Source organism: Malus sylvestris, chromosome 11 (genome assembly GCF_916048215.2).
Source record: "Malus sylvestris chromosome 11, drMalSylv7.2, whole genome shotgun sequence".
NCBI classification, from domain to species: domain Eukaryota; kingdom Viridiplantae; phylum Streptophyta; class Magnoliopsida; order Rosales; family Rosaceae; genus Malus; species Malus sylvestris.
Window position 1 is genome coordinate 24,999,563 of NC_062270.1, and position 115,721 is coordinate 25,115,283.

Here is a 115,721-nt window from a genome sequence, read left to right on the forward strand (position 1 = left end):
TGTGAAAGCCTTTGGCAACAAGCCAGGCCTTATATCGATCAATAGATCCATTAGGTTTTCGTTTGATCCGAAAAACCCATTTGCAGCCTACAATATTTTGAGAGGAATGTGGAGGAACAAAAGACCATGTGCCAGTGTTTAGGAGAGCATTAAATTCCTCATGCATTGCATGGCGCCAATGTTGATGTTTAGAGGCATGGAGATAGGTTGTGGGAACATAGCCTGGTGAAAGATGAGATGGGAGAGGATGTTTGGTTGCAGTGAGAGCTTTAAGCTTGTATATACCAGACTTAGATCGGGTTTGCATAGGATGAAGGTTAAATGGTGGTGGGGAAAGATTTTGGGTTGATGAATCTAATGAAGGTGTAGAAATATGTGGAGAAACATGTTGATGTGGAGGAGAGGATTTTGCAGATATTGTAAATGGTGGTGATGTTGGAGTAATTGAGGTAAAGGTTAAGGAGGATGGAATGGCAGAAAATGGAGTGGTAGATTGAGGTTTGGAATGAGTGGAGGAATGATGAAGTTCATGGAATGGAAAGATGCTTTCATCAAATAGCATGTGCCGAGAGATGTAAAGTCTCCCTGTAACTGGATTAAGGCATTTGTACCCCATCTGGCTGAGACTATAGCCCAAGAAAACATAAGGTTTGCTCTTAGCATCCAACTTAGATGAGGTAGCTTCAACCATGGGAAGCATAGGCAGCCAAAGACTTTCAGTGTGTTATAACGAGGCACCTTCTTAAAAAGAGACTCCCAAGGTGAAGGTCGAGATAAAGTATGCAACCTATTAATGAGATAGATTGCAGTTGCAAAGACATCGACCTAATATAAGTGAGGAACTTTAGATGCTGCAAAAAGAGTCTGTGCAGTTTCCACAAGATGCATGTGTTTACGTTCTACACATCCATTTTGTTCTGGGGTGTGTGGATAGGACAACTGATGTTGGATGCCATGTTTTTCCAAGAAATTGGAGAACATAGTGCTCATGAATTCACCACCAGAATCAGATCTCGAAGTAATAATTTTTTTACACATAACATTTTCAACCAAGGATTTATATTGCATGAAGACGGATATTACATCAGATTTGTATCTCAGAGGGTAAAGCCAACAGTATCGAGTAAAATCATCCACAAATATGACATAATACCTGAAACCATCCTGAAAAGCTATAGGGGAGGGTCCCCAAACATCTGTATGAATGAGTTTTAATGGTTTCTTTGTGGTACAAATGGTGGATACCAATGGCAGCCTAGAACACTTTCCTAATGCACAAGCTAAGCAAAGGATGTAGTCTTATTCTGTAACATAGAGATACAAGATTGAGAAGCTAGCTTATTTAGAATCTTAACTGAAGGATGGCCTAACCGTCCATGCCACAGAGTCCTGGAAGCTTTTGTAGTAGCAGTGAGTGTTATATGCTTGTCATCAGTGTGAGAAGGTTGATAAAATGGATAGAAACCATGCTTGACATGACCTTTAAAATGCATCATCCCCGAAGAAAGATCCTTCACAGTGAAGTGAGAGGGATAAAAATGCATGGAACATTGATTATCAATTAGAAATTGATTTGCATAGAGGAGATTATGTTTAGATCAAGCACATATAACACATTTTTTAGTGCAAAATTACTATGTGAAGTAGTAATAGAATAAAAGCCAGAGTGAGTGATAGGCAAACCTTTGCCATCACCAATGTACACTTGTTCAAGGCTTGTGTATGCTTCAGGATTCTGGAGAGTGACATAGTTGTTGGTTATATGAGAGGTGGCACCAGAGTAAACAATCCATGGAAAAGAAGGATTGGAGGTGTTGGCAACCAAGGCAGTTTGGGATTACTTGCCATTATAGTGAGGATCCATACGATGAGGACAGTTGCAAGCTTCATGGTCAAATTGATGACATATCTGACAAGAAAGTTTCATGTTTGATGAAATTTTTTTTCGAGCTCCACAATTTGAACGTTGATTGTTGCCTCAATTGAAATTTGTGAACCTCTGATTGTTAGTTTGCCTGAAATTGCCACGATTATTATGGTTGCTCCGAGTAAAGTTGCAATCCAGGACACGATTTTGATTGTTGAAAGAGGACGAATGCTGGGCAACATAGCCTTGAGAGATAGAAGTAACAGGCACAGGTAGAAGACCAGTGAAGGTGTTGTAGGCCTAAAAAGAAGACATCGGTGCACTTTGCTTGTGATTGTTCAGTTGGATCTCTTTGCTAAGGAGCAAACCATGTAACTCATCAATAGTAGTTGAACCAAGACGAAGCTGAATGGAATCCATAAAGGAGTCAAATTCGGGAGGTAAGCCATGAAGAATCACAAAGATTAATTCAGAATCTTCAACTGGAACACTAACACTGGCAAGAGCATCAGCGATCTCCTCAGTGCGTTGAAGATATTGAGCAACTGTGAGATATCCTTTGGTGAGACTACGAAGTCGAGATCTGAGTTCATGGATGTGAAAGTGTGAGGCAGCTACAAGACGTGACTCCAATTTGGCCCATAGTTCTCGAGCAGAGGAAACTCCAACAATATAAGGAATTAGAGATTCCGAGAGAGTTGAATTGATCCAGATGAGAATGTTTTGATCATTTTCAAACCAAGCAACATACATTGGATTAAGACTGCGATTTCCTGAGGAATCAGTGAGAAATTGAGGTGGCATCGGCGAAGAGCCATTAATCAGACCTGTGAAATTGTATCGACGAAAAATCGAAGCGAAAAAAGCACTCCATGTCAGGTAATTGGTAATGGTGAGTTTAATCGGAACCATAGATCCGATGTTCTGAATTGTAATTGAGGCGGAGTTTGAAGAATTAGGGTTTAAAGATTCAGTCGGTGGAAGAATGTGAGAATCCGATGCCGAGAAGGGAAAGGCGACAGTCGACATGGCCAAAGATACAAAGAAGAGAAGAACACAGACAGAAAATCAAGATCGAAGATACACAAGATCAAAGACGATCAAGATCGGAGATGATCAATCTGCAAGAAGGCGCAAAGAGAAGAACATAGAGAGAAGCAGAGAAGTGGGAAGATTTTGGGATCGAATAGAGAGGTCGTCAGACTAGGGCAAGTGATACCATATTAAGAAAATGTATTTTCATTTCACAAATGAATAAGGTTACAATCTAAGTATATATACAAGTTGTGAGACTAACACAATCATAACAACTTTCTAATCAAGGGAAAACTAATAATAACAAACTAACAGATTATCCCTAGAAGATGAATTTACAATATTGCCCTTAATAATGGAAACAGATTATGTAGAAAGATAAGAGAGCAACACGCACCTGTTTATCACACTCACATCGGCTGTCTCCTCTCGTCTCCAGTTTCAATTCAATGGCTTTCTCAGTAACATCTTCACCATGTACATCTCTCCCACACCTCCAATCTTCTTCCGCACTTGTTCCCGTTTTCAGATTACAGCACCCTCTTCTCCTCTCGCCTTCCTTTTCTTCTTCTCCGTCTTCTTCTTTCAGTGCAAAACGTTTAGAGAGCCGTCCCACTCGCATTCGCATTACTGCTTCTGCGGCTGCTGCCACTATTGAGTCTGGAAACGGCGCCTTACTCTCTCCAGAAAAGAGCTTCGACTCCATTTCCTATGGAAGACACTTCCTTTAAGTGTTAAGTGTTAATATTATGATGTTGGAATGGTTTTTTCATAAATGTGGTGTTTTGTGGATTGGACGCTATACGCTTGGTATACATTTCGTCAGGAATAATCTTGTAGCTGAATTTTCTATAAATGGGGGTATTTTTGGTTAAACTGTTGCATATGTGGATTAGCCAGTTGCCACGGCATTGTGCCCGCCCCCTTGCACCCAAGTTCCACCCCTACATTATTTCAGTATTTTAAAATACCGTCTTGTCTTAAAATAGGGGTGCGGGTGGGTTTAAAATGTTGACAAGTGATGGACAGTGTTCTTGTCATCCAACAATGAATTGTTCCGGAGACTCTACGATCAGTGTCCTATCAACCTTTTAAGCTTATAGAACGATAACTTCTTCAGTATGAGGGTTCAAAAGGATTGCTAAAATGTTTAACGAAAGTGATGCAAACAGAGTGATGCTTCCATAGCTTTAGTGCGTTGACCAAAATATAGACGGAATTGCGCACTCATGTCCACTGAAACTCTTTACATCTTTTGGACTGGTAATTGTTAATTATTTTCAATATATATTTTTCTTCCATTACTATGCATTTATAAACATTCGTTTTTAATTGCATTTATAATGAGTTTAAAGCAACTCCACCCATGGAGCCCTCCCCCCTGGCAATCCACTATTTAATCCACCATATTGAACAGTAACTGCCTTAAATGAATAGTAACTACCATTAATGAACAGTAATTGCCATTTACATCTCCACCCTTGGAACCCTCCCCCTGGCAATAAGCAATTAAAATAATAGTTTTTTTTGTTTGTTTAAATAATAAAAAATTACAAAAGCTCTCTCTCTCTCTCTCTCTCTCTCTCTCTCTCTCTCTCTCTCTCTCTCTCTCTCTCTCTCTCTGACACAAAAAAAAATAAAAAATTGCAAAGCCCTCGGGCCACAGGCCCGTCGACTCCCCACCCCACCTTCGCTCGGGCTCCCACCATCGCTCGGCCTCCACACGGCTGGACCTCTCTCCACCGGCCCTCGGGCCCTTTGTCCTCGCCTGTCGCCCGAGCAACCAGCCTCCGCTGGAGTTGCTCTTAATTAGTTGCGTGTCCATATTTTCAGGATAAGACGGTAGGGGTGGATTGAGAGATATTGTACAGATTTTGAGTGTGTGTCAATTGAATTCTGTTTTATTTTATTTTTTCCTATTCCAAATCAGCTGGCTGAATAAAAATTTTGCAGGGTTTAGTATATAGTAAATCCTTGGATAACTATCAACTTCTACTATTGGCTAATTACTGCATCTATGCACATTTTTTGTGAATACTTTTTTTTTGTTTTTTTTGGTAGGATGCTATCAAAACTGCTTTGTTGCTTGGGGCTATAGACTGTGAAATTGGAGGTATTGCTATCTCTGGAAGGTAAGGAACAGCGAAGACAGTAATGGCACGTGGGTTGCATGCTATTTTACCACCCATTGAAGTAGTCATTGGTTCAATGGCAAATGCTGATCCCGCCTGTCCTGAAGAGTAAGGATACTGAAAGCTTACAGGTTATTTTGTGATTAACATAGATAGAGGGGGGTAACTCCCTGTTGATGGCATGATTCCCTTGGTTTTCTTGACTAAAGCAAAATGAATTTTTGCTAATGCAGTTTGCAAACTTTTTGGTACATGACAAGTTATGGAACTTTTTTTTGGAATGTTTGATACAATTGATATGATTTGAGCCAGAAACACATCAATGGAACACATTTACAACTTGCAATTTTTTTTTCTTTCATGATGCTTAGATCCGTTTAGTCCATTTCTTGTCACAATGTCTTTACGATGACCCATACCCTTCTTTCCTGTAACCATCCTCTTCCAGTCAGTACCATGCGCAGTTTTGACGGAAATAGTGGGTAGTGGCTGTTGATTTGAAGCTTAAATATTTACTTCTCTTTTAATGCCCTAGAAATTCCAATGCAAGTACTTTTGATCAGATGTTCTATTTTCACTATCCAGTTGATTTTGTGCAAGTCTCTTTCAATGATAAGGGTTTGGTTGTAATTCTTAAGGGTGGGAAAGTACTTTACCTGACTGCATTGAGTTTGATTCTGCTGGTTACAAGACTCAGATTGTCCGGTCTCCTTTTGTTCAGGTACTTTTCATGGAAAGATCTTTTCATATTCATATGATTTTCGTTTATGTAGATACCCTACTTTCACATTGTAGATTCCACTTGGAGTCACAGAGGACAGACTTATTGGTTCTGTTGATGTTGAAGAGTCTGAAGACAGGAATCACTGTTTTCCAGCCAGGCCTTCTCGCTGAAGCTCATTGAGGTGTATTATACGTTGATGAAATTAATCTTTTGGATGAGGGTATAAGTAATTTGCTTCTTAACGTACTAACTGAAGGAGTTAATATCGTGGAAAGAGAGGGAATCAGCTTTAGACACCCATGCAAGACTCTCTTGATTGCTACTTATAACCCAGAAGAGGGAGCTGTTCGTGAACACTTACTAGATCGCATTGCAATTAATTTGAGGTACAGATTTTGTATTTACCTAGTGAAACAAGTTCCCTCTTTTTATAAGCTTCTCATTCTACTAATGATGCACACTTCTTTTGCAGTGCAGATTTTGAAATGGGTTTCGATGATCGTGTTGCAGCTGTGGCAATTGCAACACAATTTCAGGAGCACAGTTCTGAAGTCTTTAAAATGGTTGAAGAAGAAACAGAATATGTGAAAACTCAGGTACAAAGGCAGGAAAAAGTTAGTGGTTTCTTTTGCATGCTAGATTGTTATTCTCATGAGATAGAGAGACATTGGGTGTATTGACATTACTATCATATACTCATAGTATAGAAGAATGTCACTGAGATTTAAACATCATTTATTTGCACCCTACATGATTGATAAGTTTTATTTATTTGAGAAATGAAAAGGATGTTGTAAAAAGGAGGCAAGAAACTATGTTGATGAAACTGGATTACCAACTTTACTCTTTAGATATGTTCAAGGACATTTGGTATAGTTACATAGAAGCATGTGCACCCATAACTTGTGGGCAATAGATTTTTTTCATTGAATATATCATGATATATGTGATAGTTGTTCTTGCGGAACTTTGTGATGTTGGGAGATGAAATTTAATTGATTTTTTACATTTTATTTACATGTTGCAGATCATTTTAGCAAGAGAGTATCTAAAGGATGTCACTATAAGCAGAGAACTAGTAAAGTACCTGGTTTTGGAAGCTCTTCGAGGTGGTTGCCAGGTATTTTCTGTGGAACTCCTCATTAAGATCGGAAAGATTTTGCCTGAGTTTTTCTCTCCTCTCAGGTTAACCAATATCAGGTGAAACCATGGATTATGCTTCCATTGCATTGACACTTGAGCTTCCAACTGAATTGAAGATTTATAGTGTACTAAGGCGCTCCCTGCCCCTCATTGCAGCCCTGAACCTAAACTACCTGGGACTAGATTAACATTTAGCATTGGCTATGCAGTAGTGAATTGTGAACTATGATCGTTAGCTTTTTAGAAGATAGAGTTTCCATATGAATTTCTTTACCTATTTTTGCATAATCTCCCAACTTTACTTTTACTTTTGCATGCACTCTGTTGGATGAATGCAGCCAAAAACTAGAAGAAAACAGTAGGTTTTTTTATTTTTTATTTTTTTTAATTTTTAAAATTTAAAATTTAAAATTTATTATTATTATTATTATTTTTATGCGTAATGCATGGGGGTATGCCATAGACATTAAGGATGCGTTTGTTGTACCGGACTGTCTCGGACTGGACTAGCTTCAAGGACTAAGCTGGACTGTCTTAGACTAGACTAAACTGGACTAGCTTAGTGAAGCGTTTGGTGCAGTGTCGGACTAAGAAGCTGGACTAACAATAAATTATTATTATTATTATTACTATATTTTAATTTATTTTCTATTAAAAATATCAAAATGAATATATGGAAAAATAAAATGGCATAGCCCTCTTCTTCTTCATGAATTGCAGGTGCTTTGCAACTTGGAGAATTATCAAACTTTCAACGACTCAAATTGATAGGCAAATAGAACCAATTTTGCAGTTTAGAAGATGAACGAGCCTTGTATAAGATTTCTTGAACATTGGTTTCACCCTCACCAAACCACATGGTGAGCAGTTTAGGGCCTTTGACACTGATGAACTAAGCTTGACGTTCATTTGCAATTGCCTTGGCCAAAAGAGTTTCCCAGCATCATGCAGCCGTAGAAAAGGACTTCTCTTGAATGGTCTTTTAAGAAAACAAAGCAGAAATTAGAAAGAGTTAGAAGCTTGTTGAATTAGGAAGCCCAGTACAATGTAAAAAAGGTTATCTGGGTTATGGATCAGAAAAGGGTGTTTTCTGTATGCTCAAAAGCTTCTTGATGATAGGATCACAAATATGAGGACCCTATTCAACTTGCAAGCAGCAATAGAAATGACAAATGGAGAAGATGAAGTAGAAGGGAGCAGAGCTCCAATATATTTTTGTGTTTGTAAATTCTGATCTGATTACAATAGTGAGAGCTAGTGCTCTTATTCAAGTCACAACTCATCATGCCAGCTGGCTAATTATAACAAACTTCACTAAAACATGAATAAGCCTAATAATCCCAAGATTAAAACCCTTAATAATGATTAAGCTAATCACTAATCACTAATTACAGATCATATCATTACTCCCCCTTAAAGAACAACCTTGTCCTCAAGGTTAAAAAAAAGAACTTGCTTTCTTTCTGCAATGATCCATTGGGGTAGTGACTGTTCTGCACTTTGAATTTGACAAAATTGTGAGCATCTAACTCCATCAGCTGTAATTCAGTTTGTGTGTCGGTTATGGACTCCAAATCCTCATTAGCTGTATACACTACCGCCCATATAAGCAGTTGATACCGATTGCACACAGAATTCAGAGATCCTTGAACAAAGACAGGTGTAGACATAGCAGTTTCCAATGCAGCAGTCTGGGTGGTATAGGTCTCTTCTGCAATCTGATACATAGTGGCAGCCTTTCCCAGCTTATATGTTACACAATGCTTAGTGTCCAATCTCTCCATTACAGGCATTACAGGATCTACATGCATATATGAGTAGTCTGAATAAACAATGATTTCATAGAACTGAGCAAGTTGTTCCAAAAAGGCATAAACTTCAGCTTTTTTGATAGTCTGCCAGCCCTTTTCTCGCATCCTAAAAGAGTGCAGTAATATCTCCTGGAAATCTAGTACAGGGGAAAAAAACATGTTTCTTCATGGGATGCAAATCTGGAAGAAGCTTCTCTGCGTATGGTTCAGTATACCTCGAATTTGTTCTGCAATCGTTCTCTCAGTCTCCATGCCGAGGGGCCTAGCACACATTTTCCCACAAATTTGTATAACTTCGAGCTTAAAAGTAGTAGCATAAACACGACGCAGAGCTTAAAAGTAGTAACATAAGGATGATGCAGGCAATGAAATATTGAAGAAATCGGTAAAACCAAGACCTCACGACAAGAATTTCAGGCAGAATGGAGCTCGAAGTTATACTATCAAAAATAGAAAATTGGAATCAACAGAAAACAGAACAAGGTTACTATGTTACCTAGACCTAGTACATTGGTGAACATGCCAACTAGGAGGAAAATCATGCCTCCAATCCATTTTCCACACATCATTTGTACCAACCACACTTCAACCTCCAATGCCCTGCAATTAGCTTGTAACTCCTAAACTGAAAGAAATGAATCGCATACAAAATGTGATGAGATTGTGATGAACAAAAACCAAAGTTCAGCTATAGCTTTGAGTATTATCAATGGCATTCATAATATAATGTGCACTGCCAAATAATATACAACATGAAAAGGGGATGAAAAAGTGAATAACAAAAAGAGCACGAGAGATCGCATACGTAAACACAACTCGCAACAACACAGGCTCATCGCAAGTGAATCTAATTATCAAGAACAAAAATGTTTGATGCTAAATCGCAGTCCTAAAACAAACTCTGCAAACCAAAACCAAACATTCCAATTTAGACATGATATACTCTTATTCTCAACAACTGACAGACAATAGGGAACAAAAGCAACAATTCTTCGTTTCCTCCAACAATTTCTTTACTTACCCCACTTAGCATTTTTGAAACGAAATCTGAACGAAACCTTATGATCTCAAGCTCCCAGCTTGAGCAAACAAAGTTCTACATAAAATTGCTCAAGCTTCGATTTTTCGCACAAACCAGACATAAGAAAATTCCTAGCCAGAGAACCCAGATGCAGAAAACCAGAAAAAAAAATCCAGTGCAGAAGCAAATCTACCACAAACAACACAACCAAGAACAACCCAAAAGCTGAAAATTAGAGAAAAATTACCAGAAAAGCAGTACTCGACAAACAACACAACCAAGAACAACCCAAAAGCTGAAATTTAGAGAAAAATTACCATAAAAACAGTACTCGATTCAACTTCCCCAACTGAAAACAGACATAAACTTTCAGCTGAAAACAGTTCTAATGCATCCCACAAGATACCAATTAACCCATCCATTAATTTTAGTCAATAAAACATCATAAATGACCACAATAACACCAAGATAATACGCCAGAATAAACTGCAAAAGCCAATGCCATTTGGCCTTCCCAATTGACAAATTGAAAATCAGGGATTCCAATACCTCATGGCGACTTTTTGTGGTCCTCATATTTGTTTCCTTGTCTGCCAGTTGAGAGAGAGCTGCAGATTTAGTGGCTTTTGCAGTTCTGAGATGAACACCCAGACCCTGCACACTTGCTGCAATGGGCATGGCTTTCTCAAGATCTCGTAGTGGAACTGTAAGAAAATCGGGGCGTTTTGGATAAAGATTAAACCAAAATATGATAACATCAAATTTCTAGCAAAACGAAAACAGGGAATGAGGAAAAAAATCACTTCAACTTTCAAAAACTTATCAATCAATTCATAAAAGGAAAAATAGCAGATAAATTGAAAACAAATGGGTAGCAATCAAAACCCAGAAACCAATCAAATCTGAGAAATCAATCAAACCCACAAATCGATCAAAAACAAAAATATATCAAAACCCAATAATAATTTCACGAATCTTCAAAACAAAACTAAAGAAAACTAAGAAGAGAAAGTGGCAGAGGAAGCCGTGATTTACGAAGACGCGGCGGTGGTCCTGAGATGGTCCGGCAAGGTTGTCAAGCAGGATAAGGAGTCGAGCAGAGCGAGGAATCGAGTGGAACAACGCGAGAGAAAAGAATGGTCTTAGCAATCCGGTGGTATTTGGGGGGTTTCGCTAAGACTATCTAGCGAGCCCCGTAGTCGAGGCGAGTGAGGTTTAATCCCACTAAAGCTAGTCCCTTCCTCTAACAAACATGGGATTACACTAACACCTAATCCAGTCTGGTCCAGTCCCACTTAGTGAGGGCAAACAAATGCCCCCTAAATGCCAGTTTGAAGGACTATTGCGGGAAGCTTTTTCGTTATGCCTTTGTGGATTTTTCTGGTTCGCATGTTCTTAGCTTGAGTTCAGTTTTGTTAACTTGGATCCCCACATTAATGTGCTTCTTTCACTCAAATGCTTTTTGGAGTCTGGGATCAATTATTATGTCCTTGTTGATGTCCTATTAGTGCCCATATTTGGCAATGGCATTTAAGAAACCTGTTAGGCTCAGGATTTTTAGGGCGCAAACTTGAAACTTGTCTGAATAGTTGCAGTGATAAATTGTATCGCCGAAGACATAATGCATTTATGTGAGATCTGTAACAATCGAGAGTAAAACTAAAAACCAATGTTGATTCTTACAACTTGGGAAACATAATGGCAACAGAATTTGGTTTCCATGATATTTATTGCCCTAGGCCACCATGGATCATATAAAGTCAGATAAAAGACCTCTTTGAAAACCGGGGTAGGGCTGCATCCGTTTTGTCATCACCAGAACTAGTATTTTCAAGAGCCTAGGGGACCATCCTATTTGTTTTATCTGTTCTATTTCATCTCTTCATTTTATTGATGTGGACTTAAGGAGTAAAGAAATTTTTTATTCCTAAATCTTAACTTGACCAACTCTTAATATTTGTTTCTTTTCTTATGCTTCTGATTTTAACATGTTATCTTTTTTGCCATAACTGGGCCAGAAATTAACCTTCAAATTTCCTTGTGAAATTTCAGGGGCATAGAGCTGAGTTATATGCTGCTCGTGTTGCAAAAAGCTTAGCTGCGCTAGATGGACGAGAAAAAGTTAATGTTGATGACCTCAAAAAAGCTGTTAAGTATATTTCTCTCTTATAAAAACAGGAACATAAAGTTGTTATCTTCTGAAAGGCTATGCAAATCTTTGCCTGCATACACGCATGCACTAGTATTTTTGCATGTTGCAAAATATTGTTATTCAAAACAAATCTTTGTTTGCATAAGCACAGGCACTAGTAATCTTAAATAATTTTTGTTTCATGACCATGCTAACCCTATGTACTACTGCTTATTATGTTATGAGTAGAGATGCATATAACTGTGATAAAAAGGAGCAAATCATCCACAATTCTCTTTGAACCATATGATTTTCCCATAAAAACAGCAGGAGTTGAAGTTGCTATGATTTTGTGGAGAACAGTAAGGTTTGGTATTGCTGTGCTTTGAAAAAAAACTGCTTCAGCTGTGCTGTGAGAATAAGCTAATTTTTGCTGCTTCACGTTTTCAGCTTTTTTTCACCCAAAACTGTGAAAATAAGCTGTTTTTAAGTCTTTGCCAAACACCTTTTTGAGCTCAGCTTTTTTTATACCCACTTTTTATAAAAGCACCTCAGTACCAAACCAATACTAAGAATGGTGAAGAAAAGTAGCAATTGTTCATTGTAACTTGATTTGTTCATTATTTTTCGTGAATTAGCAGCCAACTTAAATAATGAAAGGACTTTTGCACTTTGCATTGTAATAGTTTTATCATTCATCAGTACTTACATCATGATATTTTTCAATTTGCCGGAATATACCCTGAATTTTAGTTCTGAGGTGGTACCTACTTCAGGTAGAACTGGTCATTCTTCCTTGTTCAATCATCAATGAGAACCCACCAGAACAGAAAAATCAGCAGCCTCCACCTCCACCACCTCCTCCACAAAATGAACAATCTGGGGAGGAGCAAAATGCAGAGGAAGAAAAAGAGGTTTGTTAACATTGATTAAAATTTAATCTTCACATAGAAATCAGTGCAGAGGGATTTCTTTGTTTACAGAGGGAAAAACATCACATGTTTAACTATTCTGCGAACTTCCCGATGTAACCAGGATGAAAATGATGAAGAAAATGACGAAGAAAATGATGAAGAGAATGAACAATAGCAGGGCCAAATACCTGAAGAGTTTATCTTTGATGCAGAAGGGGGTTTGGTGGATGAGAAGCTTCTCTTTTTTGCACAACAGGCACAGAAACGCAAAGGGAAGGCTGGGAGAGCAAAGAATGTGATATTTTCAGAAGATAGAGGTCGATATATTAAGCCAATGCTACCAAAGGTTTAATCACCCCATCTTGTAGACTTTCAGAAGTTTTAAAAAATTATATTTGCTTTTTAAAAATGGGTGGTTGACTTTTCTGAACAAGCTTTGTTTTTAACAGGGCCCGATAAGGAGATTAGCTGTTGATGCAACTCTTAGAGCTGCTGCACCATATCAAAAGTTGCGTAGGGAAAAGAACACTCAAAGCAGTAGGAAAGTTTTTGTTGAAAGATCTGATATGAGGGCGAAGAGAATGGCACGAAAAGCAGGTACACTGGTATTAACACCCTAGTTTAATTACATGCATTCATTCTCGCCGTCATGGGTGGCTGATGATGCAAAAGTGCTCTCACTAGTTTTCATATAAGAATTTTTTAGCCCCAGTTGTGACATAGGTTGCCATACTCATAGTCCATATAATTTGATAATCAGCTTTCCTTAGAATCCGTGAAACTTTGACGACCCTTTTCTATTGACATCTTAAATTATTCATGTGCTCATGCAAATACTTAAAGTAGTTGAACGGTTTTCAATTTGCTTCATGGCAGGTTATATTTGTTGTTGATGCAAGTGGAAGCATGGCCTTGAATAGAATGCAGAATGCAAAAGGTGAAGCACTCAAGTTACTAGCAGAAAGTTATACAAGCAGGGATCAGGTGACAAAAAATTTCATACTAGATTTAAAGGATGTGACTACCACTAGTTTAGTCTCAAGAAGATTTCTTCTGTCATTTTCTTGGCAAGAAAATGAGAAAAAACAAAGTAGAAGAGAAGCAGTATGCACCAAGTAAATGGTGAAACGTAATTGTGTTGAATTAAATGTTTTATTCAACTTAATAGGTGTGAATGCCATGCTCCAGAAAATGATGATATGATTTGAAGGACATCAGTAATCAAATAACGGCAAGTTCGAAGTCATTCTTTGAACAAATTCTTACTTCTGAAATTTTGAAGAAGCTTTCCTTATTTTAAGTGTCAAAGGAGAGTGTTTTTTCAGTATGAAATCATCAGATCCAAAGTGCAGAACGTTCATAGGGCTGGTTATCAACTAGGTATATATTTGATTGGCTTGCATTATGGAAGAGCTTAACAATGGTGGTAAAGAAACATAACTCAACAGGAAAGTAGAATTGAGAAGGGAAAAGTTATGATTGTTAAAAGAGTTGTTCGTATAAGAGCTTGTATTTATTTAGCATGGCATATGCACGTCATGGAAAGTGATACATTGAACAGTTATTTTTCACATGAAACTGAGCTGTTCCCTTCGCCTGCATGAACATATTCATCAAAATAAATGATACACATGATACTCCGTATGATATAGTGCACAACTGTATTCTGGGGATTGCACTTCAGAAAGGACATACTGATTTCCATTTTTACTTTAGACATGTCATGAATCCTTCCCCAAATTTCTATAAGAATTTAATTAAGGGGATTAATGTGTGCTTCTGATCAGCAAACCATGGAAGAAGATTCTGGTGATTATTCTTGTAACAGTTTGACTAGTAATGCCGTTTAGGTTTCTATCATTCCTTTCCAGGGAGATTCAGCAGAAGTTCTTCTGCCTCCTTCTAGATCAATTTCAATGGCACGAAACCGTCTTGAGAGACTTCCATGCAGCGGAGGTTCTCCCCTTGCTCATGGTCTGACCAGGGTATGTTAGCTTCCCTCTTGAGTACTGGCATCTCCACCCCCACGTAACTGACTGTATTCTGAAATTTATACTGCTTAGGTTGTTAGGGTTGGAATAAATGCAGAGATGAGTGGTGATGTTGGACGTATAATGATTGTTGCAATAACGGATGGTAGAGCCAATATCTCTCTAAAGAGATCCACTGACCCTGAAGCTGCTGCTGCTACTGACGTTCCAAAACCTTCGTCACAGGAGTTGAAGGTAAATCTTGAGTGCTGTTGTTGGCATATTAGTTGTAGCCTGGACCTCACAGCACATGGCATTATAATGGGCACCTGATCTGAGATTGCATAAGACTTGGTTCCGAAAAATACGTTAGTATCTAAAGTTTTTATACAAGACCCACATATTTTTCAGACACTCAAGAAATAAGGAGTTTATGTAGTTGCACATGTTACCCCTCAGCTTTTTTCTTTTGCATTAACTTGTGGTATTTCTTACTGGTGCTTCTCAATGAAGGACGAGATTCTCGAGGTTGCTGGTAAAATCTACAAAGCAGGGATGTGTCTCCTCGTCATTGACACCGAAAATAAGTTTGTTTCAACTGGTTTTGCTAAGGAGACTGCCAGAGTTGGTCAAGGTTTGTTGTCCAACTTGTATCATATATCGCCTATTCTTCTTCATCTGTGAAGACTATCATAATCTCATTGTAACATTTGCCCTGCAGGAAAATATTACTACTTGCCGGATTCCTCAGATGCTGTAATCTCAGCTGCAACGAAGGACGCTTTATCGGCACTGAAAAGCACATGAAGCATTAGAAATTGTTGTTTATATTGTTCTATTCGGCTAATTTGACTGAGAACAGCTTAGTTTCCTGTAAAAGTAAATTTCTTGAGTATGGTGTCATTCGTTCTTTGATATGCAGCAAAGGATGAAAAAGTCACTAGAAAAACGAATTAAATTCACTTCAATTAGAGCAACTTTTATAGCATGTACCTGCTGTCAATGTAGCATCCCATGCCAACCGTACAAAGAATGCAGAGAAAAACTTACACGTGTCGTATGATTGGCAGGGAATGCCACAATGGCGGTGTACTCATGTCATGAAAGTCTTACATCAGACACAGTAAAATCTCTATATAGTCACAATCAAGTTTATTATTCTAAGGTGGTTATTACCTAAAGAGTATTATTTTTTACTTTGTTATGCTTAATGAAAGTTATACGGATACAAAGAACTACATCAGCAGTGGATCATGTCAATTTTCAAGATATAACATTGGAAAAAGAGAGACAACTAATCTCTAAACAAACCAAAAGTTTCATGTCAAGAAGTTGAAAACATGCATAAGAAGCTTGAAACAATTTGGCTTTAACATGAAGGTGCCCATGTTGACGAGGTATGACGTACCTGCAAGCTCAAATACATGGCATCAACTTTAAAAAAATAAAGTATTGTCCCAAACAACTCTAGAGAAATCTTCTTAACCTCCAACACAGTACACAACACTTTATCCCTGTAAGTTGTAAATACGAATGCTGATTGGGCGGGATATCAAGTTGATCGCAAATCACCATTGGAGATTGTGTGTTTGGTTGAAACTTAGTGACCTAAAAAGGAAAAAACAAAATTTTGTGGCAATCAAGATGCTATGTACGTTGCAGCTAATTCAATATTTCACGAGAGAATAAAGCACATTGAAGTGGATTGTCATTTTGTTAAAGCAAAAAAATATATTCCAATATCATTAGAATGTAATCCGTTTGAAGAAGTACGTAGTTGACGAGCATATTAATCAAAGGCATCTCTTTCAAATTTATGTCCAAACTTGACTAGCACAACATCTTTGCTTTAGCTTGAGGGGGAATGTCGTAATTGTAAGATCCCACATCGTCCAGGGGTGAGGATCCTGTAAGCCTTATATGTATATTCTCATCTCTACCTAGCACGAAGCCTTTTGGGAGCTCACTGTCTTCAGGTTCCATCGGAACTCCAAAGTTAAGCAAGTTCGCGAGAGAGCAATCCCATGATAAGTGACCCACTGGGAAGTTATCGTCTGAGTTCCCAGAAACAAAACCGTGAGGGCGTGGTCAGGGCCCAAAGCGGACAATATCGTGTTACGACGAAGTCTAGCCCGGGATGTGGTGGGGGCCCGGGTTAGGATGTGACAATTTGGTATCAAAGTCAATCCTTGGCTGGAAGTGTGCCGAAGAGGACGTCGGGCCCCTAAGGGGGTGGATTGTAAGATCCCACATCGCCCAGGGGTGAGGATCCTGTAAGCCTTATATGTATATTCCCATCTCTACCTAGCACGAGGCATTTTGGGAACTCACTGGCTTAGGGTTCCATCGGGAACTTCGAAGTTAAGCGAGTTCGTGCGAGAGCAATCTCATGATGGGTGACCCATTGGGAGTTCTCGTCTGAGTTCCCAGAAACAAAATCGTGAGGGTGTGGTTGGGGCCCAAAGCAAACAATATCATGCTACGGCGGAGTCGAGCCCAGGATGTGGTGAGAGCTCGGGTCGGGATGTGACAGTAATAGCAATTTAAATTTGTGTAATGCTAGAGAGACCAAATTTTAACTAAATTTTGTAAACCAATTGATGTAGTTGTTAGTGATTGATTTATTACTCAAGTGTTAATTAATGTGCTTATTTCTTATTGATGACGCATCATTTAGTTTGCAAATTTGATTAACGTACTTATTTATTTCCACGAAGAGAAAGTGAGCATTTTTTCTCACCGCCATAAGCTATGGTGTATACTTATCATACACTTAATCATTTGCTACGTGTCCTTTCACTTAACCTTAGTTAGTTTTGTTCAAAATTCAAAATGTAACATTTAATGTGAAAGTTAACTAGAGTTAGGTGAAATGATATGTGGCAGATGATTAGACGTATGGTGAGTATGTACCATAGTTATGGTGTTGAGCAAAACTGCTCCCAATCTAAAGAGACTCTTTCAAAAATGAGACTCTTCATGCACTCTTCGCCACCTTATGTTTTTGGAATGATGTTTTATAATATTGACACGAAAAATATACTAAAACATGAGGTGACAGAGTCTATGAAGAGTCACACTTTCGAGTCTCCTTAGCATTTCACTTCTATAAATTAATATGCAAACGTGGGATGTTGTATATATGTCGCTAGCCGAGTAGCTGGCGTTCATCGACTTGCGAGACAATTTTAAAAAGGAAATTTTAGTTGGACCCATATAACTTCTTTTTACACTCAACTTACTTTCTACACCCATATTACTTTTAACTAATCTATTAATATCTTTTTAAACCCAAATTTACGATCTAAACAACCCTCATAAACCCAATTCAATATGTAAATTTATCTTTAGACCCATTTAGAAAATACAAATCCAAAATCAAGAAGTGTAGAATACTTGAAATGAAGCATTAAGAAATGTACCAAAGCATGTTGCAAAGAAGGTCGATACCAAAGCAGCAAGGTACAGCAAAGAGGTGAACAATTGTAGGCCTTGATTGTTAAATCATAGAATGATGCCAAGGAAATTAAAATTTCATAGCATAGTCTCCATTTCCATGTTCTTTATTTCTTTTTATGTTTTAAAATACAAAAAAAATTATTGTAGTCATGATCATATTCTGATGAGAAAAATAGAGTATTGACTTAATAATTTAATTCAATTGGAGTTTTGGTTTTTAATTTAAAAATTGGTGAGTCATGGTTTCGAACTTGTTATATTGTAGATTAATGATATTTTTGGATAATTCAGTTAAAATTTTTGTCGCTTATTTTTTTTTTCTCTTGTAACTCTTTATTTTAGTCAGAATGAACATAAGATAAAGATTGCGTGGTGGTAGGATTTGATTATTAGGTGTGGGTTTATTGATAAATTGTGGTTTCATTATTAATTTCATCTTGTACTTGATGGTAATTATGTAATATGATAAAAATGAATATTCACATTTAAAATTTAAATTAGATATAAATTAATGTTTAAAATTTAAATTAGATGTAGATTGATGTTTATATGGGTTCAAATAACATTTCTAAAAAACACAAACAATGTTATATAAGTTTCTCATTCGATTCTCGCTAAAGCAACCCCAGAAAAGCCAATCCCCGCGTACGACGTCGCATTACTTGTGGAGCTGAGCTATCCCGTTTGTTCTTTCTCCCGCTCCTCTCCTCGTGTCTCGATCGGAGACGGAGACTGACAAAACCTCTTCCCCTCCCTCTCCTTTTTGAATCTCCAATTTTCCCGCCTTGTCTCCCCTCAGTCTCCGACTCTCACAGAGTCGTCGTCCTCCTCAGTTTACAAGTAGCCCTCCTCAGTTTACAAGTAGCAGGGCGATTAGGGTTAGGGTTGGGGTTTTCGCCTGGGGGAGGCCTCAGGGCTCAGCAATCGTACTCGTCATCGAAGGGAAGATTTGGTCAGGGCTTCTGACAAATGTCGACCGTAGGATTTCCCCTCCGTTTTATATTTCCAAATTACAGATTACTGTTTCTTCCGTATTTTCATTTTTCTGAAGTTTTGTTCGTTCACAGACAGAAGCGCTCTACTCCAAACTCTACGATAAGTACTCGAAAATCAAGGTGTTCTTTGCTCTTTCCCATTTCTTTTATATTTTATTTGTGCATTGATTGTTGCTTAACCAGTTAATTGTGTGTTACTGGCGTTATAGGATTCATACAGCAGATCTCACTTAGTGGGATACGGCTTTGTTGTTGTTATAGTTAATTGTATGTTAAATTTGTCGAGAACAAATTGAAGGTTAGGGAAATAGAAAGTAATTGTCTTTTTGTATTTCTGAATTTTGGGTGTATTGTAAACGTATTCGTAGGGACCTACGTGCCGCCAATACTCTGAATTAGATATTTCTATATAATCTAAACCTGTTGTGTTGGCCATTTTTCCTAATCGGCGGTGGTTGTTATGCCAGACAAAGAAATGGTCGGAGTTGGAAGATATTGGTAAAGATCAAGAAGGAAAGTTCAAGCATTATGTATCTGGTATTTATTTCTCCGTCAGGATTTGTTTGAATATTGTATTTGAGCTCATTTCTCGCATTTTTTAGTAAAACATGATTTTTGTGGTAACCGTGACTGAGGCTCAGACTTGACTGCTTCTCTCTGACCCAACTTTGTTGTTTATTTTCTATTTTGCAGTTGCGGAGGAGTATATTCAACATTTGCGAAACGAAAATGAGAGGTTGTGCTCGGAAGTTGGTGATCTGAGAAGTGAAGTTGCTTCTATTAGGCATGAAATTCTAAGTTCAGTCAGATCCATTGGAATTCCGGTTAGTCAATTTTTACTATAACCTATGTAACGGGCTCTTGAAACATATATCAAATTGAATGCAGGTCCACCAAAGCTGAACAATGTACCGAGTACCAGAATCGTTTGTTGGAAGAGAACAGGAAAAGTAAGACAACACTGTTCTGTTTAGTTATGGTGCTTTTAACGACTATCCATGTGGAAGTATCTGGATCCTGAGTTTCTTTCTTAATTCTAAATGAGATTTATAGGAATTTTCTGTTCACGTACACTATGGATTGTGATCTCGGTGAATCCCATATTTATTTTCTGATAGGAACTAAAATGTCACTTAATTTATACATCTTTGGGAATTTAATGACTGATTTTGCATATGTTGTTACAAAAAGTTATATATAAAGATTTTTGTTATTTTTATCATTAAACATGTGGAAATATTGTTCTGAAATTCTTGTTGTGGTTGCAACTTATGAATTAGTTCAGGTACGCTGCCATCACCTGGATGGATTTAAAGATCCCTTGTGACATCGTGAGAGTTCTCCTGTCCCTTTTTTAGTTGGGAACTTTAACGAAAAACATCCGGTACTGTTCACTTTAACGAAAAACCACATTTTTACACTAAAAAGTCAATCCTGGTACTATTCACTTTACCCTTTATTTTGTCCTTATCATTAAAACTCAAAGTTTTCAAGCCCTTTTCATTAGTTTTCCTTTTTTAGTTTCATGGATTTTAAGTCATTGCATGTTTCAATAGGAATGAATATAATCACGATGGTCTTTATAAATCCCATAAAAATGAAGAGGATGTTAGATGGACATCAAATGTGGAGGAAAGGCAAATCACCTAAAAGAGAAACAAAATGGAAATTCTTTTTCGCTCATGTCTAGGAGATCTTAAATTTGGAAGACCTTGGTTAATATGATAATGCGGATTCTGTGAAACATTCAGATTGACTGAGACAATTGTTTGAATATGTGTATATATATTTTCCATTGTTCCATGTGGGATAAGTGTAACCTACACATTTTATTGTTCCTTGTTCTTTTTAGAGTATTTTATGAACATGCAAGCTAGTAGGGGACTGGTTTCTGTATATTTCTGACACACGCACACGTAAAAAAACATCTCATTTTTATCTTCATTCCCCCCCCCCCCCAAAAAAAAAAATCTTAGAGTTTTTTATGAACATGCAAACTAGTAGGGGACTGGTTTCTGTATATTTCTGACACGCACACGGAAAAAACATCTCATTTTTATCTTCATTCCCCCCCCCCCTCCCCCAAAACAATCTTAACTAGCATTATTAAAAGAAATTCCTATGGCCACCTGCAGTTCAAGTTTTAGCTAGGAACTATTCGTGCTAAAAGTATTCGAGTGCGATTAGCATGTGCTACCACTGGGGAACATTTATGAACTTCTTTAGTTTTCTTTGCTCAATCTGTGATGGTAATCTAATACCTCTTTCTGTTTGTTGATGACTCAAATTTTTGACAGATGAAAAACTTTCTGAAGAAGTAGAGAGGCTCCGAAAGCTGCAACAGGAGGGAAATTTTAGCAGATCGAAAGGTAGCAACACAGACAATGGACTTTGTACACCTGCTAGTGGTCAAGTATCAGGAGCAGCAGGAAATCTCTCAAAGAGAAGAAGGACAAGTAAGCGTAGGAAGAATTCCCAGTCTGAGGTGGAGGATTTAGTTATGCCTTCTAGTGTGGCTCTTGTAACTGTTCAAGAGGTATTTCTGATAATCCTATTAAGAAATATGTTTGAGCAGAAACTTATTGGCTCCTCCTTCTCTGACTAATGTCATCTTTCAGCCACAATGGTGTAGAACTATTGAAAGACCAGGTATGCATCTCCATCTCTGAAACTGAGGTTTCTGCTATATTACTTGTTCACATGGTATTGGGTTATTTTATGTGTTGTATGTTGTTTCCAGGTTGTGCAAAACCAATTCGCCAAGTTAACTGCGTGTTTCAAGTGCTTGTTGAGTATATGGTGGATTTAAAGTTCTCGACTGTTAGTCAAGCTGAAGAAATATGCATCTCAGCTGTGCATCAATCAAGTGGTAATTCTTAGAATTTGAGCGGATTCTAACCTAATAACTTATGAACATCAATGTGTCACATTGTAGGTTTAATTTCTCAATTAAGTGGAAATTTTTGTCATTTGACACGATTACAGTTGAGTATCAGATGCAGGCTTGTAGATAAGGTCCATGTGTATGCTCCAAATTTTTGCATAGCCTCCTAAGCTCATATGAAATTATGCAAAATATATCGGAAAAATTTGAAACGTCAGACATTCAAGGCAAGCACTAAAATTGCAATCCATTTCTGACATGCTGAGCTAGCTAATACATTTGCCCAAATTACTGAATTGAACAACAGGTCAATGCTAGGCTGGAGTCGGACCTACACTATCAAAATTACAGCCCTGTGGTGTTTGCATCCATTAATTCAGTTTTGCAGGAGTTTGTTTAAATTTTGAATACTTCTGTTTACATTTCTGTTTGTGAGCTTGAAACTCTAGGGTTTGACAACTTAATTCACTGAATGTGGCTTTGGTCTCTATATGTCAATGCTCGGCTCGAGACATGATTACAAGGAAATTACTAAAACTTATTCAATTGTTATGACTTTCAGAACAGAATCCCATTTTTTGCTAATATCTGTATCAACTAATATGGATTTCATGCGTCTTATGAATTAGTAGGTGGTATCAAAATTTGATAATTATCTGTGGTTGTAACAGGTTACGCCTTCAATCTTACATGGATGAACAGAGCTGCTGGTAGCGAAGTAGAACTTCTGTATCGCACCGCATCCTTGGGGACGCTTGAGAGGGAAGCACCAGAATGGATGAAGGATGACATAGTTTTAAGCACAAACATGTGCCCTATCTTCTTTGAAAGGTTATCTCGTGTTGTCAAGCTGCACTCCTAGTACCCCCCGCCCCTCATATTCATCTTTTTAAGGATCATTGTAGGTTATGTATACTGAAAATGCTCCCCCAGTTTTTTTTTTTTTTTCCGAGTGAACGGTTGAAATTTAAGTCTAACACCAGATATTGATAACATGATCCTTTGTATTTGAATTGAAATTTAGAACATTTGATTTGAGAAAGGGTTGTCAAACCGCATGAGCCAACACTAGCAGTGCTACCTCACTAATGCTCTTGTCAAACCTGTTGAAGCCAAACTCCAAGTCGTCATGAGGCTCTACCACGTACAGAGAAGTGCCGGCAGTAGACAGGTTCAAGACCCTCCGCAACCACAATCTTGATGAACTGTGCGGCCGTGATTACAATACAATCTTGATGTTCTGTTCCCTTCATACGAAATTCATTCACTGGTCTTGGCGTCATCAAAGCTCGAATTGAAGGAAGGATAGGTCCCTGCACTTCACTTTATCTCTGTACGCTCCTTGGCCGTAGTTTTTCCGGTCCACTTGGTGTACTACGGCACCAGAGAGTTTGTCCACCTTATTCAGTGCAACAATGAGGTTTTCCTCGTTTTCAAAAGATTATGCGACTCTATTGTTTGAGGTTATAAGCCATCCATAATGCCAACAACCAAAACTGCAACATCACATAAATCTGAACCCCGTGAGCTGATATTAGCGAATGGCTTTTATGCCCCGGGATGTCAATGACCAATAGATCTGGGACCTTCAGCTTTGCGTCAGCTTTCAATTCTTTACTTCTTTCGCAGATGTTCTGTGCAGGAATATCAAAATGCTGCCTCAAGAAAACTATGATAGGCCATTTGTTGGCCTGGTCTATCATAGTTTTCATGAATGAGATTATTATCAAAAAAATAATAACTTTTTATCGTAGCCATAAGTTGGCCAATCCTTAAGATTATTATTATTTAGTTGATAGCCATTAGTTGGCCAACAATCATATTCCATGGGACTTGAGAACCCTCCAACCGTGTACCCATAAGTTGGCAGCTCATAGGTTGGCTCCATATGATTTTCATCATAGCCATAGCTTGGGCATTCTTCAACACTGTCATCCTCTTCATAATCTAGAACATAGTGGTCAAAAGCATGTTGAGGAAAACCATGAACATAAAGATTGTTCATGATCTAACTCCACACAAGGATCCCACCGAGCGTGCCAATTTGTTTGCCCCCTAAATTTGCCATGGGCCTGGCGGTGGGCATGCCAAGAATTTACTCGAACAAGAGATTGCTGATTGCGAGCGTGCCACTACTAGTTGTCGCTAGTAGACATGATTTGAATGATTGAGATTGCGCCTGAATTCGACTTCTAACCAAGAGATTGCGCCATTGAGTGAGAGTTGCTCCAATTAAGGTTCTTTCTTGGCCTTAATGATATGGACTTTACTTATGTGGAGAAATATAACAATATGTAAATGGCAAGTTTGTTGGAAGTGTAGATGACAGAGGAAAGTAAAGAAAGTAAGTGCGAATGCACTGGAGGCGTAAATACTGTATGTGAAATGAGTAAATACAATGGCAACAGAAATGTAAATGAGAACACAAGGAAATTGATACTACTTGGAAGAATAGCAGAGCCTTAAAAGAAAATACAAGGCTTTTGCAGAATTGAAGTATTAAAAAGGGTGCATAGCTTGAATTGAGTTGAATTGTTTGATTGGTTGGTTGATTCTCGAGTCCTTTGCCTATGCTTCCTTTATATGAGAACTGAGAGAGAGAGAGAGAGAGAGAGAGAGAGAGAGAGAGAGAGAGAGAGAGAGAGAGAGAGAGAGAGAGAGAGAGAGAGAGAGAGAGAGAGAGAGAGCTTCTTTGCTAAGGACATTGAATCTGTGCAAATAAGTTCCATTGCCAACTCCACTTGCAAGAATAGGAAAAGATGCCAACTTGCACATGAAATAACACCACGTGTATTAATCCCACGTGTCTATCTCCCAAGTCTACCAACATCCTTACTTACAATAAAGTTACCGCTTCAAACCATGTGGAGAAATATTCCCACATGCAACTTTTAGTCTATTTGCACACTAATCCCCAAAATGTCATGCTTTGGCTTTAAACCCAAATAAGTAAAATTATGCATATTTTAGGTGCAAACAACTCCTTTTCCTGTTCCTTTTTGTGACGTTTGACCTCCTCCTTTTCCCCTCAAGTTGCTCCTTCCTAAGCCTCTCCTCCTCTTCTTTCCTCTGTCTCTCTTCTTCCTCCTTTTTCATCCTCTCTTCCTCCTCCTTCCGCCGAGCAAAGGCCTCTTGCTTCTCTTTGACATACTTTGGAACTTTCTTGTCCGCGGCCGCTTTACCATCACATACTGATGTTGCTTTGTTCTTCTTCTCCATCTCCTTCCTCTTTCTCTTCTTCTTTGCAGCAACAGACTGCATACTAAGATCATAAGGAACTTGTTTGTCACCTTCTTTTTCACCCGGATCGGTGATTAGGGCAACTATATCAAGTTTTCAACTCATGGTAACTTGAGAATTAGCTAGGGTTGGCAACCGTTCGGTTAGGAGATATAAATGTCATATCATCCCCATAATCACGAAAATTAATCATGTCCATAATTGCAAATTAACCATAAGAGATTATCCATAACCATACCACCGAACAACAGATTTTCCATAGGTTAATGGTTATAGTCATCTTCGTCAATACAGAACAATTATTTGTTCAACTGACATAAGTTACTAATTCCATTATTAAATATCCACATATAAAACTGTTTGGGCCCAAAATAACAGTTTAGGCCGAGGGAGGAATCACTTTCGGCCCGGGAAGACGTACGGCGAGAGGGTCATGGGGCGTTCAGCTCATGGGCTTCTAGGCCTAGGTCGGTTAAATCAGAGTGCAAGTCGAGTCCTAATACAATAGGGACCCTCGACGAGATCAGTAAAACTAGAAGGCGAATCCGGCTCAGTTAAGGACTAGATTCGTAGTCCTAGCAGAGATAGGACTGATCGAGGTAATGTTAATCCGGAGAGGGAAACCTAGTTCGAATAGGATTGGAACTCGGGCTCGGTGTGCTGCTACTATAAATACAAGACATTCAGCAATGGAAAAGCCCCCTGCAAATCAACACAAAAATTGCCCTGCGCAAACTCTCACAACTTGAGATCTTTTTCTTTTCCTTTTTCGCTGACACATCTTCCGTTGGCATCAACAGCACTGTGGAAGCAACCGGTGATATCTTAAGTCGGCATAGATAGCTCTGTCACCGTAGAGTCGATCAGTCTCGCAGTTGTTGAGCAAAAATTGTACATAATATGTAAACAAATAATTCACTCGACATAATTTCACCCTCGTTCATTTTTTCGAAGAGGGTTTTATTAATTCGAGTTCGACCCATTCTAGGCTACGCGCCTATTAATTACAACCTTTCTTTTGGAAAGGCATACCCTTTGATTCTAATTTGAATAAAAATGTAACTTGAGGAATTTGATGTTTGTTTGATTTTGTGACTGCACATAGGTTGAACCCTAGATTGCCTACGTACCCTCTTGAGGGATCAAGTCACTCGTAGTTCATGGATTTGGTATTTATTTGGATTTGATGCTTTGTGCAGTTTTAGCTCATGCGGGCGAGGAGCATGGTGCCTTATGCAGTTTCAGCTCATGCGGGCGAGGAGCATTAGAAAATTTGATGTGGCTTTATGCCATTTGAGATTTTTCTTCGGCTTTGTGCCACTCGGGATTTGATACGCCTTTGTGCCCTTTGAAACTTTTCTTCGGCTTCGTGCCATTTTGGTATTTGATAGTAGGAGTGAATTTAGTTTATATAAACCAGAGATTCGTTTCGGTTTCACGGTTGCGTCTATAACTTGATATCAGACTGCCTACGTATTCTTAACGGAATCAAACCGGCGTAGTTCGTTATCTTGATTTCATGGTTGTGTCTGAAAATTGATATCAAACTGCCTACGTATCCTTAACGGAATCAAACCAGCGTAGTTCGTAATCTTGATTTCATGGTTGTGTCTGAAAATTGATATCAAACTGCCTACGTATCCTTAACGGAATCAAACCAGCGTAGTTCGTAATCTTGATTTCATGGTTGTGTCTGAAAATTGATATCAAATTGCCTACGTATCCTTAACGGAATCAAACCAGCGTAGTTCGTAATCTTGATTTCATGGTTGTGTCTGAAAATTGATATCAAACTGCCTACGTATCCTTAACGGAATCAAACCAGCGTAGTTCGTAAACTTGAGTTTGGATCCTTATGTTTAGACTTGAAAAAAATGAGAAGTCAATTGGGTATTCAGACTTGTTTGAAACCCATACATGACTTTTGGTAATATTCAATAGATCTTTGTGAAATGAGACTTTATCTTTGCTTGACTTTTCCTCATGGTTTTGTAGCAACTCCATCCTATTTGAAATAGGACTTTTTAAAAGAATGAAAGGCCGGACCCCCTCCCCCTTTTTTTAACTTTGCTTTTGAATTTTCAAACCCATTTGTCATGGGGTTTTGAACCCATTTAATCCAAAACCCAAGTTTTCATTTAGCCTGACAGCAGGCTTTGCTTTCTTTTTATTTTATTTTATGTGATTTTAAGGCTTCAAGTTCTAGGACTTCCAATTTCAACCACTCCTTTTTTTCTTCACGTGAGCACTCCCATGTGAGGTACAATTTTCACTTTTTGTTTTTGTGGCTGAGACTTTGAAGGAAAAGTAAGACTTCAATATTTCTGACAGCCATGCTTTCTCTTTTTTTTTTTTTATGTGACTTTTAAAGCTTCCAAGTTCAGCTCGTCAGCGAGTTCACTTTCTTTTCTTTGAAGATTTTGAACTTCACAAGTCTAAGTAGGACTCTCCGTGTTATCAGGAAACGAGGACCACCTCCACATTTTTTATAAAGAAACTTGATGATGCCTTGTCTTGTCGCATTTCCCTTTCTTCATCTTTTTATATATATTTTTCCTTTGAACTTTCATCTCCATTTAAAATGAGACTTTGAAACCATTTGACTGACATCAAGCTTCACTTTTTTATAACTTTAAATCTTCCAAATTTCAACAATCTCTGTTCTTCTTCACGTGAGGTGCAGGCCTTCCGTGGCATCAGAAAACAAACAAGTCATACTTAGCTTTATAAAGGTATCTGGAACACTTTTCTTCCTTTAGAGTTTTTAAACTCATTGTATATACTTTTCCTTCCTTGTGCAGAGAAACATATATGAAATTGGAAAAAGCAGTCGCCCATCTTGCTGTTTTTCTTCACATTTCTCAAGCAGAAGACTTCTTCGATTTTTCCAAAAGCAGTGAGCTATGTCTTCGATTTTTCCAGAAGCAGTGAGTGCTATAGTATCGTCATCTCGAGTACTGCACAAAACTTTTCTTGATGAAAACTTACTTATTTCCTTTACTTTTGATTTGGAGCTTATATCAATCCATTTCCATCTCAAAATTTCCAGCAACTTTGAAGACAACTTCCTTTTTTTTTATTCCCTGCCGTAGCTTTCTTTTTGCAGACTTTACAATCTCTATTTTTCCTTCTCTTTCAGGTTTGATTGGAACTTCACGGGATGGTTTAGACCCCGAAGAAATTCATGGGATTAAACTGCAGCGGCACGGAGCGGAGCTCTTGGATTTGATCAGAACTTCACGGGGTGGTTTAGACCCCGAAGAAATTCATGGGATTAAACTGCAGCGACGGGGAGCAGGTGGTGATTTTTCAGAGTCTCAAATTCCATTTGATTGGTGAAGAACGCCAAACAAAGAGGCAAAGGTCTTATATGCCTTTGCTTATTTCCCTTTCCTTATTCATTTTTTGTTTGTCTGCAGCTTTTTATTTGTGTTTGCTGCTGCAATGCTTTTTTTTTTTGTTCTTCCTGCAACATAACATCAAACGAGAGAAAAATAATAATTTTAACAGAACTTGCTTCATACCTGGTGATGAATGTTCTTCTTTTGGATCTTGATTCAAAAGCACAAGATGGTTGAACAACTTGCTCTCTTTCCTGGCAGCACCTTGTTGCTTTTGGTATTTTCTCTCAAAGTTGCTTTTATTTTCTGCAGAGTTTCCCCTTCTTTTTTTTCTGTGTTCCCCTACTTGCTGCAGGTGATGCCTATTTATAGGCATCCTAGGAAAGCTCTAGGATTTGTTACGTGGGGAATTTGGAGGCCATGAACTCCTGCCACTTTTACTTAACCTCTCCCACGACTTGTGCAGTTTTTTTCACGTTTTGCAGAGAGATAAGAGGTTTCTGTGTTGCATGTTTTTCTTCCCCCTTTTGTAGGAAGAAGTTCATTATTATTTTTTTATTTGTTTATTTCTGGATCTTGCTTTGTATGTAAGGCCCATTCTTAAATTTTTGGGCTGGTTTACATCTTTGTTTTGCCTTGTAGTCTGACCCAATTTGTATGGACTATTTTTTTATGTTGTATATTTTTGTTGTTCAACAGATTGCCCCCTCAAGCTTTATACGTGAAATTGTTTTGAGCGTATAAGGCTTGATATGTCCATGTCGAATACTGAGCTTCTGACCAACCTGCATTTTATATTTCAGGGAATAAATGCAGATGGTCAAATTTGTACCCAGCGAGCTGTTGATAAGGTCGGGAAAGAGTTTGCCGCGGGTCTAGGGTATAGGCGTTCTTCTCCATTGGCTTCACTTAACTACAACTTTTCTTTCAGTGATCCTCCTACTTGGTTTCTTCCTTCCAAAGTGAACTCTGGTCATCTTGATTTTATTCCGGAAGATGGTACTATCAAGGTTGGTCGGCATCAGGGCGATTTATTTCAGGCTTATACTCTGATGAAAGTGAATAATGAGGCTGATGGAGACACCAAGTTTAAAGTTGATCCAAATTTTTTTCCGCTTTTACACAGAATGATCCGAGAAAAGACAGATTGGGGTTTGAGTGTGAAGGTCACAGGTTGTGCTACTTTTCAAGTTGGTGTGCTGGAGTGGACAGAGACTATTTTACGAACTTATGCAAGTGTGCTGCGTCAAGCAAATATTTATGGTGCTGTGGCAGTGTCCCGTTATCCTTACAAATACTCCTCTAATGTATGGAAAGCTTTCTGTGAGCTATGGGGGCCTTTAACCAACACCTTCCACCAGGGAAATGGGGAAATGAGCATTTCATTATATGACTTAAAGGTGATAGGTGGTTTACCAATTCTCGGTGCTCCTTATGAAGAGTTTGTTCCTCCAAATGATGACCTGTACAAGAAAGAGGCTTACCCGTCTACTCTTCCTGAACTTTGGAGAATTCATTCCCAATTGTGCAAATTTTATGGGCAGAAACATATATTTTGGAATCAATGGTTGGACCATTTTTATCGAGGAAAAATAGTTTATGCGGGCTATGGTGAGAAAAATCAGCGGATGTCCCCGAATGAGCAAAAGATCTTTAAAGCCAGAGGAATCTTGTTGGAAGTCACAAAAGAAGGGGCCTTGGCTGCATTTTTGGTATTCTGGCTTTGTAGATTTGTTTTGCCATTAAAGGGCGGTAAAGTGAGACCCGAGACTTTTCCCATGGCTTGTTTAATGGTGCAGGGTTCTAAAGTCTCTCTTGCGCCAACTGTTCTTGGCTATATTTATCGCGGCCTTGGGGATATCGTTTCTTGTCCGAGGGGACCTGGCTTCACATATATTTCCATGCCGGTTCACTATATTGTCGGTTGGCTAGGGGAGCATTTTCCATTTTTATACCGATCTCGTCCTGATAGTGATTTTCCTAAGGGTTATCCTCAATTAGCGAGATATGCGGGTATTGAACCCAGGGAGGTCAATATATCTCATGCGAGGTTTATCTTTCGGAGCGACAAATCTGTTATTTATCGCCCAACTGTTTTTGTGGAAGAGAAAGGTTGCTCTTTGATGGATAATGAAGACCTATCTGATGATTATTTTGAATTTTTGGTCTGTGTTCGCACTGCAAAGCTTCCTGTCAGAATTGGTGAACACCTTTGGCTAGAACCATATTTTCCTAACAGATTTGCTCGTCAATTTGGCTTTGATCAAGGAGTTCCAATGAACAATTTAGCATTTGGTGTTTCTAGTAGACAAAATTGCAGTGTTGAAGCTATGTTCGAAGCGCAGACGGTGCTTCTTAAAAGGAACACCGGATCTCTTTTTTATGTTCCATGTTCAACACATCAAGGGACCTGTACCTATTGGTATTGTAAGTGGTGGAGGACTTCTTGTGTAACATATCTTGGGATTTCTTTGGCTGATATTTATGCTATCTTCAATAAGCGTCCTCTTAATAAAAAGACAGTTTTTAGTGTGTCAGTTCTGAGAGACATAACTCCAGGTTTGAGAAAAGAGTTTTTGCTTTCTGAGGTGGGATTTGATAAGTCTCCTGGCTTGCAAGCAGTTGGTCAGAGTTCTAGCCTTTCTAAAAATAAGAATACAATGGCTGACCAGGAATGCAAGGTTATCTCGGAGTCTTCTTCACCAGGATCTTCTTTAGGGAGTAGCCATGATGTGAATTTTAAGCGTGCTCGTTATGAGAATTCTGATGGTCCTGGTGGTGTGGATATTGAAACTGTGACTGCTGCAGATAATTTTACTCCAGAAATTATCCCTGGAAACTTAAGTACACCATCTGTGAAGGTAACAAACCAGCCTTGTAGGGGAAAGTCAGCTGCCTATCTGTCAAATGAAGTTGCACCATCATCCTTGCAAGAAGTGACGGCATCCATCCATGCTTTGTTTGGCTCGGAGGTGAGCAATTTTAGGCAAGGATATATTATTAGTGAAGTAGAGAATATTTTTGTCAAGCTTTCCTCTTGCAACTCACCTACAGAAATTCTTGGCTGCCATGAGGAAGTGAATTTGGTGCTTGATGTTTTGGTTCCCATCATTAACATTTTGGAATCTGGTCGAACAGAGCTCGAGTGGTTTGTCAAAACTGTTCGCCATATTTTTGCATGTGCTTCACAAATTTCTGATAATGCCAAGATTATTGATCAAGGTAATCATATTCGCGATTTGCTTCGTTGTCATGATGAGTGTTTGTCAACTAAGAAGGCCTTCGAGTCCGAGTTAAACAAATCCATTCAGGAGCTTAAGAAAATTGAAGCTGAGGAACTGCCTGTTAAAGAAGCAGAGGAGATCGCTCGTGTTCTTCGCCAGCAATATGATTCTGGAAAACATGCTGTCAAACGTCGAGTGAGTGATCTTAAAGCTTCTATTGAGCGACAAAAGAAATTGGATGTGGAGCTTCGTCAGTCTCGAGCTGATACAAATGAAGGGCTCCTTCCGGATGTTGAGCGTGCTGAAGTTTTGAACAAATCTGCAGAAGAAAGAATTTTGAACTCGATTGCCTCCCTGCTCCACTTTTGCAGTAAACCGGAGTAGGGATCCATGTGTTTTTCTTTCTATTTTGCACTCCTGCTATTTGGGATATTTATGTTGGCCTTTCCTTTTTTTTCGCAGACTCTTTTGAGCAAACTTGGTTGATAATAATGGGTTCATTGAACCAGAATATTTGAGATTTATCTGAATTTTTTTTTATGTTGTTCATACGGCATGGTTCCTCGTAGATAGTTGTACCATTTTTTAAATATGGCTGCTACTTTTGACATTGCTTTAGCTTCTTTCATCACTGTACGTAAGTGAACATCACCTATGTTTTGTCATTCTCAATTTAAAACTCTCGTATGCGAAGAGTTCAAAAAACTAGCATATGACAATTCAAACAAATGCTAATTCCATTGGAGAGAAAAAATATAATTTTTTATGAGTTATGGCTGCATCTAATTTTAGGGATCAGATTGCCTACGTACCCTGTGAAAGGATCAAGCCAAACGTAGTTCATCCCTTGATTTCGGGAAAGTGGTTTTTACGGCTGTATCTAGTAATAAAGCTAGACTACCTACGTACCCCATGAAAGGATCAAGCCGAACGTAGTTCACCCCTTGATTTCGGGAAGATGATTTTTACAGCTGTATCTAGTAATAAAGCTAGACTACCTACGTACCCTATGAAGGGATCAAGCCGAACGTAGTTCACCCCTTGATTTTCGGGATTTGATTTTTATTTTTATTTTTTATGACTGCACCCATTTTTAATGATAGGCTGCCTATGTACCCTTTTTGAGGGATCAAGTCATACGTAGTTCAGAAGAAATGATTTATCTTGACTTGTTTCCTCTGCACTTGTTTCCCTCTCGGAGTTTGTGAGGCATTAGCTTGCCCCCTATCCTTTATTTGGGGATTATTGCTTGAGCTCAGTTGATTCGTCACCATTCTCTTCTTTTTCTTCTTAATGGTAACGCAGTTTACTTAAGTTGAGTCACAAACTTCTTCCATGCTTACTTTCTCAATTGTTCCATAAGTTTCATTTTCTGGAAGTGGAGGTGCACTATTGAAAGTCCTGAAGTCGATGCAGGTACAAACCTGTCCATTTTTCTTCTTGATTAGAAAGCAGGTTGGGAATTGTCTGACAGACTTAATAGGCTCGTTATCAGATTCCTTGCTTTTTTCTTTGCTACCAATCGTGTTGACTTGAACAATGTCTTGTACCTCTTCTTGCGTATCGTCATTTTTGTCACGATTTATTGTCACCTTTTGGGTTTTGACTCTCCACTTTTTGCTTTTATGAGACTTCTTAGGTTGAGAGTTGATGATTTTACCAAGTCGTTGGAAGACAGAAATTCGAGGTGGCTTGCTGCTAGATTCTTCTTCAGTCAACATTGCTTTCTCGAGATCAGTAAAGCCTTCAAACTCATGATTATTGGTATTTGAGACAAATGCTTTAAGCATATCATTTTCTTGGTGTAATGTGACGTTGATGGCACTCTTTTTAGCTTTGCACCTCTTCGCTTTTATCTTTAATGGAACCTTTGATGAAGACTCATTTCTTTTGAACGAAACAATGCGACCCTGTCGACCATTATTCATTTGCAAATTTGTTGAGACTACCAAATTGCCCCCAGGAATCGATTGGTTGATTTTGCGTAGAGGCTTTGTGTAGTTGGTCATGAGTGCTTCAAATGCATTTTGGATTTGTTCCATTGCCTTCTTTTCAGGTTCTCTTCGATCTTGTAATGAACAATTGAGACCTACTTTTCGAGATTTCGGAGTTTTAGAACTCGCGATTTTGACTAGCCTTGATGGCTTTACCCTCTCCATAACTAGTGATCGTGATTCCTTCTGCACCACCTCATTTTTTGTTGGTTGCGAAAAAGTGACTTTTGATTGTTTGTAGAATTTTGCATCTGCGTAATTCACTTCTTCACCCCTAAATGGGTCGGTATCCGCTAGGACTTTTTTGACTTCGCCATTCACCAAAAACTTGAAGCATTGATGGAGTGTAGAAGGAACGACACCATATGTATGAAGCCACGGACGTCCCAATAAAACATTATAAGATGTGTCAGCATCGATTACATGGAAAAGGGCGTCGGAGTACAATTCCCCTATCTCCATTTGTAATGCTATCGATCCCATTGCTTTTTGTCCGACTTGATTGAAGCCTTGAATAGTTAACATTGATGGTGTCAGTTGACGAACATTCATCCCCAGAGCTTGAAGTGTTCGAAGAGGAAGTAGGTTTACTGCTGATCCACAATCAAGCAAGATTCGATTTATTGATGTATCTCTCACTAGTCCACTGACGTACAAGGGTCGATTGTGGTATTCGTCTCCAAGTATAAGGTCACTTTCGTCAAATGTGATACTTGCAAGGCAGCAAGCGCAATATTTTGGTGACGTTGTATCCATCTCTGCAAATTTCAAGCTTGTTTCAAATACTTCAGGATTTGTTAAAGCCATGATGAGTGCTTCTCTAAGCTCCTTAGACATTTTTAGAGCATCGTACACACCAAGGAGAGATGGGATGCGCTTAAGATGGTCGACGATGTCGTATTTGCCATCTTGGGACTGTAATACATCTTTTGCATGTCTCTTAGAGGTACTTGCTTTTGTGGTTGAGACTGAAATTTCTACCGTAGGCTCTGCAGTGGTAGTGATTGGAACCTCTCTTGCACTTGGTTCGTCGGAATGATTGACTGAATCAACTGTTGATTTACCCTCTTTCTTGTCAGCAGACGGGATCCTTTGGCCAGAGCGTAGAGTTATTGCATCTACCTCATTATCGTTATGGACTTCACATGAGGTCGTGAGACAATTTCCAATTTCTTCCTCGCCTCCCTTACTCTTAAAAAGTTTTGGAGGGAGGTAGTCTCCAAGGGTTATTGGTGCTCTGAAAGGCTGCTTGTACTCATCATCTTGAAAGACTTTAGGCCTTCTTTGAGTATTCTTCTTCTTTTTCTTTCCATCCTTTGAGGGTGGTCCACTCCATAATTTTCCTTTTGATCGCTTTGTGGAAGAAAGACGTTTAGCAATCTTTTTCACCTTCTTTTCACTGGCGGTTTGCCATTCGTCTTCGGATTCAAGTGATGACGAATCCTCCCAAACATCAAAACTTGGTGCCGTCATGAGCTCATACAGAGTTGGAATTTTTGGATTTCCAGAACGAGGCATACCAGGATAAGCATGGACAACTGTGGTTTCATTATCGACATAGAATCCTACAGGGATTGCCCCTTCTGGTAATGGAGCGGAGGGTGTTGATTTTCCTTCGATCATATTGGACGTTGCCGTCTGATGTTTTGAGGATGAATCCACCTCGATCTCATGCTTGTTGATTTTTTCTTGAATTATATCCTTAAGGATATAACAATCTTCTATCGTATGGCTGATGAGTCGATGATATCGACAATACTTTGGATCATCGGTCTTATTTACTTCAGCAGGACGCTTTGGTTCAGGAAGCGTGATCATCTTTGCTGCAAGGAGTTCGTCGAAGATAGTTCCAACATCTTCATTATCGAAACTATATTTAACTTCTTTTCTTTCCTTAAGCGAAAGCCTCCTCGTCCCTTTGGTTTCTTCTTTTCTTTTCATATTGTCACTTTTCTTGTCTACTTTGACAAATGTCGTCATAGAATCTCCCTTCTTCGACATTCTTTTGTTATCTCCATTCTTGGTGTCTGACTTATTTTCTAAGTCTTGGATCATTTTTCCAATCACATTTTTTCGGGACATTTGCTTTTCCACATTACTTGCTTTAGATACCAACTCGTCGAAAGTTCGAGGCTCTGCAATTCCTACAAATGTTGCAATCTCAGGGATGAGGTTATTGTAACATATTTGCACTGCCGAAAATTCAGAAATCTTTTCCATGCATTGTAGGTTAAGACTCCTCCATCTTGTGATGAATTCACTCGCGCTTTCTCCAAGCCTTTGTGTTGTTTGAGCCAAATCCATTAATGTAACCTTTTTCTTTGAACTGACGAATTGAGCTAGAAAAGCTCTTTGCATATCATCCCATGTTATAATAGATCCGGGCTCTAACTGAGTGTACCATGTGAAAGCAGACCCTCTTAGTGACTGAACAAATTGCCGAACCAATAAGGGATCCGACTGCGATGCCTCCCCACAAGCTGAGTAAAAATGAGCTAAGTGTTCTTGAGGAGAACCACTTAAACCATCAAACTTATCAAAGCTCGGTTTTTGATACCCTTGGGGAAATGGCACTGTGTCATAGTGAGCTGGATAAGGCTTCCGGTATCCAAGAATTGGTGTTGTTAAAGACATTTGAAATTCACGAATCTTTTCAGCGAAAATTGCATTGATATCTTGATGCGTAATTTGGCTACCGGAACTTTCTCCTTCTGTTTCTTTCTTTGCTCTTTCTCCAGCATTATTTATGCTAGCTTGAGCGGCTAACTGAGCTGCTAAAGTTGCAATTTCAGCTTCCTTATCAGCTACCAAAGTTGCCATTTGTGCTTCTTTTTCCGCTAGTTTTCGTTGCATTTCTAGCAGTTGTTCTTCTATATTTGATGCACCAGTCATCAGAACTTGCATGTTCTCAGATTCAACGTCTTCATTTATCTCTAACCTTTGGAATTGAGTCATTACTCTAGGAATCTCTTCTTGGGAAAAATATTCGTTTCCTCCAAGAGTATCTTTAAGGGAAGATGAACTCTCGAGAGAGTGGACTACCAATGCTCGGGCCCTTGCACGTGTGATAGGCCCCTCAAATTGAATGTTGTTACCTTCCTCAACAATTTCGTAGGCCTTGGCCTTTTGTTGAACATTTCCGGATACTATTGGCAAAATTTCTTCATCTTCCTCGATAGAGGTCATCATGACCGATTCCGTTGTAGGTAAAGTGATCGGGATTGTTCCGATCATGATTTGAGTGATGACAGAAACATTGATAGGCGGTGATGATGTCATTTTGACGATCTTGCATCGAGGTATCATGGTGTTCTTGGATGAAACATCTCCAAGAAGCACCCTTGAGGCAATTTCGATGTCTTCAAGTAATCGTTCTTTAGTGATCTTCTTCCTAAGAGCTCGTGCCGTTCTTTTCCTTGCGTTCCTTAGGGCATTCTTGGACGGGCATTTTTTCGGTCCAACCTTGATGAATTTTACAGCCGCCTTGTTTGTCTTTGTTGCTAACTTAGCCTTCACCATGTTGCAGATAGTTGGTGCTTCATCGATGGTGAAGGAGATTCGGCGACCAGCACGCCCTCCATGTCCAAGTTTGGATGCAGCAGCAGAGAGTTCGTGGAAGTAAACAGTAACTTGTGGTGCCATGCTTCCTTTTTTCTGCAAAAAGAAAATACATAGCACATTAATTATCTTCAAAATTAGAGATGAAAGGGAAAATGGGTCCCACCGAGCGTGCCAAAAATTATGTTGAGCAAAAATTGTACATAATATGTAAACAAATAATTCACTCGACATAATTTCACCCTCGTTCATTTTTTCGAAGAGGGTTTTATTAATTCGAGTTCGACCCATTCTAGGCTACGCGCCTATTAATTACAACCTTTCTTTTGGAAAGGCATACCCTTTGATTCTAATTTGAATAAAAATGTAACTTGAGGAATTTGATGTTTGTTTGATTTTGTGACTGCACATAGGTTGAACCCTAAATTGCCTACGTACCCTCTTGAGGGATCAAGTCACTCGTAGTTCATGGATTTGGTATTTATTTGGATTTGATGCTTTGTGCAGTTTTAGCTCATGCGGGCGAGGAGCATGGTGCCTTATGCAGTTTCAGCTCATGCGGGCGAGGAGCATTAGAAAATTTGATGTGGCTTTATGCCATTTGAGATTTTTCTTCGGCTTTGTGCCACTCGGGATTTGATACGCCTTTGTGCCCTTTGAAACTTTTCTTCGGCTTCGTGCCATTTTGGTATTTGATAGTAGGAGTGAATTTAGTTTATATAAACCAGAGATTCGTTTCGGTTTCACGGTTGCGTCTATAACTTGATATCAGACTGCCTACGTATTCTTAACGGAATCAAACCGGCGTAGTTCGTTATCTTGATTTCATGGTTGTGTCTGAAAATTGATATCAAACTGCCTACGTATCCTTAACGGAATCAAACCAGCGTAGTTCGTAATCTTGATTTCATGGTTGTGTCTGAAAATTGATATCAAACTGCCTACGTATCCTTAACGGAATCAAACCAGCGTAGTTCGTAATCTTGATTTCATGGTTGTGTCTGAAAATTGATATCAAACTGCCTACGTATCCTTAACGGAATCAAAACAGCGTAGTTCGTAATCTTGATTTCATGGTTGTGTCTGAAAATTGATATCAAACTGCCTACGTATCCTTAACGGAATCAAACCAGCGTAGTTCGTAAACTTGAGTTTGGATCCTTATGTTTAGACTTGAAAAAAATGAGAAGTCAATTGGGTATTCAGACTTGTTTGAAACCCATACATGACTTTTGGTAATATTCAATAGATCTTTGTGAAATGAGACTTTATCTTTGCTTGACTTTTCCTCATGGTTTTGTAGCAACTCCATCCTATTTGAAATAGGACTTTTTAAAAGAATGAAAGGCCGGACCCCCTCCCCCCTTTTTTTAACTTTGCTTTTGAATTTTCAAACCCATTTGTCATGGGGTTTTGAACCCATTTAATCCAAAACCCAAGTTTTCATTTAGCCTGACAGCAGGCTTTGCTTTCTTTTTATTTTATTTTATGTGATTTTAAGGCTTCAAGTTCTAGGACTTCCAATTTCAACCACTCCTTTTTTTCTTCACGTGAGCACTCCCATGTGAGGTACAATTTTCACTTTTTGTTTTTGTGGCTGAGACTTTGAAGGAAAAGTAAGACTTCAATATTTCTGACAGCCATGCTTTCTTTTTTTTTTTTTTTTATGTGACTTTTAAAGCTTCCAAGTTCAGCTCGTCAGCGAGTTCACTTTCTTTTCTTTGAAGATTTTGAACTTCACAAGTCTAAGTAGGACTCTCCGTGTTATCAGGAAACGAGGACCACCTCCACATTTTTTATAAAGAAACTTGATGATGCCTTGTCTTGTCGCATTTCCCTTTCTTCATCTTTTTATATATATTTTTCCTTTGAACTTTCATCCCCATTTAAAATGAGACTTTGAAACCATTTGATTGACATCAAGCTTCACTTTTTTATAACTTTAAATCTTCCAAATTTCAACAATCTCTGTTCTTCTTCACGTGAGGTGCAGGCCTTCCGTGGCATCAGAAAACAAACAAGTCATACTTAGCTTTATAAAGGTATCTGGAACACTTTTCTTCCTTTAGAGTTTTTAAACTCATTGTATATACTTTTCCTTCCTTGTGCAGAGAAACATATATGAAATTGGAAAAAGCAGTCGCCCATCTTGCTGTTTTTCTTCACATTTCTCAAGCAGAAGACTTCTTCGATTTTTCCAAAAGCAGTGAGCTATGTCTTCGATTTTTCCAGAAGCAGTGAGTGCTATAGTATCGTCATCTCGAGTACTGCACAAAACTTTTCTTGATGAAAACTTACTTATTTCCTTTACTTTTGATTTGGAGCTTATATCAATCCATTTCCATCTCAAAATTTCCAGCAACTTTGAAGACAACTTCCTTTTTTTTTATTCCCTGCCGTAGCTTTCTTTTTGCAGACTTTACAATCTCTATTTTTCCTTCTCTTTCAGGTTTGATTGGAACTTCACGGGATGGTTTAGACCCCGAAGAAATTCATGGGATTAAACTGCAGCGGCACGGAGCGGAGCTCTTGGATTTGATCAGAACTTCACGGGGTGGTTTAGACCCCGAAGAAATTCATGGGATTAAACTGCAGCGACGGGAAGCAGGTGGTGATTTTTCAGAGTCTCAAATTCCATTTGATTGGTGAAGAACGCCAAACAAAGAGGCAAAGGTCTTATATGCCTTTGCTTATTTCCCTTTCCTTATTCATTTTTTGTTTGTCTGCAGCTTTTTATTTGTGTTTGCTGCTGCAATGCTTTTTTTTTTGTTCTTCCTGCAACATAACATCAAACGAGAGAAAAATAATAATTTTAACAGAACTTGCTTCATACCTGGTGATGAATGTTCTTCTTTTGGATCTTGATTCAAAAGCACAAGATGGTTGAACAACTTGCTCTCTTTCCTGGCAGCACCTTGTTGCTTTTGGTATTTTCTCTCAAAGTTGCTTTTATTTTCTGCAGAGTTTCCCCTTCTTTTTTTTCTGTGTTCCCCTACTTGCTGCAGGTGATGCCTATTTATAGGCATCCTAGGAAAGCTCTAGGATTTGTTACGTGGGGGAATTTGGAGGCCATGAACTCCTGCCACTTTTACTTAACCTCTCCCACGACTTGTGCAGTTTTTTTTCACGTTTTGCAGAGAGATAAGAGGTTTCTGTGTTGCATGTTTTTCTTCCCCCTTTTGTAGGAAGAAGTTCATTATTATTTTTTTATTTGTTTATTTCTGGATCTTGCTTTGTATGTAAGGCCCATTCTTAAATTTTTGGGCTGGTTTACATCTTTGTTTTGCCTTGTAGTCTGACCCAATTTGTATGGACTATTTTTTTATGTTGTATATTTTTGTTGTTCAACAGCAGTATCTTCCGTTGGCATCAACAGCACTGCGGCGAGAACGGTCGATTGCCTATCCAAGTCTCGGTCGAGAAGGGTTTTCGAATCCTTGTTGGTCGAGGTCATCTCATTAGCCTTCTCGGCGAGGTGAGGTGTTACAGTTATTACATTCGGCACATTGCAAGCCGAATTCGGTTCGTGAACTTTGTAAGAAATAGCAGCCTTGTCTTCAGGCTCGAGAACCCAAGAGGCCGAGACGCGTTCCTTTCTCGGCCGCAATCGCAAGACGCAGAAGTCAGTAGCGCGACCCAACGCAGCATCATCAAATTTACTCCTCGGCCGAGCCTCGGCCGACGAGTTGGCACGCCCCGCAATCACCGAAGGACGTAGTTAGCTTAGAATATATTCGGCCTGCGCGCCACGTAGGCTTTGTAATTTCTAGGGTCAACATTTTGGCACGCCCAGTGGGATCCAGTGCTAAACTACGAAGTTCATGCCAATTGAAACACGATCGGTAAAAAAGAAAACAGCTATGGGAAAGTCGACAGCCGATTTACCGAGTCAGAGCATAGGACAGAGTGTGCCACAGGCACAGAATCCCCTTAGCGTTGGTACACCTGAGTCCACGAGCGCGACTCGCCGAGAGAGAGAACTTAATCTCGGCGGTCAACTCTGTGGTTTAGAGATCCCTAACAGAAACACGTGCGTTCTCAATGAAGGGATAATAGAGGAATGTGACGAGGATGGTGGTGAAGGATCAGACCCACCAACGAGGTCGTTTCTCCGAAAGCGACTGGACGAGCAGTCTCGGTCAGTCGAGCAGACGTTCAGTCGAGGCATTGACAAGCTGCATGACGCGATACTTAGTGCCAATGATCGGTAAACCAAGCTGCTCGAAATGCTGGTTAGTCAAGTTGGTGGCAGCAGGCCTTTCGATCTTCGCCAACCTTGTTTACCAGAAAACAACCCGGCACCGATTGTACCGGCCGGGCCTATTCCTGCCCTGCTCAAACCAATTAACTTGGAGAAAGGAGGAGGGTCGAATAGTAGGTCAGACGGGACCGACCAGAGGGTCGAAGCAACACCTGTTGATATGACCGAAGTTCAGCGGATGATTGACTCGGCCATGAAGAAAGGGCCGAAGTTTCCTAAGTTTATTCATCCGTACCCAGCTTACGTGGAATCGTTTGGGTACCCGAAGGGTTTCAAGATCCCAGATTTTAGTCTTTTTGCCGGTGAATCGTCTTTATCTTCGTTGGAGCACGTGGCTCGTTTCACTGCGCAATGCGGAGATGTCAATAGTGACTTTCATAAGTTACGGCTATTCAACTTCTCATTGACCGGCTCGGCATTTGCTTGGTACATTAATCTACCCCCCAATTTCGTCCAGAACTGGGAAGAGTTGGTCGAGAAGTTCCATGAGCAGTTTTATCGACCAGGGATGGAGATGTCAGTTTCTTCATTAGCAAGGATGGCTCAGGCATCTGATGAATCACCAATGGACTATCTCACTAGGTTCAAATCGGCCAGGAATTGGTGCCGAGTGCCCTTACCCGAAGTCGAATTCGTCAGGCTTGCTTTGAACGGCCTCGACGTCGAATATAAAAAGAAATTCCTGGGGGCAAACTTTCGAGACATGTATGAATTAGCCCAGCATGTTGAACAGTACGACTACTTGCTCCGTGAGGAGAAGGTTTCGAAAACGCCATCTCGGGGGACGTTGTACAAAAATCCTACTGTCAGCTATGCGTCAACCGAGGATGAATGCGTCAGTGTGGATGCGGCCGAGATAGTGATAGATAAGCCATACGTTTGTAAGGCATTAACTCAGGTTGATTCTAGAGAAGTCAAAAGTCGCTCGGCCGCTGAAGGAGTGTTGAAACCATCAAAGGTCTATACTTTTGATATTACCAAGGCTGATGCGATTTTCGACCAACTGTTATCCGTAAGAATTATCAAGCTTCGGCCCGGTCACAACATTCCTAAGGCCGAAGAGCTTAAAGGGAAGGTGTATTGCAAATACCACAATTCAAGCAAACATACGACAAACAATTGTGTCGTGTTTCGCGACAACGTTCAAAACTGGATTGATAATGGCAAACTGAAATTCCCCGAAAAAAAGATGAGTGTGGATACTGATCCATTCCCCACGGCAACAGTAAACATGGTCGACGCGTACCTACCCAAGGACAAAGGGAAAGGCAAGGCTAAAGTGGTTGAGACACAACGCTCGTGGAATCAGAATGTTCGGCCACGGTTCATGGCCGATTTTCGTTCAAATAAACCACCTACGGCTTTAACGGGACCCGCTATTGTCAAATCTATGATGGATTATAGTACTGATGAAGATAGTGGAACGGCGGTTTTGTGCAGGAAATGTAGAGCGAAGGTCGACAGTGAATCAGAGGAGAAGCCTTCTTCGGAGCCTGTGGCCGCAACTCGGCAAAAGGTAGCCAATGAAGGCCACCATCACGGGGTTTTTGAGAGGCTCGGTCCTAAAGTACGGATGGAAGATACACCCCCGGTCAGGCGGCGTCTTGATTTTGATGCTTCATTTTATGACGATGATTACTATAAGCGTAATTCTAGCAGTTCAGGATCATCACGGAGTCAAAAGACCTTCAAGCCTCCCGAGCCTAGAGATCAACGTTGGTATACATACCATTCTTCGAAGGGCGTTTACACTGCGTTGTCCAAATCTCAGAAACGCCGGCATCAACGGATAGATTGCATGGCTCGCCGACAAGCAGCCCAAGAAACTTCGGCCCCTAAGTGGCGACCGAAGGATACAGTTGCCACTAATGAAAAGCGACCACCTCCACCAATTATGACAGAGTTGGCTCAGGGGAAACGGTTGGTCGATCAAGACGTCGAGACCATGTTTGAAGAAGCTGATAAGCGGATCAAACTTCTCATTCGACCAGGGGAAATGAAGGCACGTGTTGAACATTTCAGGTAAAAGGCCGAAAGCAAATTATCCCCGCTAGCTATACAAGAGCCTTTGGTCAAAATTCGACGGAATTTGCACCCCCCGTTCCTTGGGGAGTCTTTGGAGTATATGCGAGAATTTCATAAGGAACATTCGGCCAACGATTTGTATGGTTTGCCGAAGGCATGTCAGGACACCATTGATCTTGTCTTGACTTGTCCGGATGCTGAGCGGATCATCCAGAAGACCTCAGATCCAGGATTGAAAGCAAGGTTCCAGCACATACGAGAAGCTCGTGTCTTTGGATTTGAAGTTGACCCGTATACCGATATCGATGTCGCTGACCTTCCTTTCTCGCTAGAGGACCTTCAGTATTTACGGTATCACTTTGAAGTATTTTCGGCGGTTTCTCTCTTCGGCCTTACGACCGATGAAATCGCCCGTATTGCCCGTCTGGATGCTTATCTCGACACTAGGGATGCTCGGCTACACTACCAGGAGCAGGCTCAGGTCTTGACCCCAAGCTCATTGTCAATCTCGACCTTACCTGAGGCGGTCACGCAGAGCCAACAAGTGGCCGAAGCAGCTCCGCCGAGTGACATTATTGAAGGGACGGAAGAATCTCGTTGTCCGACTCTGACGACAACTAAGTCCGTAGTCGCTAACCAACCAAACGAGGAGGGTCTCGACCAAATGGGCCCGTCAATCCTGGATAATATGGAAATTAGTATGGTCCATGTATTACCTGCCGATTTTCAATCAAGCACGGCTCAACCAAATTTCCTCGATGGAGATGTGGTTGTCGAGGAACCTGGCCATGTTGATTTTATATCGATTGCTGAAGGCGAGTCAACAGCAAAAGATGATAGTCTAAAGGCCGCTTTGGCCTAATTGTTCCCTCGTTTATCATCGGCCAAGCTTCACCATTTAAAGCCATTGTATGTAACGGCACACATCGAGGGATATCCGGTTTCTAAAGTTTTTGTCGATTGTGGAGCTACTGTCAATATCATGCCCCTGAACATCATGAAGGCCTTACGCCGTTCAAATGACGAGCTTATTCCGTCAGGGATCACAATGAGTAGTTTCGTCGGCGATAAGTCCCACACCAAAGGTGTGCTTCCGTTAACTGTGAATATTGCCGGTCGCACCCATATGACCGCCTTTTTCGTGGTTGATTCCAAAACCGAGTATAATGCACTGCTCGGCCGAGATTGGATTCATCAAACCAGTTGTATTCCTTCTTCATTGTACCAAGTGCTTGTCTTTTGGGACGGCAAATCGGTCACTGTTCATCCGGCCGATAGCCAGCCCTTCGAAGCCAACATGATTCAAGCACGGTATTATGACGATCACGTCGGCTATATTACGTTGCAAGGCTTCAATGAAGAAGGACGGCCGACTCGGATTTCCGTTCAGAAAGCTATCGAGGTTGGTGCCGAGACTGTCCAGCAGGATTCGGCAAGACTCGGATTAGCTAACTTTCTCCCCGAAGTCGATGTTTGACACCGATCGGGAAGCACGCAGGGCCGCGGTTTCATTTACTATGGAACGACTGCTGGCCCATTGGTATACGATATCTAAACAACCAAATTCAGGCGTCAACCTCGTCGAGTTCCTTGCTGAGGGAGATAATGGGCCTGTATTGTCTTTTGATAAAATTCGAGCCGCCCCGGCCGAACTCGAAGATCATCGGCCCCTTGTTAAGGACCCTTTGGAAGAAATTAATGTTGGGACGGCCGATGACCAACGACTTTTGTTTATTAGTGCGTTACTTCCTCAACAAATGAAGGACGAGTTGCGGGCCTTGCTTACGGAATTCAAAGATTGTTTTGCTTGGAGTTATCATGAAATGCCCGGCTTAGATCGTGCTTTAGTCGAGCATGAATTACGTATTAAGCCCGGATTCAAGCCTTTCCGTCAGCCACCTCGTCGATTCTCGACCGAAGTACAACTCAGTGTTAAGGACGAACTAGTTCGGCTTTTGAAAGCCGGGTTCATTCGGACAGCTCGATATGTCGAATGGTTGGCGAATATTGTTCCTGTATTAAAGAAAAGTGGTGCACTGCGCATCTGTACCGATTTTCGCAATCTGAATCTGGCAACGCCCAAAGATGAGTATACAATGCCGATTTCAGATCTGTTAATCGATGCCGCGGCGAATCATGCGATCCTATCTTTTATGGATGGACATGCCGGATACAACCAAATATTTATTGCCGAAGCCGATGTGCACAAAACTGCTTTCCGGTGCCCGGGGGCACTCGGCACTTACGAATGGGTTGTCATGCCATTCGGCCTCAAGAATGTCGGCGCCACGTACCAACGGGCAATGAACACCATCTTCCATGATTTAATTGGCACCATCGTCGAAGTTTATATCGACGATGTTGTCGTCAAATCTAAACGCCGACAGACACATCTGGACGATCTCCGACAGGCTTTCCTCCGTATGCGTCAGCACAACCTCAAGATGAATCCTGCCAAGTGTGCCTTCGGTGTATCGGCCGGGAATTTTCTTGGTTTCCTCGTACATCATCGTGGGATTGAAGTCGATGAGAATAAGGCACGCGCAATCATCACCGCCCCACCCCCAACAACGAAGAAACAATTACAGTCCTTACTCGGCCAGATCAATTTTTTACGCCGATTTATTGCTAATTCGGCAGGTAAAATGAAAGCATTTTCCACACTTTTGAAGCTCAAGGACTCCGATAAGTTCATGTGGAATGAGGAGCACCAGGCGGCGTTCACGCAGCTCAAGGTTTCCCTTACAAACCCACCTGTCCTGGTCCCTCCTCAGCGCGGTAAGCCTCTCAAGCTGTACATTTCGGCGGCCGACGAGTCCATCGGTTGCCTCCTCGCGCAAGACAACGATGCTGGCCGGGAACAGGCTATCTTCTACCTCAGCCGTAATCTGAGTCCTCCGGAGATCAATTATTCCGCCGTTGAGAAGCTCTGTCTCGCCGTGTTCTTCGCTGCATCCAAGCTTCGGCATTACATGCTCCCGTCGGTCACCCAAGTCATTGCCCAGACCGACGTTATCCGGTACATGCTTACCCGGCCAATTGTGAAGGGCCGAATTGGGAAATGGACGATGGCGTTGTCCGAGTTTAGTTTGCAATACGTGCCGCAAAAAGCTGTGAAAGGACAGGCGTTGGCCGATTTCCTTGCCCAGCACCCTTCGCCTTACGATTTCGGGGGTGCTGATGTCGAGATTGGCATGGTGGTAACCCGCGACAACTATTGGATGATGTATTTCGATGGTTCCAGTACTTCGTCCTCGGCCGGCGCAGGCATCGTCATTCAGTCTCCTCACAACGATCGTTGGTATTTTTCGCTCAAATTGGATTTCGACTGCACCAATAATCAGGCCGAATACGAGGCTCTGGTCATTGGTCTAGGCCTCCTTCTTGACCTACATGCCACTCGTGTCCTCGTCCTCGGGGATTCTGAACTAGTGATTAACCAAATTAATGGGTCTTTTCGCTGCATGAGTTGTACTCTGGCGCCTTACCACATGGTCGCCAGCTATTTGGCCGAGTCCTTTGACGGTATTACATTCGAGCATGTTTCTCGGGTTCATAATACCGACGCAGACGAGTTGGCTCAAATCGCCTCCGGTGCACAACTCCTGGGGGGCAAGCTAGGCCGGGAGATACCAATATTACAACAATTATACCCGGCCTTGGTTGATCAGCAAATCCTCCGTCGAGACAATGTGATACGTACCAGGGTCATGTCCTTGCCTTCGTTGTTAGATCGGCAGGACCATGACTCTATAGAAATTTGCGCGGCCGAGGCAGTACCAGATGATTGGAGAAAGCCCATTATGCAGTATCTTGACAATCCTAAAGGAAAACACAGTCGCAGGACACGGGCTCACGCCACGAACTATGTCACGTACCAGGGTGAGTTGTACCGAAAGGGCGAAGATGGTTTGTTATTGCTATGCCTCGGCCCTCAAGAGAGTGCTCCAGCGATCGCAGAGGTTCATGAAGGGGTATGCGGAGCTCACCAGTCTGGACGAAAAATGCGATGGCTACTCCGACGACACGGTTATTTTTGGCCGAGAATACTGAAAGATTGTATCGAGTTTGCACGAGGATGCGTGCAGTGCCAAATCCATGGGCCTATACAAAGGGTCCCGGCCAAATCGCTACATTCGGTCATTAAGCCATGGCCGTTTAGAGGATGGGCCATGGACGTAATTGGCAAAATCACGCCGACTTCTGGAGCTGCTAAGCATGCATGGATAATAGTCGCAACTGATTACTTTACTAAGTGGGTCGAAGCAAAATCGTATGCCGAGCTAACATCTAAAGAAGTTTGCGATTTCGTGGAGCAACACATTGTGACCCGGTTCGGTGTGCCAGAAACGATCATAACCGACAATGGAACAATCTTCACAGCCGAAAGGTTTAAGGAATACACGGCCAATTTGAAAATTCGGCTGGAACAGTCCACACCGTATTATCCACAGGCGAATGGGCAGGCCGAGGCAAGTAATAAAGTGTTGATTGGCATCCTCGAAAAAATAATAAAAGAAAGGCCTGGCATGTGGCATTTGAAGTTGAACGAGGCATTATGGGCATACCGAACGTCGCCCCGGTCGGCGACTGCAACAACCCCGTACGCATTGACTTATGGACACGATGCGGTGCTACCAGTCGAGTTGAGCATAAATTCGTTGCGATTAATTGAACAAAGTAGTTTGTTTAGCGCCGAATATAATCAGTCCATGAGACAGGAACTAGAAGATTTGGAAGAGGCGCGACTTGACGCTTATAACTTACTGGTGGCACAGAAACAGATTGCCGAGCGAGCCTATAATCAAAAGGTACGACAGAAAACGTTCGGCGAGGGTGAATTGGTGTGGCAAACGGTGTTGCCCGTAGGAATAAAAGATCCTAGGTTCGGCAAGTGGTCGCCGAATTGGGAAGGGCCGTTCATTGTGCATAAGGTATACAGCAAAGGGGCGTATCATCTTAAAGACCGGACTGGAGTAGTTCACAAATTACCAATTAATGGGAAGTTCTTGAAGAAATACTATCCGGTCACATGGGAAATGCGTGAATAAAAAAAATTGTTGTAGGAAAAGTCATTCCATTAAAATTGACAGGTATTACAAAAATGAGTAGGTCGAATACATTCAAGGAGACGAGGGAAGAAGAGTGCTGAGCAGAGCTTTCAACTCCAACCACCGCACGTCGGCCATGATGACTTCGGCTTGCCGATTCTTTTTGTCCAGCCTCAGGCGCTCGACCCGTTTTTTGGCCGCCGCATACTCAGTTAGGCGATCCTTCCCGCCTGACTCGAAGTCCCTCGCAAGCTCAGAATCAATGACCGACCGGCGTTTTGCTAGTTCGGCCATCTGACGGTCGAGCTCAGCTAACGATTCTCCTTTTGCCCGTAGATCGTCAATCTTCGGACGGAGGGTGTCTTGAACGGTCGTGGCGGCTTGTAGGTCCTGTTCGGCCTTCAGAGCAGTTTGGAAGATGCTAAATGTCTCCCGAACGCGCTCCAAGGCAGACGATGCCCGAACAATGGCATCTCCGCTTAGGCGACCGTCGGCTCCAAGGTCGTTCAGACACACGCCGAGCAGATCAAGACCGTTGCGCTCAAGTACTTGCGATGATGAGAGCGACAGGACTTCTCGCAACTGGGCTAGGGCGCTTGAATCGGCAGCCTCAGTCGGAGCGGCCGAAGGGCCGGACTCTGCAGTTGTGCTGGAGAGGAGAGCCTTGAATTCAACCTCCCATGAAGCCTGCGCGAATAGACAAGGTTAAGCTTAAAGGAAGTCATGACAAGAATAGCAAGAAGGTGTCGTTTTTAACCTGCCGAGAGGAGACCTCGGCCATGTCCCCAGGGTCGTTGCTCGAACCTAAAGAACTCAATGGCCGAGCCCAGTGTCTCAGATTGCTTCTCACTTCACGCGGCCGATGGAGGTTATCTACGTTTGATGGCCACTGAGGCGGCCAGGAAATATAGATAACGCCCTTCGGCGCATAGAATTGACGGTGAAAAGAATGTACAGGCACCTGACATTTAGTTTTTCCTTGTTTAGAATTCTAAAGCAGAAAAGCAATCAGGAGGAAAATTAAAGGTACTTACAAAAGCCGAGGTAACCTCCTGTGGAGGAATGTGGAAGCCTTGGTCTTGAGGATGGACCGGCGATTCCGCCGTGGCCTCGGGTTCCTCGAGCAGCCGTTTGCCACGGTCGGCTGCCGATGGGCCGACTGGCGCAGCTGCTTCAGTGGAGGCAGGGACGTCCTGGTCCAGAGAAGGAACGAGAGGTTCGGCCACCGGGGTCGGTTCCTCGACCGTGCGCTTGCCACGATTAGCCGAGGAGGGGCTGGTTTGAACCGCCATCTCGGATACTGGAGGAGGTTGTTGACGAGTATGAGGACGACGCGCCAGCGGGACCTCGTCGCTCCCCTCACTCTCTTCCAACACGAAGACCGTGGGCTTTGGATTCTTGGGAGAGGTTCCCTCGGTCGTAGGAGCCGCCTGTTGTGAGACAGGTGCCTTCTCGACAGAGGGAGGTACAACTGATTCACCGGCCACAGAGGCAGGCCGCGCTGGGGCCGTCTCTATGGCCGAAGCCGGCTGTTTCTTGACCCCAGAATGGCCGGCGGCGGGAGAAGGGGAAGCACTGGGAGTCGTCGTGTGGCTGGAGATAACGTGGATCTCCCGTGCACCTTTCTTCGCCAGTTGTTTGACCCGCTTGGCAGGCGGGGAAGGCTCGATAGCCGGCCCGGCCTCTTGGCGAGGCCGTTTGATCAGCACGGCCCTACCAGCGGGTTTGTCCTTTTGGGCCACGATCGATTTTTTCCCGGCCGTAGCAGCGGCAACTGCCTCCGTCTTTCTCAAAGGCCGACTACCTAAAAGGATAAAGACAATTCAGTGAGGCAAATCAATATGCAAGGTTGATGGAAAGGAGGAAAATGGAACAGGTACCTTGAGTATGAGGGGCCGAGGCCTTCTTAGGTCGATCGCCGAAGAGTCTGCTCACCACATCTTCGACCGGCGCACTAAAGAACTCTTGGGTGTAATTTTCCCACCACTCACCGAAGGTGTCGGTGCAATGAGTTTCTGGGGTGGCTGGTCGAAGCCGGAATTTTTGGCAGTGCTCTTGGAACTCCCTCACGGTGGTTCTACACTCCTTCTCAGAGGAACGAGGTTCGCGTCCACGGCTTAGGACCGTTCGGGATGAGAGAAGGGGGATAGGGCAGCCCTGAAGGTAGCCGAGCTGTTGGGCAAGGAAGTTAGGATGATATACTTCCCAACCTGACCGTTTCCCATCACAGCCGAGAGGGAGGTCGCGAGCAAGCACAAACGACCCCCAGGTCTGACGAAGATCGGCGTCCTCTTCCGCGCTCCATGGGGAGGTAGGCAGTCTGATGGAGGAAGGATAGTCTCGACGACGACATATTAGGAACTCGTCGTTGGAGAAGTCGTCGAGAGCAAAGAGGTACCGAAATACCTCTTCGGCTTGATGGGGAGGTGTCGGTCGAGAGGCCAGTTGAGGTCCAAGCGCCTCTGTTGGTGAGAATTCAGCTATGGCCGGCCGAAGGGAGGCGAAGTATACCTGCAACCAGAGCTGGAAGACCCAGAGAGGACCATTCTGGTGTGGGTCGACCTTGTGGAGGGTCGCCTCGGCCAGGCAGCGGAAAAGTTGGGCGAGAATATTGGAACTCAGTGCCAAGACGTGACCACTAGCCAGGGCTTCGGCTATCGGCATGTTCTCGACCAAACACTTGTTTGACTTGGTACAACAAACGTATTTGTTGTACCAGTAGAAGAGGAAGGCTTCATGCTCTCCCTCTCACAGGTCCTCTTCTCCTCGGCCGGCGAAGTGAAGATAGAGGGTGTTGTAATTGCAGAAGTTCTTGTGGAGCTTCTGAATATCTTCCTTCGACGGGATATGACCGTCACGGTTCAAGGTCTCGAAGGCCCGACGGTCGAAGAGCGTTTTCAGGTCGATATTCGACGGATGCCCAGAGAGGGTCGCGTCGACAGGGATCCCGGTCGCCGAAGTCCCCAGAATGGCAGTGATATCCAGGACGGTGGGACCAATGGGACCCAGAGGAAGGACCATCGTGTTGGTGGCCGAGCACCAGAAGCACAGAGCGGCTTGGAGAAGCTCCTTGTCGGGGACGATTTCCATAGACGAAAGGAGAATGGCGTCGTAGATGCCAAGGGCCTTCCATTGCTCGCCGAAGAGTCGTTCCATTCGAACGACCCAGGCTGCCCAGGATGTGGTCGTCGAGGGCCAGGAGCCCTGGGGTTTAGCCGCATCCCATCGCGACCATTCAAACCCTTGAAGTAAGGGTGTTAGGCAGTGCTTCTGGAGAAGGCCGATGATAGTCGGCGGAATTGTAGCCTTGAAGAGAGGACCCAGGATTTGGTACTGGGTGCTCATGTCGTTTTCAAACCGGATGGTCTTGATCGAGCTCCGATCAACAATCTTCTGGTGTTGGTCACATTCCCTGGAAAGCTTGGAGATGAAGGATGCCATTGTGTGAAAGAGGCACGGAGTAAAAGGGTTGTCTGGGTTGGGGATTTAAAAACGAAGACTTGGAATAGGAGAAATGCACAATGAATCAATGGCAGAGGATTTCAGGAAGTTTGAGAGCGTAAAAGTACAAATGAGGGAATTTCGGTATTTATAGAGTTATGGGGGGGAAGAGCAATCGTTCGAAATTCAAAACAAAGGACAAAATCGACCGGAGGATTCGTTGATCATGATGAACATTTGGGAAATGCGGTTGAGAAGGCCGACGGTTTTAGGTTTTGGGGGCGCACGATCGCGTGTGACGGCGAAGTTAATGACGAAAGACGGTTCGACGCCTGCACGATGACAGGTGGGCTCACGGACTGATGTAATGGCTCGCGGATTGAGATAGTGGTCATAATGGCAAGACGGTTCGGGCAGGCGCACGCTTCAGACGTCATTATCGGGGATTGGCCATGTTGGAGGAAGCCACGTGGCGAGTGGTTTAGCAGGATCAAGATCGTGCGATCGTGTTCAATAAATGCGCCTTGGAACTCGGGTATTGGGATCCTGAGTGGTAGATTCGCTTCTTCAAGGCCGAAACTCGGCCGAAGGTTTTAGGCCGAGGACCTCAGAAGCGAGGGGGCAATGTTTGGGCCCAAAATAACAGTTTGGGCCGAGGGAGGAATCACTTTCGGCCCGGGAAGACGTACGGCGAGAGGGTCATGGGGCGTTCAGCTCATGGGCTTCTAGGCCTAGGTCGGTTAAATCAGAGTGCAAGTCGAGTCCTAATACAATAGGGACCCTCGACGAGATCAGTAAAACTAGAAGGCGAATCCGGCTCAGTTAAGGACTAGATTCGTAGTCCTAGCAGAGATAGGACTGATCGAGGTAATGTTAATCCGGAGAGGGAAACCTAGTTCGAATAGGATTGGAACTCGGGCTCGGTGTGCTGCTACTATAAATACAAGACATTCAGCAATGGAAAAGCCCCCTGCAAATCAACACAAAAATTGCCCTGCGCAAACTCTCACAACTTGAGATCTTTTTCTTTTCCTTTTTCGCTGACACATCTTCCGTTGGCATCAACAGCACTGTGGAAGCAACCGGTGATATCTTAAGTCGGCATAGATAGCTCTGTCACCGTAGAGTCGATCGGTCTCGCAGTATCTTCCGTTGGCATCAACAGCACTGCGGCGAGAACGGTCGATTGCCTATCCAAGTCTCGGTCGAGAAGGGTTTTCGAATCCTTGTTGGTCGAGGTCATCTCATTAGCCTTCTCGGCGAGGTGAGGTGTTACAGTTATTACATTCGGCACATTGCAAGCCGAATTCGGTTCGTGAACTTTGTAAGAAATAGCAGCCTTGTCTTCAGGCTCGAGAACCCAAGAGGCCGAGACGCGTTCCTTTCTCGGCCGCAATCGCAAGACGCAGAAGTCAGTAGCGCGACCCAACGCAGCATCATCAAATTTACTCCTCGGCCGACGAGTTGGCACGCCCCGCAATCACCGAAGGACGTAGTTAGCTTAGAATATATTCGGCCTGCGCGCCACGTAGGCTTTGTAATTTCTAGGGTCAACAAAAACATAACAAGACTTTCTGGAAGTGTTCATGATAAGCCAAATATGATAGCAAAGTAAGGCAAATTGGTCCATGAAAAAGGGAGAGGGATGATGATAGGAGCATATTTATGCGACCTTGTTATCTTATTTCTTTGCATTTACTTAGTTAATTTCCATTTATTTTGGTAATTTATGTTATTTCATATTATATTATAGGTCCAATTGGTAAAGATGACAATAAATGGCAAAATGGAGCAATTTGGAACAATTTTGGACTTGGATTGGACAATAAGCTTGGATAGCATATGGGCTGACATTTTTAGTGTTTAAATGGTGCTAGATATGTGCTAAAATCTGGTGAAATTAAAGTTGAGGCTTGGAAGATAAGGAATTACACAAGAAAGAGGAATCCTAGTTGGAGAGGAACCTTATCTTATCCAATCTTACTTTATCTTATCTCCAACTGGAAGGAGGAATCCTTATCATATTTCAACACTTTCTATCTGATTCCAGGAGTCCTAAAATAATTCAAACAACCTAATTCTTTTCCTCCTGGGTTTCAGTTGTGCCCTTTACCCTATATATACATTATTGCCGCAAATTAGAGGGGGGAGGAGTGTGTCGTAACCTGCAATCATCCATTGAAGTCGCTGGAGTTTTTTGGGTTCTTTCTATCTCTATTTTAAGTTTCAATGTTTATTTTAGATTATTTTTCAGTTATGATGAACATGTATAACTAAGTTTCTTTTTAGTTAGAGGTGAATTCGAAGCCATGATCATATGTTTTATATAAATTGATTACATCCAGTTATTGTTTCATAAAATATGAATGCGATTTACTTATCTGCTTTATAGAGAACTTATTCTTGTATGTTTATTAAGGATGCATACTTAGTTTGCATGCATGGATTTAATGCTAGAATATAAGGGAATTTCACCTAATCGTTATGAACTTATATTTGTAAGTAGTAAAAGTCACTAGTCATGATTGAGTTAAGTAAATTCTTGGCAGGAGTATCATGCTTTTCATAGTTACGAATGTTTTGTCAATACTTATGATTTTCATATAACTTAATGATCTTTGAGATGTATCTCTATCATGCTTTTCATAGTTAGGGAACTTGAGAAGAATAATTTGGTTGCGTCGCTGAGTCCAATTCAATGAACTTAGGAAAATCTGAGAGTTTATTAGTGTTGTTCACAGTTAATTTGGGGCATTGTCATTCGTGGTTTATAGAAAGAATAACTGGAAATCGATTTGTATGCATATGTTTCAGGTGTGGAGAAGAATCCTCTAGCTATCCTCTCACCCATATTTCATTCACAACTTAATTTACTTGTTGACATTTACTTTTGTTTTCATTAAATTCGTCCAAAATTCCCCCAGTCACTGTTTTAATGTTAGTTTAGTTTAGTTTTCAGTTTTATAAGTTTAATTTGTGTTGATTAGCATCCCTTCTAATCCCCGGAATAGAACGATCCCTACTTACTCATACTACGATTGCATAATTTATAGGGTTTAATTTGTGTGTTAGTTTTTACCACATCAGATGACAAAAGCCAAAAGCAAATACAACAACCATTACAGAAGAAAGACGAAACAAATTATCAAATAATTTCAATACTTATGAATATTATACTATATTATATAGTATATAATATTAAGGGAGCATTTGATGACGAATATAAATCGAGGACCCTATAACCATATCCAAAGCCATAATTGAATAATATTTACAGTTTTTTCTCATATTCGGAAAATACCTGAATTTCAAGGCTCAGAATCGCATTCGATGATGAATATAAATCGAGGACCCTATAACCATATCCAAAGCCATAATTGAATAATATTAACAGTTTTTTCTCATATTCAGAAAATACCTGAATTTCAAGGCTCAAAGTCATTCTCCACAAGGTTTGAATTTCAATACTTATGAATATTATACTATATTATATAGTATATAATATTAAGGGAGCATTCGATGACGAATATAAATCGAGGACCCTATAACCATATCCAAAGCCATAATTGAATAATATTTACAGTTTTTTCTCATATTCGGAAAATACCTTAATTTCAAGGCTCAGAATCGCATTCGATGACGAATATAAATCGAGGACCCTATAACCATATCCAAAGCCATAATTGAATAATATTAATAGTTTTTTCTCATATTCGGAAAATACCTGAATTTCAAGGCTCAAAGTCATTCTCCACAAGGTTTGAATGAATAATTTGTATTTAAAATCAACTCTTAATTAATTATTTAAAACAAAGTTTGGAAAATGTTGATTTTGGAAAATAATAAAAACGAATTTAATAAAAACAATTTAAAAGATTCGACAAATGGAAAATCTAACTAAAAGAAAACGGTTTTAAAAATCAATTTAAAAAGACACTAGGGTTCCTGCGTTGCCATTAACAATTGTAAGCAATTATACTATCATTCACTACCCACAAGAAAAGCCACAACATCAAGAGCAACTTCCATAGCACAACTACTACACCAATAGTGCGATATCCCGGTAACCATATCTGAAGCCATAACTGTTTGCTCAGTTGCCAAAAGTGGGATTTTATATATAAAAAAAAGGTTTGGATGTGGTATTAAAAATGAAATCATGTAGTTATAACTTGTAAGTTGTTTTGTCAAACTCCCGATGTAGGATTTCCAACAACATGAAAAACACGAACAATTTTGAACTCTGAGTTTTGATGACAATTGGCTAAATACTCTTCTGGAAAACAACAGAGAGAAACACAAGAACAAATCAAGGAATCAATGGTACACAATCCGATCCGATCCGATCCAAGTTAGAGAGGCTTGGTATCTATAATAATCACTCAACCCTCCCTAATCTAACACAACTTCGTTGCCATCGTCCCGATTATCAAGCCTTTGGAACTTTGTACAACTTCTCCACCATCTTCCTATATTCTGCAAAACACACACACACAGGAAGCATTACTCAGTCACACACTTCTCATGGTAACAATTCTTTTTCGAAAAATTAGTAAAATAAATAATAAGTAAAAGGGAAGTCAATTCAAATGTGTCGTTACCTTCTTGGTTGCTCCACAATTGTGCTGCTTGGGCATTCAAAGGAGAGTTGATGTTTGGTTCTGCAATTCACATAAAACAAAAATTGAAATTCGATACGCACTCCACATTCGTTTCAATTCAGCGTTTATTCAATTCGATAAGCATAATGTTAGAGAAAAGTGATTACCTCCAAGAAGACTCTGGATGGATAAGAGTATGGTTCTCACATCATAAGCAGATGACCATTTATCCTGCAATCAATTCATTGAGATACATTGGTCAAATGATATCGTGCTTGGTTTCTGAACGATATTATAACTGAGAAAGTGCGAGACTAGTACAAGTTTGGAGAAGTTACCTGTAGAATATCCAGGCAAATGTTGCCGACAAGATCGACATTTGGGTGAAAGAGGACAGTCTCAAACTTGACCTTTGGGGGTTTGAATGGATAGTCATTGGGAAAGGTGAGGGAGAGTCTGTATTCTGTGCCTTCAAACACCGTCTCCTTGCTTCCAATGATTGTCCCTTTCCAGCAGAAAATGTTGTCTTCCTCGGGGAATGCGGATATCCCGGAATCCCCACTCATCTACAATAATCCAATCCAAACCAATCCAATCAATCCAATCCAATGTTAATTAAACAAACATCAAGATTCTCAGAATTCAAACAGAAAATAAGGAGAAAAGATTGGGTCTTTGGTGTCTTACCATTAAGGCCATCAACTCAGATTGCAGCCTGTTTAATTAAACAACAATAAAAGGTTAGATTAAAAAAAAATTGAAACCTCCAATTATCAATACATATTTAGTGAATCTAAATCCTAATCTCTTCCAACCATCAAAAGAAATAAAATAAATTTCATGAATCTCAGAGGAAATAAATCAAACACCTGATGTGCAAAAGAAAATCCCCAAAAAAACCAAAAACCAGTTTTCTTTGAATTAGAAGAATACAGAAAATCAAGAAAATAAATCCAACCAAATACCAAAGAAATCACATTTGTTCTTGACTGGTAGATTAGGATGAAGACGTACCTTTTGAGAACGGACTGAGAATCAAGGGTCTTGGGGCGAGGCTGAGATTGCTTTGAGTTCGAGGGAGCAGTGGCTCCGGCCACTACAAGACTGTTATCTTGGTTCACAGCAGCCATAATCCTAATTCTTTTTTCTCTTCGTTTCCGAAAACAGAGATCAACGGACGCTTTTCTGAGAGAGAGAGGTTGATAGAGAAGGGCTTTCCTTCTTCCTTCCTTCCTTCTTTGCCTCTTCTGAATGACAAGTGAGAGAGAGAGAGAGAGAGAGAGAGTATGAGATGTGGAAGAAGATGGGGCTGCAGAGATTGGTTTAAAACGCTGTTGGTATGGGACTCGGACGGAGCGGTGTAAGGTATTCAAAAAATTTCGAACGTTGCAAATGCCACTGGTGTCTTATTTTAATTTTTCTTCAACGGCTAGTTATTTGGTTTTCCTAAAATGGTCGGGCCACTTTTTTTTTATTTATTTTTTTTGGTTATGAAATTGAGAATATGTATGTAGTGAAATATAAAGAAGTAATAAGACACAATATTTACGCAGATGACCAACATTTTTTCTTCATTTAACTTAACAAACGTACCAAACCACTTTCTTTGACAATGTTGTATATACGTGAATGCAAATGTTTAACATCCGTTGTTATTAATTGGGACTATAATGTAGGGTTAAAAACGTATATGAATTAGAAAGAAAATAAAATTAGGCGACTGAAGGCGGCAGCGGTGCAAGTGGTGATGAAGGTTGGGTAACTTGGAAGAGCGAGCATCTGCAATGCTAGCGATGTGTTCATCCAGTTGGACCACTCAGCTAAACCCCTCTCATACCTGCCCACACACTTGCAGGGTCCTCCAACATCAATCACAGAAGCTTCTTCGGGCACCCGGTGTATGGATCCGCCGGGCCTAGTATACCAAACCGAGGGGTTTTGCAATGTTTATAAAACTTCCATGACAACTCAGATGGAAATTACCCGAGAGAGTATTCCCTCAACACACAGGGACCGTCTTAGCTCTCTTCATCCGATCGCCGCTTCCTGACATTTTTTCAAGCAGCAGATCAAAGTAGCTATAATCGAACCAATCACAGGTATAAAACCATGTAATGTAGTCATTATGGTTAACAGGAATCTAAATCTCAATTACTACGTGAAATTAACAAGTAACAGGCGTCCAAGCTTCTAAGGTGTCGTGCAAAATTTTCACCACCACCGCCTGCTCTCAATTTGGAAACCCAGAGTATTTCTTCGAGTTAAACTATCAGATTGGCAGGGTTTACATAAATGAAGAAAAAGTAAATACAAGCTCGACTGGAGGCACAAAACTCCTATGGCTTCGATGATGTGAGCTGCCTCAAATTGTACTTTGCTAACTGCTTGTACTTGTCAACAACACCGATCATGCAAATAGTCTGTCAATCAAAACAGAATGAGATTTTTAGCTATAAAGGAAGGAATCAACAGTTCAAACACAAGTATCTTTTTACGACAATTCTTCTTTTGAATGGTGGTGTGACGAAAGAGAAATTGGAGCATGAGGAAAGGAAACTTTCTTACCCTGCAAATTTCAACAACAATGGTCTTATCGGGATTGTTGAGGTCAACTTTGTGAGGTGCAGGCACAGATTTTGCCACTGCATTTATGATTTTCATCCTGTCTATACCGGTATTTGCACGGGCTTCATACAGGACAGCAAACTGAATGGAAGATTTAGTAAAATCAGAAACCATCTCGAGATATCTAATAGTTTGAAGTTTTGTTTATTCTCAACTCAAACAACTCGTAACCTCATAAATATAGGTTTATGTCAAAAATAAAGAAAAGCTCATCAGATTTATTTCCCGTTCATTAATAGAGATAGCTATTCCATCACAGAACGCTTGTGTCTTACGGTGAACGATGGCAGTCAAAACAGAATTAAAAAAAAAATCAGTTTGTAATGACAAGAGAGATGTGGGTTTCTTTTTGTTAATAAGAACAAAAGGCAGACGAGGATTAGCGACGTATCTTACCTTCTGAGGATTCGGAGTTTCCACTGGAAAGTGCTGTTCAAGAAGTGGTTTGATTGCTCTTGAAATTTCCTCTTCTGAAGAATAGCATGCTACTTCAACGGGTAATACTCTTAAGATAAACCTATAACATGCAAGTAAGAACAGCCAGTTTGAGGTCTCTCTTCCATACTCGTTCTTTGTAAAAATAACCTAACAAGTAATATATGAACCTTGACATGTGTTTCTTTGTTGCAGCAGCAGATGTCATCATATGCTGCACAATTGCGCTAGGGCTAGGATCTCCCTCTCTTTTCCGCATTTGAACAAAGACGACACCGTTGCAACCCGATTCAAGGGTGAAAAAGCGTCTCTATAAATTAATCCAACATCAGCATGAGAAATCATTTCCTCAAAATTGATTGCAAAAGTTAAAAGGATTATAAAGCACACACACCAAGATATCTGAAGAGATATGCTAAGAAAAATTAATGAAAACCCATCTGCAACTAACCTAAAACATGCTAGAAAAAGATTATTCCGCATTCAAAACCACTGGGAAATGAAGGAAGAGATGGTCATGCTAACTAAAGATAATGAACAATTAAAATTTCGTATGCTAAAGTTACTACTAAAAAACATGAGGGACATGGGAAGAAAACCGTGATTGTAAGACAGGGTTGGGACGGAACATTACTCCTTAGACATTAAATTCAATTAATTAAGAAGGTGTTCGTGCCCTTCAAAAGAACCAAACCTTAAGTGAGAAATTTCCAGTATCCATTCATAAACCTACGAAATGAAGGAGGAGTGGGAAATACTAGTTAAAGCTAGTGAACAAGTCAGTATGGTAATGCTAGTACTAAAAAGCAAAATATGCATCACTGGATGAAACCTAGGCAAGTACAAGAAAGTAAAAACACAATCTAAATTAGAAACCTAAACACGTAAATAGGGTAGTGCAAGACATACGACTTGCAGAAAACAAACAGATGTGTAAACAATTAAATGGCAAGGGCATTATATACAATATACTCATCTATTTTTAAACTGTTAAAAAAATACGGAACATGCAAATGTAATGCAAAAGAAATGACTACTAAACAAAATGATTCATAGCCATATCAACTGCAAGCTTATTTAATCTTAGCCTGCATAAGAGGTGTGACGCAGAAAAATAAAAAATAAAAAACTCTGAAGAAGCAGAGCTTGCTAGCTGAATTTGTAATTCAGACAAAATGAGGTTCGGCATCCACAATTTCACATAATCTTCTCTTGGACAATGTACCCAAACAATCTTGATAAATAAAAGGGAAAGAATGTGACACACACAAGTGTGCACAATCAACTTATGTATTATCATATCATAGAAGCTCACCTTGTTCTTATCTCCCAGTTCTTGAAGCTCAGCTTCAATTAGCTTATCGATGGACTTCTCTTCCACTTTGTATGGGATTGTAAATTTTGATGAATCTGTTCCTAGACATTGTTTCTTTGCTGGTGGCTCCTCAGCTTCATTTGCACAAATTTCCCTACATATATTATCCTCTTTCTTGTCTTCAGTGTTTTCCTCAGTTTTATTTTCGTCACATGCATCATCCTTCTTCTGGTGTTCTGATTTCTCACTTGTTGCATTATCATGACTGGCATCATCACTACGAGAATCACCTTTACTCTCTTCACCCACTTCGCTCTCTTCTTCTGCTTCCTTGTCCTCTCCTTCTTGTTTCTTTTCATCATCATCATTGTCATCACCCTCACCACTGGAAGAATCAGAATACGAGAACACTATTTTCTTATTTGAAGGTTTACAGGGTGCCTCAGAAAGCTTCAATCCCGAACCCTTTCCACTGACTAGCTCTTCATAAAACTGCAATTCAAACCAAAACAACCTAAGACATCAGTTTCTCACCTAAAACAGCCAAGTGATAAATAAACAGTCCATAACATTAAAGAGCACTCAGCATATTGATTTCATGCGAAAGAAGAACAAAAAGCAGAAACTAAGATACACTCTCTCCATATGTTATGAATTCTCTTAAAAGAAGATACATATACACACAAACCAATACGTATGAAAATTGTAATCTTATTTATTTATCTGCACCAATTCGTATGCAAAGAGTTTTCTATGGCCCTTAACTTTTAATTCTTCAAATTTGGTGGAGCACATTTAAAGATGAAAACAAAATTAATTAAAAGGGGGGGGGGGGGGGGGAACCAACGGATTTTAAACGATACCCTCTTGGCCCTGTCACTATCAGTTCCCCATATTCGGTTTGCACTCTTACTTCTCCCAAAGGGATAAACTCGGATAGTCCATGAGTGGATGTGGAGGTACTACTCTAGGAACCATCGCAAATCTTGCGGCTAAGTGGAAGAACGGTTCATTACATGGTATTAATACTATTATTCACCCTTTGGCAATCAAAATGAAACACAGATAATAATAGGCCTCTAAGAAGCAGTTTGAAAAGACGGTTACGCTGAAGTCAGGCCAATCTATGTACAATCACAATTAAGCAAGACGAGAAATCCAACCCGAAAGCAGAAAAGTAGCAACAAAAGAGAAACCCCACATAAATTAGTAGCAAAAACAGCAGAAATTTGGGGGAAAAAACCTCACATAATAGCAAGTTGAGTATGAAATAGCTAGATAAAGTAAAAACCCAGATAGAAAATTGGGGAAAAAGATTATGGGATTTGAAGAAAAGAGAAAAAGAGAGAGCTTACAGAGTCAATAACGTTAATGGCTTCCTGAGAGGCTTGGCGTTCCCTTCCGCCATCGCAAGTGATGAAGAATCCTTCCACTCCTGGGTGTAATGGGTACGCCCCTTTCTTCTTCACCGCTTTCTGCACATCGTTACAATTTAACAGCAATTAACTAAATTAACTTCTCACTTAACTAACAATCCAACTCTGTCTAATTATCTCAAAGAGAGAGAGAGAGAGAGAGAGCTGACGTTGTGAGGGAGATAGCGCTGCTTCCCCTTCTTGGACTTGGTGGGTTTGTTGTCCGTCGCCATATGTGAGTTTCAGTTGCAGTTTGAGAGAAGACGAAGGAAGAGTACGAGTACATACAGCAGTTGCAATTGGGTGAGTTACTATTCCATAACGCTGGGCCTAAGGGCCTCTTCGTTACGCTGGACTACTATTTGGGCCTAAAATATTGGTTTGGGCCGAGATGTATTCTCGGCCCGGAAGGCCGTACAAAAAAAAGGTTACTGTGGATCATTTAGTTCATGGGCTTCCTAATCTAGGTCGGTCAAGTCATGTTGCGAGACGAGTAATTGAATCCTGGCGCAATAAGGAGTCTCGGCAAGATATGGATAAGAAGTGAATCTGGTTTGATAAAGGACTAGGTTCAAAGTCATAGTGAAAATAGGACTGGTCGAGATGGTGTTTGATGAGAAGAAGAAATCCTAATCTGAGTAGGGTTTTAACTCGGTCTAGAAAGTGCCTGGTGCTATAAATAGAAGAAGTTGTGCATCGTTCAAGCCCCCTCCAATTCAACACACAATTGCCCTGCGCAAATTCTCTCAACAACCTTGAGACTTTTTTCCTTTTCTTTTTTGCCGACACACCTTCAGTTTGGATAAACAGCACTGTGAAGGCAACCGGTGATATCTTCAGTCGGCATAGATAACACTGTCACCGTAGAACCAGCCGGTCTCGCAGCATCTTCAGTCGGCATAGATAGCACTACGGCGAGGGTGACTGGTTATCTATCCAAATCTCGGTTGAGAAGGGTTTCCGAATCCTTATTGGTCGAGGTCATCTCATTAGCCTTCTCGGTGAAGTGAGGTGTTGCAGTTTATTAGGCTTAGCACATTGCATGTCGAGTTAGTTTATGATTGGATACTCTCAAGTGGGATTTAGAGTTTGGCATTCCGACGGCCGAACCACGTTTATTGTTAAGACATATATCTGTTTTGAGTATTTGTGCCCCTACACTTTGGTGTCGACTCGGCAGGAGTTTACTCTGACGAATACCATCACTGTGACCAAATCCGACGGTGACGATTTGTGAACTTCGTAGGAATAGTAGCCTTGTCTTCAGGTTCGAGAACCCAAGAGGCCGAGACGTGTTCATTCCTCGGTCGAAATCGCAAGACGCAGAAGTTAGCCGCACACCCAACGCAACATTAACAAATTTTACTCCTCGGTCGAGCTCGACCGACGAGTTGGCACGCCCCGCATTCAACCGAATGACGTAGTTAGCTTATAGATTACTTGGCCTGCGCGCCACGTAGGCTTGATAGTTTTTAAGGTCAACATTTTGGCATGCCTAATGGGACCCTGTGCTAAACTACGAAGTTCATGCCAATTGAAACACGATCGGTTAAAAAGAAAACAGCTATAGGAAAATCAACAACCGATTTGCTAATTCAAAACATAGGACAAAGTGTATCATAGGCACAGAATCCCCTTAGTGCTGTGACACTTGAGTCCACAAGCGCGACTCGCCAAGAAAAGGAAATTGGTCTCGGTGGTCAGCTTTGCAGTCTAGAAATCCTTATCAAGAACACCTGCGTCCTCAATGAAGGGATAGTGGAGGACTGTGATGAGGATGGTGGTGAAGGCTGTGATCCACCAACAAGATCATTTCTTCGAAGATGACTTGACGAACAGTCTAAGACGGTTGAACAGACGTTTAATCGAGGAATCGATAAACTGCACGATGTGATATGCAGTGACAGTGAGGTACAAAATAGATTGCTTGAAATACTGGTTAGCAAAGTCTGCGACTCCAGGTCATTTGATCTTTCCCGGCATTTGCCACCAAGGAATAATCTGTTGCCGGTAGTACAGGCCGAGCCAATTCATACTCGGCTCAAGCCAATTGACTTAGAAAAAAAAAAGAGGATTGAGTAGCAGGACAGATGGACCTGACTAGAAAGTAGAAGTAATATCTGTCGATATAACTGAGGTCTAGCGGATGATTGATTCAGCCATGAAAAAGGGGCCGAAGTTCCCTAAATTCATCCACCCATATCCAGCTTACGTGGAACGGTTCGAATATCCTAAAGGTTTCAAAATTCCAGATTTTAGTCTTTTCGCTGGAGAATCGTCTTTATCCTCGTTAGAACATGTGGCCCGTTTCACCGCACAATGCGGAGATGTCAACAGTGATTTTCACAAGCTATGACTGTTCAATTTTTCATTGACAGGTTCAGCATTTGCTTGGTATATCAACCTTCCACCCAATTCCATCCAAAGCTGGGAGGAATTGGTCGAGAGATTTCACAAGCAGTTTTATCGGCTAGGGATGGAAATGTTAGTGTCTTCATTGGCAAGGATGGCTCAAGCATCTGATGAGTCACCAATGGATTATCTTACCAGATTTAAACCAGCCAAGAATTGGTGCCGAGTACCTCTCCCTGAAGTTGAGTTTGTTAGACTTGCTTTGAGCGAACTCGATGTAGAATACAAAAAGAAATTTCTAGGGGCAAACTTTCAGGATATGTATACAGTATGTCAAGCAATATGACTATTTGCTCCGAGAAGAGAAGATGTCGAAACCCCTATCTCGAGGGATGATTTACAAAAACCCTACGGTCAATTATGCGTCGACCGAAGGCGAGGAATCTCAGTACGTTAGCATGGACACGGCCGAGATAGTAATAGATAAACCATACATGTGTAAGGCATTGACTCAAATTAATTCCAAAGAAGGCAAAACCCGCTCGGCCACAAGAAACAACAAAAATATCAAAAGTTTATACCTTTGATATCACAAAGGCCGAAGCAGTTTTTTATCAATTGCTATCAGCGAAGATCATTAAACTTCGGCCAGGGCATAATATTCCCAAGGCCAAGAACTTAAAGGAATGACATATTGCAAATACCATAACTCGACAAAGCATGCAACAAACAATTGTGTCATATTTTGTGATGATATCCAAAGCTGGATTGACAAAGGCAAGCTAAAGTTTCTTGAAAAACGCATGACGGTTAATACGGATCCATTCCCTTCAATGACAGTTGGCATGGTAGACGCCCGTTTACCCAAAAGAAAAGGAAAAGAGAAGGTCAAATTACCTCAGTACAACACATCCGGAAGCAAAGCTCCCAGCCTCGACTCAAGATCGATCTATTTTCCAACGCGCCACCTACAGAGCTATCAGGACCGGCCATAGTTGAACCAATGTCGAACTAGAACAACAAAGAAAACGGCGGGCCAATAGTACCACAGATCCTAAAGAAAGGTTCCCAACCTCGACTCAAGATCGACTTGTTTTCTAATGCACCACCCACCGAACTCTTAGGACCTGCCATAGTCGAGTCCATGTCAGACTCCAGCGAAGATGGAAATGGCGGGCCGATATTTCTGTGTAGCAATTGTAAGGCACACGTTGTATTAACCGAGCCCAAGGGGAAATTGTCTCCGATGCAGATCCCGACATCACCACACCAATCGGCGACTACAGCAAAACCTTCAAAGGAACCTAGTGAAGGCCAGCGCCAGAAAGTATTCGACAGGCTCGGCCTAAGGAAACAGACAGATGGACCTACATCGGTCAGACGGCGCCTTGATTTCGATGCACCGTTTTACAACGAGGACTATTATTCCTGCAATTCTAGTAGTTCGAGCTCATCAGCAAATAAAAAAACCTTCAGGCCACCAAAACCACGTGACCAACGTTGGTACAGCTACAATTCTCCTATCGGCATGTATACCGCTATCCAAATCTCAGAAACGTTGACGTCAGCGTATAGATTGCTTGGCTCGACGACAAGCTGCCCAACCTGTCTCGGCCACTAAATGGCAGCCGAAAAAGACGATAGGAAGCGGAGATGATCGGCCAACCCCAACAATCATGCCTGAATTACAAGGGCAAAAGGAAACCAATCGGGACTTCGAAACTACCATTGAAGCAGTCGAGAAGTGCATCAAACTTCTTCTTCGGCCTGGGGAAATGAAAGCTTCTTTCGAGCAATTTAAGAAAGAGGCTGAAAGCCAACTGCCTCCGTTACCGTTGAAAGAACCTCTAATCAAAGTTCGACGGAACCTGCACCCTCAATTCCTCGGTGAATCATTGGAATATATAAAAGAGTTTCATAAGAAATATTCTGCTAACGACTTATATGGGTTGCCGAAGGCCTGCCAAGAAGCTCTTGACCTGGCATTAACTTGCCCCGATGCTGAGCAGATCATCCAAAAAACCACTGATCCAACAATGAAAGCCAAATTCCAGCACATTCGAGAAGCTAAGGTTCTCGGCTTCGAGGTCGACCCATACATGGATATTGACACAGCCGAACTCACTTTTTCTCTTAAAGACCTTCAACACATTCGGTATCACTTCGAAGTTTTTTCAGCCGTCTCCTTGTTCAGCTTAACGGCCGATGAGACAGAGCGTGTGGCACGAATGGACGCTTACCTGGACACCAGGAATGCTCGGATCGCCTATGAAGAAAGAGCTCGCAAAATATGGCAGGAGCAGAGTCTGACACCATATGCATGCAAGCCCGAAGACGACAATCAACATGATACATCGTCAAATTGTATGGCGCAAACGCCTAAATATGTTGAGACACACAGCGAGCCGGCCGTGAACATTCCGACACACGATGATATAGTCCTCACAACTCCGGAAGATGACGACCAGGTTCCAATGGGCCCTTCAGTTCTTGAAAATATGGAAATCAGCATGGTCTATATTCTACTGGCCGAATTTCAGCCGACTACACGCCAATCAAGTTCCTTGGATGGCAATGTGGTCGCCGAAGAAGCAACATAAGTTGATTTCATCACTACGACGGATGATGAGTCACCAAACGGCGATGATAAACTTAAAACAGTCAACATCATGCCTGTATCTGTCATGAAAGCATTACGATGATCCACCGACGAACTCATTCCTTCAGGAATAACCATGAGTAACTTTGTCGGTGACAAGTCTCAGACAAAAGGGGTACTCCCTCTAGAGGTAAACATCGCAGGTCGCAATCACATGATCGTATTTTTTATCGTCGACTCCTAAACTGAATATAATGCTTTGCTCGGTAGGGATTGGATTCATCAAACGAATTGCATTCCTTCTTCTTTATATCAAGTTATCATTTTTTGGGATGGTAAATCAGTTGTGGTCCATCCGGCCGACACTCAGCCGTTTGAAACAAACATGATTCAAGCCTGCTATTATGATGATCACGTCGGCTATATTACCCTACAGGGTTTTAATGAAGATGGACGGCCGACTCGGATCTCAATTCAAAAAGCCATCGAGGTAGGCGCCGAGACTGTCCACCAGGATTCAACGAGACTCGGTTTGGCCAATTTACTCCCCACCACTGATGATTGACATCAAAAGCGAGTGGCGTCGGGCTGCGGTTTCATCCACGATGGAACGCCTGCTGGCCCATTGGTATGCTATTGCCAAGCAACCGCATTCGGGCATCAACTTAATCGAATTTTTTACCGAAGAAGATAACGGCCCGGTACTATCGTTGGATAAAGTTCAGGCTGCATCAGCTGAGCTCAAAGACAACCGACCCCAAGTAAAGGATTCTTTAGAGGAAATAAATGTTGGAACGACCGATGATCCTCGACCGCTCTTTATTAGTGTGTTATTGCCCCATGCCATGAAAGTTGAACTCCATCAATTGCTTCACGAGTTTAAAGATTGTTTTGCTTGAAGTTATCATGAAATGCTGGGTCTCGAACGGATTGTCAAACAGGAATTACGTATCAAACCTGGTTGCAAGCCTATTCGACAACCTCCTCGCCGATTCTTGACCGAAGTACAACTCGACATAAAAGACAAAATTGTTCTACTATTAAATGTTGGGTTTATCCGAACCGCTCGATACGTCGAGTGGTTGGCGAATATCGTACCCGTACTCAAGAAAAATGAGGCCCTACACATTTGCATTGATTTTCGAAATTTGAATCTGGCAACACCCAAGGATGCATATCCCATGCCAATTTTAGATTTGCTTATCGACGCCGCGACTAATCATGACATACTATCATTCATGGATGGACATGCCGGTTATAACCAGATATTTATTGCTGAGGCCGATGTTCATAAAACTGCTTTCCGCTGCCCGGGGGCATTCGGAACCTACGAGTGGGTCGTCATGCCATTCGGTCTAAAGAACGCTGGTGCCACATACCAACGCGCAATGAATACCATTTTTCATGACCTAGTCGGCACTACCATAGAAGTGTATATTGATGAAGTCGTGGTCAAATCGAACAAAATCGTCGAACGCATATTGATGATATTCGGCAAGCTTTCCTTCGCATGTGACGACACAACCTTAAGATGAACCCAGCCAAATGCGCATTTGGTGTGTCGACCGGTAATTTCTTAGGTTTTCTTGTCCATTATCGCGGCATCGAGGTCAACGCAAACAAAGCTTGCGCGATTATTGATGCCCTACCACCGACGACCAAAAAATAACTTCAATCCTTGCTCGGGAAAATAAATTTTCTTCACCGATTCATAGCTAATTTCGCTGGCAAAATGACGGCATTCTCTACACTATTGAAACTTAAGGACTCACACAAGTTTGAGTGGCGTAAAGAACATCAAGCGGCTTTCACACAAATCAAGGTTGCTCTCGCAACTCCACCTGTCCTCGTACTGCCCCGATGTGATAAACCCCTTAAGCTTTACATTTTCACAGCCGAAGAATCCATCGGTTGCCTCCTCACGTAAGATACCGATATTGGGCGAGAACAAGCTATTTTCTATCTCAGCCGAAACCTCACTACTCCATTAATCAATTATTCACTCGTCGAGAAGCTTTGCTTGGCTTTTTCTTCGCCGCCTCCAAACTCCGACACTACAAGCTCCCATCTGTTACGCAGGTCATCGCCCAAACAAATGTTATTTGATATATGCTTACTCGGCCAATAGTCAAAGGCCGAATCGGGAAATGGACACTGGCACTATCGGAGTTTAGTTTGCAGTTTGTCCCATAAAAAGCTGTCAAAGGACAAACGCTTGCTGATTTCTTAGCCCATCACCCTTCTCCTTATGGGTTCGGGGGTAATGATGTTGAAATCGGAATGGTGGAAGCACGTGACAATTATTGGACGATGTATTTCGATGGTTCCAGCATGTCGACATCGGCCGGTGTGGGGATCGTCCTCCAGTCTCTACACCAACATTGTTGGTTCTTTTCCCTTAAGTTGGATTTCGATTGTACCAACAATCAGGCCGAGTACGAAGCCCTTGTTATTGGCCTTAGCATGCTTCATGATTTACTCGCTGTTCATGTCCTCGTTTTCGGCGATTCAGAGCTTGTGATTAACCAACTCAACGACACTTTTCGGTGTATGAGTTGCATTCTGGCGCCCTATCACATGGTGGCCAGTTACTTGGCCGAGTCGTTTAACAGTATCACGTTCAAACATATTTCCCGTGGACAGAACATCGTCGCAGACAAACTTGTTCAGATAGCCTCGGGAGCACAACTCCTAGGGGGCAAGAGTTGACCAATGATACCCATTTTACGGCAATCATATCTGGCTTTGGTTAATCAACATGTCCTTCAACGCGACCAAGTCATCCGTACACGTGTAATATCCTTACCTTCGTTATTGGAACGGGAGGATCCTGTAGATGTTTGCGCAGTCGAGACGCTACCAAACGACTGGAGAAAGCTAATTATGCAATACCTTGATGATCCCAGAGGCAAACACGACTGAAAGACAAGGGTCCACGCCACAAACTACATCTCGTACCAGAACGAGTTTTATCGAAAAGGCGAGGACGATTTATTATTGTTATACCTCGGCCCACAAAAAGCCGCCCAAGCAATCACAGAGGTACACGAAGGAATTTGCGGAGCCCATCAATCAGGACGCAAGATGTGTTGGCTACTTCTTCGACATGGTTACTTTTGGCCAAGCATATTGAAAGATTGTATCGAGTATGCACGAAGATGCATTCAGTGTCAAATTCATGGACCCATTCAAAGGGCCCCGGCCGAATTACTTCATTCGGTCACCAAACCTTGGTCGTTCAAAAGATGGGCAATGGACGTGATCGGCAAAATCACACCATCTTCTGGAGCAGCGAAACATGCATGGATACTCGTGGCAACGAATTATTTCACTAAGTGGCTCAAAGCAAAATCATACGCCGAATTAACATCCAAAGAGATTTGCGATTTTGTGGGGGAACATATTGTGACCAGGTTCGGCGTGCCAGAAATGATCATAACAGATAATGGCACAATCTTCATAGCCAAAAGGTTCAAAGAGTATACGGCGAGCTTAAAAATCCAGCTCGAGCAGTCCACACCATACTATCCACAAGTGAATGGACAAGCCGAAGCAAGTAATAAGGTTTTGATTGGTATTCTCTAAAAAATGATAAAAGAAAGACCTGGCATGTGGCATCTAAAATTGAATGAAGTCTTATGGGCATACCGGACTTCACCCCGGTCGGCAACGGGGACCACCCTATATGCGTTAACCTATGGACATGACGCGATGTTACCAGTCGAGCTAAGTGTAAATTCTTTACATGCGATCAAGGTATAAAATATCGATGATATCGGAAATATCGGTAGTAAAAAAACACGGAAATATCGATGGAAATATCGGGATATTATCGATATCGGTAAAAATAATATGGAAACCACGGAAATTGTAAGAAAAACTTGGAAATTTTTATTGAAACTTTGCAGGATGTTTATTTAGTCAACTATTTATTAGTTTATCACAAAAAATTGGAAGGAAATGCATTGCATGATGGATTTAACTGATTTAAGTTGATTATATAGTGAGCTAGCAAACATTGTGAGTGTAGAAAATATATAGTAATTAATGAAAGAAGTTTAAACACACCATAATCATTTATATATAATGAATTAGTACAATATTGTACACTCATTTAAGCAAGGGATTAAGCAATGTGAGCTGTTGAGCCGAACCAATAACAATTGGCCAGCCTGTTTCTAACGGGCAGCTGCCCGACTTGCCCGCCACTCCCCACAAAAAACCCTAGCAATAAATACCAAGGTTCTAAAAAACGCTAGGCGCTAATCGAGCGGTGGGCTGACGCCTAGCGCCTAGGTGGCTAGGTGGGATCTAGGCGGGCGCCTAGGCGGTCTAGGCGGATTTAGGTAAATTTCTTATATATTATATGAATTAATTAAATTTACTATATCAGATGTAAATAATTATTGAATAATATGTTATTTCTTATAAAAGAACATACATAGGTGAATGTTTTATGTACATATCTAATATGCTTGCCTAAGAAAAAAAAATATCTAATAATTTATAATTTATATAACATTTATATACATATAATAATATAATATATCTTCCAAACTTTTAAAATATAAAAAACCCACGCCCATGCAAGTGGGTGGTTTTCATAATAACCCATCTGATGAAAATAGTTGTCCACCTTACCCCTATCACCAACTTTTGACCTTTCAGAAACCCAAGAAGAAAAATTTTGTTTCTTCTTCTTTCCTTGCCCTTTTAGAAACTCAAAATTGAATCTTTTACTCTCTCTCTCTCTCTCTCTCTCTCTCTCTCTCTTCCCTCATCTTCGTTCTTCTTCGCCCTTTCACTTTCAGAACCGAAAAAAATTGGATCTAAAATCCAACTTGCGCCACTTTGTGCTTTCAGTCTCTCTAAGTCTTCAAGAACCCTAGATTCCCGAACGAACAACTTTCCTTGCCCTTTTAGATTCCCGAACAGAGAGGTCCAAACCCTATCAACAATGGTAGTCTCAAAGGCATCCTCCGTCGTCGCTCTCACGGCGGTCCTCTTCGCCGTCCTCTCCACCATCGGCACCTCCCAGGAGTTTCCGGCTCCCATCCCAACCTCCCCCGCCGCATCCATCTCCCCCTCGTTCGTATCCACCCTCGTTGCCGCTGCCGTTGTCGCTCTGGCCTTCGGATCTGCGCTCAGGGTGGCGCCTCCGAGGAGTCTCCGGCTCCCAGCCCAATATATCGAGATAATATCGGTAATATCGATATTATCGCGATATTATCTCGATATATTGACGATAATCAAGTGGATAGGTGTAGAAATATCGGACTCTCACAAAAATGATAATATCGGCGAAATATCGCCGATATTATCAATATTTTAGTCATTGCGTGCGATCGAGCAGAGTAGTTTGTCCAATGCCGAATATAATCAGGCCATGTTACAAGAGTTAGAAGATTTGGAAGAAGATCGGCTTGACGCTTACAATCTTCTAGTGGCACAAAAGAAAATTACCGAGCAAGCTTATACTCAAAGAGTCAAACAAAAAACGTTCGGCGAAGGAGAATTAGTTTGGCAAATTGTGTTACCCGTGGGACTTAAAGACCCTAGGTTCGGCAAATGGTCGCTGAATTGGGAAGGACCTTTTGTCGTCCATAAAGTTCTCGGTAAGGGGGCATACCATCTTAAAGATCGAACCGGTATTATTCACAAATTACCAATTAATGGAAAGTTCTTAAAAAAATACTACCCAGTCACATGGGAGATGCAAGAGTAAAAGCTTGTTTCATTTCATTAATAAGATGGTTTACAATCAAATTATTCTAAGGCGATGAAGGAAGAAGAGTTCCAAGAAGTGCCTTCAGCTCCAGCCACCTCACCTCGCCTATTATGACCTCGGCCTGCCTGTTCTTCTAATCCAACTTTAGCTGCTCGACTCGCCTCGCGTTCGCCGCAAATTCAGTTAGACAAGATTTCCCGCCCGACTCAAAGTCCCTCGCAAGCTCAGAAGCAAGGGCCAACCTTCGTTTTGCCAGTTCGTCCATTTGACGGTCGAGGTCGGCCAAGGCTTCCCCTTTTGTCTTTAAGGCATCGATCTTCGGACGAAGGGTTTCCTGAACGGCCAATGCAGTTTTCAAGTCATCATCAGCCCGAAGAGCGTTCTCAAGAATATTGAAGGATTCCCGAACTCGTTCCAAGGTGGACGACACCTGAACGATAGCCTCGGCGCTCATTTGACCATCTATTCTGAGATCGTTTAGGCATGCACCCAAGAATCGAGCCCTTTGTGCTCAAGGACTTACGACGCCGAGAGAGATAAAACTTCTTGTAGCCGAACTAGAGCAGCTAAATTGACAAGAGCAGTCGTAGCGACCGAAGGACCAGCCGCTCCAAAAGTGCTCGACAAGAGAGCATTAAATTCGACTTCCCATGAAGGCTGCACACAAAAATCATGTTAAGTACAAGGAAATTATGAAAGAATATAGCAAGAAAGTTTTTGTTTTAAACCTGTCGAGAGGAAACTTGGTCATATCTTCGGGTTCGTTACTCGAACCTTAAAAACTTAATGGCCGAGCCCAGTGCTTTAGACTGCTTCTTAGTTCACGCGGCCGATGGAGGTTATTTACGTTCGATGGCCACGGAGGCGGCCAAGAAATATAGATAACACCATTCGACGTGTAGAATGTTCGATGAAAAGAATGGGTAGGCACCTGACATTCAGTATTTTCCTGGTTTAGAGATCTAAGGCAGAAAACTATCCAAAGAAAGGCGGTAGGGGTACTTAAGAAGGTCGAAGTGGCTTTTTGGGGGGGAATGTTGAGGTCTTGGTCCTGCAGATGAACGGGTGTTTCCGCCGTCACTTCTGGCTCGACGGTGAAGGAAATTTTGTGAAAAACATGTTCATTTGAGCAACATCTATGACATGCAATTAACATTTAAAGGCGGAATCATGCTTGTATGCACTAAAAAACAAAACATTACCCATGAAATTCAAAGCCTAGTAGAAAGGTGAACCAAGACTTAACTCAAGGTCATTGGGCCTTGAGGCCCAAAACTAACCCGAGGTCTTTAACAAACTTTATTCGTTTGATTAATTAACATATTAATTAATCCTTGCCATAAATAATTAAACCATTTAATTATCCTTACTCATCTCCGTTGTTTCTTCAATCTCTACATTACACGATGTACGATCCATTAGGTTCCTTTTAGTGAGGCAGTGGGCAATTAGAACTTTTTCAAATCGATTGTGAATTGAAACTTACTTTCAATTCTCCCTTTAGTGATTATACACGTTTAGGGCTTCCACAAACAATGAATGACACCTAGCAGTATGTCATGGTTACCCAAGCTAATCAGAAGAGGTAGAGAACCTATTCAGTTTAGGATTACAATGCAATACGGTCTTTCTCTAATACAATACTCTTGACCACATTGTTTGGTTTGATAGTTTATTCATGTCTACTATCCAATGTGATTCTTTTACTTATATGATTACCTAGAATGTGATTTGGAACGATTTCCTAAATCTCATTCATACTCTGGCCAGAGATTCTTAATCATATCATAGAGTATTCTCCCTCAAATGGTTTGAAGGTTAGAGATCCCTTGTTGCACATTCACTTGCCTCTATGGCTAAGTGGCTTAACCCCAACTATGCCGTGGACACCCTCTGACGGAATGACTTTGACATAGTCCAAGATCAAGGACCTAACCACAAGATAACTATGATGCCTCAGGTCAAAGAACTACTTTGCATTATCCCAACCATGAGTTCTAATGTGACATGAGTATAAGAACTCCTTGTTGATCGTGTTCGGTGGACTCATTCTCCATTGAGCACCTACATGCTTGTCTTGGTGTCAATCACACCAATGACTCGAGACCAGTCACTCTCCCTAAGAGAAGACATAGCACGTACTGATCTTAACGGACTGTCAATGACCAATTGGCAATCCTATGATCAGGAACGTTTAGGATATGTATACAAAAGAGAATGGTCTCATGAATCTAACTTGTTTAAATTACATTCTTCTAATTACATATTCCTTGAACTTATCGTTTAAGCATATAACATTTATATGAGACGGCTTAAAACAATAATCTTTGCCCTTGATATTAAACTAGATTAGTTTAACATATGAAATGTCCGTAAAGTATCATCATATGATTGGTTTTAGGGCACATTTCCAACAGACGGCAGGTCATTTGCCACGATCGGCCGTAGAAGGGCCGACTTGGACAACCGCCTCTGACGCAGGGAGAGGCGGATCGCGTGGTTGAAGGCGACTCGTCAGTGGAATCTCATCGCTCTCGTCGCTCTCTTCTAGAATGACTGCCGTGGGTTTTAGATTTTTGAGAAGTTTTTTCTTGGCCGAGGGGACCGCCCCTTCCAAGACAGGCGCAGCAGCTGGCTCCAAGATTGCAGGCACCTCGACCAGTAGAGCAATAATTGGTCCAGCGACTTGAGGAACTGACCGTACATGGGCTGTTTCTTTGGCCAGAATTGGCCTTTTCTCTGTCGAAGCTTGGACGACAGGGGTAGATCGTCGCTCCCGTAGTTTGACTGGAGATAACATGAATCTCCCGTTCTCCTTTCCTCGCCAGCTTCTTGACCCGTTTTGCAGGGTGAGGAAGGTCGAAGGCCGTCTCGACCTCTCTATTTTTTCCCGACCGCAACCGCAGCGACCACTTCTGCTTTTTTCAACGTCGAAGGAAGAAGGTAGAAATAGACCGTTACCTTGAGATTGGGGGGCAGAAGCCTTATTGGGTCGACCGTCGAAGATCTTGTTCAAGACGTCTTCGATCAGAGCACCAAAAAAGCTTTGGGTATACTCTTTCCACCAATCTCCAAAAGTGTCAGTGCTAAGAGATTCGAGAACGGTTGGTCGAAGGCGGAATTTTTGGCACCGCTCTTGAAACTCCTTGGCATCCTTGCACTCTTTGTCTAAAAAGCCAGATAGGCGTCCTCGACTCAGCAGAGAGCGAGAGGTAAGAAGAAGCATCGGGTAACCCTGAAGATAGCCGAGTTGCCGAGTAGTGAATTAGGGGTGATATACTTCCCAACTTGCTCGGTGCACGTCACACCCAAGAGGAAGGTCGCGGGTAAGCACAAATGACCCCCAGGATTGACGAAGATCAACATCAGCATCTGCACTACATACTGATGTGGGGAGTTTGATTGATAAAGGATATTCTCGACGGCAGCAGATCAAGAATTCATCGTCGGAAAGAACATCAAGGCTAAAGAAGTATCTGAACACGTCTTCAGCTTGGTGATGAGGTACTGGTCAAGGGGCCACCTGAAGACCGAGCGCTTCAGTAAGTGAGAAGCTGGCAAGCTCTGGCCGAATGATGACAAAATAAACCTGCAGCCAGAGCTGGAATACCCAAAGGGGACTACTCTGGTGTGGGTCGATCTTGTGAAGGGTCATCTCAGCCAAATAGCGCAAGAGGTAGGCAAGAATGGTTGGACTGAGCGCCAGGTGTGACCACTAGCCAGGGCTTCGGCCACAGACATGTTCTCGACCAAGCATTTGTTGGACTTGGTACAACAAATAAATTTGTTATACCAGTAGAATAGGAAGGCTTCATGTTCCCCCTGCCGTAGGTTCTCATCCCCTCGGCCGGCAAAGTGGAGATAGAAAGTGTTGTAGTTGAGGAAGTTTTTATAAAGTTTCTGAACTTCCTCCTTCGAGGGTTCTTGGCCCTCTCTGCTCAGCATTTTGATGGACCGATCATTGAAAAGAGCCTTCAGGTCAATGGTCGACGGGTACCCGGAGAGGGTAGCGTCAACTGGGATACCAAAAAGGGAAGTCCTTAAGATCGCGATGATATCAAGGATAGTGGGGCTCATGGGGCCGAGAGGAATGACCATGGTGTTGGTAGCTGAGCACCATAGGCTTAAGGCTGCCATAAGAAGCTCTTTGTCCATGATGAGTTCTATAGACGAAAGACGAATGGCATCGTAAATGCCAAGAGCTTTCCATTGCTCGCTTAAGATCTTTTCCATCCAAGCAACCCAGGCTGCCCAGGTCGCAATGGTCGAGGGCCAGGAGCCTTGGGGTTTCGCCAAATCCCACATCGACCATTCAAACCCTGACAGTAGAGGTGTTAGGCATTGATCCTTGAAGAGCTTAGTAATGGCTGGTGGCACTGCGTCCTTGAAAAGTGGACCAAGGATTTGGTAAGGGGTGCTCATATCGCTTTCAAAGCGCAGAGTCTTAATTGAGCGCTGATCGATAATGGTCCCACATTTGTCGCATTCCTTAAAGAGGTTGGAAATGAAGGAGGCCATTGGAAATGGTTTCAAAGGGTTTCTAGGAGAAAGTCAAGAGGTTTATTTTAATCTTTGAGCAAGAGAGAATTTGGAAAATTTGAAAGCGTAAGAATGAATTATAGAAGGCCAGGTATTTATAGACTCGTGGAATGGAAGACCAAACGGGGATAGTGATCGGAAAGATCGCTAATAATGATAAAGTGATGGAGAATATTAACAGACTCAGGAGAAATAACCAAAAAACTCACAGATTAAGGGGTCATGATGATATCGTGACGGCGTCCTTTTATGAAGAAAGAACGTTTTGGTGTCCGCACGATCTTGAGGGTACCTAAATATTTGTAAATTGAGATTTCATGATGGCATGCGGCGACAGGTATATTGATTTGAAGACGTTTGGACATCCGCACGTCGTGAGGAATTCAAAAATCTCGCGGATCAAGGGGTAATGATGAAAGGACACTTCATGTCGGGCAGAGAAAAGGACACTTGGCGAGATATCTAATGAGATCAAAATCGTGCAATCGTGCTTCATAAATGCTCCTTGGGAGACAGAGCCTGGTGTCGCTTCTTCAAGGTCATGGCTCAGCTAGAAACTTCAGGCCGAAAAAGTCTTCAGAAGCGAAGAGGTAATGTTTGGGCCCAAAATATTGGTTTGGGCCGAGATGTATTCTCAGCCCGGAATGCCGTACAAAAAAAAGGTTACTGTGGATCATTTAGTTCATGGGCTTCCTAATCTAGGTCGGTCAAGTCATGCTGCGAGACGAGTAATTGAATTATGGCGCAATAAGGAGTCTCGACAAGATATGAATAAGAAGTGAATCCGGTTTGATAAAGGACTAGGTTCAAAGTCATAGTGAAAATATGACTGGTCGAGATGGTGTTTGATGAGAAGAAGAAATCTTAATCCGAGTAGGGTTTTAACTCGGTCTAGAAAGTGCCTGGTGCTATAAATAGAAAAGGCTGTGCATCGTTCAAGCCCCCTCCAATTCAACACACAATTGCCCTGCGCAAATTCTCTCAACAACCTTGAGACTTTTTTCCTTTTCTTTTTCGCTGACACACCTTCAGTTTGGATAAGCAGCACTGTGAAGGCAACTGGTGATATCTTCAGTCGGCATAGATAGCACTGTCACCGTAGAACCAGCCGGTCTCGCAGCATCTTCAGTCGGCATAGATAACACTGCAGTGAGGGTGACTGGTTATCTATCCAAGTCTCGGTCGAGAAGGGTTTCCGAATCCTTATTGGTTGAGGTCATCTCATTAGCCTTCTCGGCGAAGTGAGGTGTTACAATTTATTAGGCTCGGCACATTGCATGTCGAGTTAGTTTATGATTGGATACTCTCAAGTGGGATTTAGAGTGCAGCATTCTGACAGTCGAACCACGTTTATTGTTAAGACATATATCCACTTTAAGTATTTGTGCCCTTACACTTTGGTGTCGATTCGGCATGAGTTTACTCTGACGAATACCATCACTGTGACTGAATCCGACGGTGACGATTTGTGAACTTCGTAGGAATAGTAGCCTTGTCTTCAGGTTCGAGAACCCAAGAGGCCGAGACGTGTTCTTTCCTCGGTCGCAATCGCAAGACGCAGAAATCAGCCGCACACCCAACGCAACATTAACAAATTTTACTCCTCGGCCGAGCTCGGCCGACAAGTTGGCACGCCCCGCATTCAACCGAAGGACGTAGTTACCTCATAGATTACTTGGCCTGCGCGCCACGTAGGCTTGGTAGTTTTTAGTTTCAACAACTACAATAACACCAGATTGGATTTTTTTTTATTTTTTTATTTTTTTAGAGCTTTAATTAAACGGAGTTTTAACGAAAAGCCCACGGTACTGTTTACTTTAACAAAAAATCACATTTTTACACTAAAAAGTCAAACTTAGTACTATTTACTTTATCTTTTATTTTGTCTTTATCATTAAAACTCTTTAAGCCTTTTTCATTAGTTTTCCTTTAATTAAAAGAGTTTTGACTAAGTTTAACGTAACCAAAAATCATCATATATTATTATTTAATTAAAATAAGTTCATATTTAATTATAATAAGGAAAAAACTAATCTATATGAAAGCCCCACACACGTGGACTGAATTAAAAACCCAAAATGAAGTAAATTATTTTCCCACCCTTGCCCCTAACAGAAATCCCATCCTATCAGCCACTTGGGTTAGAAATAAACCTCCCTTTATTTACAAGTATGCCATTCTATTAGCCAATTCTTCTCTCGTGCATTTTTTTCTTTTTGGCCGTTCATTCTCTCTTCTGGTTTTCCATTTTTTTTCCTTCTTGTCATGAATATGGTTGCAGAGGTTTCGCGGTTGTTGGTCATTTTTATGATCACTCTTGTACCTAGTTCAATAACTTTCTCAATTCAAACTTTGTTTTGGAATTAATTATACTAGCCTCTACATGCACTAACGTGCATGCGAGAAGCATTTTTGCATCACGGGCGCTACGCGCTCCAAAGATGTGTTGTTTTAGATATGCTTATATTTCTTACTCCAAGAGGAATGTGTACTATATGACTGCATGCAAAGAGAGCATTTGGACCAGGAGGGATGTGTACTATATGACTGCATGCGGAGAGGCATTTTTGTATCACGGGCGCTACGCGCCCCTAAAGTTGTATTGTGTTATTCTTCATTGTAATTGTCAAGATATATTTTAAGTGTATTGTGCAAAGAGGAACTTTTTCTTTATCAGGCACGTCCTAAAAAGTTGTCAAGTTTTTCGTTTTCACTTTGCATAAAGTAATGATTTAAATGTTATTCATGCAATTGTCAAACAACATGGGATTTTGGATGCAAGTTCCTACCTAAAGTTCATGAACAATAGTAAGTAGATGTAAATAAAAAAAAAGTAGATGAAAACATTAAGTACTTGTAGCAAAATACGAAACAACTTAAATGTCAAAATTTAAAACCTACATCACAATTTGTACATTATTCACAATACCCACAAAGTCTATATGTCACTGTTTCTTTTGAAAAGAAAGTTTACATATTGACATCAATGCTGTAATTTTCACCCATTTGTTCCTGATTGATGCTTCAAATTTTCATTGCCAATCTACAAATGAGAGTGAGAAAATTAAAAATAAATAAAAAGAGTTAATTGATAAGTGAGAAATGCATACTGAAAGGTTATCGTTAATAAAATTGTTACCTATTAAGTATCACCATAATTAGCTGGAATGAAGTAAGACTTCTTTGTATACTACATTCCGTGTAAATAAACCTTGTTGGCCTACTATAGAGCCATTTTTTACTAACACGGTTGTGGTTGACTTTGAGACCCCCTCGATAAAGCCACATATAATTGTCCATGATTGAAGATGTGATGTGGAAGGTAAACGCCTACATGTGGTATTGTCTGACATTGCGATTTGTTTATAGTGATAGAGAAACTTAGTTTCACTGGAAGCTACTTTCTTGTAAGTTCAAATGGAAGCCCAGCAGTATCAATGCTTTTAAGAAGGATTATTGGTAAGAAAACTCTGGATCCGACAAATTGTCCAGTTAGAATTTCAGCATCAATAAAATTTCGGTAAGAGCCACGACACAATAATCTTGTACCATTACACAATTCCAAATTCGGATCAATATTTCTCAAAAGCATGATTGGAGCACCTCTTTTCATAGTTAACTTGTGTGGAGGCAAACCACCAAGTGAGATTGAATTCAAAAACTCTGGCTGATACAAATTCCTTGTATCATCCTCCACTGAATCAAATGAATACATTGTCTCTTCTAAACTTGGAAACATATTGATTATCTTTTCCTTCAACATATCAACATCTTCATTTGTAGGAGTTACCACTGCCCTTTCCACCATGTAGATTGCATCATTTTTATGATCCTCTAAGTCAGGGAAGATTTTGGCAATTAATTGATTAATGGAATGCTCACTCTCCCATGGTATCACCATGCATTCAGGTGGTTTTACCATATCATCCATAATAACATCTTCATTCCCATCACCAACACAAAGTAAAAATTTTGAAAATTCACGATCATTTATGGATCTCATATTTTGTTTGAGTTTTAAAATCTTTACATGTGACCAAAATGATGCTTTAATGACACTAGCTTGGATTAGTTTGGCCTTGGTTCCTTTTTGGATAACAAGAAGAACTTGTCGAAAGTCTCCCCTAAATATCATTATCTTCCCCCCAAATGGTAAGTCAACATCTATTAAGTCTCTAAACGTTCGATTAAGTGCTTCAAATGCATGATGATGCATCATTGTTGCTTCATCCCAAATAATTGCCTTTGTCTTTTGTATTAGCTTTGCTAAATCAGATTGCTTATTGATCGAACTCATCGATGATGCATCAAGACTAAGTGGTATCTTGAATTTAGAATGTGTTGTCCTCCCACCAGGCAATATCGTAGCTGCTATTCCAGATGATGTTGTTGCTAATACTATATGCCTCAACCTTCTCAAGTTTGCTAACAATGCACAATATAAGTAAGTTTTTCCAGTTCCATCAGGACCATCCACAAAAAAAGTTTTATTCTCCGATCGTTGAATTGCACCCATTATTGTGTTAAACGCACTTCTTTGGTCATCATTTAAGTGTTTGATTGCATCAAGATCTTGTTGTGGAATACCTATGGATATTTCATCTTCAATACATCTTGTCATTCCTAAACTTGATTCAATTCCTCTTGTGATTCCTGGCAAATCAAACTCGTTTATACTCTTATTAAATTGAACCAAAAGTGTGTTCAACACACGCAAGAGTCTGTTGGTAGCAAACGTGGGAGTTATGTTAGTCGTGGAAACATAATCTTCTATCATGAATGGATAGAACTCATCCCATAACCCTCGAACACCAATTGGTGCACAATATACCAATATGGTGACAAATAATCTTCTTAAAGCTGACGACATCTGAATTGTGGAGGCCTCTAGCAAACATTGTCGAATACTGTTGTCTCTTTCTAACAAACCTCGTTGTTTTGCTGCCTGCTTATATGTTGGATGCAAAACCCCATTAACTGTTCTCAAGTTTGTGAAGGATATTGGTCCTCTAACATGATTAAGAAGAATCCGAAGGTAAAATTTTTCGCCTTCAGCTGGTGAAACTGCATATATTCGCCCAATAACCTTGTTACGATTCATTCTTTTAGACCACTTTCTTTGAGCTTGAATCCATATGTAATGTGATGGGATCTCCATGTATAAGTACCGTCGCGCTTCTGCATCCACATGATTAAGTGTGAAAAATTCAATCAACATTGTCTTTCTTGTACTCTCATCATGTAGAATATTTGTTATACCCTAAGTGTGAAACTGCCTTATTTCATCGTATTTAGGGTCTGATTGCACTTCGACTATCACTCTAGCTGGGCCTTTGTAAACATACTTATATAAGTACTTCACACTTTTTATGCTTGCACAAATTTCAACATTGATATGACAATCATACCTTAACAGCAACCATGGATTATATGGAATAACCCAAATATTATCAACCATTATGTTTCCTTGTCGATCAAGTGAGACGAGCAATTGATTTCCTCGTATTTGATAAATTGGATACGAATCATTCCCTTGAACAGTGACTGGTGCAAATGGTTTGGAATACTTTCTCTTGCAACTCCCATTTTTCATACATGGAGATTGAGGATTATGAATCCCACACAGGCCATGAATCATATGCTTTAACACCACATTGTAAAGTTGAGGCTCTACGTCTTCATTTGGTATTTCAGCTCTAACAATTCGGTCATACTCATCTAGGTTATTGATCTTATCATTTTCATCTAACACCACCAACATATGCACATGTGGAAGACCACATTTCTGAAACTCAATAACGTATGTATAAGCAACAACAGTGCCCAGTACCCCCTTTCAATGATGTCTTCTTTTAGTTGCTCAAGTTTTGCACGAAATACTCTAGTGAGTAAGTCAGGACGATCTTGTGGTGTTTGTCCAGTGAGTAATTCGCTTTTGATTTCTTCCCAACTTGGGTTACATGTCATGGCAATAAAAACATATGGCTTTCCGAATCTTTGAACCAGAGTCATTGCGTCTTGATATTGTTGGTACATGTCACGTGGGCTTCCAACAAATGATGATGGTAAATAATTCTACGCTCGATACTACCTGATAATTTTTAATTTTTAATTAGTAGCTATATATATTGTCACACTTTGAACAAAGTTATATTCCTAAATAACGATGACTTAAACGATATATATACCTGCATTTAAAGAGTCTTCAAGTCCTTTGTAGAGATCCGCTCTAACTGTGGCTTGATTAGAACGTAGCCATCTAAGTTTTAGTGATTCAATTTTAATGTAGTTATCTACAACATATCGTTGCAAGAGGCGCCCACCTCAAAGCAAAAGTGATGATCCATTATGACGTGTTTGCAAAAGCAATTTCATATATTGCTTTTAATATGGAAATCATAGTTCATCTATATATACTACTATGAAGTAAATTATGTTATCGATACAAACCTGTAACATATAAGCATAATAGTCGCAACATGTTATTGCTCTTCCACCATCATCACGACTATTAACATCCCAACCATATGTACCATAAGGTAACAATAGTGGATATTGTAATGGATCATAAAATCCGACAGAGTCTCGAAGTGAGAAAGTCTTCCACTAATTGTCTCCACCACGATATCTCTTCCATTTGCAATTGTGGCATTATCTTCATCTATTATAATTGCCTCAACTTGTGATGTTGATGGTAAACTATACTGATGCTGATCTATTGGTTGCTCTTTTAGGATCAAATTGGAATTCGAAAAATCTTGGCGTTGTCTAAGGCTTCGCAATGTATGAACAAAAGGATTATGGTTGTTCAACATCTGTTGTATCTTTTCAACCACACATCTATCTAAAACTTCACTTTCACATATTCGGTTTTCAACTTCATGCTCAGTGTCATATATATAAGCTTGTAAAAATCGCGGTCTGTTCCCTTTATTTGGTAAAAGTCCACCAATCTTATGATATAATGCACCTTGAGCACGAAATGTGTAAATCCCACAACTACCAATATTTATTCTTTCATCCACATGTACTCCTATTGAAGTGAATGCAAATGCGTGATTGTAAGCTCGAATATTTTGCCTGAAGTGTCTACCCTCAGTTGTTTGGTCAGAGAAAAGAGCAACCATTTTTTGTGGATATTGTATTGGGGATAAAGCAACTCTTCCTTTCAAGCAACACATATTCGAAGTTTCTCGATAAACAATCGTGCATAGCAGTACGGACATGTGGTTGGAGCAAGTAATTGGCAACCTAAGATACCTCAGTTCTCATTATAATTTCTAGCACAATTGTGGTTTCTTCTTCCTCTGCTTTGGCGCACATGACAATTGGTTCTATTTGTATGTTCTTCTTCTGATATTTTTACATGAATATCCAACACTCAGTATAAGAATTTTCTTTGTAACTAATAATATAGATAGAATTATATACTAAGCTCACCATTGTGGGAAGGAATTGAGAGCATCCCATCAAATATTTGTGACCTATTTGAATGTGCCAATTGTCCTATATGAGTACACATTGTAGCAGAAGTTTGATCATCACGATTTGTGATATCTGACAGAACCCTTGAACTCACGCCTTCATGCTCAATTTGTTCTAATAAATAGACCATATTATAATATGATTAGTTAAAAAAATTTTGTTTAATATTTAATATATTTAGTTATGAGTCAAGTATTTCGTAAAACTACCACTAAAAATAACTACAACATTGAGATCAATATGAGAGTATCGAACAAAAGAATAAAATGCGAATTCAATTCACGAAATAGTGTTCTAAAAAATTACCTAATTTTTTAAGTGTGAAACAAATACAAATAAAGAAATTGAAATAAATACCAGGAATTTGTTGTTGTATATTACTAGGGTTGACCTAACATCATAGTTAGCCAAATGAACTCGTTCTTGTATATCACAGGGACCTACTTGTTGCATAGTTAAAAAAATTAGAAATTAGAAAAAAAATTGCGTTAGCATGAGTTAAAGAAAAAAGAATATGAAATAAATACCAAGAATTTTTTGTTGTATGTTACTGGGGGATGTCATAGTATGATCATCATTTAGAGTTGGAATTTGTTGTCTTTTTTCTCGTGCTATTAGACGTCGTCAAGCTAGATATCTTTGATGTTCTTCAAGTTTCAATGATTGACGCCATTGTCTTGCACGATTTTGAGCACGCTCCATAGAAAAATTTATCTAAAAATTATTAAACATAATGAACCTAAATTGAATACAAATTCTGTGACATTCCACAAATACAAAAAGTCTACACAAATGCCTACGAATAGAAGAAGAAGAAAAACCTTTATCTACACAACACTATAATACAAAAGAACAAAATAAAATGATCACAAAATACTTTTGAAGTGTAAGAATTATCATTGCAAGAAAATGACGGGCCTATATACAATTGCCAGTTGGTGTTAGGCCTTGGATATAATTTAGCTTTCATGTTTTTTTTCTTTTATAAATTAGCAACGTTTATAGAGCAACACATTTTTATGTCAACTGGGTGAGTAGAATTTTAAACTTATTGTAATACCCCTAAACCCTATCATAAATGACGGATGTTGATGTGATCAACATTTCAGACACATGCAAATAGACAGAAATATATGAAGCTTTCAACTAATTTTTGTTCTCTTTTTCTACATAGTAATATGCGTCATTTTGCAGTGATTATGGCTACGTGTTGATTAGTTTGCTCTCCATTGTACAGGGTGAAATATTTTTCTATGAGATATGTCAAGCAACGGATGGGGAAAAAGAACCTAATTGTTTAATGTCAACATTTCCTATTGCACCAGTGAGATATGTTTCCTGCGGAGGTAGCTTAATGTGAATACCTCTAATTTATATATAGACATTATATAATTGTCAAATATTTAAAAGTCAAGCATTTGGTTGGAACATAATTCGTTTATTTTTTTTTTTTATGATTATAAGGGACTGGGAATAGATGAAATATGGGATAGAGTTCGATACTGGGTAGCTTTCTGAGCATCGGTTTCAAATGCGAATAGAAAATGGAAATTTATATTCATTTAGAAACGTAAAGGTGTAAATAAGTCAATATCAGGATCTGTACAATTTTGGCAAGAAAATTTTCAGACACTCAGTATCCCAGAAGCGTAAAGGTAAGCTTATGATATTCTTACAAAAATGCTATGAGCCTCTCTGAAAAATCCTTTAGATATTCTTGGCTATGTGATATGGAGATAGCTTTATCTAACCGTTGGATTTTTGGAATCACGTACGTCGAAAATGTTCTTGGATATGTGACGAAAGTCCGTGATTGTAAGCATTTATAATGGAGTGTGTGATGCTGAGATAGCTTGATTGGGAGTTTTCTAAGAAGGCTGGTATATATGATATTGGGAGTTTCGTTACATTCATGCCTCTTCTAGTTATACTCGTGTATCAGTGTTTATTTGCTCCGTATCAGTAACCTTTGGAGTTGAGGATTCTAAAAATGAAAGAAATGAACCTAGAGATGCATATGAACTTGGATTTGGAACTTAACGCATGTATAAAAACAGCACAGGTACATATGCCAATTTTGAGTCCTCAAAGAAACCAAGTGAAAGCAACAATTCATACACAATTGAAAGATCGGATCCTCACCAATATCTGTCACTGTCTCTCCCTTATCTTTTCATTACCACGAATACAATTTCCCCACCTTCCCTTTTCTTTGAGGCCTGACAAATAGGTCTGCAACCAAAATTGATGCATAAATCTTCATAATATATTCCAAATGAGATCTAGTTTATGATTCTATCAATTATTTAGCTCGATACCAAATGGTACTTAGCTTAATTATCGAACTAAGAAGGCACACAGCACACCACTTTATTACAAAATTGGAAAGAAAAAAAAAAGTGAAAAATATGCAAGGAATCAATTCCAACTATCTCTGAACCTCTCTCTGAATCACACACATCACAGAGCACACCACTTCATTCCAACTAAAATATTGAGCATTCAAGGAATCTGAACTCATAAATGATTACTAACTTTTTTTCCACTCAGCCAAATATGTGGTAAACCGCTAAAAAAAAATCCAAAACATAAAAGCTGTATCGAAAAGCTGAAACATGCAAGGAAGGCTTTTGAGACCGAAGATGAAGACAACCCAATAGGATAAAAAAAAGGTATCATGCACATTCAATGTTGATCATCTCATGCTTCTGAAAGTTAACATGCCAACTAAACCTTTCATATTACATTTGGCAATTAATTTTCAGCATAAATTGTAAAGGAAAGGATGTCGATGGAATGAAGACTCTTCTAATTAACTTCTAACCAAAACAATGGGAGTGTAATTAAGCTGTTGGATGAGGTAGAAAATATCAGATAGATGTTCTGATAACTATAACTGTTTGCATGTATAACATAGGAGGCCATTCATAAAATGCAAACACATTCCGAAAGTGTCGAAAGTTCCAATGCTAATTAAGGTTAGGGGAATTTTTGGAAATAACTCGGTGCTAAATGAAAAAAGCCAACTGTTCTGCTATTCTCACCTTTCCTTTTCTTCAAGACTCACTGCCAACATGACCTCTACAGCAAGAATGGACTTTCCCACCCCTTTTCTTCGATCACCGACGAATAGGTCTGCAACCAATGAGTCTGTAAAACCATAAAAAAACATGAATTGTATGTGTTTTAATAACTTGAATCAGATTTATAAAAATTGAAAGAGCCCGAAAAAAAAGAAAACATGACGACACAGTAAGTTGTAGGATAAAAAAGAGGGGGAGGACTGAGGTGCCAACTGAAATAATTGAGGGGGAGGACTGAGGTGCCAACTGAAACATCAAGTATTGGTACCAAAACACAAAACAACTTGAAAGTCAAAATATAAAGTCTCCATAACAATATTTACTTTATCACACATAAAGTCTACATAGTCACTATTTCATTTTAATGGTACAGAGAGTTTATACATTTGAAGTAAATCAGTTAAGTTATTGTCATGTTTCCTGCAAAAGATCGTAAGCACCTAACCAACTGCAGCTAATAATACCATGACTTCAATAATAAGGAAACATATAACATTGAGAAGGTAATTTTAGACACAAATTCCCCCCATTTTTTCAGAATGCAACCATCTTTTTGTTCATCACCCTTTGTCTAGTATGATAAGGAAGAAAGGATACCAACTAACGCAAAAATTCACAGAAATGTGAAGGTCAAGTCAATCTATCCAAAAACTTAAAAAGTAAACTGTGAAAGGAAAACATGCAGTTATTCCAATTTTATTTCAAGATGATTAAATTAAAAGAAAGATCAACCCAAAAAAAAACACGAACCAATGTAATTAGACAGATCCTTTAGCAAAAATCAAATCTTGGTAACATCCAAAGGTTCAAAAAACAATTAATCAAATTTGCAGCAATAAGAATGTTCATGAATAAAACCCATTACCAAAAAAAAGCCAGTAAATCAAAAATCAAATTTGTGGATATTAATTCATTTCTGACGCAATCAGAAGATTCGAAACACTGCAGAAAGCAAATAAAAATTTACAGAGACATTTTTAAATTAAAAAGTACTAGAGAGAGGTGGAAAGGAAGTGGAAGAACAAAGATGGAGATTGATATTGGTGGGTGGAGATAAAAGGTTCAATGTTTACCCCCAAATCATTTATAAAAAATTAAGAAAAAAGAAAAAGAAATACAAACTGCTTGTGCTCCTCCTTTTTAAACTCTTTGAGAGTTAGGTTGCTGAAATCAACAGTTTTCAATCAAGATCAACAATCAATCAAGGTTTTCTTCAAGCGATTATCTTTCGAAATTTTCAAATTTGAAAGTGTAGCATTACCGAGAGAAATAGGTTTTAGTGTAAAAGAAATCTCTATTTGGTAGGCCCTCTCTAAGTCCAGTTCCTTATAGCCTGCAAATGAGTTGTGGAGATAATTTTAGTGAAAATTGGAAAGATTATGTAGTATGCTCGGTAGAGAAGGAAGGAAGAGGACTTACTTTTCCATCATATCGTCACCTCCATCTTTGTTCCAGACAACGTCTCAGTACCTGTATTATAGGTTTGACGTATAACAAAGTTCACAAAGTTCAAACCAACCACATATTATGCATGTATTTAGTTCACAAAAGAAATCAGTGCTGATATTGTATATAAAACTGTGTACTTGCCCTCTATCAGATAAAGGCACTCAAAATCAAAAGATGATGGTGAGTTGGTGAAGCAGATGCTAAGATTAGCAATTGGATTAGCTTTTGTTCTACAATTGGTGATGCAGATGCTACGATGGCTTTGGAAAACAAAGTGATTGGAGTCATACCCTTCCAAATCAAAAGAAGCAAGTTGGCAAAATTTATCATACATTAGAGGCATACCTTTCTGAAGTGTGGAATCAGAGTCGGCATTAAACTAGTAGTACCCCGAAATTAACAATAAAAAAAATATCAAAACAGAGTCGGCATTAAACAGAGATGTTGGATAAAAAAAAATATCACGTACAAAGAGGACATATTCGTTCATCTCATGCTTCTGAAACCACACAACGAACTCCTGAAAATCAAACTTAGCCTCCTTCCGATTACCCATCTCTAAATACTGGTGGTATGCAGTTTGTTAGTGTTAAACCTCCCACCCAACACTAATTAAAAAAAATCCAAAAATTGCTCTTCAAAAGGGAGAATAATAAAAAATAACTCACGTTTTTTTACTTTTACTTTTGCTTCTCTTTTCTTCACCGACCTCCTCCTTTGCTTGTTCATCTTCGAGTTTCAATCTTTGCTGTCTCAATCTACAAAACCCAAAATTGACTACACAAAACCCAACAAGAAATTACCTCCATAAAAAATGCTACAAAAAAACACATTAAGCTCCACATTCAATCATCAACTCAAAAACTTGAAATCCCTCGAGAACTTGAACAAACCCCCCAAAAACCAAGGAAAATACAAAAAATCTAAGACAGTATCACATAAAAAGAAAATGCTTACCAGAAGGGTTTTGGGTACAGGGCAGTTGGGGAAGTGGGTTTTGGTTGGGACATTGGATTGATTGGGAGGTTGGAGTGAGTTTATGAGAAACTTGTGGGATTGGTGGAAATAGTTTGGGGATTTGGGTGATGGGTTTCCTTGCTCTAATCATTTCAGAGGGAGGAGTAACAGAAACTGCTTCAAAGTTCAAACCACACAATGAATCAATGATTCTAGTTATTTTCTGGTTTGCTATTAGAAGGGAGAGAAAGGGCTTACTTGGAAGTTGGTACTGCTCTCAATCTTCAATCTGATTAGCCATGCTTTCAGGTTGCAGCAAGACAGAGTTCTTGTTCGGAGGTTTCGAGTGTACATTTTCGTCCAGCAGTCGTATACGGTTGCCCTTACCTTGAAAGACTAGAGATGGGGCCTTCGTATGGGAGTACAGAACCCAAAAAGCAAATGCATGGGCCTAAACTTTCAGAATTCTTAAATCAAGCTGGACATATTAGGCCCATCTAAATAAGTGTTTTTTTTAGTACAATGATATATTTTACACTAGAAGATGAGGAGTTCGGCTAATCCACACAATGGGTAATCTAATTTGGTATCTAAATTTCCATTCATGAGATTCAAAACTAAAACCTCTCACTTATAAATGAAGAGAAATATCACCAGATCGTAGTACTGAGTGGCGGCTATTTTCATTTTTAGTTTGGGTTTTTAGCTTTATTTTTTTTATATGGGAGGAAGTATGGCACCATACAATGATGACAGGTTAATTCTCTTCTTTGTGCAGTTCCAATACCGGATGACGCAACAATGTACTTTTGGCTCTTGGGTCACACGCTATGCCAAAGTAAAGCCAGTGTGACTCCAAAAAATGCATCGATTAAAATTCAAACTCGAGTTGGGGAGTTCAAACCTTTGTTCGTTTTCCACAAGACCAAACCCTTAGGTTAATGGTCACATTGTGGATGAAGCTAATATTGTAGCATGTTCCATTCATTATGCTAACTTAGTACTCTAGATGATGACTAGATATAATGCTCGCGCGTAACAAAATATTAATATCATTGATAACAAAAACATTAGAAAAACTTTACAGATAAACGGTTAAACTTGGAAACTTCATTGATAAATATTACATCCATTTGTTAGAGCAACTCCACCCCTAAAATAATGCGTCAACACCCAGTCCATTTAATCCACTCAGTGAATAGTGATAGACCCAATGAACAGTAATTGGCCAAAAGCATCTCCACCCCTACAAAATACGCTGGCACCCAGCCCATTTAAAATATTATTAATTTTTTTATAAAATAATAAAAAAATAGTTTTAATTTCGGATAGGATTTTTAATAAACCTTGTCACGTCACGTGTCATTATCCGAAAGTACTATTTTGTGGATAGATGTCCGATAAGAAATTACATAAAGTACTAAAATTAAATAAGAAATTACATAAAGTACTAAAAATAAATAACAAATTACATAAAGTACTAGAAATAAATAAGAAATTATACAAAGTCTGAGGAGCTAGGACATGTGGTGCTAGGATCTTCGTTGCTAGGATATGTGTAGCTAGAACCTCCTCGACTTGTTTCCTCATCTCTTGCACGCCTCCTTCGCACCATGTCTTTTTTTTTTTCCCGATATCCAAAAATATTTAGAATTCAGACACATTCCTTCAAGAGGCTTGTTCATAGTGTCAAGATCTGCTTGAGCCATCATTTCTTCTCTAAGCAGCTAGCTTTCTCGATTAAGTATTTCTCTTTGTCTCCCATTAGCCACATTACATCTCTCAGTAGCTGCTAAGATTGCTTCCATAGCTGCAGCTTTTGCCTCATCCCTAGCCGCTTCCTGTGCCATGTTCAGTTCACCCTGGCGCTCAAGTTCGTCCATATATATTTTGTGTAGTCATTTTTGGAAGAACTCTTTTTTTTTCTTTGCCGCCTTTTTACCTTGAGGCCTTAGGGACCGACGAGTAGGCTGCGTAGCCTACACTTTTTCAAGCATCCTTTCCGTCTCTTCAAATGTGTTGCCTTCCTATTTCACCGGGTCTGCTTCTGGCGAACGATGTAAAGGGACGCCGTGCATGACAACTTCTGGACCGGTTGGCACAATTTTGTATCTAGGACAATCTTTGACAATTTCCAAACATTCCCATTTGTTGAATTATTTGTTGTGGTTCTTCACTTTGTAGACTAATTATGCTTGTAGTGTCTATATTGTGACAACCCGTCCCTAATTTCACGATTTTATAAATTTTAAAAGAGTGATTTTACGAAAATGCCCTTAAAGGCGAGGATGTTTGACATTGACTGTCTTTCTGTGACGTGTACAAGCTACTATTTTAACGTATTCTCACAGTACTCGATGGTACAAACACGTAAGCGCAATCAGAATAAAAATTGGAGTTACGGTTAAACTTTTATGAAACTACAAATTCGAAAGTTATTTTTGAAGAAATTACTATTCTAATTATCTTATACTATTTTATATTACTAAATTATTATTTTATTAGAGAAGTGTTATTGACACTCCAAAAATCTCATTCTACACTCCTCATAAGCATATTTTTCTTTCCAAATATAGAAAGTTTGGAGTGTAGAATGAGATTTTTGGAATGTTAATAACAATTCCCTTTTATTATTTTCTGATTAGATCTTTTTATTATTTTATTAGTTTTTCTGGCCGTGAGACTTACACCCACACCAAAACTCATCCCATGCCTCCATATCTCTTGGGACACTATCTCTCAATATTCAAATCTCTGTCACCTCACTCTCCCAATAGATGATTGCCACCTCACCCTTCCCTCTAACCCTCTCAGCTCTCTCTCCTCTCCTGATTCTTTTCTCACTCTAACTCTTCTTCTCTCCGTGAAACTCGCCGGACCACCACTACCATCCTCTCCGACAAGTATCCCTGCCACGAACCCGAGGCCTCACCTCGTCTCTTGGCCGTGGACATGAATGCTTAGGCATCGAACTACAAACGCCAACCCAATCCACATCGTTTCTTTGGTGATTTTTCGTTATTTCCGACAAGGTAAGTCACGAAACTCCCTCAATCTTTCTCATCTCACCATCCTAAGTCTAATTCGTAGGTTAAATGTGCATATTGGTGATGTTTTGGTGCAGGAAGCACCTTAGAACTCAAACCCAATTTCTCCGGTGAGAACCCGGCAGCTTTCAAGCCGTTTCTGGCGAAATCCGGCCAGTGTCAAGGAAACCAATGGTATTATTCGAATCCTTGTTCCCTAATCTTCATTTTGGTATAAAACATGGCTAAGGTTAGTAAAGGTTTTGTTAGTCGGAGCTTCCTAGAATTCAGCAGTTGCAGTGGCAGTGGCAACCAGCCGGAGAAGAAAAAGGCAAAAAAAAAAAAAAAAAAAAGGCTAATCTGGACCCATAGGCTTAAGCCCAAACCTGATCCAAAACCTTAAGCCAAGTCTTTGGGCCTTTGTCCCAGGCCACCCCATTTCTGAATTGGGCTCAGAATATTCTCTGGAATATTCCTTAGGTTGATTTTTTGAAATTTTCTCAGAAACCCTCCTAGGCTAATTTCACCCGAGTCCATTTTTGACATCCATTTAATGAAATTCCAAAGTTTTAACGTAGTTGACCACCGGGGCGTCTCAATTGACTTTCTAGGATTGACCGTTGACTTTTTATGAAAATTGCCCGAGACCCTCCTTAGAGTATTTGGACTCGCTAATTCTGAATCCCCCATCCGTTTCTCTAAATTCAAGCGTTTTAATTGAGTTTTACTAGTGGGTCTCAATATTATGCTTAGGTGTGATTACTATCGAAGACTCCGGCTCCGGCTTCCTAGCTTGAACGGATGTGACATCGCAAGTAACTGTGAGTGGGTCTTTTCTTTTATATAGGATATATATATATATATATATATATATATATATATATATATATATATATATATATATATATATATAATGGTTAGTTTCCATTTATACATGTCATAAGGAGTTTTCTACAATACGCCTAGATTGTCGTGCTTTTATAAGATTTAGCACATTGATAACAATTATAAAGTTATGCTACACCCTACGGGATGCACAAGTATGCGTATCAATATTGATGCCATAATTATATATACAACTATGAATAATATTTTGTTGACTAGAATTATTGAATTAATGCGGCATGACTATATTTGTGTTATGTGCTCATCGTTTGCTGCACCGGTGTTAGTACTCGCCCGGGCCGGGGCCAGACTTTCACGTGTATGTGTACATTGCACCGTACGCTCACTTTGGATCCATTGTAGGTGTCAGTCATGTCCTAGATTGTTATATGCAATTAGGACTCGTATGTGCTGCGCATAGTGCCAGTCTTCACGTGATTGTAGTACTAAAGTGTATATCATTGTTGCACCCAGTCCTGTTCATGTCAGAATAACTCTGCATGAACTCATGTGTTAGCATGTGTCGATGAGCACTCGATATGAGATGTTTGCTTTTGCGACATTATGTTGATTACGGACGTCATGCATTTACTTACGAAATATTGTGCCGTATTGAATTCTTGAGTTATTGCAGGCTACAATAAGTACTTTCTTACTATACGTAGTATGCATTTTGGGAGCTATACTTGTTTTACGGCGAGGGGTTATATTGTTTTCAAAAAGGTTTTTACATAACTTTATTTTTAGGCCCGCTCACCCTTATTTTTCGCCCCTCCAAGTTTTAGTAGCTGAACTTTCTCATCGACGAGGATTCTTGGCAAACTTTGAGATAGGCAGTTACCTTCAACGGTACAACCTTATCCTATGTACTTTACTTATGCTCTGACATTAGGTGTGAAATGGGTTCATTCCCACTCACCAGCGCACTCTTATAATTAGGCACTTTTAGGTTTAAATTTATTCACATTTTCCACATCACTATACTTTATGGCTTCGTCACATTCCTGGTGTCGACCAGCACAGCTCAATTCGGAGTCCAAGTGGACATTCTGGGTCGGGGTGTGTCATATAAAATATGGGATAAGACAATATTATAAAATGCGGGTGTAACACAAATAAATAAATTAAAACATTGATGCGGGTGGAATACATATAAATAAATAAAAATATTGTTACCTGATCCGCTAAACTTGTCTCACTATGCAAATTACTAGAAGCATGAGAGAGAGCGTTTTTCCAACAAGTAAAGGGTATTTTGAGTTTTTTCCAACGTCCTTGAAGACCTTGGCTACTTCTTGTGTTTGTTCCAAGCCTATCGCAAAACGCTTCCGTAATTCTACTCCATATTTCTCACAACTCCATCTCATTACCCGTAAGTGGGTCATGAGTAATTTGAACCCAACATTGATACAACGTAACATCTTTGATAAGCTTCCACGTAGCCATTTTTTCCACAAAAAATTATATGAAAGCTTTGGTTGAAAGTGTTGAAAATATTGACATGTGGTGTAATGTGGAAGATGATGGTTAGGTATTTATAGAAATTTTTTTTTTATTTTTTCTGTATTTTTAAACAATTTTTATTAATTTTAATTAAGTTAACTAATTTGGACCGTTGGATTTGAAAAAGATTCAAATCCAACAGCCCAAATGTTGACTCGTGGCCAACGGTAATAATTATGATCATTGTGCCTTTTTTTTTCATTTTTGGGTCTAAAATCATGGGCCGTTGATTCTAGATCGGACGGCCCACAAATCGCCACGTCACTAGCCGTTGGATATGATTTTCAAATTTTTTTTTACCATTGAAAATCCAATGGTCCAAAAAACTAGCCATTGGAAATCCAACGGCCTAGAACATGCCACATTGTATCAACCTCGCACTCTCTGTCGCGACTGCAATGACAGGCCCCACCGCCTTTTTCTTGTTAGGAACGCTCGCTTACGAGCTTGTGTTTCTCACGCGCCTGACGCAAAAAAAATTCTAGTGCGCTGTGACATCATGCTGACTTGAGCATGACGTCACATAGGCCAGCTAATTGCTCAGCACATTTTGGGCTAGCCTATAGCCTGGCTTGGGCTGGGGTGGAGGATTTTTTAGGGGTACCGGTCCATTATTTGTGCTTTGAGCCAGCCTACCCCTTGGGGTGGACTTGCTCTTATAGTCTACCAGTCATAACTATCATTCTACCAAAACCAGCACTTGGATACAAAAATTACAAAATGCTGGTCTATGTACATTCAAAAAATAGTACAGTCATCCAAAATAGTTTGGTAGTTGTAGCTGTTTTCAACCGGAACCAGTAATTATATACAAAATACTAAGAAATGCTGGTGTATGAACATGCAAAAAATATTGTTAAGTTTTGAGAAAAAAGAGTTATTTACATGCCATAAAATATCTGGAACAGTTTTTTATATGTGCTAATGGACCACAGTATACTCCTGAGTGAAGCAGCTGAAGTTTTGAGTGAAGCAGCTGAAGTTTTGGTTGAACATTGTTGAAACAACCTAGGCACAGGAAAGAAAACTCAATATATTAACAAAATATATTTAGATAACTGTTAAATTTGTTTTTCAATAAACATGAGAGAAAGGAGAAAGGTAGAGTATATTTACTTCGTCTTTTTTTTGGTGGGGTGGTGTCTCTTTTCATACCAGTCGCAGATAAAAAAAATTTCAACAATTTGATGGGAACCTCATCAAATTCTTTTGGATCAACCTCCGATATTTCTTCCAACTCACTGTTTTAAATGGGAATTGAGTGTTAGAATACATGATAACATGATGATTCATAATTGGTAATTAGAATGAGAAACATGAAACAAACCTTGTGTTCACAATGGTAAAAAGAGTTTTCCTGATGGATTCTCTTTTTCGTTTACATGATCCACTTGTTTCTGGCATTGAAGCAGAGGGTGACATAGTGGTTGAAAGGACTATAATTTTTCTTGACAACGGTTGTGGAGTGATTGGTTATATGGCTGTATCCTCAGAGACATTGTAAATAAGGACATCACTTAAATTAAAATTGTTTTTTTTTTGTTCCCAAATTGTAGGTGAAATTTGTGCATTTTTTTTTTTTGCCCAATCAATCTTAGAAACTTGTTTGGTAACCGTTGATGGTCAACTAATATTTGACTTAGCACTAAGTCTTTACATGGCCACTAAAGTGACATTAGTCTCTAATCTCAAGTATAAATGTGAATATTACATTTTGTAGACCAAGTGGGAGAATGTTAGATTTATCCAATATAAATCAACCTTTAAGTGGTCTACTACATGTAATAGGAATGTAATATTGGAGAATAATGTTAATTGTGATTTGATCTCTTAAAGATATCAATCCTATATAAGGTGTCTTATATTGGAAATAGGATTGATGGAATCCTTAATTGAATATGATTATGATACTTGACTTGGAGGCTAAGAAAGTAAAGTTTAGGTTTCCTTTATGGATGGAAACCCTAGCTTTTAACCTATATATAAACACCGGTCCCTATAAGCCCTAGAACACAACATAATGCTTCCCATCGAGTAGTTGTATTCGGCTAGGAGTTTATAGAAGATCTTGGTGTTGCCGTGCCCTTTCTCTTTCTTTGCTCGAGTACCATGATTACAACGGGAATCAGGTTTGTCACTCCTTCTTTTGTGTTTTAATTGTATAACCTTACAAGGCTAACAATAGTATTTTAAAGTTGTTTAAATAATTTGAAATCAGGAAAGGTTCCAATTTTTTGTTTAACGTCACAAAATTTAAGGAAATTATCACCCTAAAAAAGTTTTGGATACCAGGTGCAGAAAAAGATCAATAAAAATAATCAATGAGCGTGAGGGTACAGACCTGATTTCATTCTAGATAAATGTATTGAAACCGTGTGTATACAAATATGCGAAAAGATGTGAAAATGTGAAAAAACAGATTTGGCAAAATATTAGATTATATACACAATGAAAAAAATAAATAAAGATAACAAATATTTTAAGCGATTTATCACATACTTTGAGCAATGCATGTTAAATCTTACCATGAAGTTGGAATTTGGTTCGGATGCTTCTGGCAGATGAGTTGTCTAGTTGTCAAATCCTTATACATTTATTTTACACAGTTGGGACACGAGATATACCACCATTCGTAATATTCGTAATGCGTGTCAAACGTTTGATAAAGGCCTTACAGAGAAATGTATCATTCTGCAAAAACTGTTTGTAATACTTTTGTATAAGGAATAATAATCATCTATACAATGTTTATTCAAAATGTAAAAATGCAGTGATATGTTTTTAAGAAGAGTTAAAAACATGTAATTAAATTTTATACCTTGTCTATGGATCTAGAAAAGCCACTTCATCAATTGTCAATTGTTTGCCTGTGCGTAAAATTTCAGCCTCACTTACTTGTCTCGAGGAGGGGTCAATATTTTTATATATAGGCTCTTTCTAATTTGAAAAACCGATACGATCGAAATGTAAAATTGTTTGAATAATTTTATGAAATTGATATTTCTTTTATTTTTATAACAGTGAATACAGTTTAATTGTGTTAAGAGTTATAAAAATACTTACACCGACTTGTACGCATTAACTTTTAGGATGTCTGGATCAACAAAGAAAAGTGAGCAGCCAGTACTGTTCATCACAATTTTATCTATGCATTGAAAAAAATGATAAGAAGGTGTAAAGAAAATACTGATAAATGGTTTTACTGACATAGATCAAGTATAAGAACGGCATGACACAATTACTTACTGCACCATGATTTTAATTGTAATGCACAAAGTTTAAAAAGCTGAAAATAAAAGAGAAAAATAATTAATAACAGTGATTGAGAACCAATTTATTAAGGTATTTGAAAATTAATTAATTAAATATAAAAGAAAGAGATATGATAAATCACAGGAAGTGAATATGATAAAATTATGTGTGGAGAAAAGATTTAAACAATTTATATAAAGCTATGTTAAAAAATAATAGTAAACAAAGATACGAAAGATTCGTTCTAACTAAAGCTAAGCACCTAGATAAAGCTGCACTTTTAAGCTTGTAAAAACGACAACAATTGGGAGAGGCAGCGTTTCGACGAATGAAGAGCAAAATTCTTCTGCATCATCTGCCCATAATGTAATAGTGAGTTGTTCCCTTCTGCAGGCAAATCAAATCAGAAACAAATATATAATACAAAGCAAGAAATAAGGAACAACCTAACATTTTGAATATGTATGTCACACTTGTATGCTATCCTTCGATTAATATGTTTTGGCTCTAAACGCTATACTGCAGTGAGATGACTGATGACATCTTGCAATTTAAAAGGTATATATAAGCATGTTGTGAAAAATAATTTACCAAAAATAAACATCAGTGATTTTAATCTATATATATGCATACACATATGATATCACCTGTCAACTTTGTTCAAGCGGGGATAAAGTGTCACATCCCGGCTCAGGCCCCCACCACATCCCGGGCTCGACTCTACCGTAGCACGATATTGTCCGCTTTGGGCCCCCACCACACCCTCACGGTTTTATTTCTAGGAACTTACACGAGAACTTCCTAGTGGGTCACCTATCATGGGATTGCTCTTGCTTGAACTCGCTTAACTTCGAAGTTCCGATGGAACCCGAAGCTAGTGAGCTCCCAAAATGCGTCGTGCTAGGTAGAGATGAGAATATACACATAAGGCTCACAGGATCCTCACCCCTGAGCGATGTGGGATCTTACAGAGAGATTAGAGAACTCAAGCATGAGAATAAAGAGTTGCACATATTTGCAAATAATTACTCAACAAACATAAAAATAAAGCTCGACCAACTACATGAATCTGAAAGTCAAATTGAAAGTGACCATCAGAGGTTCGTGGCTCTATTCCGAAGGCACCCATTGCCTCCACCCCTTACAGTTCTACCAAGTGCTGAGGGTTCAAATGATCAACCTCTAGTACCTCCCCCATCTAGAGTTCTGCCAAATACTGAGGTTTCACATGATCAATCTCTAGTGCCTCACCTTTCAGGGTTCTAGAGTTCTGTCAAATTGAAACTTTTTTTTTCTTTTTTTTTAGTTGTTGTAATTGGAATTCATGTGTATGCATGTGTTAGTATAAAAAAGTTTCCTCTCTTCTAGTTTTTAACATGTCTGAAACTTCGAGTTTAGTTTGTTAGATATAGGAAACTATGGAAACTTCTTACTTCATTAATATGAATCAAGAAAGAAACGATGGAAACTTCTGGTTCATTGAATATGATTCAATGAGCTTTTAAGCAAAGATGTTTTCTAATATGCTTCCACATGAATTCTCGGGCATTATGAATTCATGAAAGTATGTTGTATAAGATGTTGATGGTAACAAAATCGAGTTTTGCTAAGTTCACCATTTTCTTATTCCCAAAAGGAAGAAATTCAGGTATGGCGGAACTTGCGATAATTAATTAATATCATATATAGCACATGTCTACAAAAAAATGTTAGAACTTCAAATTCTTAACATTATTTATATTTTAAACTTCAGGCCAAAACATTATACATATGCACTCAAAATTTATTCTCGATATCGACATCATTAGAACCTTTAGGTTCATAATTTGGAATTCATGCTCATACTTAATCTATACATGGATTAAGGAATTATGGTTCTCATTTAATAGTCGGTGGACTGAGGTACTTATGGCCGTCATTTCAATTGAGTTGAGGAACTGCTATTCTCTCAATTGATTCAAAAACTTCAGGTTTTAATTTTGATCAAGGAACTTCAGGTATGATCTTTTTATATAATGAGGATCAAGGAACTTCAGGTCCAATCATTTTATATGATGGAACTTCAGGTCCAATCTTTTCACACAATGAAGATCAAGGAACTTCAGGTTCTAATTTGATCTAGGAACTTCGAGTCCTGTATATACTCATCATAGAAAATGTGGAACAATAAATAAATTAAAGCAGAAGGCGATAATTCCAGCCACTATAAATAAATTAATTTAAATAGTAATGATTGTGACAATAGCTTTAATTCAGCACCATTCACATAAATATCAAAACTTAAAGACAATAATTGTTATTATAAGAAAGACGACAGTGTCGCGCCATTCACAAATATATATTAACATATGAAGGGTGAGGGTGGTCAATTGGTACCATTCATATTATAATATAGATATATATATAGTATATGATGGGCGATTATACCCGCACCCATCACATTAATAACAAAGTTAATAATAATAAGGAAAAAATAAATATTAACTTACTATACTCCCTTTCTCCTTTCTAACAGTGGTCATGTATCACAAGTAGTGTCTGAGAATTATAAGAAGATCAAACCATTGGATCTGGCTTAAATTTTTGTATGATATGGATAAGAAGATAACAAACAACTTTCCTGAAGAAACAGTTTCAATCTGAGCTACTACTGCAAATGGAGTTTTGGCACTCATAAGATGGATGTCCAGTTTTCTGCGGAATTGGTGGATTGGTGTTTCAAACATCTGTGATGATCGGACTTTTGGATTTTTCTAAAATTTGGATATGTAATAGGTACTAAACGGACGAACAACTTTCAAAAATGAATTATTTTGATCCATGGATAAAATGTTGGATAAAAATTTGGATATGTCATATTTTCTGCCAATAATAATAATAGTTATATAATTAGATGTATATTTGCTTTAAGAAAATTAGTTGTACATAAGTATGAAGGTAAAGTAAAAGGATTTTCTTATATGTAAGATTCCTGTTGACAGAGGTGAGAGGTAGGTAGTGTTTCACCGGATTTATGGTATTGTACTTTTCACTGACACAAGAGATTCTCGTGCTGATCACATGTTGTGAAATTTCGGATATGTGTGCAGTGCAAGATTCTAAAAAATACTAGGCACTACTCGGGTGGCGGGATAGAGCCTAGCGCCTAGGCATTTTTAAGTAATTTATTGTAGATCTTTATCATATAAATAAGTTGGACTTAAAAAATCAAATAAATAAATAAAAACATTGTTCAAAAAATTAATAATTTATAAATATAAATAGTCAGGTCTTGGTTTATCATTAAAAAAATTAAAATGAAATTGTATTCTCTAGTTTAGAAAACGTAACCTTACTGTGACTCTCAAAAGATAGTAGGTGGGTTGTCCTGGTTTTATGTATAAAAAATATAAACTATCAAACTACTCTTGGTTTCATCAATTCTTTTGATATTTTTTATTTATTTTTCCACTATTTCTTTGTGCCTTGGGTCTTGGTTTTATAACTTCTTTGATATTTTATTAATTTGTCTACTCTTTCTCCATGCCATTTTTCCTCTCATTCAAACCCCCACTGTATCAGTCTTTCACTCTCTTGCCTATACCATTTCACTTTCTTTTCTCAGAAAATCAAGTTGTCTTCCACTCCGCTCTGAGAGCACATCGACAAAATTGCAACCTTTTTGTTTGCTTCGCAAATCCACCGTTCTCATTTATCCACCACGTCATTGTTCTCTCTCTTTTCCACCCTCCCTCTTCTCATCAAACTAGCAGCGAGCAAAGACAAGAGACGACGGCGACCAAACATAACAGTCTACAAAAAAACAAAAAACAAAAAAAAAAAAACCACCGCCTGGATCGTTGCCTAAACCGCCTAAAATTCCTAAAGAGCGCCTAGGTGGGCGTCTAACAACAACACAATTTTGCTGGAAGATTTGGCCTAAATCGCTGTGGTACTCCATCGCCTAGCGCCTAGACCGATTTTTAGAACATTGGTGCAGTGGAATATAAAGTAAATAAGACACAATATTTACGAGGTTCAGCAAGTGTGCCTACATCATCGGGACAACAATATTACTTTCTTTCGTTATCTAAAATATAGGAATACAAAATAACTGTCACTATTTTTCCTCTTCTAGCCTGGTTGTAACAACCCATTCCGATTATTTAATGGATTTTGAATCGGGAGGACATTTCTATAATTTCACAAAAAATGGGATATTTTGTTTTGGGTTTTGCCTTTGGTCTTAATTGGTGTGCCCAAGGGGCCCACCCTTTACTTGTCCCCACCCCATTTTCCCTCTCCCTCTCTTTCTTCCCTTTCCTGTAGCACACACTCTCTCTCACTCTCACAACTCTCTCGCTCTTACTCTCGGACCTCACTCTCTTCTCCCCACTTTTCGTTCTTTCTCCCCTAAGCTCTCCGAGCCCCCCTTCTCCACAACCACTCACAACCACCTGGAACATGATACCACGAACCCCGAACTGAGGACCTTAAAGCTCGATAGTAGCGGAGTCCACTTTTCACTCTCTCCCCTACTTGCTCCGACGTGGGTAAGCTTCAAATCACCCTAAACCTTTTCCTCCCTTGTCCTCATATTTCATTGCTAATTGTATTTATATGTTTTGGATAACAAAAACCACAAAGAAACACCACAGAAAGGTTTCCCAGATTCTAGCAAAAATGCTGTGATATAGTTATTGGCTTCGGGTCGAGAGATATAGTTATTGGCTTCGTGCCGGGAGATATAGTTGTATTGGCTTCGGGCCGAGATATGTAGTACCACAGGCGATTTGATACTACTATTTAGCACACTATATATGATATATGTTTTATGAAGGTTTTATGGCATGCTAGGGTTTTCGGAAAACTTATTACATATTATGCTATGAGTTTTCATAAACTTTTGGGGTTAGTACGTTGAATAACTGTTTCAGTATTACTTATATATATCAACTTGGTCCACTCATGTTTTGTTTTATGCCCCCCTAGGATTTAGAATCGAGACGTACAATCCTGGCGTCAGGGTACTTCCACATCAACATCTTCGAGTCATCTCGGTGTAGGACCCATTCCTTTGCTCACTTAATTTTATATTACTTCTTTTAGTGTTCTAGTTAGTTGTATGCTCTGAACAAGTTCCTAAGTTGCATATTCATTGTATTTTAATTCATTTTTATTTACATTCATTGTTCTCATGCATGTTAGTATGGCTTCATCACCTTCGGATGTCGGCCAGCACGTGTCTACCTTGGTGTTCGATGGATATCAGGGTCGGTCGTGTCACTGGCTCACTAGTATTTTCTCGTACATACCTCTTCTTTCTTTTCTCTCTTCCTTTCCTCTTTTCTTTCCTTTCCTCCGTGTGTTTCTCACTTCTCTCTTTCTTTTATTCTTCAATCTTTTATAGGCAAAATGTCTAACAAACCTACCAAACCTACTCTCTTTGACAATGTTGTAAAGGTGTGGTCATACTTAGATGCTTATTATAATGGGCATTCACACCTTCATTTACAACATAACCCTTATTTTAGTTGATATAATGATTTTGTTGCTCAAAAATTTTCTATTGATTGAATAATTTATTTAAAAAAAAAAAGCCCAAAACTCATGGCTTTGAATTAGAGTTGTTGAAAATGGAACTAAGATTGGTTTAGTAATAGATGTGGAAAAAGTAAAAAGTCTAAAATACCCTTAAATTTGACAGTCCTTTAATGGAACGAGATAAAGTGAGATCAAAATAATTGAAAGTGTTAGTTTTAAAAAATAAAATGAGACAGAATCAATTACAAATAGTAAACTAAGATTAAGTGACAGTTTCAACGGCACTTCGATTAATAAGTCTTTATTTTATTTATTTAAAAGTTTTGAAGCTAGAAGCGTACGGGATGAAACATATCTTTTTGTCTTTGACAATTGACGCATGGCTTTCAATTCCATTTTGCTGATCATATCGGTCAAAAGCTTCATATTAGCGGAAGCTACATATTGCTTAAGCTACTAGTGGAAAAACCTCCCCCTCCTCCTAAAACCCTTGTCTTCCCTCACCACCGCCGCCCGATATCTCTTCCGAGCTCTTCGCCGTCCTCTCTCACCGGAATTAATATATTTAAAAAGATGATAGAGAAGGGTTGTGAACCAAATGTATATACTTATTGTGTGCTCATTGATAGCATGTGTAAGGAAAATAAGCTTAATTATGCCAGAAAGGTGCTAAACCGGATGCTGGAGAACGGATTGGATCCTAATGTCATCACATACAATGCATTAATTAATGGGTATTGCAAGGACGGAGGCTGCACGTGAGATGTTGGCTTTGATGGAATCAAATGATTGTTGTCCAGATGTTTACACATTCAGTGCACTGATTGACGGGCTGTGTAAAAGGAATAGTGTGCACCAGGCAATGGCACTGCTTAATAAAATGCTTGAACTGGAGCTCTCACCAAACTTGGTAACATATAACTTGTTAATCCATGGACAGTGTAAAGCAGGTCATTTCGATAGTGCTTATAGGTTGCTTAATTTGATGACTCATAGTGGTTTGGCTCCTGACTAGATTACTTACTGTGCTTTCATTGACAGTCTCTGTAAGTGGAACAGATTACCGGAAGCTCAAACCATGTTTGATACTCTCAAGAAGAATGGCATCAAGTCAAGTACAGAGATGTTTACTGCTTTAATTGATGGTTACTGCAAGATTGGGAAAATCGATGCCGCCCTTTCTTTATTTGATAAAATGCCTACCGAGGATTGTTTGCCAAACTCATATGCCATCACTGCCTTGATACATGGGCTATTCAAAGAGAGAAAATTGATGGAAGCATCCTCAGTCATGGAAACAATGTTAAATATAGGTGTGAAGCCTACAGTCCCTCATTACAATATTTTAATTAATCGTGTTCTGAAAGAAGGTGAATTTGATCATGCTCATGAGCTTCTCAATAAAACGGTTTCTGTCGGTAACCAACTTACTGTAATTACTTACAACACATTTATTCAGGCATATTGTGTGCTTGGGAATATAAAGGAAGCGGAGAAGGTGATGATTAAGATGAATGTAGAAGGAATTTCTGCAGATTCATTGACTTACACATTTTTAATTGATGCATATGTCCGTATGGGATTAGTTGATTGTGCTTTTGATGTTCTTAAGCGCATGTTTGATTCTGGTTGTGAGCCTTGTCGTCGTACCTATTCCTTTCTAATCAAATATCTCTCAAATGAAAGTTGGTCATGACAAACAGTAAAGCAGTGGGTCTCGATATCATGTTAAATGTCTCTGGCAATATTACTGATATATGGAAGACCATGGATTTTGAAATTGCTTAGGAGCTATTTGAGAAGATGGTTGGACATGGTTGTGCTCCCAATATGAACACTTATGGCGAGCTTATAGTAAGATTTTGCAAAGAGAGAAACTTGCAAGTAGCTCAGAGGTTATATAATCATATGAGAGATATGGGTATTTCTCCTAACGAAGGTGTTTATAATTCTCTTGTTAATTATTGCTGTCAGATGCAAGTATACGGAGAGGCAGCAATGCTAGTGCATACTATGATTGAGCATGGTTATTTACTAGCATTGGAGTCATGCAAGTTGCTTGTATGTGGACTTTTTGATGAAGAGGACGACGAGAAGGCTAAGGCAGTTTTTTGTAGTATGCTTCGCTGTGGGTATAACTATGATGAAGTTGCTTGGAAACTTCTCCTTGATGGTTTGGTTAAGAGGGGCCATTTAAATAGAGGATCAGAGCTGCTAACAATCATGGAGAAGATGGGTTGCCAGCTTCATCCGGAGACAAATAGAATGTTGACCAAGGGACTTAATGGAACATGATAATGATCCTCAATGTTGTATTTAAAAAGAATTGGATGTTGCAAGGGGCTTGTAGCTCAAGTGGTTTCGAGTGTTGAACCCTGCACCCGAGGTCTTGTGATCAAATTCCCTCCCTCCCCCAACATTGCTTGCATCAGAAAAAGAATTGGATGTTTTTGTCACACAAGAAGCCTTACAAACTGTGAATTTGATGTTGTGCCCTAGCTTCAGCACTGATTGTAGCTTCAGTGCTTACACAAAGTTTACAAGCATTTGTGAAGATCATGAGGCAAGTTTGTATTTAAAATCTCAGATTCATTTTGTTAGACGTCCTATTGTTTATTGTGCTTTGTATTTTTTTTAATTTTTTCTAACTCAAATCCATGCATCACGTTTCACTTGTTCAATGAGTAAATTATCTCTATTTCTGAAGCGAACTTACGAATGAAGAGTTAAAATTTCATAATAAACTAGTGACAAATGGACAATTAGTTTGGCAAAATATTAAAAAGGAAACAAAAGTGGATTAGTGATATTTAATAAACCTACCACCTAATAAACCTTCCTTGGAAAACTATATATTACTTTCTTTTTCTGATTCATACATATCTTATCTGACACATTTCCTAAAAACTTTACATTTTGAGTGTGAACAATCTGGAGTTTGTACTAGAGCTTGCCAATGCACGTAAGCACACACACACATATGTATGCATGTATGTATATGCATATGAAGCTATACATTCTGATCCGTAGATATGTTTTGCAGGGTATAGCTAGAAGGTTACCACTTGGTTCATGAGAAAGCATTAAAGCAATATCAGTATCGTGTGCACCATATGTGTGTTAAATATCTTCCAATTCTTTGGGGCTTCATCAGTATCTTGTGCACCATAAGTGTGCTACTAAAGGTAAAACCCAATCTATTGTTTCATTAAATTCAGCTCCATTGTTGTTGTTTGGTGCTCCATTACTCCGTCTTTGTTTGCTAAGGAAGTGGAGGCAAATAAATGAGTTTGAATGGGTTTGAGGTTTTAAATTTGTCTTGGTGTCTTACTCTTGCGATTGTAGATTTATTTGGGTTGCTTTGGTTAAGTCTCAAGTAATTTAGTGCCTTTAAATTACCAAAGCTTAATTTCATTTGATTTTAGATGGGAAATTTGAAATCATATTGAATTAAAGCATTTCTTCAGTATATCCCTGGCTAAGAATTAAAATTAAATAAATAAATTACTGGTCAAGGTAAACAAATTTATTAGCTTATAATTGAGATAAACTCATGTATAGAAATCTAGCCAGCAAGTTCTGAGAGTAATGATACCTAATTTCCAGGCAATTTATTTTGTTTTATTGTATTAATGTAATATTTTGTGACCGGGATTTGTAGGTCAGGGGAGATGATTGAGTAAAACTTCATTTTGTTCCAAAAGAAAAACAATTATGGAAAAATCATGCATTTCCCATGGCCTTCTTTTTTGGGTTAGACATGGTTATGGTGTCAGTAGATATTGGATGTCGTATAACTATAAACTCGTATAAAATTATATTTTGTCATGTCCTAAGCCACCACATCAGGGAAAATAATAACTTGCAGCAAAAAGGCAGTAGCCGCAGCAGCAGTAACTCGAGGATAATAAGTAAGCAGATGTGCGAGTCATCAACAAGTCAGTAGCCCCGAGTCATAGCAAGATCAGAATTGGCACAAATGGATGTCAGGGCAGTTGATTGGGAGTGATGTATTCGTTGTGCAAAAGGTGAGAATCATAAGCCCAAACTTGTACATTTTGTTCTCCTGAATTACAAAAAAGGATGCAACAGATTTGTCTAGGAGGCCCGTTGCAGTTTTTCATTTACTTTTAGGATGAAAATTTGTTCGCTTCGAAGAAGGCCACAGAGCCTCTGAATTTGTTGTGTTTTGTTTGATCAGTTATTTGAAGTGTTAATTTAAGCCTCCATAGTGGCTTCCTATGGTATAGGGTTGATTTTGCATTACTCAAATCTGTTATTTCCCTTACGAATAATTATCCTCGTTCTTCTCTTTCAGTACATTTCAAAATAACAAGATTATCATTTTAACAAATTTTTGTTTTGCTGTTGTAAATCACCATTTTCCATCAAATTAACCATCTGCCAGCTTTGTCGGCAATCTGCGAATCACAGCATCAAACTTGAACAATCTTTTCTAAGAGAATGTCCCGCTTGCTGGAAAACAATACATACACCACCAGGAGAAGAGGCTTTCCATCAATAACAGTTTCGTTTCGCTTGTAAATCCATCCATCGGAGCCTATTGATCCTTAACTTTTGCTTGACAATGTCTTTTCTCAGAGAGAAGCTGCGATATATTGTCTGCCCAACAGCAGTTAGAGAACATAATTCAGCTTCCCAGCAGCGAGTTGAAATGGAAGGATATAACCATCAGTAATTGGATTTCACCAAGTCTCCAGTAAAGTTATTTATTCAAACAATCCATCATCAGAAACTAATCAAAGTTCCTAAGCAAATCATAAAATTCATGAGTCAACAAGAAGATCTTTATACTTTTTGGCAGAGATGGCTGCTTTGAGGACATGTTCGGCGCCAACTATGGACTTGATCAGAGCGCCATTGAAGCCACTCAAAATGGTCAACCTATTTGTGTAGAAATCACCGGCATCAACTATGGAACGAGTTTGAAAACACCAACTGTGTCACCACATCCCCATACCCTTTCTCCTTAAACCTGCTCTTGATTGCCTCGTAATCACTCTCCCATCTAATCCTCGAAGCCTCATCTAAGTATGGTAAATATTGCTCGATCATTGCCTTCCACTGAAGCTCAGCCACTTCAAGCAAGTCGTAATCTCTCACATAGTGCATGATCTCATGAGGAAGCAGGGCACGGGCGGATATCATCTTGGAGTTGGAGTTGCCGCCTGAGGCCCCTTCAAACACTTCTGAGGCAAGCAGGAGCAGGGCTCTTGCTCAAATGAGAGAATAAAATCTGCATCAATGTCAGTTCTATGAACACATTTTAAGGGGTCCACAATCTCCTCCATCAGCCGCATGGAAGGGAAATAATCGGCAGCATTGGTTACCCAAATTGAAAGTGGTTCTTGTACTTCATCATGCTGTGATCATCATCGTTTAAGCGATTGAAGCAGTGCTCAAAAATATCATAAATCCGCTAGTGGAACGAGTGAGAATTCTCCACCGCGTCTGAGGATCTTGAGAACATCGTCTGAAATTGCCGAAAAGTCAGCAACAGGGAGGAGGTCGGAAGCGATGGTCTTCGAGTGGTTCTGGTGGAGCTAGTACGCCGCTGTGTAGAAGGCTTCTTCATACTTCTCTTTGCCAAGCAGGCTTTTGTGGGAAGTAAGATCTTAGTGAATAAGAAAACTGAATCTTAGAGATAGAGAAAGAGAAAGATTAGAGAGACAGAGAGAATGTAGAGAGAGAAAGAGAATTGTGAAAATGATTTTCATTATATTTCAATATCTCTGTACATGAAGTATTTATACATAAATACCAAAGCTAACTATTTTAGCATTCCCCTAACTAACCCATATAGACAAGAACTAATCTGGTGTTGTACACCTTTGGTAACTATGTGAACCTACAGTACTCCTAACAAGATATAGAGGATATAACCAACTCTATTTGGTGAAATCATCTACTAGTATTAGATAGTATTTGTAACCAGTACAAGAGAGTGAATGGGAGGGTCCCCATACATCAGCATGAACCAAATGAAACGGCTTTACTGAAGTACAAGGCAACACAGAGAAGGGAAGCTTAGAAGCTTTGCCCATTCGACAAGCGACACAAAATGGCATTTTATTTACTAAACCAGTTACAGGTAAATGATGATTATGTAACACAGAATGTAAGATAGCATTAGAAGGATGTCCAAGCCTCCTATGCCAGAGATGAATGTTAGCCTTCGCAACCATCAAAGCACGAGGAGACACTGTTATTCCAGAAGAGCCATTTGAAGATGTCCAGTAGAAAGGATAGAGGCCACCTTCACTGGGGCCCTGGAAAAGCATCTTCCCAGTGTTTAGATCCTTGATATAGAACCCAAACGGATCAAAAGTTAGAGAGCAGAAATTATCATTGACAAATTTGTAGACAGATAGTAGATTATGAGAAGCTTGAGGGACAAGTAAGACATCTTTAAGACGAAAGACTGTATTAGGTGTGCGTATAAAGGCATGACCAATGTGTGAAATCAACAGACCTTTACCATCACCCACAAATAGTTGTTCACTGCCAGTGTAAGGGATAGTAGAGTTAAAAAAAGATGGATCTGGAGAAACATGATGAGAAGCACCACTATCTGTTATCCAGTAATTGGGTGGAGTAAATGTGGTTGCAGACATAGCCATAGGTGAATAACCAGAGAATTGAGGAGAGCCATTTCCATGAGTAAAGCCAGAACCATGAGGAGAGCCAGTGGTCATTGAAGAGGCAAATTGCGAAAGATGATCACAATGAAGAGCATGATGACCATGCTGATTGCAAAGTTGGCATGGAATCGACTTCCCAGAGAGAAAAAGAGATTGACCAGACTGAGAGCCTCCAGATCGAGATGGACCAGCACCAAGAATCCCACCAGTTTGGTGATTGAATCGATTACCCCCAAAATTACGATTCTTATTGAATTTGGAACGATTTTGGTTGCGACCTCGATAATTCCCTCGGGATCCAGAGTGATAACCAGAATTAGGAGAGGATTGAGCAGTATATGCATGAAATGGAGTGGATGCAGGTGCTCGATTTTTACGCTTTTGAAGAGAAATTTCCTTACTCAAAAGTAAACCATGAATTTCATCAGAAGTAGCAGAGTCAGTTCTGGTTTCAATAGAATCAACAAAAGATTCATAATCCTCAGGAAGACCAGACAGAATGTAAGCAACCAAATCAGATTCAGAGATCGGTTCACCCGCAGCAGCCAATTTATCTGAAATTTCTTTAATTGAATTAAGATAATCAGTCATCGAAGAGTCACCTTTCTGGATCGTCTGAATCTTGGCACGAAGACTGTGAACATGTGAACAAGAAGCGCCAGAAAAGCGTTTTTCCGGAGAAAGCCACAAAGATCTGGAATCATCCATACCAACAGTCAAAGGCAGAAGATCTTCAGAGAGAGTCGAATTTATCCAAATCATCAATATCTGATCTCGATCACACCAAACGTCATACGCAGGATTAAGAACTCGAGTGCCAGTAGAATCACAGACAAACTGAGAAGGACAGATGTCAGTGCCATTAACAAGCCCTAAAAGCTTGAAACGCTTCAAAACTGGAAGAAAGAGGTTGCGTCAGGTGATGTAATTGTGACACGTCAACTTAGTCGGAACCATGCCGGCGATGTTCTGAACGGTGACAGAGGTAATCGAAGGATTCAAAGCATCAGCGGGAGGAATAGCGGCTGAGGACGAAGAATTGGTAAAGGTTTCCACAACAATCATGGCAAATTTGCAGAAGAAAAAAAAACAACAAAAAATAGAGAGAGAAGACAAGAAAGATTTGTTTGGCAGGAAAGAAAAGACGAGAAATATCTGTTTGGCAGGAAAGAAAAGTGCGGAAAAATCAAGAATACGGAAGCGGGAGATCAACGTCGGTGGACTCCGGCGAGGTGAAAATGATTTTCATTATATTTCAATATCTCTGTACATGAAGTATTTATACATAAATACCAAAGCTAACTATTTTAGCATTCCCCTAACTAACCCATACAGACAAGAACTAATCTGGTGTTGTACACCTTTGGTAACTATGTGAACCTACAGTACTCCTAACAGCTTTGACCGTCACTGTCACTGTCACTACCACTGTATAGGAGGTTAAAAATGAGCTTGCAAGTTGGTGGTGGTGGTGGTGGTGGTGGAGTGGGTCGTTCGAGCAACAACTTTGGTAGTGGTGGTGGTGGTGGTGATGGAGTGGGTCATTCGAGCAGCAGCGTTGGTAGTAGTGGTGGAGAGTGTAATTGTGACTTGCGAAATAGAGCCGACTTGGGTTCTACGCCATGCTTCCTCGTAAAAGGTGTAACAAGTGCACAACTTTACTAGTGTTTTGAGTAATTCTTCAATAATTTTTATTTAGCACTTTTTTTATGTTTTGAGTGCAATAATATATTTTACAATAAAAGGAGGGGGGAGTTCGGCTAAGCCACACAATGGACAACCTAATTTGGTATCGAGTTTACCATCTACGAAATTTGTATCTAAAATCTCACTTATAAGTAAAAATGAATATCCCCAAATCGTAGTACTGAATGGTTATAGAGCATTTTTTAACAATTGATTCTAGAATCCTTAAAGCTCTTTTAAGGTCTCTCGTCCAAACAAGTCGTTTTTCAATTAAATTCCACATCGTTTTTCAATTAAATTATGCATTTGTTGTAATATTAATTATAGCACATGTTTGATTGTATAAATCGCTAGTTGGTTGTATTTATGGTACTAGAAGATCTTATCTCTTTATAATTATAAAACTTGAAAGGCAAGGAATTATCTTGTTTACTATAAATAAATAAAAACACAAGGCATGCATCAGGAATATGACACACAAAATTCCTTAAGCCCTTCTTCATCTCTCTTTGTTGCACTCTCTCCCCCTTCAGTAAAATAGATCACGACACATTATCAGCACGCTCTTGACGCTGCACTAAAAAACTAAAGGATATTATACTACAAACCTGTTCACAATATTCATCATCGCAATTCAGGTTCTTCTAAAACAAGGTCTAAATTTCAATTTTCTCAACCCAATTGTATGAAACATTCACCATTGAGCATGAACCCTAATTTTTCATTACCAAATTATATGTTCTACTCAATCATTGTTCGCAATTATATTATATTAGTACTCTTATAATTGTGGTGAACTGATTTTATGTAAAGTAAATTGTAGCAATGATCCCTTAACTTTAATTATCATTGGTCCCTCAATTCATCAAAACGTGGAACTATGGTCCCTCAACTAAAAACCGGTTATCATTGATCCCTCAACTTTAACTCATTTAGAGCAATGATCCCTAAGTTTAACTTAATTGTAGTAATGACCCTTCCAACATAATTCATTTTGATAAAATTCTGACGAAATTGACAAAAACCAAAATTTAACGGCCAGATGTCATGTGAGTTGCGCCATCGAGCCACTCCTGCAGTCAAAAACCGAAATTTTTGTTGGGAGTTTTAACGAAAAGCCCACGGTACTGTTCACTTTAACGAAAAACCACATTTTTACACTAAAAAGTCAAACATGGTACTATTCACTTTACCCTTTATTTTGTCCTTATCATTAAAACTCAAAGTTTTCAAGCCTTTTTCATTAGTTTTTCTATTTTTTTTTCTTCTGGGCCTGTTTACTTCGGCCCTTATGAAATCTTGAACCGTATTATTAGGAATTTGGTTCCTACTTTTTCATTAATAGCCCAAATTAGTTTGGGCCTGGCTTCTGTCAACCCACCAACTCCTTTGCTGCCCAGCAGCCATCAGAGGGGCTTGCATCCTACTTCAACCTATAGTTTTGCGTCGTGACTTACTTTTTCCACTAGCTGGTTTGTAGCCTAACCGATTAAATAATAATTTATTTTCTTTTGGGTCTCAAGCTCCACATGTTATAGGGCCCTTCCCTGTACTTTCATACCCGAAGCTACCCATCTTATTACATTTGTTTTCAATTGTTTTATATATTTTGTCTTGTATATATGCGTTTGTTTTCAGGTGTTATAAACCCGAAGTTCACACTTTTAACTCGAACATGAAGTTTCGAATTAAGTGCGTTAGAAACCTGATGTTTCCTAAAACTCACTACTCATGTACAGACTTGAAGTTATCCATGATTAATCTACTAAAACAAACCATGTCTTAGAACCCCAAGTGTTCTAACTTTGATGCTTATGGATGCTTTATTTCCCATAGTATCAACCACAATATTGTTTCCATAATTTAGCAAATTGTCAAACCGTAACAAGTTTGATTTCACTAATTTGGAGTTTCTTGCAGAAACTACTTTATGTGGTACAAGATATGAAGCTCCACTTGACTACGAAAAAGCTAAAAAAATCCATTGAAGCTGACAATGGCATGAAAGAGATGAATGACGTCATAATCTTCATTTGAAGATTTATGCCTGAAGTATTACAAATGAAAGTACCTTGCTAAAGAGAATTACATGACACTTTGACTCACTCCACAGAACTTTCAATCATGAAAAATGATCTATTGCAAGAAGCAACATCATTGAAACCTTTACGTCCATGTGAGTACAATTTTGAATGAATAAGATTTTTCTCGTCCTTCCATGCCTTTACCTTACTCTTGAAGCAGCAATGTAGAGAACATAAGTTTACGAAGTCCTCCGATCGATCTAATTACTGTCAGGCACGCCCCTCCTATCTTGAAGTCACTCACTCTGCCTAAAGCAAAAGTGCTTCACGAAGCCTACTTTAAATTTCGAATGTGG

The 115,721-nt window shown here is 39.8% G+C and overlaps 8 protein-coding genes, 3 long non-coding RNA genes and 3 pseudogenes across 25 annotated transcripts; 7 read left to right on the top strand and 7 right to left on the bottom strand.

Moving 5' to 3' along the window:
• Positions 1–4,323: 4,323 nt before the first annotated feature.
• Positions 4,324–4,705, bottom strand: LOC126591356 (uncharacterized). The gene is made up of 2 exons (XR_007612360.1): positions 4,531–4,705; positions 4,324–4,477 (listed from the first exon to the last, which is right to left on the bottom strand). It is a non-coding gene; the product is annotated as an uncharacterized LOC126591356 (long non-coding RNA).
• Positions 4,706–5,965: 1,260 nt separating this feature from the next.
• On the top strand, positions 5,966–15,555 carry LOC126591354 (magnesium-chelatase subunit ChlD, chloroplastic-like; annotated as a pseudogene).
• A 3,219-nt stretch (positions 15,556–18,774) lies between these two features.
• LOC126591355 (uncharacterized) lies at positions 18,775–23,128 on the top strand. The gene is made up of 9 exons (XM_050257015.1): positions 18,775–19,185; positions 19,275–19,322; positions 19,670–19,739; positions 19,896–19,986; positions 20,091–20,152; positions 21,500–21,738; positions 21,821–21,851; positions 21,943–22,071; positions 22,758–23,128. The coding sequence occupies exons 1-9, from the start codon at positions 19,177–19,179 to the stop codon at positions 22,946–22,948; spliced, it is 870 nt and encodes a 289-aa protein (XP_050112972.1). The 5' UTR covers positions 18,775–19,176; the 3' UTR covers positions 22,949–23,128.
• A 4,786-nt stretch (positions 23,129–27,914) lies between these two features.
• Positions 27,915–28,838, top strand: LOC126591557 (uncharacterized). 5 transcript variants are annotated; one of them, XR_007612413.1, is made up of 3 exons: positions 27,915–28,058; positions 28,128–28,280; positions 28,466–28,838. XR_007612413.1 is itself a non-coding variant. In XM_050257287.1 (3 exons), the coding sequence occupies exons 1-3, from the start codon at positions 28,138–28,140 to the stop codon at positions 28,663–28,665; spliced, it is 312 nt and encodes a 103-aa protein (XP_050113244.1). In that variant the 5' UTR covers positions 28,090–28,137; the 3' UTR covers positions 28,666–28,838. The 5 variants fall into 5 exon arrangements, 3 of the variants coding, with proteins under 3 accessions (XP_050113244.1, XP_050113246.1, XP_050113245.1); XR_007612414.1 differs by having other exon boundaries at positions 28,128–28,253; XM_050257287.1 differs by lacking the exon at positions 27,915–28,058 and having other exon boundaries at positions 28,090–28,201; positions 28,233–28,280.
• Positions 28,839–29,081: 243 nt separating this feature from the next.
• On the top strand, positions 29,082–32,413 carry LOC126591556 (uncharacterized). Its single transcript, XM_050257286.1, has one exon. It carries the CDS (start codon positions 29,420–29,422, stop codon positions 32,273–32,275), a length of 2,856 nt encoding a protein of 951 aa, XP_050113243.1. The 5' UTR covers positions 29,082–29,419; the 3' UTR covers positions 32,276–32,413.
• Positions 32,414–39,351: 6,938 nt separating this feature from the next.
• On the bottom strand, positions 39,352–40,040 carry LOC126591559 (uncharacterized). The gene is made up of 2 exons (XR_007612416.1): positions 39,990–40,040; positions 39,352–39,720 (listed from the first exon to the last, which is right to left on the bottom strand). It is a non-coding gene; the product is annotated as an uncharacterized LOC126591559 (long non-coding RNA).
• Positions 39,358–40,264, top strand: LOC126591558 (uncharacterized). 3 transcript variants are annotated; one of them, XR_007612415.1, is made up of 3 exons: positions 39,358–39,485; positions 39,555–39,707; positions 39,893–40,264. XR_007612415.1 is itself a non-coding variant. In XM_050257291.1 (3 exons), the coding sequence occupies exons 1-3, from the start codon at positions 39,565–39,567 to the stop codon at positions 40,090–40,092; spliced, it is 312 nt and encodes a 103-aa protein (XP_050113248.1). In that variant the 5' UTR covers positions 39,544–39,564; the 3' UTR covers positions 40,093–40,264. The 3 variants fall into 3 exon arrangements, 2 of the variants coding, with proteins under 2 accessions (XP_050113249.1, XP_050113248.1); XM_050257291.1 differs by lacking the exon at positions 39,358–39,485 and having other exon boundaries at positions 39,544–39,628; positions 39,660–39,707; XM_050257292.1 differs by lacking the exon at positions 39,358–39,485 and having other exon boundaries at positions 39,521–39,649.
• A 6,110-nt stretch (positions 40,265–46,374) lies between these two features.
• On the top strand, positions 46,375–47,425 carry LOC126590322 (uncharacterized). Its single transcript, XM_050255806.1, has 3 exons — positions 46,375–46,612; positions 46,841–47,030; positions 47,401–47,425. The coding sequence occupies exons 1-3, from the start codon at positions 46,375–46,377 to the stop codon at positions 47,423–47,425; spliced, it is 453 nt and encodes a 150-aa protein (XP_050111763.1).
• Positions 47,426–56,366: 8,941 nt separating this feature from the next.
• LOC126590664 (ubiquitin-conjugating enzyme E2 20-like) lies at positions 56,367–58,229 on the bottom strand. The gene is made up of 6 exons (XM_050256145.1): positions 57,837–58,229; positions 57,510–57,537; positions 57,161–57,388; positions 56,990–57,053; positions 56,823–56,882; positions 56,367–56,697 (listed from the first exon to the last, which is right to left on the bottom strand). Exons 1-6 carry the CDS (start codon positions 57,950–57,952, stop codon positions 56,651–56,653), a joined length of 543 nt encoding a protein of 180 aa, XP_050112102.1. The 5' UTR covers positions 57,953–58,229; the 3' UTR covers positions 56,367–56,650.
• A 722-nt stretch (positions 58,230–58,951) lies between these two features.
• On the bottom strand, positions 58,952–62,945 carry LOC126590663 (uncharacterized). Its single transcript, XM_050256144.1, has 7 exons — positions 62,783–62,945; positions 62,553–62,672; positions 61,198–61,689; positions 60,053–60,192; positions 59,844–59,964; positions 59,388–59,528; positions 58,952–59,242 (listed from the first exon to the last, which is right to left on the bottom strand). Exons 1-7 carry the CDS (start codon positions 62,843–62,845, stop codon positions 59,159–59,161), a joined length of 1,161 nt encoding a protein of 386 aa, XP_050112101.1. The 5' UTR covers positions 62,846–62,945; the 3' UTR covers positions 58,952–59,158.
• Positions 62,946–81,227: 18,282 nt separating this feature from the next.
• LOC126590323 (ATP-dependent DNA helicase PIF1-like) lies at positions 81,228–82,988 on the bottom strand. The gene has a single exon (XM_050255807.1). It carries the CDS (start codon positions 82,986–82,988, stop codon positions 81,228–81,230), a length of 1,761 nt encoding a protein of 586 aa, XP_050111764.1.
• A 1,843-nt stretch (positions 82,989–84,831) lies between these two features.
• On the bottom strand, positions 84,832–91,192 carry LOC126588473 (uncharacterized). 9 transcript variants are annotated; one of them, XR_007611477.1, is made up of 4 exons: positions 89,818–91,192; positions 89,660–89,731; positions 85,271–85,429; positions 84,833–85,183 (listed from the first exon to the last, which is right to left on the bottom strand). It is a non-coding gene; the product is annotated as an uncharacterized LOC126588473 (long non-coding RNA). The 9 variants fall into 9 exon arrangements; XR_007611473.1 differs by lacking the exons at positions 84,833–85,183; positions 85,271–85,429 and adding exons at positions 87,339–87,547; positions 88,360–88,465; XR_007611474.1 differs by having other exon boundaries at positions 84,832–85,429.
• A 7,547-nt stretch (positions 91,193–98,739) lies between these two features.
• LOC126590324 (uncharacterized) lies at positions 98,740–100,668 on the bottom strand (annotated as a pseudogene).
• A 4,196-nt stretch (positions 100,669–104,864) lies between these two features.
• LOC126590325 (pentatricopeptide repeat-containing protein At5g65560-like) lies at positions 104,865–107,459 on the top strand (annotated as a pseudogene).
• Positions 107,460–115,721: the final 8,262 nt, after the last annotated feature.

What these genes read in the sequence shown, in the direction of transcription:
- LOC126591355 (XM_050257015.1), top strand. An exon ending in CTCTTGTAACTGTTCAAGAG is followed by an intron (nt 21,739 to 21,820) that starts GTATTTCTGATA and finishes GTCATCTTTCAG; the next exon opens with CCACAATGGTGTAGAACTAT. An exon ending in AGCTGTGCATCAATCAAGTG is followed by an intron (nt 22,072 to 22,757) that starts GTAATTCTTAGA and finishes TGGTTGTAACAG; the next exon opens with GTTACGCCTTCAATCTTACA.
- LOC126591557 (XM_050257287.1), top strand. Translation starts at nt 28,138, where the DNA reads ATGAAATTGGAAAAAGCAGTCGCCCATCTTGCTGTTTTTCTTCACATT. An exon ending in CATTTCTCAAGCAGAAGACT is followed by an intron (nt 28,202 to 28,232) that starts TCTTCGATTTTT and finishes CAGTGAGCTATG; the next exon opens with TCTTCGATTTTTCCAGAAGC. An exon ending in CTATAGTATCGTCATCTCGA is followed by an intron (nt 28,281 to 28,465) that starts GTACTGCACAAA and finishes CTTCTCTTTCAG; the next exon opens with GTTTGATTGGAACTTCACGG.
- LOC126591556 (XM_050257286.1), top strand. Translation starts at nt 29,420, where the DNA reads ATGTCCATGTCGAATACTGAGCTTCTGACCAACCTGCATTTTATATTT.
- LOC126591558 (XM_050257291.1), top strand. Translation starts at nt 39,565, where the DNA reads ATGAAATTGGAAAAAGCAGTCGCCCATCTTGCTGTTTTTCTTCACATT. An exon ending in CATTTCTCAAGCAGAAGACT is followed by an intron (nt 39,629 to 39,659) that starts TCTTCGATTTTT and finishes CAGTGAGCTATG; the next exon opens with TCTTCGATTTTTCCAGAAGC. An exon ending in CTATAGTATCGTCATCTCGA is followed by an intron (nt 39,708 to 39,892) that starts GTACTGCACAAA and finishes CTTCTCTTTCAG; the next exon opens with GTTTGATTGGAACTTCACGG.
- LOC126590322 (XM_050255806.1), top strand. Translation starts at nt 46,375, where the DNA reads ATGAAAGCATTTTCCACACTTTTGAAGCTCAAGGACTCCGATAAGTTC. An exon ending in GGCTATCTTCTACCTCAGCC is followed by an intron (nt 46,613 to 46,840) that starts GTAATCTGAGTC and finishes TGCCGCAAAAAG; the next exon opens with CTGTGAAAGGACAGGCGTTG. An exon ending in TCTCCTCACAACGATCGTTG is followed by an intron (nt 47,031 to 47,400) that starts GTATTTTTCGCT and finishes TTGGTTGATCAG; the next exon opens with CAAATCCTCCGTCGAGACAA.
- LOC126590664 (XM_050256145.1), bottom strand. Translation starts at nt 57,952, where the DNA reads ATGGCTGCTGTGAACCAAGATAACAGTCTTGTAGTGGCCGGAGCCACT. An exon ending in TCTCAGTCCGTTCTCAAAAG is followed by an intron (nt 57,538 to 57,836) that starts GTACGTCTTCAT and finishes TTAATTAAACAG; the next exon opens with GCTGCAATCTGAGTTGATGG. An exon ending in TTTGCCTGGATATTCTACAG is followed by an intron (nt 57,054 to 57,160) that starts GTAACTTCTCCA and finishes AATTGATTGCAG; the next exon opens with GATAAATGGTCATCTGCTTA.
- LOC126590663 (XM_050256144.1), bottom strand. Translation starts at nt 62,845, where the DNA reads ATGGCGACGGACAACAAACCCACCAAGTCCAAGAAGGGGAAGCAGCGC. An exon ending in AACTGGGAGATAAGAACAAG is followed by an intron (nt 60,193 to 61,197) that starts GTGAGCTTCTAT and finishes ATTAATTTATAG; the next exon opens with AGACGCTTTTTCACCCTTGA. An exon ending in AAACTCCGAATCCTCAGAAG is followed by an intron (nt 59,529 to 59,843) that starts GTAAGATACGTC and finishes TCTTCCATTCAG; the next exon opens with TTTGCTGTCCTGTATGAAGC.
- LOC126590323 (XM_050255807.1), bottom strand. Translation starts at nt 82,988, where the DNA reads ATGGAGATCCCATCACATTACATATGGATTCAAGCTCAAAGAAAGTGG.